Genomic DNA, 121,896 nt, shown 5'->3' with positions numbered 1-121,896 from the left:
GCTAGTTGACAGTAAGGAGCTGGGTTAAAGTTACTTGCACAGTGCGATGGGTCCGCTGCGGGTACCGACAGCAGAACGTAAACCCGCATTCAGGGCAGGCGCGGGGCTACCCAAACATGCAGAAAGAACATTCCTGCAGAATTCCTGAGACAGGCTTAGGCCACCGGCTCCCGGGGCACCGAGGGGCCGCTGCCCGCAGGTACCTGCCGAACTCGGGCAGGGGGGCTCCGTGTTCCCTCCGCACCGGCAGCGCCGCACCGGGCGAGGACTGCGGGCCGGACCGAGCCGGGTGCGGGCAGCGTGGGGCCGAGCGGGGCAGGCTCAGCGGGCGGGGAGAGCTGTTCACACGCCGGGAGGCTCCGCCGGCCGGGACGCGGCTCTCCGGGAGCCCATCCCGCCCCTCCCGCTCCGGGGCGACTCCCGAGGCCGCCGGGGAAGACGCTGCCGCGGGCGGGCGGTTCCCCCGAGGAGCCGCCGCTTCACCTGCGGCCGCCCCGTCCCTCCACCCCCGCCACCCCGCGCCGGGGCCGCCGAGCCCCAGCGAGCCGCCCGGGCACAGCGCGGCGGTGGGCGCGGCCTCCTCCTCCGCCGCCCGCCCCTTCCTCCCTCCCTCTCTCTTTCCTCCCGCCCGCCGCCGCTCCCGCACCCCCGGCCGCCGCCGCCGCTCCCGCGGCCCCGCCGGTGTCTCCGGCCGCCCCCGCCCGCCCGCTCTCGGTCTCCTCCTCCTCCTTTCCCCCCGCCCTTCCCGCGCGGTGGTTCGCTCCTCCCCGCCCCTTTCCCCCACCTCTCCCGTCCCCTCCCACCCCCGGCTCCCCGCGGTGGTCTGGCCCGGCCCGGCGGCGGAGGGAGCGGCGGAGCGGGCGGGCGGGCGGTGCTGCCGGGCGGGGGTCTCGCTCTCCGGGGGTCTCGCTCTGCGGGGACGCGGCGAGCGGCGGAGCGGGGCGGGGGAGGCAGCGCAGCAGGGAGCGAGGCAGCGGGAGCGGCTCCCCGACCGCGGGCAGCACCATGAGGTGAGCGGCCGGCTCCGGAGCGGGCGGCGGGCGCGGGGTGGGGGGCGATGCTCCGCGCCCCCCGGCTCGGACGGCGCACGGCCGGGAACGGGAACGGCAGTGGGAGCCGGGGGGATCGGCCGGCGGCGGGGGAGGGGGCCGGGCCGAGGGGAGCCCCGCGGTGGGGGAAGGGCCCATTGTTAGTGGCGGCGGGGGAAGGGCGGCCCGCCGTCCCCGTCCCCCCGCGGCGGCGGCGAAGTTGCGGTCGGGGGGCGGCGGCGGGGCCCGAGTCCGGGGCGGGGGGCGGCCCCGCTGCGGCGCCTCCCCCGGGCCGGGCACGGCGTGAGCCCCGGGCGCCCGGCTCCTTTCTTTCTCTGCCGGTGGTGATTTTTTTTTTTTTTTTCTCCCCCTTTCCCTCCGCCTTAGCCGGCGCGTGTTGCATTGCAGCAGCAGCTGGGCTTTTCCCTGGGTAATCAATAAAGAGGCGCCGGGGGGGAAGCGGGGAGGGGGGATCCCCCTCTCGGCAGCCGGGGAAGTGTCGCGTTTGGAGGTTCGGGATGTAAACACAGAGGTGGCCGCGGCTGGGGGCGGCAGGCAGGGAGGTGGGTGCCTGCCGCCTTCCCGCCGGGAACTCCCGCTCCCCGCCGGCTCATTCATTTGAAGGCGATTTTCTGCCTCCCCCCTTCCCCCCCGCCGTCCTCCCCCCAGCTCGCTTTTAGCGCCTGTTCTGTTTCCATAATCTCCTTTCTGGATTGGTGCAGGACCCGGTGAGAAATGCGGCTCGGTGGCCGAGCGAGCGCTGGTCCGGCTGCCCGGGGACGCCGTGCTCCCTGTAGGCCTGCCCCTCTCTCAGACAGCTGGGGAAACCAGTTACTCACGCCTTCCCCTTTTTTTTTTTTTTTTCCGCCTGGAAGTTATTGTCTGCCTTGCAGTTGGATATGAAGGTTCTTTGTCTTAAAGACACGACTGTAAGGTCCTTTGGAGTAGGGGTCCGGCGAGGTTTGCCGTGATCAAAGTCGGCGAATTCCTCTGCTGCGTAAAACTGACGAGCCATTAGAATTCCTTGTCAATTACGGGAAAATCCTAATAAAATTTTTTTGTGCTGTGAGGATTCCCTCTTTCAGTGCACCTTCAGTGGGAAGGGTAGCGTTGCAGCGGGAAGCATGGGAACAATCTCCCTGCTGTTTTGTTTAGAATTGTGTTCCTGTATTTCCCTCTAGTTTTCTTTGTTAACTGTAGGTATTTATGTCCCGCGTTATTTTAAGCTTTGTTTTGTCTTGTGATAATTTATTTTCAGTTATTCATGTTGCTCGTGTAGAAGTCAGATATCCTGCAAACGAAAAGTTACAGCTGGGAAAACCTACAAGTTTGTATCCAGATCCTTTAAGCAGAGGTGTTCTTTTTAATTACCTTGACAGCCTTCAGCACAGCGAATGCTGCTAATGGAGCAAGGCTTGGCACGAATACCTTGGGAAGCCCCATGGAAGTTTGGGTTTCGTGCTGGCAAAAGGTTCTTTAATTGTGAGGGTGATGCTGAGTGAAGAGAGCTAGAGCAGCAAGGCTGCTCACTGTTCACTGTGTAACTGTATGTGTGCTAGGACTTGTGCCAGCTTGGAGGGAGCACAAGTATTTCTCTCAACCAGCACAACAGGAAAGTGTCTAGGTTGAACCTACCCTTAGGTTGCTTATTTAGGTGTTTGAATAGCTGACTTGCAGCAGTGAGTAAATGTAGGTAAATGAATTCTATTGCTGGCCTTGGAGCTTTCTGCCCTGCCTGGAGAGCATCAGGCTGCTGAGGGGGAGATGCAGTTGTGATTTGGAGGGCTGCTCTGATGAGTGGTCGTGGGGTGTTTCAAAGGAAACTGACTTCCAGAACGCTTGGTTCCAGCCCTCTGGAAAAAAAGAAACAAGCTGTACCAATTAAACTTCACAGGCTAAAAAAATGATGTGGTTAAAGAAGTATTTTCTCTCTATAGAGGCACTATTAAACTCACTCAGTTTTGTTTAATTGGTCCGACTCCAGTACGATGGCAAGCTTTCACTGCTCTGCTCTCTCTTTGGGCTTGTTTAGACTATGGTTGATGGTATATTTCTGAAACATGTTTAAACAATATCTTCATGCTGTATATTGTTCAGGCAATGACTTTTAATGTGCATTTGCTGGTCAAGGCAAGGTCTGATGGGTGAGGAGTGACAGGGTAGATGGGGCAAGCAACCAGCATTTCATACACAGCTCCTGTGTTTGCAGATGCTGTTAAATCTTAGCAGTTCATACTAAAAATATACTTTTGGCACAATATTGGTGGCTTCGTGGAGTGAGTAAACTGCATTCTGTCACTGCTGTTGGGCAGGTAAGTGTGCAGTTGGTGCTCCAAAGAATCAAAAAAATGAATATATGAACTGGGGCAGGGTTGGGGAGGAAGCACCCTCACTTTCTCTCCTATGTGTTGGCTTTTCTTCAGCCATCATGAGCCTGAACTAATTCTGATGATTTTGTGTGAAGATCTTGTGTTTTGTCTGGATGTTTAGCTGGTCAGTTACCAAAGAGGAAACTGATTTTCCTTGTGTCAGATAATACTAAAGATCGTTGCGAAGAGCATCTTTGAATGTTCAGATAATCAGCAGTTCTGTAAGACACAAACACCGACGCTGCACAAGAATTAATTCTTGCAGAAGTCTGCTTTGTATTCAAATTGAAATGATATGCTATTTGAATAACATCTGCTAGGGGTTTTAGGTTGCAGAGAAACCCTGAATATTAAATATCCCAGTGAAATGCTCTAGCCTGAGTATGAAGTTACTTGGTTGAGGAGCCAGCTTGAATAGGGCTGTGTGTATCTGTGTCTCCTGCCCTAGGTAAACAGCTGATTCCCACGGACACCTGTTGCTCTCTTTGTGCTCTGCTTAGCTGACAGAAGTGCTGCCCCTAATCCACTTTCCTGAGAGCACTTATAATATAATAGGTATCCAGGAATGGGCATATTCAGTGGAGTTTCCATTCACCAGCTGGCTGGAAGGTGGTGGAGATGCAGGTAACAGCAGAGTTTGGTGCCCCTGTTCTAGTAAAAGCATGACTTCCCATCCTGTTTGTACAAGAAGAACGTGTGTGAACAGACTTTTATTGTAGCATATGTTGAAGTCTGTGTTACAGAAGCTGGTAAACACAACTCTGCTGCTAGAGCTGGGATTCTGCAGTGAAGGTTAACTGAATTACCTTCTTTTTTTATTTTTTTTTTTGCATATCAGGCTCATTTTGAGTGTTAACTCCAATAAAAATAAATGAGCTTTACAAGATACTGACTTTTTAAAAATCAAACTGTACAGCCTTCTCTTGGGATTACTACATCCATTTCTTTGTGTGGGAAAGAATTGTTTTTCATTAGTGTGCTGGTCAGAAAGCAGACTGCTTAGTCGGGTTTCATTACCCACATTCCCAAGAACTGGGAAAGAAACAGCATTTTTAAGAAATTTTAAATTTGAGTATTTCCAGAGCCCAGTATAATACTTCATGTTTATGATGGGCTACTATGCATGTCATATGTATGTGAATTTCATTCCATGTTTAGGTAGGGCAAACAGCTAAATCACTATAGATTTTGCCTTTTCTGAAAAGTCACGTTGTATTCTTGCTTGTGTTTTCAAGCTAAAAAGGTAGCTAAATTTGTGGTCTCTAAGCCACACTGAAATTTCCATTTACTTCCAATCAGCAGCTTTTCTGCTCAAATATATTGCTACAGAGTACACTTCATGTTATTATTTAAAACTCAGCATTTTTTTATGCCTGGGTTGGTAAGCCTTCATTGTATTTTAAGTGTTGTGTTAAGAAAACTAATCCCATACTCAGTGTTTACTGAGTGAAAGCCCACAGCACAAGTAACAAAACATGTACCTCCATTAGGGCTAGGAATGCTTGAAGGAACCCACACACATTTCCTGGGGTTTCCAGGAAAGTGGGTACACCAAGAGCATTATTAGAGACAATGGTACAGTTCAGTCTGCTGCAATAACTGCAGTTATTTAAGGTGGTGAAACAGCACAGCAGCAAGGCCATCAATTTGATGGTGGCATTAAGTTATTCTTGGATACGTAAGGTAAATCTTTGGAATTGTGCCTTTAGTTTTAATACTTGCCCGAATGGTGTATTTGAAATAGGAGGCTTAATTTAGTTGAGAAATATTTGACAAAATGTTGGAAGTGCAAGCAGGCAGTTAAATTAGACTGGATATGCATAACTGCAAGCAACACAGTTCCTAAAATTGCTTGTATCTCAAGAGAAAAATTGGTGGTGTGGGCAGGGTTTTTTTTTTTTTCAGGTGGATACAAAAATTCAGGTTACTTTCCGTGTTCTTAAGTATACTAACAGATGGACTGAGTCATCTGTCTGATAGAAGTGTGGTCTTTAGCTTGCACTTTATTTGTGACAGTTGCAAGTAATTTTTGGACAGGCTGTTTCTGCCCACCTGATATGGGATCTGACAGCTGTTTTGCCCCCAAGGCCTCTGGATAGTTTAGTGAATTATTTTGATAGTAAAAGCATAAATCTTTTAAAAATTTACCCTGTGAATGGAGAGTGCAGGAATGAGAATCCAATTTTTTTAGACAAAGCTATTTATGACCATCTTAGCAATTATGTTGTCAGCCTCTAAAAATTAGAAACAGTCTGGGAGTGTGTATAATTCAGGAATGCTCTCTGGAAGGGCATGTACAAGTTTTTTCTTGACTCTGGTTCAGGGTTTCATGTTTGCTGTTGGAGGTCAGAAAACAAGAGCGAGTTAGTTGGCATCCTGCTTCAGGCCACTCCAGCCTAAAAGCCTTTTTTCTCCACTTCCATAAAAAGCAGAAACATTTTTCTCCCAGCACCTGTTTCAGTGGATGCTTTGCCCTAAGTGACGTCTCTGGGCTCTGCCTCAGGCATGTGATTGGAAATACTTTGTAATGAGGGCTGCTCCTTGCCATGCCAGGGCAGCTCATGTGGAACTATTATAGAAGGAGGTTATTGAACCACTGGATAGAGTCATTTGCTCTCATTACTAGAGAGAGCAAATGTATTTTGTGAAACAGATATTATTCCTTTCTTTGCTTTGACCTTTCATCTAGAATTGCTTCTGACAGTTCATGCCTGCTTCCACTCAGCAGTGGAGAAATCCATGTGCCAGCTCTTTAAACATCCAGGCATGTTTAGGTTTTCAGAGTGCTGTAGTGGTGAGAGAGAGCAGAAGATGTGTGCTTTTTGTGTTCAATTAATAAAAAATTGATTTCTAGTCATAGCTCAAATTAAATGTAGCAGAGACTGAAGTCACATCAGCCTTGCTGAACTGTCAGCTGTGTTATTTGTTGTTGGTGCCTGCCTCTCTCTCCCACCCCACCTTGCCCTGCCAGTCCTTGGGAATTCAATACAGCTACTTTGTGTTCTTGGGCTGTTGGAATCTCCCTTGGGATTAATGTGGGAGTGAAGCTGCTTTTGTACCTGCCTGTATTTAAACCTGCAGGTGAGGAGCCACTGTTGTTTCCCTGCTGTGCCTCTCCTGCCCTACCTTCCCATGGCTTCCCACAAACCTGGAGAAGAACACAGTTTGTATGGAGCTTTTTTTTGGTTGAATAATATACAGAAACTTTTTCCCCTTTTAAAAATAGCTGCACCACCTTATTTTACCTTTCAAATTTTCTAACATGAGAAATAAAAACACGTGTCTAAGTAATTGAGTCTGATTTGAAAATGCTCCGTAGCAATACTGGTTACAGAGGAAAATGTTGAATTTTACTTCAAATACTCCTAATAAATTGTCCTTCTAATTGCCAAACCTTTTCCCTGCTATCATGTATTACAAGTCTCCTTCACTTGTAGCTGTTTCATGATAAGTGTTAGAAGACTTCAGAGGAGAATGGGGATGTTGTGCTTACCAGGCTGTGATGGTGTTATGTGTTGGTGTGTGCTGCTCCTGATGTTATGGCTCTGTATGGGAGCTCATGGAACTGCTGCTGGGGAGGTGATGTGACATCTCTCTGGGGCTCCTGCCCAAATGCTGGTGACAGCCTGGTGGAGAACAGGGGGCTGGCTGCTCAGTGGGATGTGAGATGATGTGTCAGTCCATTTTGGGTTAGTCTTTCCAGCTGAACTGCTTGTAACAAGCACATGTTTGTGGAATCAATGCACAAGTTAATGTGGGGAATTGAAGTACAGCTCTCTTGTCTCTGTGAGTAATCTTTAGGCAAGGCTCATTAAAAGAAAACACCGTCAATATTCAGGCAAAAGAAATAATCTGCTCTTAGTTTCACATATTGAAAATTCTCCAGGCAAAGCTGTTTTATGTAAAAGAAGAATAGTAAAAACAATTTCAGTTTAGTCCAAAACTAGTCTGCTTCTTTGCTAAGTGTGTGAGTTGGTGTTGTGTGTTTTTACTTTTTTTTTTATCATGGTAAAGAAAGGTGCTGACACCAGGTGAAGTATGGGAGAAAGAAGTGGAAACTGATTGCACTCCAGAGGGTGATACAAAAATGTTACTTTGCTGGTCTGGTGTGCTGCCAGAAATAACTCTAAACTTCTAGTGTGCAGCACAAATGCAATTGGAAGGGTTTTGTTTGAAATTGTTCTTCATTGTCTTTTCTTCACAAATTTGAAATTTCTGTTTCCTGAACTGGGTTACAAAATGATCTATGCTTACTGCAAATTCCATAGAGAAGGTAAGGCAAGGTTGTTGTTTGCTGAAGTATACTTGGTACCTAGTTCAGAACAGAACTTTTAAAACCTGGAATTCTGCAGAATGGTAAAAGAGCAAGAGTAATCATTGATACAGCTGAGGCCTATATTATGCATTAGTTGCAGTTTTATAGCAAGTAAAGAAAGATTTAAATTTTCTTTTTAGAGGAAATAAATCTCTATGTGTGTCCTTAAAGCAGTTTCCTTAAATGTAGTTTAACTGACTTCTGTCAGTTTATTGCTGGTCACCATACAGTGAAAGCAGCTTTTAAACTGAAATGCTTTGAAGGGCAGGTAGTTTAGGTAGAGTTTTACTGTGGTCCCATCTGGCTCCTGGTGAACACTTTTCTGTTTCAGTTGTGTAGACCAATATGTCTTTGTAAGTGGTCATGTCTGCTAGAACATTATATTTTGTGGAGATTTCCATTAAGTTGCATTTTTTTTTCCTGTCGTACGGACTGAAAATGGAAGTACTAAATGGAAAGATGATTTAAGACTCTGTTGTAGTTCATGTATTTCCAACAAAACTTTCAATACTGCTGCATTAGTGGTATTTTTACTGGCACTGGTGGAAAGAGGTGGTTGGTAGTTTTAGGTTCCTTTCAGCTTTCTGGTTGGCTTTGCAAATGTGACTTCAGCATATGCTCTGAGTAAATCTGGGCATAGAACCTGGCAGTATTGCTGCCTAAAATCATCACTAGTTCTTCCAATAACTTATGTTGAATATGTGGCTTTTTTCAGGCTCCAAGCTTCCAGCTCCAGATGAGCAAGAATTTTCCTTTTCTAGCTGCTGTATGTTTTTCATGTCAATAATGCATTACAATGAACACTATACACTGCTACTCATTTTGAAAACTTGTTTTCTCCCTGTATTTTCCTGTTCTATGGAAATCTCATTGCCCTTTGCTTTCTTTTAAAAGGTTCTATAAAAGAGTCTTCTATAAACAGTGCATAGTGATGTGTACACCTTTTATTATATCTCCTGTGTTGAACTCTTGTTGGTATTTGAGGAAAATGTATGATCCATTTGGCAAGCCTTAGTCCATTAAACAATGCTGGCTCTTCTTTGAGAGTACCCAGCCTAAGTTTAATAAAACTGATTTTATTTTTAAATCTTGTTGGATTTGTATTTAAAACTGTACACAGTGAAGCTTTCCTAGAAAACTTGTATTGTGTTCTTGAATGCATTTGCAAAGCCTGTTTTTAGAAATCTGCAATTGGCTACTGTGGATGATGGTAAATGAACTTCACAACTTCAGAATAAACATAGTTACCTATTGTCTGAAATAGATGGTGTGGCCAGACTGACCAAACAGTGAAAGCTGATCCAAATGAGCCTAATTTGGGCAGAGATAATGGATCAAAATAGTGAGTGACAGCACTAGCAAAATGAACAGTATTGAAATTTACCATTTGTATATGTAAGTTTAATCACTGAATGTGCTACTTAAGAGCAGGTATGGTTTGGTTTTTGATACGTACTACTCTAGCAGAAATACTGACTTATTTTTAAAAAAATATGTATAGAGGTACTTTTTTTCCTACTTGAGAATACTTCTGCTTTGATAGAAATCTCTGAATATGGTCAGAGATTATATTATCTTTCAATTTATTGTTATACACCGATCTACTTAGTAGAATCACATTAGTGTGAGTAGAACAGGAGGATGGTGCAGGAGGTGTCTGATGTATGTATATGAAATAAACGTGTTTGGAACACAGGGCTTCTTTCCCAGTCAGATATGACCAATCTGGTCTGGAGTCAGTAGTGTTTGGAGCACAGGGCTTCCTTCCCAGTCAGATGTGACCAGTCTGGTCTGGAGTCAGTAGTGTTTGGAGCACAGGACTTCTTTCCCAGTCAGATGTGACCGATCTGGTCTGGAGTCAGTAGTGTTTGGAGCACAGGACTTCTTTCCCAGTCAGATGTGACCAATCTGGTCTGGAGTCAGTAGTTCTGTCCCTAGTCTCTGGTACAGTCAGTGCTTTTCCCCCTTGGTTGGAGCCTGCTGTTCCAGGGCTCAGGGAAGACTGAACTTTCCAGCTCAGTGCTGTTCTCACCAAGGGAAGGCTGAGAAGAGAGGTCCATTTTGGAAAACTAGCAGGGAACCTGTGTCTAATCATGAGTAGGAGGATGAGGAGATGATGATGAGAGCACTTGAGTAGTAAGTGTTTGAACCTGAGCACAAGTTGTCCAGCGCCTTCGTCAGTGTGACGTGTTTTGGGGAGTAATTGGCAATGAGGTTTTGTGCCATTTCAATGGTTTCCTTGGGTTTTTAGCTACTGAGTGCAAATACAGTAGTGGCTTTTGGTTGAAAATGTTTACTTTGGGATTGAGGAAGGAGACTAAAGCAGTAAATGCATAAAAGAAGTCAGTCAAAAAGATTTTGCATCTTCAAGATCTCATGCTGCAATCTGAAGGATTGTGGTGGAGCCATTGTTCCAGTTTCACACTGTGGTGTCATGAGTCCAGTAGCCTTTGCTTTAGTGATCAGCTGTGTTAACTGCATCATGTATGAATTATCCTCAGAATGATTTCTGCTGCACTTAGCATCTGACCTTGCATCTAATTGTGAGATGAAGAAATCTGGACTGCTGCACTCAAGGATTTGATTTTGTATTCTGGCAGTATCTTTGAGTAGTCTGTTCATAAAGTTTGGAGGAATAGGGTGGCTTCAGGCTTTTTCTCTGGTGTCCTATCAAAGGTGACTTTGAAACCAAAGGGTATTCCTTTTATTTTGTGTACCTTTCTTAGTCACTGATAGAACAGGTCTGTGCTCCTGTAATTGTCACAGGAGCATAGCTTCCAACAATAGCTAAATCCACAAATGGATGGCATATGACAAACACAAAGGTTGCCTTGCAGGTTATGAATGCTGTTGCTGTAGCTGTGTTGCTCTAAATTTATGGACATGACAAAGGTTTTATAAGGAGAGGCAATATATTTTATTAGATCACCTGCTGCAGTGGTGGGGAGCAGGACACGGGCAATTTCACACACCCAAAGGCTGAGTTCCTCAGAAAGTTGCTCAATTATTTGGAGACATCATGTGGAGACTTTGTACTTTGTGGATTGTTGCAGATACAGGTAAATGCTACTGTGTGGTTTATTTTTTTATAGATAGCTCATAGTTTTGATGTCTGACCTCATAGCAATATTTGGTGTAATTCTTATTTCAGAGATTAAGGAATTGGGTGCTTGAAAGCAGGTTAGCAGCTGTAGGATCTATTTAAACTGCAATTTGTTTTTGTATTGCTCTACAAAGATGATGTCTGCATAAAGGAAGTGGAGATTGCATTGCAGAGAGCAATGTCAGAAAGTAAACCTGTGAAAATACTTTTCAAATGTCACTGTTTCCATGTAAAGCATCAAGATATATTTTCCTTTGAAGCATCTGACTACTGGAAACCATTGGGGGGAAAGGATGCTTGGAATGCCTTTTTTAAAGAGCACATGTCTGTTATTTTTGTGGAGACACAGTCTTGGTCACTGGTGTGACTTTTGTGTAGTAAATCTGTAGGATGCAGATAGAAGTGGATTGCATTGCATCTTTAGACATGACTAATGCTTAATAACACTTAATAGTAGGAATTTATTTTCCCTGTTGAAATCCCCAGTTACCACAGGATAGAGGAGTGTACTGTTAAGCCAATTCTGAGTACTCTGGATATCTTGCCTTGAATTTCCAGGCCTCATTTTCTTAGGGCAGATGGATGGAAATCAAGAGACCTCTCCTCTTGTAGTGCTCCCTGCCCCAAAAATAAAAAGAAAATCTTGATATGGAGACTGTTCATGTAACTGTGAGGAATGCTTGCAGCTTGGGTGATTTGTGTGTTACCAGTCTCAGCATTCCCCAGATTTTGAATCCATGTATTTGAAATCTCACATTTTTTCATCTTGAGTTGAACTAATCTCCTGGGCCTTGAGTGTGTCTGTGTTTGGGGTGGCTCTAGGGGCTCAACTCACCCCAAAGCCCAAACTTATCAGGCATTTTGGGTGTAACTCTCAGTGAGCTTAGCCTGGTCTTGTCTTGGAATGGGGAGGGTGTTTAAGAAAGAACTAGCAAAGAAACAAAAGCCTGAGAGAGTATTCTCTCCAATTTGCTGCTGCATATTTTTATATAATTTATGATGTATCAATGTATCAATTTCCCAACCTCTTGGGTGATTGTAATTTTCTTGTTCTTTTGGGAACATGGGGAAATCTTGTGCAATTCTTACTGTCTTACAAAAAACCTTCCCATGAAGAGGCACAGAGTTTAAGTGTGCATACATGGAAGGTAAATGCATTTTAACTTCAAAGTAGTTTGGGTAGGTGCTCATTTTTTATATTTTGTAAGACAAAACCAATCCCCCAAACAAAATAAAGCAAAACCATTTGGAAATAAAGCCATAGGCTTTTCTTTCAGAATTTGAGTGCTTTAATTTTTTTTACATAGCATGACAGAAATATTGTAAAATGACAAAAGCATTTCTTGCTTAAGAATGGAAGTTTTGTGCATCTAAGAACTTTTTATTGGTCATTATTAAAGAATTAAAATGTTGCTGGCCATATGCATTGCAGCAGGGAATTTTCTCTTGGCAGCACCCTTCCCTCCAGCCACTCAAATGCACAAAATCATTTCAATACAGAACAGAGTAAATGCTGGAGATGGCATCTTTGGTGGACTGGTGACAAAGGTAATGTTTATGCTGTGGATATTCTGTTTCTCAGGAAGACTGGGGTTAATTGTAGCTTGGCAAGTGGGGGGAAAATAAAAAAAAAAAGTTCCATATTGTTTTTCTGCAGTAGATTCCTGTTGCTATGCAACAAACAGAATGTCACTTAGTACAGGATATATTAAATTGGTATTCCCAGCACATATCTGTGCCCGTTCATTTTATACTTGAGCAGGAGGGGATGGTTCTGGTTTCCTGTAGCACTGGAGTATGAAATGTGTACTGGAGCTGCTATTCTGGGGCTGCAGTGACGTCAGTGCACTTGCAGAGCCTCTCTTTGTTTGCATGGATGGGACACCTGTGCAACACAATCAGCCTTCCAGGCACACAAAAAAGGGCTGCTGGTTATCTTCCCCGAGGTGGGATGGCATTGCCAAGCAACACGTTAGCACTTCAAAAGGGAGAAATTTGTTACACGGGAGAAAGATGATTGGGCTGTGAATTGTGAAGACCTTTATACGTGATGCAGATGGCATCATCTGAATCTTTAAACCAAAATATCTGGTTAATTTTTAATTATTAGATTTCATGTTAATATTTGAATATGTTCATACCTCCTCTGCCTACCTCCCCATTCCCTCCAGTGCTAAACCCAACCAGTCTCAGCATCTGAATTCTGCACATTTGCTTTCAATGGATTCTGGAATAAATGTTTAGAGCGTGTTTGGGAAAATTACCCTCTGTGGCTCTGGAAGCAGTAATTAAGTAATGGACAAATGACAACATCTGGTAAGGCATTATTTTATAATCTAGTTAGTCTTCTGTAGTGGAAAACAAGGCAAAAGTAATATTTGAAATCTAGGAGGATGATAATTTGATCTTTGCTTCAAAATCTGTCAAGCAGTATAGATGTCTGAAATAGAGAAACTGGGAAGCTGAGGATTTGTAATACTGTGGGTTTGTAACATATGCATTTTTGTGTCTCAGGCATGATGTTTATACTATGGAATCATCTTATTTTAGTCGGTTTTCTGAATTTTCCTGTGGGTTTTGAAGGACAATTCACAAAATCGAAGCTGAAATTAAGGTAGATATTTAAATTAGCAGGTCAAATACTGTCACTTTCTTGCTCTTAGAACTGTCTAACATCTCTTTAAATCTGAAGCAGATTGGAAAGTAGCTTTTCTTTAAAAAAAATACTATAGTAAATGTACTTATGTGTAGCTTCTTAATAAAGCAGAAACCAAAAGGAAGAGTTGAAGTAAAACTAGGAAAAGATTCAAAACACCTCTCAGTACTGTTCTCTTGCTTGTTTTGCCAAGGGGGTGTCTCTAATCTATAAAGCATCATTGAGCAAGCAGCCTTTAGTAGCACAAATGCCTTTCTGGTAGTCTGATGCTTAATTCAGACCTCAGTGCCAGGGAGTTGTGTGCCTGTTCTCAGGAAGGCCCAATAAAAAACATTGGTGTACACAAAGAGAACTTGATGCAACCTAAAAAAATTCTTGGGGCATTTGGTGAGATCAAACCTGAGCTCTGTCACAGAAATGATTTAAATACGTGGATGGGGATGCTTGGGGCCTTTTTGCTTTCTGTTTGGAAAGAGGGATCTCTGCTTCTGTTGCACAACTGTTTGGTGAGAATGAAAAAACTGCTTGTGACTTTCAGTGCTGTGATGGCTTGTTTTAGTTCTATCTTTTGGCACAGGAAACAGTAGGAATTTGTAAAAATGGAATATTAGGAATTTGTAAAAATGTCTCCACTTCTTGAGAAGGGAGGCAGAATGAAATTTAATTGTGAAAATAATATTTTAATTTGTAATTTTAATGAAATGAACTTATTTTAGTGTGTAGATGGAGAAGTTGTAGAATATACCCAGGAAGGTGAGAAATTTGAGCTGTGAGTTTTAAGTAGTGTGTTGGCAGGTAGCTTAGGTAAATCCTAAAGGAACTCAGAGTAGAAAGTGGATGTTCTGGAAACACTCTGATTATAGAGCAAAGAGCATTTAAAAGTTTAGGTTCAGGTGCTATGCTGCTATAATAGGGCTATGACAAAGCAGTCAGCTTTTCCTGTCCATCATCTTCCCCCCCAAACTGAAATTAAGCTGGGACAAATCTTGTAGGTTTGATACCAGTGGTCCAAAGTTCTGTTTGGCTGTTGAAAAGAAATCAATTCAATCTTTGTGTATATGTGAGCAGTGCCACTACCCTGCTAGTTCTTGGACATTGATTAATACCTGCATGCATACACCAGATGCAGAATTACCTCAGAAAGGATGTTGGAGCATGTGGATGATTTTATGCTATTTTTTCCTCCCCTACAATAGAGCCTGGATTCTGGTTTGCAGCTAGAAATAGATGGGGGTTTGAAGCCTGCTTTGTTTTGTTTGTTTGTTTTTTAGTCTGCCTTTCTCTGTTGCAGAGGTTGGAAAGTCTCTAATGAATGAGATAGGGAATTGCTTGAAGGTAAGATGATTTCATGGACTCAGTGTTTTCTGCAAGCACTGACTGCTTCTTATTTTTCAAAGAATTTCTGTCCTTTGGTGCTGCTTGAGAGTTGTCAGGGGTGTTCATTAGCTGTGTCCCAGCTTGTTTTCTTACTGACTAACTTAAGACTGTGGGCCTGATCTGTCAAAACATTAAATTATTCAGCATCTACCTTAGTCCTTCAAAGCAGAGAGAATCTTAGATGGCCACTGAAGACAAAGGCTCCTAGATCATCTTGGATTAAATGAGCAATATCAGGAGGCTGGGTGCACCAGCTGTTGTGGAGGAAACAACTTTTTGTCTATTTCTCTTTTACTTTCCAACTTTTGCTAATTTCTTAAAAAGAAGCTATGCTCAAGTTTGCAGCTCTCAAATGCTATATTTTATGACACTGTGCTTAAACTGTGAATAACTTCTGAATTTGGTATTCAGAACAAGTTTTGATTAATGTGCAAAAAACGTCACTACACATTGAATAATGAAGAAACCTACTAGCTGTTCGTTTACTCCTCAGTTCATCTATCCAAAGTCAGAGGCAGTCTGAGAAAAAAGGTAGGAGGGGTGAGAGGAGTAAGTATGTAACTAAGACTTTTTAATGGTTTTACAACTGCAAGTCACTCCTTCCTTCATATATAAGCAACCAGAACTTTGCAGTGCTCTTAACTCCTGTACTTTTTTTAAACTTTGGAGTTTATTTTTAAACCAGAATCCAGTGTAGTTTTTTATGTTCTTTAAAAATGGAAATAATAGGCCAAATATAATGTGCCATGATATTTGAAAGGCAGCTAGATTTGGAGCAGATTGTGTTGCCTAAAATCACTGTAACTCTTGGGAGTTCTTGTCCTGTCAGCAGAGCATGCCCATGAAGGAAACAAAGTGTGATCACAGCAAGGTGTCATTGCCAGGAACCCAAACTCCAGGGATCTGTGCTCTCCTCGTACTGAGCTTAATCAGAATTGCTAACTTCAGCCAATTAACATCCATCAATAGTTATCCATCAGCTTTTAAGACAGGACTGGAACATTTTGTTCACTGTCCAAGTGCTTTGTGTAGGTGAGACCTGGTGGCTTTGTCTGAAGGTGCTTTGGGTTGGATTAAATTGATCTCCCCTTTGCCATACAGATAAAAGATGGATGATGTTCACCTGACTGGGGCAGTCCACTTCAGTGACTCCTTTTAGATAACTGGAGTGCACCTACAGGAAATGATGAGATGGGTCACTGCTGTGAGTTTTGGCTACATGGCAGATATTGGCCTGGTTATTAAGGAAGGAGGTGTCGTGGTACCCTCTGAGCAGCAAGGGACAGCTTTTCAAAATATCTGTACACGTTCTCTGCCTAAATCTTTGGAGGCTGCAGAGAAAAATGATGCCAGAGACCATCCAGGCAGACAGATTTTTCCTGCAGGCTCTGGTCTGTAGGTTGCAGTTTGGGCACCTTATTTAAATATATCTTTAATCTAATATGGTATCACCTCTATTGTGAAACTTTTTCCCATTCTGAATTATGATTGTAGGTTTTGTCTCACTACATTTTTTAAATCTTCCTTCTGTGTATTAATGCTTCCATGCTCACTAGCCATGGATAGTACAGACCAGCTTATTCTCTCTGAAGCTACTCTAGTGTAGTATGGGAGGCTTTGTGTTTCTCCTGAGTCTTTTGAAGATTGAGCTCACCAATTTCATTAATTTCTCATTGTGGTCTGTTTTTAAGACCTCCTGCCAGTTGTTACTCTCCACTTGGTCCACCTCATTTGGAAGCTAAGGCTGATTGTTGTCCCCTCTGTCACATCCTGATTTGCATCTGTTCACTGGCATGTATCTAAACATAGACCTGAACTTGTTTTTTCTGTCACTCTTCCAGTGTGCCAATATTAGTCAGAATTCTTACCCTGCTTGCATCTTCTGGGCTCCTGTCCTCTCTGGTAGCAAGAATACTCTTCCATCTCTTCATGGTTCTGCTGCAGCACAGGCATTGCAAAGCTGCACTTGATATATTTCCTCTGAGTGGAGTATCTGATGTCTGAATAAGGTTTTCAGATCTCCTTTCTGCTCTCCTTACAGTAATTTTGTGGATACATCTCTTACAAAAATGCCCTGTGAATGCTGTCAAGAACAAAGTCATTTGACAGCATCTGCCCTCTGTGCTAATTCCTGTAGAACTCCAGAAGAAGTGGAGGAAATTCAACTTATTTGACATCATTAGTTCATAAGTGGCATTGGAGATGCAATTGTTACCTTTTAGCAGGTTTTTACTAATAGTTTGTGATTGAGGTTAAATATAGGCACTTTATGGACATGACAGCCTGCCTATTTCCCCATCCAAAACCTCACATCTGCTCTGGATGTAACACTGGGCCATGGGCTTCTGCAGACATGACTGACATCCCTCCATGGGCTGAGCTTCTGAGCACCAGCTGAAATGTAGTAGTTTCCTGGAAAATATTGCTGAATTTCACAGCTTGGAGCTGTATCTGTTCAGTGCAAGCCAAACAACTGCAGCCTCCTGAAAACTGAGGCTCGTAGCTGTGACATTCAGGTTTTTCTCATGGGGAGAAGGTACATAGTAAATGCAGACACAAAATATACAAAAAAAAAAAAAAAGTCATCAGTCATGGTTGTAGCTTGCAAATTTTTGCACATTTGAGAAGATGAGCTTTGTAGAAAGCAGTGTGGAGCAATCTGTTGCTGGTATCTCTGACAGTACTGCAGGGAAAAGACTGAAGCATGAAGAGTGAGAGTGGTGTGAGCTCCCCTGGTAATGCTCCTTTGTGAAGGATTACCTGCCTGGGATCCAAGCAGGGTGGAGCAGCTTTTGGGGTAAAATGTTGGGCTACAACCTGCTGCTGACAGGCTGAAAGAGTGGAGGAGGTTGGTTTTGCAGGAATAACCCTCTTTTTACCATAAACTCTTCTTGCTGTAGTTACACAACTGCACTGTGCTTCAGATTTCATTCCCTTACTGTGCTACCAGTGTGTTGCAGGCACCTGATTAAAATCCTTTCAGTCTGGCCCAGGCTGTTGTTTGCTGCAGTAGATTGTAGCAGAATCTTATATTTGCTCTCTACTGAATCTTAAATTTGCTCTGACTTTCAGCAGAAATTCCATGTCTTCATCAGAATGAGGGATATTGTCATAAAATGGATCTGCATAGTTTAGAAACCTTTAAGGAAGTCTAATGCATGAGAGGTGTTTTGTGATTTATAGTATGTTCTTCTACAGTATAACTTTTATAAGTATAATCATTTTTTAAAACAAAATGTTTTAATTGAAAATAAACCTGTGCTTGAAGAAGCTTTGTGCTATGAGGGGTAATTTTGCTGAGATGTAATTAGCAATGCTCCTGGCTTGTGCACCTAGCAAAAATACTAGTTGAAGAGGCAGGTGGTTTATCTCCTTTGTACACAGCTTATTTGTGTTTCAGAATTGTCTGGAAGTGTTGGAAATACTGCTAGACTGGGTTATCAAATACTCATTTTCTGTGTAGCTGCTTGGTACACTTAGGGGATAAGCTTTTAAACTGGTAATCATGGATTATTTACTTCTATTTGAAACGATTTGAATTTTTATTAAAAACAGTATCACCACTCGTGTCTGCAAAACAGCTTGAAAACATGAGAACCTTTGCATTTTACTTTCCTTTTGTGTTGCAACAAGCTGCTATTTGTAGTTATGGTCTTTCCATGGAATTCCTTTCATCTCCTGTACACTGCTGAGTATCTTCAGGCTGAAGTGAGTAACTTCAAGCTGCTTGTCTCCCTATTGGATGTTAGGCTTAAAAAGCTTCATAGAAAGTATGGGAAAAGAAATCAGAAGAGGAGTGGGAATGGGGAGAATGCCCATCCTTTTATCCAGCAAATTCCATGTACAGAGAGAACTTAACTGGTTTGTGGGGTTGGTTTTTTTTTTTTTGGTTTTGGGTGTTTGGGGTTTTTTTGTGTGTTTTTGGTTTTTTTTTTTTTTTTTAATTACTGTTTATTTAAAATTACTGTTCTAAGTAAAATCCAGAGGCTGAGGTAAGTGGCCATTTTTCCTATCAGGATTATCACATGCCTTCCAAAAACAAGCACTGCCTTTTGCTCCCCTCTTCACCACTGCGGCCAGCAAAGGCACAAGTGAAAACCTGAAATAGATGAAATAGATGCTTGCATTTTAAACCTCTCTCAGTGGTATTCTTAATGAAACAAATGTTCATTTGGCAGAGAGTGCCTTTCTGTCAGCTTTCTGCCAAGGATGCTTTCCAGGTGATTGCTGTAGGGTTGCAGGTACCTGTTGATGGGATGAGCAGCAGAGCATCCACATCTTTAGAGCCCAGCAGTTGTGGAGCTGCTACCAAAAAATGTAATAGGATGAAGAGGACTTGATTTGTAGTGGTGTTTTACAAGCTTGTGTAAGGCATTTAGCCATCCTCCTTGTTTTTCTGTGTTTTACCAATAACTTAGCTCAAGGTTTTGGAATTTAATTATGCTTGGTCAGAATAAATGTTGTTATGAAGGCTTACCTGATCACTGCTTTGTCTGAGCTTCACTAAGTGCTGATGAGTGATGCCTAGCACTTGCTAAAATTGTATTTCATTGCAAGCTTTGTAGAAATTAGAAGCAGAATTTTTGTCTGAAAAAACAGTTATCTGCTTTTGTGCCATTCTTTTCCTAAAAATTCTGAAGTTAATGGAACAATTTTTCTAATGTTAAATAAAATAATTCTTAAAACATTTTATTCCTCTAGAGATCTTTAGTGTTTTTTTTTCTGTGATTTTGACTAACTGGGCAAACTGCAACTGAAACATCAATATTAAATTTAGTTTGCATTTTAAAAGATCTTTTATATGCCTGGTTTGCAAAACAGGTCGTTGTCTAAAAATGAGAATTTTTGTTTCCTAGCTTTAGAATGTCTTGCTCTGTGGTTTAGGCAAGGCTTGGCCAGCTCAAACCACTTTAGAATCTATTTGCTCATCTTCAGAGATAATAGTATAAAAAGCCATTTTAAAATAAGTGGCCACAGAAGCCCCAAGACTTCCCCCAGTATTTCCCCACTTTGGGGAGAACTTCATTGACAGCCTGTGTTCTTTCTCCCTGTGACCATGCAAAAAATGCTGGGATTATTTGCAGCTCTATTTGATCTGTGGAATGCACTGCATCTATTGTTAGCTCTCCAGCTGAAGCAGGAGCTGGAGTTGTTTTTCTCTTTTGACACTGCAGCAGCTCTGGCCAGACACTGCTGCTGTATCAGTCTGGAGTAGTTAAAGGTGATAGGGTTGGCCAACTTCCCATCCTTTTAGTAGCTGAGATGTGGGAGATCATAACTTAGGTAGTTGGGATGGCTTTAAAATTCTTCAGAGGACTGCAGGCAGTGCCTCCCCCTGCAAGCCTGTGAAGTTCACTGTGTTCAGCTTTCCTGTTGGGTTTAGTGTCTCTTGGAAGTCTAAGCTCTTTTCCTGGATAATTCCTTACCACAGAGATTAAACACTGTGTGTGTGATAGTAATGAGGGCAACATTGGCACATCTTGCCTGTAAACACACCAGCCCCACTAGCACACAAACACGTGCTCCTTTGCTGCTGACATCATCTCTTTTTTTCTTTTATTTTCTCTTCAGCATAAAATTGGGGTGTTGAACTCCTCACAGTTTGTTCACAGAGCTCACAGATCTATTAGTTGTCTCAGATTCAGTCTTATTCTGCATTGTGCTTTCTGAATTCCTTCCATCTGACAGCCTGTTCTTAGAGGGGCAGTGCTTTTCTGGAGTTACCTGATAACCAGAGAACAGGGCTTGTAGGGACTGGATTTAGGTTGATTGGTTTGTTATGAGATAATAGATAAAAATTTATCAAAAGTAGTGTAGCAGTAGATTACTTATGAAATAATGCAAATAGGTTTGAAAGCTGTTACATCTAAAATTAATATCAGATTAAAAAAGAAAGCTTGTCAGCATTTCCCCAGTGGTGATCCCTTGGCAGAGTGGCTGTTTATTTAAACTGGGACTTCCTTCTGACTACTTAAAACAATAGCAAATGGCTTTTTATCTAAAAGACTTTGCTTCCTATCTTAGATTTAACTGCCTTGATAACAAGATGAAGAAAACAGGATGTGTAATTTAAACAAGACAGATACCAGCGTTCTGTGATCCCCTGCCTGTGGAGGGAGTTAGGCTTTGTGTGAACTCCAGAGATTTTAATATTAGAATAGCACATATTAGAATAGCATAATTTTAATATTAGAATTTTAATATTAGAAATGGGAGAGGTGCTGTGCTGGGGCAGAGCACTGCTCAGTGCAGTCCCAGGCACCATCCTGGAGAGCAGCAACAGGAGAAGCTGCTTGGCAGAAATCGCCAGCAGCCCCGTGGGGATCTCTTTTCCTCTCCCTCTGCCAGCACCCTAGAACCCATTGTCTGTTTGGAGGTGTTTTGGAACATGCCTATGGATTCCTTTTATTATTCTTTTTAAAGAACCTGTTACCCATGAATTCCTCTAAATTCCTTTGTAGCTTGCCGATCTTATCTCTCTCCATAACTTCCTGTAGCAACAAAGTCCAGAAATTCGCTATCTTTGTATGTAACTTTTTAACCTTTAGGGTGGTAGAGATTTATTTAGGTGAAGTCAAATCAGAAGTTCAGATTTGCAACTCCTTCCCTTTGCCCTGTCATTGTGAGTTCTGCTTCTTTTAAGCAGCCTGGTTTATGGTGTACAATACAGTGAATATATTTCTTTGCAAGTAAAATGAAAAGGAGGAGCAATCATGTTGCTCCTAAAACCAAAAGGGCATTGTTAATTTTCCTCACTGTGGATTAAGTGGATGTGCAGATGAAGGAGTTCAGAGTATCCAAACAGCACCTTCCAGTTTATTCCTTTTAGCAAATAAAGGTCTGCACTAGTAAGGGAAGATCTTTCTAAACATTTTGACAATTTTTTGACAGGTTCCTTTGGTGATTGCTCTAGCAGTCTGTAATATTTTTATGGCACAGTTTCTATAAAAGTGTTCTTTGTGTGTCTAGCACAGAGGCAGCGCACGTTGCGTAATTTTTATGGCTGGAGGGAAGAGCCTGAAACTTGCACAGCTCCTGTGTATGATTTGCACTGAGCAAGAACAGGGCTTTCCTGCAGCTATTCCTTGCACCAGGTCACTGTCCTGCTGCTGTACCTGGTTCATTATTCAGATTACAGGTCAGTTTTGCTTGTTTTTCTTTTTCCTCCCCCCCCTTTTTCTTTTTCTAGCTGTCCCTAGGTAGCTGTGTTTAGAGCAAAGCACAGAAAACTGAATAGAAATCCTGTGACACAGAGGAATGTTAAAATTTTAAGCTCAGAACCTGTAATGCAGGAATGTGAGTTTCAAGACCTTAAACTTTAAATTCACAGGACCATTGTTTGTCAGGAGAAAAGTCAGTAGATTTTTATGGTGTAGTAGTATTGGTTGGCTCTTTAACCTGCCTTCCCTTCATCTCCTTGACTTGAGAGTTGTAAAATGGAAGCATGGTGACCTCAGAAGATAGTTCTAGTGGCATCACTCTGTATACTGTGACTTTGATAGAAGCTTTTCAATGTAAGAGAAATACTGACTGGAAAAAAACCCCAGCATCTATGATATGGTTAAAGTCTGGTGAAATGCTTGAATTTACTCCTCTTTTAAGTTGTATGCTGGCCATTGCATTCATGCTGCTGATATGTGTGGATTGGCATGGTCTGTGTATTGTGAATGTTAGGGTTACTCCAGGAATTTTCTCACAGCATTTCTGGATGTTTTAAGTCTTAATCTGACACTAATGAAGGTTTTGAGCTTGATTTCTCTTATATCCTTGCTTGCAATAAACAGGAGTAGGAGTAATTTTTCAGTGATGGAAAGTGGAAATTTTGTAGGCTTTAGATATTGAAGAGGTTAACAATCTAGTGTTGAAGTACAGGCAAGAAACTGATGAGTTCCTGATTTGTTGTGGGGAATCTGAAATGCTGTTTAAAACCTTCACAGGTAGTGTGCACTCAGAAGGTGCAGGTAGCTACAGCAGAATTCTTATTTTTTTGTCTGTTAGATGCTGGCTGTAAAGGGAATGTAGCTGTGTATAAGAAAATGTGCTTGTGTTCTAGTTAATTCAAAATTCAATGATGTTTCCATGTCAGGACCAAAAGCTGTCTTTATTTACGGTTGTAAAGCTCCCATTGAAAGGAGTGGAGGTTATGTAATTTAAATTTAGGCCAAATTAGGTTCTTTTGGATTGTAAAATGGAACAGTGAATGATGCAGGAAAGGCCTTACTTGTCTCTTAGAATCACAGAGGGGTAACACCTAGTGAGGATATTTGCTGACCACAGTGAGTTGCCTTTACAAATAACTTACACTGAGCTCCCATTTTAAGGTGGATAACTCTTTTTGATACAGAAAACCTCTGCCTTGTGTTTCCTTTAAAAGCAGTTGTGAACTTAATTCATTGCCTCTCTGATCCAATTAAGAGACCCAACTTTGTGTTTAGCTGTTTTGTTTCTCTGCAGTATTGTTGCTGATGGCTAGCTGCAAAAATCAGAGTGTACTTAGGTGTTTTAAACATAGCTTTTTTTCACATGCCCTTTTTTTTGTCTTGGGAAATGGAACTCATGACTGAAAAGGTGTTCACTGTTTGTTTGGGGCCATTTAATAAATGAGTATTTTTTCTGCTAATTGCTTTCATCGGTGAATAATACTAGAACCTAGATTAAAATCCAAAAATACTGCAATAAACTTGGATTCCTACTCAAATTGCAGTGACAGCAAATTGATAATGAAATGTTGTCTAGAGGTACTTGCTATTATAACTGAATCACTTGGTTTAAGTTTTATCACTGGAGTACCCAGAACTGAATATTAATGAAGGTTAGACATGATTCTGGCTGTTGTTGCAGCATAAATTTTTGCAAAGAACAGCATTTTTGGCTGTTGGGTTCCTACACCGCGTGTACAGCAAAGGAACTGAACAAAAAGCGTTAAGCAGCAATAAAGATTTTTTTTTTCCAATGAAAATGATGGCATGGGATTGTTAGCTGAAGGTAAGCATAGAGATTTTAAGTGAGTTAAATCTAGGCTGCATCAAGTAAATTCAACTTAGAATCCAGCACTTAATACTAAAAGGATGTATTAATTCAATAATAATTCAATAATAATTCAATAATGCTGTGGCTTTCTCTGCAGAGGAAGGGCTGGTGTATTGCAGCTCTCCTTGGTGAGCATCCTGCAGGGTTGTTATCCACTGGAGAAGGATCTGGAGGGAGCTTTTTGTCCTGGCTGCTGTAACACCAAGTGCCACACCCTGGTGTTACCTGGCTGCCAGGAGGGGCCCTGCAGGCTCTGCAGCAAGCCACTGTTTCTGCAGGCACCACCTGAGATGTGGGACAGGGGGAGAAGTCTGTGCTTTGCCTTCTGGTCCTAAAGAACCTTCACAAACCAAGTGCAAGTCTCTTAAGGTGTAGGACTTGATGGAAAGCTCTTTTAAAAGGCCTTAGAATCAAGCATGTGAGGCTCTGTAGGTTGGTTTTTGTTTCCTCATCAAGTTGTATAGTTTTCAAGAGTGGAGGCTGCTTTAGAGTAATCAGTGATGTTATGATACCAAGAACTATTCAAAGCACTTGTAAAAGTTTGGGGAACGAGAACTTTATTTAAATTACACTATGGCTGTGGTCATGCAGGCTCAGACAATGAATTCACTGATTCAAGCCAACAATTGGTATGTGAAAAACAGAGACCTGTTGTCTTTGGGATTGCACTTTGAGTCAAATGGCACGCACAGAGCAGGAATTTGTGCAGTCATTCTGCAAACAGACCTTGTGTACCGTCTGACAGGTTTTTTTTTTAATGCAGTTTGTTAAAAATATAACCTCCATATATGCTGAAGTCAAGACTTTCAAAAATACAAATTTGCTGATATGTGCAAGTTTTAATTCTAAGTTTCCTTTAGCCAGTATTTCTAAAAATGCCACTTTGTATATGAAAGGGGAGCATGGATAGCACTGACCTGATTCTAACACAGAGAACATCCATGCAAACTTTCCTACACAATTTTCTTCTCTGGTTTTCTGCAGACAGATTCAGACCAATCTGTTACAAAAAAGAGGAGAGAAGGGTCAACATCTCCTCTTCACTCTTTATATGTATTTATGTGCCTGGCATGAAGGACCACTCCTAGGGGCTGGACCTTTAGAGAGCAAAATCTGCTTTCAGAACCAACACCAAATAGCACAAGCCCAGAATTCTCAAGCTCTCTTTTCAGGAAGAGTGTTTTAATAGTTATTCAGCCTTCAGTGGTCAGGTTGTTTGAATCTAATTATCAGAGTTGTCCCAAGGTGTTAGAATTTATCCAGACACTAGAATGACACAGGAGAGCTGATACCAAGTTTCTCAGGGACATTGGTGAGATGGACAGCTTGGCCATTTGTTGTCACTTAATGCTCTGGCAGAAGTAGTAGCAGCTGGAGGATAAACATCTGAAGTGGTTGATAATGGAAGTTAAATGAGGCTTAAATGTGGACTGCAGCATCTGAGAAGCTAATGCATGTCTGCAGGTGGTGAACAGCCACAAATTCACATAGTTGGAATTACCAGGCACTTGCAGGTGTTTGTGTCATCCTTGGGTTTCTAGAACAACCTCGATGCCACAGAATGTTTTCACAGCATGGCTCAGGTCGGAGGGAACCACACTGGGTCATCTGGTCCAAGCTCCCTGCTCAAGCTGGGTCAGCCCAGAGCACACATGATGGCACAGGATTGTGTCCACATGGCTCTTGTGTGTCCCCAGTGAAGGGGACACCTTCACAACCTCTCTGGACAGCCTGTTCCAGTGCTCAGGCACTGCAGGAGAAGTGAGACTGAAACACAGAAGTGTTTTCTCATATTCAGGTGAAACTTCTGTGCATGAGTTTCTGCCTCTTGTGCTGTTGCCTGGCATCACTGAGAAGAGCCTGGATCCTTCCTCCTGGCACCCTCCCTCCCTCAGATACTGAGACATTGATGACATTGACATCCCCTCTGTGTTGTCTCTTCTCAGGGCTGGACAGGTCCAGCTCCCTCTGCCTTTCCTCAGAAGGGAGATGCTCCAGACAGCAAAGCTACACAAAGTTCTTCATGTACAATACATGGAGAGAACTTAGGACTTTGTTAGAACCATCTGTGATCCAGAATTTTTAAAAGAAGCAGATAAAGATCCAGACTGTTTGACCAAAAAATTTGCATATTCTTATCAGCTGGAACAAATACCATTTGGGTAACCACAGTGGAATGAGTTTCACCAGGCACCTTAATAATTGAAACCACTGAAACTTAAACAGAATAATACTAAAACCAAAATTATTATTTTACTATATTAAAAAATGTTGGGAACTGTAACCAGGAGTCTGTTTCTAGACTGTTTAGGGATTAATTTGGTTTCATTTAGGGATTCATTAGTTTCATTTTGTTTCATCTTAAGGAATATTATTGCTAAAGGTTAATGGGTTCCAGAAATGATAAAAATAGATAACACTTGATGTTGATTATTCAGCCTTACTTTTCACAGTCCCTCATTGTTTATGAGGACCAAGTTTCTGGTTCTCAGAATAGTAAATGCCTCCTATGATGGTAAAGGAAGAACTCCTGTTTTGTTTCTTCCCCCCTACCCAAAAAATTATCTCTGCATGTGCTACCATGTGTAATATTTGAAACTTGGAATATTTGTCTCTTATATGGAGACAAATTTCCTATTTCATTTTTATAGAAAATATGAAATATTTCCTAAATATTTCATATTGTCTGAAATACTTAGGAAAAATAGTGCTTTTTGAGCTTGAAAACAGACCATTTAGTGTCTCTGCCAGTGGATGGGAAACACTGAGTTAGAATCATTATTATGCAAGCACTGCCCTCTTTTTTTTTTTGGTGGGGAGGGGTTGTTTGTTCCTTTGTCAGCAACCTGAAAGTCTCTGTGTGTTGTGAAGTCACACGTGTAAGGAGGCAGAACATTCTGCTCTAACCATGAAGAGTTTGTTCTGTAATCTGTTATCCTGGGACTCTGAATTAATCAGATGCCTGCTCATAATTTACCAGCATCATTTCTAGACAGTGCTGCATTTGAGGGACTGTTTATCCTGGGCAGATAAGTCAAAATAAAAAATCACTTGGAGAAGTGTGAGAAAAAACAGTAAGAACACTGCTGAGCTGCGTCTCACTTATGTTGATGAGACATTCTGAATTCAGGCAAGACTTCTCATTTCCTAAACTACGAGAAGTGAGTGTTTAGATCCTTGCTCAGTTGATTTCCTACATGTGGCTTTGTCTCTGGAATGTTAAAGGAAGTTGGGATGCTGTAAGCATCGGGGTTTTTTTTTACTGTCACAGACATTGAGAGGCTCAAATGACACAGCACGGTGCTTTGGGCCACCAGCTGGTGCCATAATTGCAAATTGAGCTGTAGCTTTGGATCCTAATGAAGTTATGCATGCTCCTTGGGTGTTTCTCAGACATGGGAGCAGAGCCATGGCCAGGGAGCACCTGAGCCAGATACATTTGGCTGATTGATTCTCCCTCTGTGCCTTCTGAGACAGCCTCCTGCTGCTCTGGGAGCCCTCAAACCAGCACCTGAGTGCTGCAATACATTTTGTAACTCTGCTGCTGGATCCTGACCTTGTTCTGCCACCGCTGGTCTCTCCTGTGCCAGGGCTCACCTGGGCTGGATCCCTGTGGAATTGCATCACTGCCTGGAGGGGTTCCTGTGATGGGCTCAGAAAGGGGGGCTGGCACCTTCTGCCTGCTGGCTCTGAGGTCAAGGGCTGCCTGTGCACAGGGATGCTCCAAAAATAGCACCTTGGAAAGAAAGAATCCAATACACCTATCCTGACATGTGTAACTTTCTTTCAGACTCTTCCATGAGATTTCACAATATTTCTTCATAGTCTGTTCTAGTATTTCACTGCTGTTACTGTTAGAGGAATTTTCCTGTTATTCTTGTTTATAGAGGATGTTATTAGTGCATCCTCAGGTTTTTTTCCCTCTGTGTGGAATGTTTTACTCTTTTATTTTGTAACCTTGCGACTCCCATGTCTTTTTTTGATGCACTTCTGCCTTGCCAAGTGTTTTCCCAGTTTTTGTGTCTGCTCTAGCCCAAAGTGTGCTGCTTTGTGCTCATGTTTGTAGAAAGCAAACTGAAGTTACTTCCTCTTTATGCTTTAGATTTTACATTATATGGATAGATGTCAATACCATACACTTAGCATGCAGTGCTTCCCCCCTGCCCTAAACAAGTTGGCTGATGATGGAAGGCAGTGCCTGTCACTTCTGTGTGATCTTTTGTCCTTGCAGGCAGGAAGGTGGTGGTACTTCCCCTGTAGTCTTGTTTGTGCCCACATTACCTGAACCAGATTGTTACAAATAGTTCCCAAATGACCACTAGGAGCTACAGCTTTTATTTTCCCCCTCCCATACACTATTTCATGACAACCTACTCATCAATGGATTTGTCACAGAAAAGGTTATAGTGTGGTAAATCTAACATTCACAGGTAACTGGGAATCTTAGTTTTTATGAGCATGTTTTTCATACTTGGAGGTGGATTTGCCTCTCAACAGGAAGCCTCTGCTCTTGGCATAATAATAGTATTTGGATTGTTTTGGCCAAGCCATTGTTAATATCACTAGATCTTGCAGTGTCAATGTTGGTTACTTAATGGAGGTGGAGAAATTGCTTGATACATCTGTACTTAGTACAATTATTTATCTTTAAAAAAAGTAGTATAAAAGTGTTCCCTATGGGCTTACACTGCACTATAAAAGGCATGCATGTTTTTTCATGAGGCTGTTCCATAAACTGAATGTCTTTATGTGATGCAACAGTATTTTTAGGTGTTTCAGGGTGCTGCTTTACCTCTTTGAAGGCTTTTTCTAATTGTTTCTTTAGCTGTTGAGGTGAAGGAAACACAGGTGCTCATGGTGGGTCCCACTGTATGCTGTGTTTTGTGAGCAATTGTGAGCAGCATTTGCTCTGTTCCCAGACTTTCCAATTTGCTTTGAATGCTCCCTTATATTGTGTTGGCTACTTTTCTGACCATTGTTAGGCAGGAAGAGGTAAGACTGCATGCTGCTGCTTGTTATTGTATTTTTCATTTGAATATTTCTTCAAAATGCCTGTGCTTTTGTGTTGGATTTGGGTTATTTTTTTGAGAAGTCTTGCTCCTGTGGACCTCTCTGTGTGTCCACCTAATTTAGCAGATATTAGCTGTTAAAAAACACTGCCTGATGCCCCAGCTGGTGGAGGGAGATGTGTTGCCATAGCTGGATTTAAATAACCTCTGTCCTGCTTTGAGTGCGGGTGCTGCTGTAGGTCTGACCCAGAACCATAAGGAAAACAGCTACTGACATCCAAACTACTGCTTCTGACAAGGCCTGGCTTTGATTAGGCTGCCTAGGTTGCTGGCAGCCTTAGGTGCCTGGAATAAAAGTTTCTGAACCAAACCAGAGCTTTGGCTAATTCAGAGCATTGTGCTGCTGGGGTGGCTAACCAGTTTGCTGGGGTTTCTTTTCTCCTTCAGACTGGAGCAGCCTTTCTGCAGCTTTCTGCTTTGTTCAGTCTGGCTGGTAATAGGAACCCCAAGTCCCCCCTGCTTGGTTTTGCTTCCTATTTTGTCTCAGGTTTGTGGAAAACATCACCTGGTTCCAACCCATGACACTTTCCACTGGAGCAGATTGCTCAGAGCCCCATCCAACCTGCCCTACGCTCATGTCAGTGCCAACCTGGTGTTCAAAAACAAGTGTTAAATTAACAAAAACCTGGTGTTCAAAAACAAGTGTTAAATTAACAAAAACCTGGTGTTTAAAAACAAGTGTTAAATTAACAAAAACCTGGTGTTCAAAAACAAGTGTTAAATTAACAAAATACACAGGTGGGTTGCTTTTCTTTCCAGGTGAAATTAAGTTTTAGGAAGAAATTCCTTCTGGTAATGAATCTTTCTTGTAATGAACCATGGAGTGCATATTCATGGGGCTACAGTGTGTCACTCAGAGGTTAGATTTTGCTTCTGAAGCAGCTTGCATGAGGATGCAGCAGCAGCAGAACTCTTCCATGGAGTAGCATGTGCTCCTAATAGCTCATGGTTACATTATTAGCCTGGGTGGCATGCTGCTGGATGGCTTCAGGAGCAGTCTGACAAAATGTGATTAGTCTGCACTTATTGGTACACGTAGTGTCTGGGAAACCCTGATGTAAGTCTTGAAAGGCTTTATCTCAACAGTCTTGCTTGATAGCCTTTGGGAGCTTTTTTCCAAAACAAATGACTCACAGCCCTTAGGTCCTTCATAGAGGCAGTGAATGCTGTTCTTTGTGCATGGGAGGAGGGAGAACAGGCAGTTTACCTTTTTGCTTTTAAAGATAAACTCTATAAACAAAACAACCCCACAAGTAATATGCTGATGTAGGGGAGGGAAAAGGTCACAGTGGAAAAAAAGTTGAAAGTGTGTAATTTTTTGCAGCCTATTTAAAGGTTGTTAGTGTTTTCTGGAACATTACCTGTTCATTTTATGCACAGAGATGTGTAAACTGAGTTCTGTTGACTTTGTGTCACATTGCATTAACCAAATTTTATCGTTACATTTCATCACCTGCTTTTTAAGAAATTAATTTGGACAATTGGATATGCAGAAATGGAAACTGAATTGGACTATGTCAGAGACCAGCTAATTGAATTGTGGTTTTAACATATAACCACATATGGCATAAAACTGGTAATAAAACTTCTCTTTTCCCTCTGTCTCCTTGCAAAATACCTATTTGGGGTTGGTAGTGCAGTCTGTTTGCTTACCTTAGCTTAGCAGCTGATCACATAATGTATTCTGGTGTATGAATGCAAAACTAGTCTGAAAATGCTGTTTGGTGTTAATCCCCTTGTCTTGGGTATCATTTCCCTAAAAAAAGGCTTTTGTGAGGCAGGTAACAACTGAAGAGAGCTAAATCTTGCTAAGTGTGTAGCTGGTGTTATCAAACTGATGTGTGTGCTACAGCATGGAGATATTCTTGAGTTAAAGAACAAACAACCGCCCATCAACACACCCGAAAAACCCAAAACAAATAAACAAAAAAACCCAGACAAACCCCACCCAAAGTGCCTCAAAAGTCCTTATTTGCAAGCAGACCTGAAGGCCCTGGTTGGAGAGCAGGATTCCCAGAGTTTCTATGGAGAGGGAAGGTGCAGAACACTCCCTGTGTGGTTTAAAGGTTAAACCTCTGAATGGAGCTGTTGAGTGTCGTGACACTGGAAAAACCCAGCCTAGGAGTAAGGGCTGCAAACAGCAGTCACATGTGCTCTGCCATAAATCTTAAGGTATCTTAGCACTGGAATGAGTTATGAGAGACAGCAACATCCTAAAATGCAGGTTCAAACGAGGCAGGGCTGCCTGGAAAAGGTGGTTTCCAAAAGCTGGAGAGGGAGGAGAATACAATGGTTGGAGCGTTGATCTGGAGCAGTGAAAGGCACTTTTTCCATTTGGAGCCTGGTCTTGTACAATGGGAGAGGCCCCTGGATGCCAGCTGGATTGTGCTGCCTTTATGTGTTAAAAAGAGCATTTTCTGATAATTACTGCTGGATTAGCTGAACCAGTGAAAATCCCTGCTCAGATAAAGCTTTCTGGCACTTGCAGCTAGCACAGCCCTAAACAATGGATATGCTGATAAGGAGTCTTGATTTTCTAGTGTGAGCAAAATTGTTCTTCAGCTCACCTTTGCGTTGTAGTTTCTCCTCTAAATTATTTATCATTGCAAATAATCAATGAATATATAAATTTGCTTTTAAGTACTCTTTTCCCAGTTGCAGTTTTGCAAGTCTTTTTTGTTTTTTTCATTTGGAATCTATAGTGGTTAGTACAGGACTCAACCTTTTTATTCCTCTGATGTATTTTTAACACTTAAAACCACAGAATAAAAGCCTTAACTGGCTAGAGCTGCTGTTCTGTTTGGGCTGTTTGTATTCCTACTTTCTAGATTGAATTTCTAATTTCAGTTTAATGAGAATTACTTCCTTGTATGTAATGATTCACTGAATAAACTTGGGTAAGAGGAGATAAGCAGTAAAATTAAGTACAAAGTAATAGTATTTTCAGTTTAAATACTGGGCTCTCAGGGTGAGATAAGGTGTAGTCAGTTATGCTCCTTGAAAAGGAAGAAATAGAATAACTGACATCCAATTCTAACTAATATTAGAAGAAAATGTCTAAACATATCTCCCAGTTTTGATAGTAATGTAATAAATGTACTCTTGCTAAATCAGGGGGTTTTTGGATCTAATTGCTATTTTGAAAACTTCATTTTCCTGTTTTTCTAGTAAAGGAAGTCAGTAACTACTTTTGTCCTTGCCCTAAAGAAAAAAAAAATAATTATCAGAACTTTAAGGGATTTCCTGACCTGGTAATACCATTGGGTACAAAGGACTTGCACAGTGGAATTTTTTGTAAAATCATGTATTATGTGTACAATGTAATGTATGACAACATAAAAATCTGTAGGCTTTTTTCTTCTGAGTGATGTTTTTAATCAAATTTTAGCTGTTCCGGAGTCAAGTCTTAATTGTCAAGACTCAGTTTCTATCTGTACCCAAGTACAGATAGAAATTCACATGCAGAAGTTTTGGATTTGTTGAATAATTATTTGTATTTGTTCATGCAGATATACTTGAAAGTGTGATTTGTCATGTCTGGGAAAGTTTAAAATGAAAGGGCTCTTGGGAAATACAATCTCCTTTTGCTATCACCAGTAGATGTGATGCAATTTGCTCTAAAACTTGGGGGTAGAGGTAGGTGGTATTTTAATGGAAGAGAACATGGATATGTAGATATGGATACTGTAGATCCTGCTGTTTAACAGATTAGCATATTGTCCTGTTTCCAGCTGGGACACACATTTAAGATTAAAGTAAATGTGAAAGAGAGTTGCCTTTCGAGTCTTAAAATTGAGGTTTTGTCTCTAAACATGAGCATTTGCAAAGCAAAGGGAACAACTGGAGAGACAGCTGAACTGCTGAGGAATTGGGAGCAGGAAAGCAAGGCAGACACAGTTTCTCACTGTTTAACTTGGGAACTGTTTTTCTGGTGTGAAGGCAGATCTCAGTGACAACATTTAAGCAGCTAACAAGCAAAGCATCCTAAAATGGGGGAAACAAAGTATTGCAGTCTGAAGCAATAATTACTTTGCCAAGAGGTTTGAAATGCTAGAAGAGCTGCTCTCTAGAAGAAAAACCTGTGTGTAACTCATGAGAAAGATGTTGATCAATATAGTAACTTTGATGACCTTGCATAGTGGTTTAGTAATTTTTTTCTATGTGGGTGTTGTCTGCTCTGGAGTGAGACTGCTCCTTCTTTTTTTTTTTTTTTTTTATTTTTACTGTGTAACCATTTTGCTAGAATTTTTGATACAGACCTATTTGAGAGAGGTGAGAAATGTTGAAAAATAGTTTTTGTTTTTACAATGGTGCAAATGTCCGTTTGTGCTGGCTGCTTTGTGTGGGTAAAACCCCTCCAACCAAGTGTTTGAAGCACACATCTGTGTTGATACACTTCTGTTCAAGGGCTGTGTGCTTACTGCCACCACGCTCTCTGCTTAATTTTTATTGCAAGAGATGCTTGAAATAGCTGACATTGTGGGAAAATCAAACAGCTTCTACTCAGTGTTTCATGGTGCATCTAGATCATCCAGTTTTCTAGGACAGAACGTTGGATGTATTGAATGCACAAATGTAAATGTTAATTATTAACTAGATTGAAATTAGTTACTGCAGTCGTCTGTTGGTGTTCAAAGTTAAAAGTGGGTCACTGAGTCTCAAAATACTTTTGCAATGAATTCTAACATTGATTTTCCTGTTTCTTCTTGTGCTGTTCTTTGCCTGCTAATCTGGAGAGGAAGAGTAGAGCACTTCAAGCCTATTGCTTGTGCAAGTAACAATTAGTGTACAAGTAACCTGTCCCTTCTGTTAGAATTACAGCAGCACATCCATGACAGGACAGATTCCTCTGAATCCTTCTGCCAGCTCCAGAAAAAGCATTTAATTTATAAATAAATGTATAAACACTGGTAGAATTTTTAGATCATATTACCTTTACCACCTTGTTGTTATCAAAGTCATTAACTGATGAAATCAAGATTCAGACTTTAGGGAGTGCAGAATTTTTTGCAGAATTTTTTTGGGATATGAAGGATATTCAGAGGAAAAAACTGATCGCAGTTTTGAATGGTTATAGGTTAATTTAAGCTGCATTTAATAAAAGAATCTATGCAATTGAGATTCTACCTAAGGGACTAGGTTTTAATGGCAAGCCTTAGTAGCTTGAGGGAAGTGTATTAGCAAGCCTTGCTGGAAGAAGGGAGGAAGTTGGGGGGTGGTGGATGAGTTGGAATCAGGAATTTCTTCAAGTTAAAATCTTGCCTGACTTGCAGTCAGACTTGGAAGAAGAGCTTCTGAAGTAGCTGTGTGAGCAGCCACTTCAGGAAGGATATTACTAATATGTAGGGTATAGGAGGAGTGAAAAAATAGTAGTTTAAAAAGTGATATTGAGAGATAAAATGATGTGGGAAACAAATCAGAGTTATTCAAATGAGACTGACTTAGCCTTGCCAAAAAGTAATTTGGATCAAAGAAGAGGAGAGTACAAGAAAAATGTGCTGTTCCATGAGTAAATGCAGTAGTTTGGCAGGAAAATTGAATTCATATTTCGATATAGGTGGTAACTTTGACTGCATTCAGTGGCAAATGTAAATAACCCATAATTGAAGTGAAAGCAGAATGCTTCCAGATTGTGTCAACTTGATGATGATAAGCCCTCCTTGATTTGTGAAATTTGTGTGTGGAAACCTGTGCTCCAAGAGGAGAGCAGACCTCTACTGTAGAGAGGCATTTAAGTGGAAATTGAGTATTCCTTTGTTTTACACGTTATCATAAACGTCTCTACTGAATGCACAACATAAGGATGCTCATTAGCTTTTCCTGTACAAGGAAGCTGCTGTAACTGGGGTAATTTTTACACATCAGTGTTTGCTTACTACACTGTGACAGGTCTTGGGTTGCTTAAGGATTCCTTTGTTTTGAGCTGCTTGAATAAGGCCCAGAACTTTGCCTTATCCTGGTGCCCTCAGAAATGAGGACAGGATTGTCAAGAGCTCTGTTTATAGTTGAAGTATTTTGTAGTACAGACTTGTTAAGAGATGTCAGAAATTCATGAATCGATCTTATGTGTTTTGTTGGGAGGAGAGTGTGAAAGAAATTATTGCTTATTATTAAATATTCTGACATTTATTTGGTAGTACACATCAGTGATATAAATACTATGTTGTTTATTTAAACCTCTTACTTCTAGGCTTTGAATATTAGAACCACCAGCAGTCTCTAAGATCTTCATTTAAAGGCTACAGAAGGAGAGGCTGCTTGAAACTTCAAGTGTGAAATGCATGTTGTTATTTTTGGGAAGAGCATTCCAATAAAATGAGGTGCTAAGGCAGAAATTGTCATAAATAAAGTACTTATATATCTGCAGTTCAGTGGGGTGTTCTCAAAGAATTTTATTTCTTCTTGAGCCACACACTGTCTTAGTCAAGGTGGGAGTTCTTGGGGCTCATCTGCTCCCATCGCCTTGGCTGGGATGAATTTTGAAGTCTCAAAGGGTGGAGATTCCACAGCTTCTCTGGGCAGCCTCTCCTGGTATTTCACTGATTTCTTGGTGCAGCTTCTCTGTGCCTGGCTAAAAGCTCCTTTTCTGCACTTTTTGATTATCTCCCACCTTTCTGTAGTGCACTTCTGAGAAGATTGTGACTCTTGTTCCCTGTAATTCCCTGTTGAGTAGTTGAGAGTGGCCATTATGTTCTGCCTTAGCTGGAGACTGAACAAACACAGCTGTGAAGCCACTCCCAGTGCATCTTTTCCTCTAGCCCCATTAATGGTTTTATCTTTGATTTGCTCCAATTTGTCCAAGTTGTTCCTTCCACTGGGGAGCCCAAAATTGGGCACAATGTGCCAGATGCAGTCTGAATAGAGGGGAACAATCACTTCTTACATCACTGAGGTTATTTTGTGCTGGGTGCAAGTTTTAAGCCCTTGCCTCCAGATTTCTTGAGGTTTCTGTCACCTGATTTCTGCAGCCTGTTGAGAAACCTCTGAACAGCAGCTCTGCTGTCCAGCATACCAGTCTATCCCAATTGACAGAAATGCATCCACAGACTGGCTGAAGTTTCATTACATCCCATTTTCCTGGTGATAAATGCATTAAACAGCATTGGGGTGGTATTGATCCCCCTGAGAAATGCTCTGGTGACACTTTAGCAGGGAGATGTCAAACTGCTCCCTGCAGCCCTCTGAGCCTCTGGCTCCCCAAGCCTTGGTTCTTGTTCTGCTGCAGGATGGTCATGACATTTGTCTTCTTCAGGCTGCCAGGAGCTTCTCTTGATTGCCCTGTAGGGCTGTTAGAGTGGCCTCATGGTGTCACCACAGGGCACCTTCAGGTTGTCACCACATGGCACCTTCACCTGTGTTGGGTGCATGCTGTTCACTGGATGGACTCTCTGTATCCAGTTTATCAAACTGGAGCTCCTGACTTTATTTCCCTCTAATGCAATACTCATGGAAACCTGGAAACTCTGGGACCAAACTTGGCTTTGAGACCAAGGCAATTTTATATATATATACACACAAGCCTTTTCTTGTACTTTGCTGCTCACCTGCTCACATTTTCATGATTAATCCATAAAACCATGGAAGGTTTGGGTTGGAAGGGACCTTAAAGATCCCCCATTTCCAACCCCTGTGCCATGGGCACAGACACTTCCCCCTAGACCCAGTCCAACCTGCCCTACACTCATGTCAGTGTCAACCTGGTGTTTAAAAACAAGTGTTAAATTAACAAAATAGACTGGTGGGTTGTTTTTCTTTCCAGGTGAAATTAAATTTTAGGAAGACAATTTCTTCTTGCAATGAATCTTTTTGTAATGAGCCATGAATTGCATATTCATATGTTAACACTGGGGCTAGAATGTGTCACTCAGAGATCAGCCACCTTCCCTTTACACAGCTCTCTACATCAGAGGCTGCCCTTATATATTAAATAGGTAATGTAAAAATGCTGCTCTCTTGCTGTTCAGGAGGAGCTGGGCATTGGTTATCTGAAAGTAAAATGAGTTACATGATCTGTGCTGCTGGTAATGTAATGATGGATTCTGTTGCAGCACCTTCAGGAACTGGGATTGCCTGGGGAATCTGGGCTCTGAAAGCTGTGATTTGTACCATGTGTCAAAAGCTTAGGAAATAACAGAAGAAGGTCACTTTTTTGTTAAAATATGTATAGAACATAGGAAATGTATGGATGTTAAGTGGTTTTTCACAGGAAGTCATCAGCTGTCAGTCTAGTTGTTGGAGATGTTGTTTTTCAATGCCTGCTTAAAAAGGCTTTCCCCACAGTATGTTGGGCTCAGATTCATGGAATTGCAGCAAAGAAGGCAACAAACCCTCAAAAAATAGGCTGTTTGTAGGGAAGAGCTAATATGTCTGGCTAGCTTTTGGTCCTGGCCTTTTAATGCCTTCAGGTTAAAAGCTTTGAACTTTTCAATCCATCATGATGGCTCCTATTCAGTAAAGATACTGATTTTTATGGTTGTTAGCTTTGTTCAATTACAGGGTACCCTGGTGCTTCATTCCCAGATTTTGCTCTAGAGGTTTTTTTCCATTAGCTTTGACAACAGAGACAAACCAAGAAATTGATTTTTGATAAAAATCTGTCTTGAGATAGGTGAAAGGTCATGGTAGGAATCTTCTGCTCCTGCTGTAGTGTTGAGTAAAATCACTCCCCAGACAGAATTAGCCTTTACTGTGGCAAAACCTTTGGCTTGTGATGCCACAGTATTGAATCTGCTTCAGTTCCTGCATGGATTCTGCACAGCCTTTTAGTGTAAGCAAAGTGGGAAATGCCCTGAAGAAATATGTTTGAAAAATCAGTGGAAAAATGGATTTGATTATAACAATGTAATATTTTCAGGAAAAGATCAGGATAAATTACCAAAAATGCCATGTCTAAGGGAACACCCCTGTGTAAGAGGATAAAAGAAAACAAGGATATGGATGAGTGCATGGAGCAAGCATAAACTGAATTATCTTATTTCATGGTTCTGTGGAGTCTAAATGCAGGACTTTATTTTACCAGTATAAAAATAATGGCTAGAAAGATTTCCCCTGTCAGTGTACATGTGCTATAATGAAATCCTTGGCCTCTGTATAGTCCTGATTTTTTTTTCAAAACATCTGTTGGAAATATTTATTGGAAAAAAATATCTTCATGATTCTCTGTGGGATGAAAAGATATGGAAAATAGTGGAAGAAAGTGGGAAAACGTTACTCTTGTCTCTTGCAGGTTGTTTCCTTGAAAATCTTACCTCCAAGCTAAAATAATGAAGGCTTCTAATAAAGTATTTCCATCAAGTTACCACTAAGTTTGCATACAAGGCAAAGACCAAATCTGTGTATAAAATTCTAGTATATATCGAATTCTAGCACATATTCTTCTCTGTCTCAAGCTTGGAATGATGGATGATCAAAGTTCACAATTCTGTACTTTTTAAAGGAAGAAGACAGCAAATGGTTATTCCTTCTGTCTGCTGAAGGAATTGTTTAAAAAACGCCCTTACCTTTGTGTATGAAAGGATTTTAGTGTCTGTTTCTCTTAAAAAACTGGTATCTGGTTTTGGGTAACTACACAGTCTGTTTAAATTGAGAGCTGAGAAGTGAAGTATCTTAATATCATCTTTGGTTGGACTTCAGAGAGTATTTTTGAATTTAAGGGTAGCTAAAATTAGTCACATATGTATATTTCATTAATCCTACACTACATTATTTTATATATAGCTAGCCATTGTTAATACAACTAGTTTCATGCTACTCAAAATCCATGTTTTTCAGTCTATTGTTCTTAATTCCTATTAATACTTCTGGGTTTTTTTAAGGTTTCTCTCTGTAGAGTCAGTGTTTATTGGTTTGACTTGTTGTGTTCTCTCCTAGATATTTCTGATTTCCTTTGAGGGAATAGGTGAATTTTTATGTGAAGCAGCATATGACAAACCTGGAGACAATATTGAATTGCCAACACAAAATTGCTTTGTCCATTGCATAAAAACATGAAATACATGAATATATGAAATGTTCGGGTAAAGAAAATTTCTTTGGGTTTTAATTTGGGAATTCTGTGTGAAAAGTGGGCTTTCACTTGACACCAACCTGCTGTTCTAAATAATATTTCTCTTTCTGCCTGAATGTCCTGCAATGATTTCTTTCAGCTGTTTGATATTCACCTGCTGCTGTGGAACAAGCTACAAATGCAGAATCATCAAGGAACAGATTTATAGCAACAAGAGAAATTTATGAGACTTTTCTGGCTCTGACAGCAGACTTCTCCTAAATTAATGTTAAATGCTTTTATGCACAAGATGAAAACCAATTTTCTTTCAGTGGAAGGTGCTCATTGAGCAAAGAAAGTTTGTCCTCGGCAAACCAGCTAAAACTCTGGAGTGTTACAGAACCCTGTGCCAAGAGCAAAGCACCTTTCCTTTGCCAGCTATTAATCCCAAAGATTCAGTTTCCCCTGCTTCTCAGCACTACTAGTGTTATTTCTAGTTGGGACTTTCCATGCAGGATTTTCTGCTGGTTTCTGCTGTTGCAGCTAATCTGTATTGTGAGTAATTCATGAGAAGAAAAAGTGGGAGAGATGAATGAATCTCTCGCTTATCAGAGACGGAAAAGTGGGAGAGATGAATGAATCTCTCAGTTATCAATCAAAAGTTTTCCAGGCACAGGCAAGTACAGGAGAGCTGCTAGTGAAGCAATCTGGGATTTTTCCCTCTGCATTCACCTCCTGTTCCAGCAGGCTCTCTTGTTTGAATTGGATCTGCTGGAGGGAATCAGCAAGGACTCTTGTGCTGCGGGGGGTTGTAGTGTCTGAAGAAGAATCTGCATGGAAGCAGGTCAGATGAATCAGCTGCTCCTAACTGAATCTTCCTTTAAAACCTAAATAGCAAGTAAATTCTGTCCTGGCTGAAGTGTTGGAGTGGGCAAGCTGCATCATTTGAAGCTGGGTACGAGTGCACAGCACAGCTCAGTTCCTGCTGCTGTACCAAGTATGTGATTTTCCCTTGCCAGCACCATGTTTAACTGGCTTTTAGTAATGCAGGGAAAGTTGAGATTCTTCTTTTCCAGCTGAGGATGAGTTAGAGAAACTTAACTTCTTGAACTGCTGTGTTCACCTCTGCAGAGCCCTGAGGGTTTATGTTTTTCCATGATGTCCTGTTGATGGTGTGGATGTCTTGTTGGCAGAAGGAGGAGAAGAATTTTTATACTCAGCCTCCTCTGAGATGTCCTTCTGGCTGAAGTGCTAAAATTCAAGAAATGAATACAATTAAAGCAGCTGATTATGAGTTAAAAACCTCAAGTAATCCAAAGTTCTTCCCCTCTCCTCACTCACACCATCCCCATCAGCAAAGCCAAGCCCTTTCCCCTACTCCCAAAAAATAAATATTAAGCTGTGTAATTGAGTTCAGTCTGGAGCACACTTGAGGGCATAGGAAATATTTCTGTGTTAACTTCAAGATGCTGAAAACCAGCCTAACTGTTAAGCCAGATGAGCAATTTAGCATACATGGCAACTTTGTCTAGAGTGTCTGCTTTAGTTAATAGAAAGTAGTGGTACGGTATATGTGGGATTTTATGTTTTGGGTTTTAACTTTTTAACAGCAAAACAGAGAACACACATTTTCACTGTGATGTACCAGTTGGGATTTAGGAACAAGCAGGAAAAATTACCTTGCAAAGCACCACCACTAAGATAGAGAACTTTATATCTCCACCAGCATTTAGCTGCTTTTCAAAAATGTGTATTTTTAAGATGTTAGAATTGGAAATGTTTAGAGTTTCTTTCTAGCTTTGTGCCACATGGTTTGAAAAATCCTAAACAGGCGTTTGATGAATCAGTGTCTCTTCCCATTCCTTCTGCCCTGCAAAGACTGCACATTTTAAGAACACGTTGTTATGTCTCTGTAAATTGAGAACATAGCAGGAAAAAAAAAACCAACCTGAATCACCAGAGGCAGTGGTAATGGGATATAATTTTTCAAAACCCTCATTGTTACATTACTGACAAAAATAGCAAAGGTTGAGCATCAGAGCTGTCACAGCTTTTATTGGTATAGTTAAATGACCTTTTCTGTGGCTGCAATTGTGCTGTGTTCCATATGAGTTTGATCCTTCAAGTATGTTTATCCTTTTTACTTCTTGAGGGAGGAAAACCAAGCATCCACTTCTTGTGGAGAGGAAAAAAAAAAAGAAAAAAAAAGGCTTAGGTCAGCAGACTGGATTGGTGTCACTGTGCATTGAGCTTAAGAACTTGGGATGTGAAAGAATGAACACATTCCATCTGGGCAAAAGAATGATGTCTGCTAGGGTTCAGTTTGCTATGGGTTTTGAGCTTTTTGTATGATCTCATCACTGGAGGAGGAAAGTATATTCTCCCATAAGAATAATCTTATGATTCATTACTACTGTGGTTTTTTGTGTGAGCCTTTTGAGTGCCAGACCTCCCCCCACTCTTCCACCCCAAATAAAAACCAGCCACCCTGTCGCTGGCTTTATATGGTACTGCTGTAGGTGGACTTACCCAGAATAATGGCTGGCTTTAACAATCAGAGCCTTGCATCTTTGTCTGGAGAATAGCTCCTCCTAACATAGATTTATCCAGCTATTTGTCAAGCTTTACATTTTGGGAAGAGAGCTTTGTACACTTTGTCTCCTAAGGTTTGGTAAGCACTTTTTTGCATGAATGTTCCCTCGTATGAATTTTCTGTTTTCTGCAAATAATTTCATATACCTAGTTTAGTAAATTTACTTGGGAATATACTGAATTCTCAGTTTTTCTTTGTTAGTATTTCACTGTAGCTCCCCAGCACACTGCCCTAATAATCCAGCAATCAGTTCTTGGAGCAGCTGTGCATTTTGGCAGTAGCCTGTGAAGCTGGAGATGCTCAATCTCCCACATCCCCTAATCAACTCACATATTGAAAAGGTGCAGGCTAATCCAAGTCTAATGGTTTCTGGAACCATTACACCCCACCAGGAAGAGGAAAATTTGTAGATAGGCAAGTAAACCCAGTAGGATGCTTTTGAAGGCCTAATGACATGGCATTTTTCTCTTGCAACATAACTGGAGACAATTTGTTTATTTGCCACCAGTGTAAGGTAATATGTAAAAAAAAATCTGCATTTGTGATCAGACCAAAGTGAATCTGGTGCAGTGAATGAAGGAAGCCATCCTAGCACAGGTCATGTAAGGGACACAGGTGTCACAGCAAAACCCTGGGGACTGTGAGGAGCTCATGTATAAATACTGAGTATTTATACATGAGTATTTACTCATGTATATATATATGAATATATATATATATATATATATACATGAGTAAATGCTATATATATAAATGATATATATATGTATATATGTATATGTATGTACATACTCATGTATAAATACTGAGTGAAGACCTGTTCCCTAATACAAGTACAGCAGGGAAGTGTCATAAGCATGAAAAGCAAGAAATACAATAAATGATACCATTCTTATTCACTTGGCTGTTGCTCTTTTGCACAGGAGTTCATATATATTTGTAGAATGTAAGAGACAGGTTCTAGTAACAGTGTGTATGTTAAAGTCAGAATTTTCCTAGAAAAAAGTGGATCTTCAGAAAAAACCCCTAAACTGTATTTTTCTTTAGACCTGTCAAAGACAGTCATGAGCTAACAGTGTGGATTTTTGATTTGGTGTAACCCTTTGAAGTTAATGGATTTCTAGCATGCTTTTCTTTTTGCATTTTTAAATATTTTATGGTGTCTAATTATAATGTACAATATACTATATTCAGATGCTAAACTCTCAAATTGCCATTGAAGAGCAGAACTAAAGATTCTTTTCACTAAAGCTCATGCCTCTGTGCTTTTCTTTTTTTCTTCATTTTAGAGAACTCATTACTAAGAGAGAGTAATTGAATAAATCAGCCTTTCACCTGATAATTATTGAACCCTGGAAATAGGCTAGCATCCTGTGATGGTTTAATTTCTTTCTGATAGGGATCTTTTCTTTCTTTCATTTTCCCATCTTACTCTTGCACTCTGATAAACAAAGTGCTGTGTGGTGGGAACTGTTGGCAGGAGGGGAGCGTGTCACCTTCAGATTGATACCTGGATATGAAAATTACACACTTGGAACACTGAAATTTTAGTTACAGCATTTGTATGAAGTGAAGGCAGAAGGTTTATTATGTAGTGATTGAAAAGGTCAGCTGGAAATGGTTTGTATTCGCCATTTTTTTAAAGTTTGGGAATCATCTCATGTGATTATATGAATAGGACTAATTCCCCTGTTATGAAAATTTTTGTTTTAAATGGAACACGAAGCAGTTGAGATCTAGACTTGGTTAATGCTTTCAGTTATAAGACATGGCCAGAGAAGTGGAACTAAAAATAGTTTAGCAGTTGTTAAAGAAAAGCTAGAAATTCAATTCAAGGTCATCTTATTTGCACTTGTGAAGAGTGCCACTTGAATACTGAATAGTTCTAAAATTAATAGGTTCTTCTTCTTTATTTCTAATTTTTTTTGGTATGTTAAATAAAATAATGTCAAAAGTTGTATAAACTTGGGCTGAATAAGAGCACCTGAAATTGGATGGTGTGTCCTGTTAAGTCTCCTGCTCACTGTACCATTACTCACTCACTCTCTGGTTCTACCTTTGTTGTAATTGGAACATATTAGCTTAGAATCACAGTCTCCATTTTTAATAGAATATTTTTCCTTTTTTTTTTTTTTTTTTTTTTTTTAATCTGTCTGGCACATGACAGAGTAGAAGTTACTTTTTGGCAAGAACTCTGCAAACTAAATCAGTATCTAGGCCTGTCACCTATGGTTTATTATGCCTGTGATTGATCCAAATTGAAATATAGCAAAAATTTATTATGGGATCAGAAGTTTTCCAAGTTTACTATCAGGCATTTTAGAAAAACCACTACTGTTTGTCATGTACTTTGTGAACAGTACAGAATGTTTCTAGGTTTGAACTTGGAGATGTGTGCCAAAAATATCTAAAAATAAAGAAATCCAGTAGGTTCTTGCACTGTCCTCTTCTCAAGTGAGTGAACTGTATTTCACTGTGGCATATATTTAATGAGAGTGCAAAATGCCTAAAAGCTGTACCAAAATTGATTTTCTTTGCATTTAGTCTTCCTGTTTTGAATGTGCTCCTTCCAGTCTAAGCTATAAACTATGCTTAGAAAAGAAGCACTTTAGTTATGTATATTATTACTTTATTATCCCTAAATTGAACTAGAAGAAGGGTGGTCTAATTAAAGGTTGTAATCCCATTCTGATCTAGTTGTTGGATAGGTGATGGGGTTAGAACACTTGCATTTTGAAAATGAAGAACCTATTTCCTCATTTGATCATGAATCTCCCACGTGCATGAGAGACTTGATCTCAGTATTCTCTCTTCTCCATGAGCCCTAAAGAGCATCCCAGTATTGAGCACTTTTGGAATTGTTAGAATGCCATGGAAAGTGTGATAGAAATTGATTCTGTTTTCTCAAAAATGTCGGGATTGAAAGTTAGCAAAACAGCTGGATGTACTTAGGAATTTTCTTGTTTCAAGAGATGTGAATAAGATACTGAAAAATCCAGCATGGTCTTTGGAAAAAACCCCAACAAACACACACACCCCTTCCCAAATCAACCAACCAATAATAATCACAAAAAACAAGATGGGTGGGGGAGGCATCCTTTCCTTCTTCCATGAAATATGAAGAAATAATCCTTTACTTTCCTATGTCTCCTCAGCCTTCTCAGTTTTCCAAATGTTAGGCCACATTCCTTACAAGCCAGACATCATGTGCTTTCTATAATGTTGGATGTGCTGGAGTGCTGTGTTCACAGAATCTGACTTACTGATAAGAAATCATTCCTTTCTATTTTGGTTTCCTGTCTGCATCTGGACATTACCCCCAAAGAGAACCTGCCATGGTATCACCCTTTCCTCTCCTAATGAATACTCTGTTTCTGCTATGGTCTGATTTCATGCGTTTCATAGAGGATGACATTCATGATATGCTCCTTTTTAACTTCAGGCTGTAGCTCAGCTTCCAGATGACTGGCACAATCAGGGTTAGCTACCAACAGCAATCTCCTGATGAATTTGCACTTTCTGGTGATCAGTAGAACCTTTTCTCAGGGAGCAAATGTTACATCTGGGTGTCAACTGTTGTAAAATATGTCAAAACCAAAACGTGTTTCTATTGTGAGCTGATGAAAATTTTGTGCTGGACTTTATTCCCTGTGTTTGTTTTCTTGTCTATATGTTAAAATGTGCAAGGGCCTTCCAATTCTCATTTCTTGTAGGAGTAATTTCCACTGGGAAGTGTAGATTGTATGAAGCTTGTGCAACTCCAGATTCTTTGCTCTTTGCAGAAAGCTTTGTACACGGTTGTGGCATTTAATGAAAATTCATGGCTGGTGGTGAGGAAAAGGAGGGGGAAAAAACTGTAAGGGGGGAAAAAGTGCAAAAAGAAGAAGTGAATACCTTCTTGATCTCTTTTATTAGTTGTCAGGCCTGTCTGTCTGGACCACAGCTTTTCAGAATGAACTCATATATGCAAAATCTCAAAGTCCCGGTGGTTTTGTGTTCAGAAAGGTGGAATTTCAGCAAGTTGCAAGGGCTATTGCTTTAACATTTTAAATTAAAACAACTTAACCAGAAAGATGATGCTTTGCCACAAGTAATTTCATTTTCTCCTCCACTTTGTATGTTAACAGTGAACAGAGTATCTGCCAAGCACGAGCTGCTGTCATGGTCTACGATGATGCCAACAAGAAATGGGTACCAGCTGGAGGATCAACTGGATTCAGCAGAGTTCACATCTATCATCACACAGGCAACAACACATTCAGAGTAGTGGGCAGGAAGATTCAGGATCATCAGGTGAGGAAAGCTCTGAAAATTTAGAATATTAAGTCTTCAGCAAAATTATGGGACCAATTTTAAAAAATCGTGGCTTTTTTAACTGAAGTAGCAGAACTTTTATTGCTTTTTCCCTGTGAACTAAGCACTTTGCATACCCCCAAGGCAATAGTCCTTTTGCCATTCCTTCCTACAGATATCTATTTATAAAGGCTAGTGGTGTACACAGAAGTCATCTGGTTCTTTTTAAGGCAAAGTGGCAACCTGGAAGCTTCTCTCCCCCACTCTGCACTGTGAGCTGCAGCCTGTGTAGACACCAGCAGTTCTTTCAGCTCTTCCTACCTCATGGAAACTTGCATGCATGATGTCTCATTTCCCCAGGTCATTTTGCTCAAAAAAACCTTCTGATGTTTAGTAATGCTGATCATCTACCACTTAAAGAGAGTGAGAAGGGAGTAACAGGGATTACATCTTTATTTCCTTGATGAAGTTACTGGATCATGATTAAATGGCAAATTAGCACTCTGTCTGTAAATGTGCTCTGCCATGGGATACTTGGGATGGGGTTAAAACCTAATCTTTTGTTTGAGAAAAGCTGCTAATATTTGTTTCCCTGCCTCCCTCCTAGCATTTAAAAGAATTCTTTTGGTCTGTTTTTGGTCATTTATTACACACCTGAAGCCTAAACTGGTAACCCCCTGTGTGATTGGTTACTAAATACTTACTCCAAGTAATAAATGGTCTCTGTGCATTCATCTGAGAGTGAATCTGGGTTTTTTTTTGTCCCATTATTCAGCAGAAAAAGGTGAGAGGATATAGTTATCCAAGTGCAATGGGATCCTCTTAGTGGATGGCTTGTAGTAAATGGTTGCCCTAATAGCTCAAATTTTCATCTTTTGTGTGAGCCACAACAATCTTGCAAAACGATACCCTGTGATCCATGGTACAAATCCAGCAAAGCTGTGCTAACCAAGGGGTGCAGCAGCCACAGGGAGAAGGTGATAACTTGGTTAAAGAAGAAACCCAACAAATACCCTGTGAAATTCATGGGAAAATGAGTTTCAGCATTTCAGATGTGTGTTCCAGTAATCTGCTGCTGATGTTACTGCATTTTGCTGTTAGGAAACATGGCTGCATCTTTTGAAGTGAGAACACTTTAACTACAAAAGTTGATACAAAATATCTCATTAGTCCCCTTGTGTATTCCCACCACTGATTACAGACAGTGCTGGAATCAAAATTGAAATGTTTTGTGCTTTCAGCCTTGTGTTTCACAGATTATGGCTCACGAATTAACCCGCGTGGTGGAGGAACAAAATCTACACAAAGCTGAAACTTCTGCTGGAACAGCAATTTGAAACATAAGTAAATTTATTTTTTTTTTTTTAATGATTACAGGTGGTAATAAATTGTGCCATTCCAAAAGGGCTGAAGTACAATCAGGCTACACAGACCTTCCACCAGTGGCGTGATGCTAGGCAAGTGTATGGTCTGAATTTTGGCAGCAAAGAAGATGCCAATGTCTTCGCAAGTGCCATGATGCATGCCTTAGAAGTATTAAATTCACAGGAAGCTGGTAAGAGGCTCTTCACTTATTTTCTTCCCCTAAGATTGCTCCAATACAGCAAAATTCAAATGTTTATGTGTAAAAGTCTGTAAGTCTTGTTTTTAATCATAAATAAGCCTCTAGGTGTTTGAATTATTTGGATGTTTTGTCTGCCTAATTACTGCTTCTTAACAGTGCTTCTCAACTGAACTGGCATCTCTGTAATTGCACTTCCTAGCAAGTAAATCAATTTACATATTTCTATATTAGATACAGAAACTGCTGGCTTTGCCTTTTTTTTTTTTTTTTTTAAGGAAGCAAAACAAAAAGACCTGCCCAAGAAGCATAAGGAAGATACTTTTCAGGATTTCTAGACACATCCAGGTTCCTATTGTGTGTTGGTATTTTTGCTTCTCACTGGTTACTGGTTTATTATAAAATTGTGAAGGTGTTTTTCCTCCAAACTTTGCAATTCTCTGGCACTTTTTACCATGCAGAGTCTTGAATCCAGGGTTAACATTCAGATGAGCACATACAATTTAGACACCAGGTCTATAATTTCATTTGTTTGAAGTTCAGGGTGACATAGGCTTTAAAACAGTGGTGGAAAAATCCCTGCCTGTCAGTATTCTGCTGATATCTGTAACATATTCTGGGTAGGCTCTACAGCAAATTGATCAGTATAACACTGTGACACACACAGAGGGAGTTTCTTTTAAAAGACTGAGAGTCTTTTGTGTTCTTGTAACCAAATAGAATTCTTTTGTCCTCATTAAAGTTTCAAGATTGCCTGTGTAACAAGAGATAGTACTTGTGTGCCAGTTTCCTTTCTCTGGTGTAGAAGAGAGGCTGTAGATAACTATACCAGGGCTGTCTCAGCTACAGCAAAAAAGGTGGTTTTATCAAGTTGGTGTTTTTTCTGGTAGTTCTTTCAAGACTTACCTTTTGAAACTAATCTGTCTAGGCTGTGGATGATAAATTCTGCAGTGCTTACATTGTTACACAACACAGGAGGCCAAAACAGAAATGGTAGCTGGAGTTAGGAGGTTTCTTTTTGCCTGCTAAAATAACCCAGTTGTGATTCCCAGTCTCCCACCTCTCAGCTGGGTCTTTTCTCTTCTACATCCCTCAGTTCTGCTTTCCCTAAGGGTTACTCAGCTGTAAACTTTTCATGCATTCTGACTGTTCATCACCTGTCTCCCAGCCAGTATTTGGGAACATATGAAGTGTTGGTTTGTACTCTTTTGATGAAAAGGCCTGATTGATGGTAATAACCACAGATTTGAGGGGTTCAAGTTCTTTCCCATTACCTGTACTTGAAGAATTTGTGTTTCAGTGTGTATATATGCAAATGCACATCTTTGTAGTTCAGTTTAACTCCTTATAACACTGAACCCGAGCTGCTTGAGAGGCTGAAATGACATAGGCAGGCATGGCATTGCTCATTTCTTAGTTAGTGTGTCCATTTTAAATTTTGTGGCTTGTAATTTGTCTAATGACTTGTTCTCTTCCTACTTTATGCAAGGTATTTGTGGGCTGCTGCATTTTTATATTGCTCAGCAGTAGAAATTTTATTATAAACAGAGATGCTAGTTCACTTTGTAAAGACTTGGATAAAACTAAAATTTTATGACTGTAAAATTTCATAACTGTGTATGACTTATCACAGCCTGGTTGCTGACTACAGTGCTGTTGTCCTCTGGTTTGTTCTCAACAATTCTCAGATTGACAGGAATTAAGCTTTGTAACTATGTTTGAAAGTGACTGGGTTAACCTTTAAATATTTCTGAATTACAGCATTGTCACTTTGTTTCTCCTTGTTGTGAGTTTAATTCGGTGGTAGCAGCAGGCACAAGTCAAAATGCATTAATTAGCTGCATCACAAGCTAATGGTGAGCAAAGGAGATAATTGTTCTTCCCTGGCTGCTGTCAGCCAAGGGCTGTGCTGGTTTAAGAGGAGCTGTCACCTGTGCCACAGACACAGAGGTGCTCTAGCTTCCATCCAGCTGACATAAAACCAAACCTTCACATTATCAGCATTGTTTCAACAGATGAGCAGTTTTGCACTGCTGCTTCTAAAAAAAAATTCCTAATAAGGCACAGGGAATTGCTCTCTCAGCCTCATCTCACTCCCAGACAATGTTTAAAGATAAATGCTCATAATGTTTCTGTGTTAGACTACTGTCAACAAGTTTTATCAGCTGGGAAGTTTGTCACTGTCTGATGTAGATATTACTTAATTTTTCTGACCTGTGTCAGTGGAAGAAGTATCTTTCTGAACATGCTGCTTCAATAATGGAGATAGGTTGCTAAGTGGCTTGCAGTTCAGAAACTCATTAATTGTGCTCCTTGCTCAAAGCTCAGTGAATTTTGTTTCTCTGTAGCTGGTATAATTTCCTAAAAGTGCAGCTAGAAATGAATCCTTGGTGTTAGGTTCCCTGCCCCAGCATCTCTGAAATAGATGAATATTTACTTAGACAGGTCACTGGCTCTGAGGCTCTAATATTAGCTCTTCATTTTAGGAAATGGATTGCAGCTGCCTCTCTTTTATAAACAAATTACTCTTTCTGAAAAGGTGTTGAGAGGGTATGTGTCATAAAATAAACTTACACTGACATATGATGATCAATACATTATATATGATTAGTTTTGTTTCTTTCAATGTATCTGCTTGGCTTTTAAAAATTCCTAACCCATGCTGTCCTTGTTGGTGTTTGGATGACACTGCTTCAAAAATCTGTACTTGAAGATGACAACTTGTCTCTGTTAGTTTAAATAAATTGCTGTGTTTCCTAGTGTATCCAAAATGGCATATAGAACCTCCAACTGAAATAAAAAGAAAGAGATCCTACATAGATAGCTTCCCTTTTATTATAGAATTGCATCCAGTTAAAGTTAGATTCTTGCAGTATCCTTATTTTCTGCTGTGCTTTCTCATTTTGGCAATTTCTTTTATTAGCTCCCTTATTTTATGTTGTATTTTATTCATAAAAGGAAAGCAGTTTTAATGTTAGCTGAGCATACTATTCAGAAATTCATAAAGCTGCAGATGAGTTTTAAATTTTATGCAAGGGTTCACAGAAATCTAAATGACTTCTGAGGGATATTAAAGATTAAGTTGTGTACATCCTTTTGGTTTGCAAGTCAGCTGTTGGGTATGGCTCTCTCTTTTTAAAATAAAATTAAATCATGGTCTCCTTCTCTTGCATATATTTGAAAAATGCCATTGATCTTTTAGTTGGCATCCTCAGCTGTTCTGCTGCCTGCTGGCAAAATTGGAGCTTGTTTAATTTAGGATCTCCCTCTAGTGGATGTGCTGGAGTCGAGGCACTGCTGAGCTCTCAGGGACAGGTTTTTGTCCTTCTGCTGAGTTCAGAGTGAGAATCTCTGAAGTTAAGAGCAAAGGTTTTACTGCAAGTGGCAGCTTTCTGCTAAGAAACCAGTGCAGGTTTGTCTCAGAGGGCTGGGAAGCAATGGCTGCCTTCTCAGTGAAACTGCTGCAGATGCTCTGCTGATGTAGGATTTTATCCTCTCCCTGTGTTACAGGTCTGATAAATGAACGTGCTAACTTCTCAAGTGGTTGAACTCTGCTTATTTAAATGCATTTATTTTATTTTAGCTCTGTTCTGGTTCAAATGACTGCATTAGCAAACCCTATTTTCCTGCAGGCTAGTTGGGCAGATTGTAGGCAACCAGCAAATCCAGAAGAGTAGGACAACACAGGACTGCATTTTGTCCTGGAATTTTAAAGAGAATTAAATAAAAATAATTAATTAAATAAAATTGAATATTGCAGGTTCCTGCCCCACACTGTTTCAGAAATACATTAAAAGTGAACCAAGGTTTTATTTCCTGCCCTCATTTTGGGAAAATTTGGAAAGACTTACTACTCATTACATTAAATAACTGTTTGACATGGTCAAAAGTGACACCTTCATCAAATGCCAAGTGCATGTCATCAAGTTTAAGAGGTCAAATGGAGAGGATTTCTGGCTCTTAGGCTGTGTGCAGTGTGTTCAGATATTCAGTAATTGTCTTGTCTGGAGATGACAGCTTGCTGCAAAGGTTTTGCATTGCATTACAAAGGAAATTTTCATATCTGCATTAAGTAGGGCTCATTGTTGCAATCAAAGTGGCTCTGGAATGAGAGAAAAGCTTCAATGAAGGGAAATCAGACAGCTGAGAATTCTCTGATGTGTGAGACAATGGATTATTTCTTTGAAGGAATAAGGCCACGGAAGGGAAGCTTGTGTTGGGAGGAACAAAGGAGCATCATACTCAGCACTGCTGCACAAAACACCTCCTAGTTCAGCTGGAATCAGTGTGGCTTTGTGTGGCATCTGTCTTCAACCTCAGGAAAGCCTTGCTAAGAGAATAGGAAACCAACTGTGGGCTTTCTAGATGTGTGATTTGCACCTGGGCAGGTCCTGGGAGTTGTTTGTTGCAGAAGATGAAAGCAGCAGAAGAACTGAAGCAAGGATGTGACAACAGTAAATCAATCTATTTTCATTCTTTCTCATAGAATTCCATAGATGTAAGATTTGTGATGCTTTTTGTGCTAATCTGTAGCAGTTATATATATATATATTGGTTCTTGAAAAGATTGTGGAATGTTCTGGATATAAAGGCAAGGTCATGAAGGGCTTCAGTGCATCTGTTCCAGTGTTGCCTTAGATCACAGTGTAATTCATAGGAAAATGGGGAGGAAGAAAAAGAACCAGAGGGGGTTTTTTGTTTCCAAGGTCTCATTATTTTATCCTTCTGACTTTTGAGGGGAAAAAGCCCCTGTGGTTCAAGTTTTTTGAGTTTCTCTTGAATGAGTAAATTTAGAAGTTAGTTTGTCCAGTTATTAAATAAACAAATCTTTATTCACAGCTGTACATTAATGTGCAGTCCCTTCTCTTCCAGCAGAGATAGGTAATTAAATCCTTGCTGATAGAGGAATGCACTCAAATAATGGATTGAATAATTTAATATCTTTGGGAAATGCAAACTGAAACAAAAATTGGGGTTGCCTAATTGGAATATATAGAGAGACTGCAGAAGACTGAAATGAGAAAAGTGGAGCTTGGGGGGTGCTTTTCTTTGTACTGCTTTGGTTCATGTCATGCTAAAACTTGTTTTGGGAGAATAAAAATTCTACAGCAGTGAAGTAATGATGCTGTACCTGTACTCTTAGGAAGCCTCTGGAACAGGCTGTCAGCACTCCCTGTCAGAACAGGAGTAACATGATGGTATTTTTATTACCTGTGTTGTCAAATGTTGGATAATATCTCTGGTCTTGCTAACAAGATTTTTCCCTTCCTTTTAAATGTGGGATTGATTAAATAATTTTTTTTAGGTCGTTTCTAGGTGTTTATAATAGCTGATACTGATTAGGTAATCCTGATTTATGTGCCAAAATGGTGATCCTGCAGGAAGTTCTACCTGTTTATTAGGCAGAGTATTTCCTCTGCATTGTAATTGCAGATAAGATTAGTGAAAGCATCATCAGTGTTGGCTGTGCTGTTTGGAAGTGAAGGGAGGGTTGCTAAGTTTTCAGAGTTATACAAACTTTTAAGAGTTGCCTGTATGGTGTTGCTGATTTTTTTCTTTTGGTTCTTCAGAATTAGTGGTGTATCATGTGAAAGCATGAAATTTTAGGTGAACAATCTGAAGGATTTAATTAAAATCTGGTAGCTGGTCTAAACTGCATGGCAAATATTAATAGAAGCACATTAATTTCTGGATAAAGTTTTGTTTCATAAACATGGATGAATGTCAGCATATTTTACAGGTGGGGGTTTATAGTGTTGTCTTTAAAAATATTATCAGTAGAAGTTGTAGATAGATTTAATCTGCTTTTGGGAGCAGGGTGTTTTCATGAAAGCCATGAAGATAGCTGTGAAATACACCTTGGGTAGGCTCATTTCTGTAGTGTTATATGCCCCAGTAATGACAGCCATCACCTATAACATTGCTATTTAATCAAATTTTGGCACAGCTGAGGGTGGAGGGGGAGCTCTAAATATCCCACAGTGGATGCTATTGATAGATTTAACTTCAATATTTGCTCCTTTATGTTTGTGCTATTGTAGTTTGATCCAGCAGCTGCAGTTCCTGCTGGTGAAGCTGTGGCCCTGGGCATGGGAGGGTGGCAGAGGGACACTGGGAGCTGCTGATGTCCCCCAGGAAATTGGGTTTGAGCCAAGCCTGGCTCCCAGGTTATCAGAGCTTGGTTTCCAAGGCACTGCTGGCCCTGATAGGGGCTTCTGCTGGCACTGATAGGAGGCTTAGCTCTACTTAAATTCATGTGTGCTTTAATGAATAGTTTTGTTGTTCTTGTTGCCTTTTATTGCCTTGATCAAGTTAAAAGAGCTTGTGGATTGACGTGGAAAGTGTTCAGCTTGAAATTTGGAGTGATGAGTGAATTAACTCAGCTGAAGGGAGCTGTGAGTGAAGCAGGGGCTTGAAGGGAGGGGCAGCCTTGGCTGGGAGATGATTCCCCCTAACAGAAGTACTAGAGAAGATTTTGTCACTAGCTAATGCCCTAGTTTTTGGCCATCATGGTCCTGCATATAAACCCATAACACCAGTTGGGAGGCTATGTGTCATAAAATAAACTTTTACACTGATATGATGATCAGTACATTATATATGGTTAGTTTTGTTTTGTTTCTTTCAGTGTATCTGCTTGGGTTTTAAAAATTTCTAACCCATGCTGTCCTCATTGGTGTTTTGATGATACTGCATCAAAAATCTGTACTGGAAGATGACAACCTGTGTCTGTTATTTTAATAAATTCCTGTGGCTTGAGCAGTGACTTGGTTTTGGTTCTGCTCAAGGCTGGTTAGAAAATCAGCCCAGCCTTTGTTCTGGCATGGCCTGGAGCAGGACAGGCTCTGAATGGAGCTGGAGGCACATCAAAGAGGGATACCACAGTTGTTGTTCTTACTGCTTCCTGCACAGATCTCTGAAAAGCCTGCTTTCCATTCATTCAGAAAACCTTTAACCATTTAAATACACTTTTTTTTTTTTGGTAAGTTCTTATATACCCTAACAAAAATAAATCTTTTTGGCTGTGGCTTTGAACTCTTGCCTGTGGTATGGGCTTTGTTTAGTAGGAGTATTCAAACTGTCCTTAAAGAAAATATTTTCTAAAGATTATAATTAGCCAGGTCACTTATGTTTATATCATATAAATGTATAAATAAATTTGCTGTCCACTTTCAGTCTTGGAAAAGACTTCTAAAAGACAAGTCACACTTTGATTTGGATATCAGACTGTATAATTGGAACACTGCTTAGTTTTGGCACTGACATACTGAGAAGTGAAGGAGTGGGATTTCTTAGTTACTGAGTTGTTTATATAAACTTTTCCTCTGGGGAGGAAATGGAGATCTTTACCTCAAACTAAAATTCTTATGTGTGATAGTTGACCAGCCTTAACAGATTTATTCAAAAATTAGGGTGAGAATAAGCTGTACTCTGAAGCACAGTAATTGCAGGTGGGAGGTTTTCTTTGTGCTTTTGCCTTCTTGATTTAGGGCATGTGAGGTTCTGAGGAAGATTTCACATGATCTGACTGCCCCTTTTCATCCATCCTTGCGTTACCAGCTCCCAAGTGAGCCTGTCCAGCCAAAGGAAAACACCCACTGCAGCTCAGTGTATAATTTGCAGGACATGTGTTGTGCCAATCTTGAGCAGCTGATGCTTGGGGGGATTTTTAGGGCTCCAGGAATGTGATATTTTCAATATCAGTCAGTGTCAACACTGATAACATACAATACAGCTGGCAGGAAAAGAAGTGGGGTAGGGTGTGGTGTGACACTCCAGAAGAGAGGAGGTAACTGAGAGAGTGTCACAGACATCTTTTATGGAAAATCCTTTCCTCCTGAGAAGCTGAGAGGCCTCAGGAACAAAATGTAAACAATGGTTATCTGCTGCTGTGGAGTGGAACAGGTGATTGGTCTCATGTGGTTGTTTCTAATTAATGGCCAATCACAGCCCAGCTGGCTCAGACAGAGAGCTGAGCCACAAACCTTTGGTATCATTCTTTCCTATTCTATTCCTTGCTAGCCTTCTGATGAAATCCTTTCTTCTATTCTTTTAGTATAGTTTTAATGTAACATATATCATAAAATAAATAAATCAGCCTTCTGAAACATGGAGTCAGATCCTCATCTCTTCCCTCAACCTGAGACTCCTGTGAACCACGGTCACAAAAGAGGAACAAAATAGAGGAACAAAAGGCATTGAGGGAGGACAAACCCTGTGTTTCCTTCCTATGCTTTCATAGGGTTCTGCAACTGAAATGGTTTGGCTTTTGAACAGAGATACAAAGTAACCAGTCAGTTAGGGCTAAAATTTAAGGAGTTTGATAAACTCCAACTCTGGTATGTTTTAAAAGAGTGATGCTGGGGATGCTTGGTTTGGTTCAGGCAGTGCCCAGCAGTCTGATGTTGGTGTTCTGATGTTGATGCCACTATGATTGTCATTGTTACTGCATGAAGCACCAGGTCTGGCTGTCATCTAGCTGGTGGAAATGCTTCATGCAGGGCTTTTTTCCCCCCTGAGATTTTTAATGTGGTAGATTGCCAGTCCATCTCTCACCACACACTTGCCTGAACTGTCATAGAGGAAGGGTGATGCAAAGGTGAAAGAAAATAAGCTGAAAAACCAGAAAGCACTGAAACTGGAATGGCTGCTGAACAAATTAGTATAAAATTATATCCTCTGTCTGTCAGAATGTGCTGCAGAGTGCACCATCTGTGCCTTTTTAGAAAAAGAGAGATGTTAGGTTTTCTTTAAAACTCAGAATGAATAGACCATTCAGCCTCATCTCTCACTTGGCTTGTATTGGCTTCTGAAGATAAAGTGATCCTGTAAAAGGATCAGAGTTCTTTTCCAGGCAGTATCTGAATATTTCTCATGGGGGTTTGTGTTTCTGAGGTATCTTAAAGTGTTCAGAAGCCTCTGAGAGAGGTTTTCACTACCTAGTTCCTGTTTATTTAATATACCACCTGTCATGCTACCCAGGCAGTTGTATTTTAGCAGTAAAGTGGTAGTCTTGGCTTGCTGTAATAAACATTCTAGGATAAAACATGCTTTTCCACCTGGCATGTACCTTTAATTTTATAATGTTCATTAGCAGGGTGGCTGCAGAGGGAAATTTCATGAGAAAACAGGACAAATGACTTGGGAGCTGAACTTCCCTTTTCTTGAAAGCCTTTGGTATACTCAGATTGCATTTCCTTAAGGCAGAAATGTGTAAGAAGTAGTGGAACCAGCAGGTTAATTGCCAGCAGGGGATTTTTTTTCCTTTTCTGTGTGCATAGCTGTGAAAGAAGCCCATCCCTGGAGTAGGCTGGCCAAGCCAAAGCTGCCTGGGCTTGCTCGTGTTTGCCATGTGCAGAATTGGTGGATAAGATGGTTTTCTGAAGGACCCTGCTCTGGAACAAAGTTTGAGGCTATAGCAACAGGTTTTTCTCACAACTAGGTGTGTTGGAATAGCCAGTGCAGATGAAGGTTGGTGTTTGCTTTCTGCAGATGTTGGCTAAAGAATGATTTAAAAGGTTGGAGAGTGGTGGTCTGCACCCAGCTACTGCAGCATGATAATACCTTCTTCAAAAAAAACCTTTTAAAGATTAAATTGGCTGAAGTTTGAACTTTTCATTTCTACTGCTTTTTCAGCACAAAATAGTTCTGGTTCTAGTTCTGTTTCTACAATATGGACACATTGTGACCATTTCTTTTCATTTTCCTTTTTCATTATTAATTTTCAGGTCAGCGTGTTCCATTCTGAGGAATGAGCCAGGAATTTCATCCTATATCTGATACTCAAAAGTGCTGCTTGCAGTTTGCAGCTCAAGCTGTGAGCCTTGACTTACCCCAGGTGTTGTGCTGGGCATGGCAAGCAGCAGAGCTGGTGTTTCCAGTGCTGCTGGGTTGTGTCTGCTTGTGAAAGGCCACCAGAGGCTGCAGGCAGCAAATAGCCCAGCTGCCTGGGAGCTGCTGGCATGGGCAGTAAAGCTTTCCACCTGTCTCACAGGGCAGAGGAGAGGAGCATGTGTGTCCTACAGAAGTTTTCAAGCAGAAAAGTTTTCCAGATGAGCCGTGTGGCAGATGTTTCTGTTGAATGGTCATTTAACTGCAATGATGAATTAATAATTAAAATTTTTTTGCATTTAAAATACAGGTTAAAAATATATAGTTTTTTAATATTGCACTATAAATATATAGGTTTTTTAATATTGCATTAAAATATAGGTTTTATACTTGGGGGTGTCTCTTGGAGATACTTCAAGCAGCATCAAGGCATTAGGTACAAGGGCCTAATGCTTGCTGAAAGAATAACTGAGGAAGACACCACATCTGGAGTACACTGCCTGCTTTCATCCTCCACAATTAAATCCCATTACTTTTTGTAATTGTAGGGTACATAGATGGTGTACACTTTTATAATTTTCATGATTAAAGATCACAGTGGACACAAAACTGTGGCATTCTGAGGAAATTAACCTTTTTGTAGGGCTTTCAGACAAGGCACTTGTTGGCTGTGTCTCAAGCAAGTTGCCTGTCCTTGATGTGTCAGTGTATCACATGTGGTCTTTTTATCAGTCTTTTTGGGTGACTTTCACAAATTCAGATAGGAAAAAATTTTGTATTTTGATATTTGAGATGGGGAAGATCTCATTACAGCTCCATAACTCTAACTAGTTTGGTGGAATATCAGTGGGAAATCACTGCTTTGCTCTTGGACATTTTCAAAACTCGATGTTTTAATTGATTTTAATTCTTTTTTCTTATAAATCCCATAATCTTGAGCATAGCTGTAGTCTAAATAATTTCCTGGATTACCACCTGACAGCAGCAATGCATCCATGGTCTCCTATATTTCATTCCACACTCTGTTGTTCTTCACTTCTTTTTACACAGTTTTGTGCTGTAAATACATCTGTGATTAAAATGGTAAAGCTTTTTTTGTTTCTAGAATACAGATCTCACATAGACAATTACTTGAAAGCTGTATGGTTCAGAATTTCCCATCAGTAGAGGCTGAAGATGATTTTGCATGACCACCTTCCCTTTTGCATCTCTTGTGCTTAGCAGAATTCACAGTTTGCACATTTGTTATATGCCCCCATCCCTTTGGACACAATACTTGTCAGTGTAAAAAAGGTCTTTGATCCAAGTTGATGACCTGAAATCTGAGTAAATTTTGGTGTGACCTGTAGAAACATGCTTTATCTTCCTTCTCTCAGTGTGGTGGTATGGTTCTGATGGTTTTTCTCCTGTTCTTTTGTTTTTGGTTTTTTTTTTTTCTTTTCTTTTTCTGTTTTCTCCCCCCTTTCCAGTGTTCTATTTAGGTGAGTGGTTTAATTTTTTGAGCCTTTTCTGCTCCTCCAGGAGTATTTGTTCATTGTTTTAAGAAAAACAATCAGCCTCGGAGTGCTTTTCAAAGCTTTTGTCAAATTCCATCATGCAAAGAGTTTTTTTTGCATTTTTGTGAGACCTTTCCATCCATGTGAAATAAATTCATTCTGCAGATGTGTGAGGTAACGTTGTACATGTGTGAGGTTGCAGTTTTTATTTGCTGCATTATGCTCTTGAGCTTGTTTGGCTTAAAAATCAAAAGTGAGCAGTTCTTAAAATGTTGTGTGATGGCTGGCTTTTTTCTTTGATTTTGTGCCTTTTTTTTTTTTTTTGCATGGTAAAAATTCAAACCATTAATTTATGATCTGTTTTTGCTCTTAGGTCCTACATTGCCTCGACAGAATTCACAGCTTCCCTCTCAAGTACAAAATGGTCCATCACAAGAAGAAATGGAAATCCAGAGAAGGTATGGTATTAAAAGTGAACAGCTTGTTCAGTTCAAGGAAGTGAGAACTCTTAATGAGGAGAAAATAAATGTCAAGGACTTAGAATTGCTCTCCTGCACGAGGGCAGCATGTGTGTGTGCAGTTCTCAGTGCCACTGTAAAAACTTTCTTGCTGGATCCCTTGTTCCTGCTCTCCACCCATTCAAACAATGCAGTTGGAATTGGCATGCCAGGAAAGAGTTGAAGATCAGAGGGGAAGCCTTGGGAGATTTCACTGTTGTCATTTTCAACCAGGCTAATTCATTTCCCAGTGACTGTTGTGTGCTCAGTTTTTGACACTGAAAAAAGCAGCAAGTGAGGAAGGAAGCTTTGGAAGCAGAGAACTGAGTCATCATGAATGACAGGGCTTTTGTCCTGAGTGTGGATGCGCTAGATCAGAACATTCTATTGGAAATCTTGTTTGCCTTTACACTGTATTCTTTAGCAAAACCCCTTCATTTTCTGCTTTTAGTGTATAAATTGATGGAGCCTTTAGCAGTTTAATTTTCAACTGAAGCATTGCTGGTTATATCTGTGCTGCCCTCAGTGACTGGTCTGTGTTCCCCTGGCCAATTGGGGCTTCCTCCAAGTTTAGCTGTTCCATTCCATTTCTATTGATTAGAAATTGAATATTTTTTCACACCTGTAGCATTTTAATCATACAGAGTCTTTTCACATTCCTTTTAATAATCATTATGTATTGATGAAGTGCCCATTTTCTACAAACTCTGTGGTTGCCCTATTCCCAGTTTTGCTTTGAGGCAGTGTGGGGGTTGTGGGTGTCTGACATGGCAGAGGCTTGTAGGACAGTGCTGTCACACTGGGCTAAGGGAGAACAGCAAGACCTTGGGCTGTCCCAAGCACACTGCCTGTGCTGCAATCCTGGATTATTTTACCATCAAAGCACTCCCAGGAGATTAGCTGTTCCCTTCCTGAAGGGATGCTGGGAATGATTCAGGTCACATGCAGGACAGATCCAGGGAACAGGAGCCTTGGATAAATGGGAGGTGGTCCAGGCTGATGGTGTAAATGCACCTAACAGCTTTTTGTGCTGACTGGGAGAATGCTTCAACATGTTGGGTCTAATTAGCACTGAAGCTTTCTCTATTTTGCTATTCAGCATTTAGAGGTGAGCAGAACCGAATTGCCAATTTAGGAATAATTCATTTGATAAAGAAGCTATATATGTTGAACAAAGGGTTGCCATCAAAATTGGCATCATACTTGTCTGTCTCTTTTCTTCTGTGTCTTCTTAAATCTGAGCAGGAATCACTTTATCTGAAAGTTGCCTTGTTTAAGAACAAATAGCAAGAACCTCATTACAAATCTGTCTGTTTGATGTGTTTATGTGCAAGTTTGCTGTCATGATAAAAGTCTTTTATGTCACTTCTTTTGACAGACTTTTAAAAAGCCTTTTTTCTTTCGATTTTTTTTCTGTCCTACATTAGTGGTTTTTAGTATTTTTATTTGCTGTCTGTTCCTTTAGAAAGCTGCATTATCTGAAATGTATAATGCTGAAATACTTTTGAGAGAAGCATTGTAGAGTGGCATCTCCTCAGAAAAAGTGCTGCCCTATATTAAGAGCTCTGAAAGTCTCTTGAAACTTTTGGTATGTGAAGGACATCCTATCAGATGGCATTCTTATGGCTTGGCTTTTTTGATCAGTGTGCTCAACTTGTTTCCACTTAATGCAATGTCCTCTTTGAAGTCTGCTTCTGGGTTTGTTTTGTTTTTCCCTGAAACAAGGATGGAGCACTGGAATGAGTGTTTTACTCGTGCTGCTAGACAGATTGCCCGTGGAAGGACTATTGCTGCTGTGTCATTAAGCTTAAGAAGAACATGTAATTTTGTTAAAACATTTCACAAATGCTTCTTCAGTCTCATTACTCCTGTAACTACATGGTAATAACAAAGTTCAATTAACTCTAAGCTAGAACTTCTCTTCTGTAGTAACTGTCTTGCAGCTTTCAGACTCTAAGAGCAAGAGTTACTACCATCATGTAGAGAGTAGTAAATAGTTGGGAAGAAAAGGTTTAAGTATGTATTACTTTGAACATATCTCCAAGTGACATTTCCAATCTCACTAAAGGGTAAAAGCAGTGTGGGCAGGCTTGAATCCTGTGGGGAGCAGTAAGACTACAGGGAATGCAAGAAATGGGAATAAATGTTACTGCGTGGGCAGGAACATGGGGTTTGTGATGGAGCAGGAGAAAGGCTGTGCCAAGTCTGTGCCTTGTGGAATGTGTGTCTGTTGGGTGGGGGTTTTCTTGAAAGTGTGGCTTGGTAATAGTTGTCTTTGAATTCTGCTCTCCCATCCCTCCTCTTAGGTGTGCCTGGATTTAGCAGTGTGTAACTGACTCCTGTGTTAACTGCAGGAAAATGTTTTTTTAAATTATTCTAAGCTGGAGAAAAATATCTGCTTGTGTGAAAATTAAAGGGACCCTGTGGAGGTCTAGTCTAAGCCTCTGCTCAGAGAAGGACTAATTTCAAAGTTAAATTATGTGGCTTGGAGCTTCAGGGTTTTCTTAGGCAGAAATAGAAACATTTCTTCAGAAGTATTTTGCCAAAGGACTGACCAGTGAAGAGTGGCATAATAAAGAGAGCTCTTCAGCCAGCAGGGTCTGATGTTTTCCTTTGCTTTCATAACCAGTGTTCAGGAATCTTGGGAAAATTGGGAATTGAAGAGTGAAATTAGTTCATTGCCAGCAGAAGTACATTATTTTGGTTCAGAGATTTTTCTCTGTTTTTAGAAAGGATTTAGATGCCCTTACATTTTGGGTAAAACTGCTTTGTTTATTTTGCTGCAGAGCTTCCTACTTGAATATTTGTATTGCTTACTGGGCAGTGATACAGTTCCTAAGGCTGCTAGGACCAGATGTGCCATCTGAAACACTGAGGTTTTTATAAGGCCAAGATTACACATAAGGTATAATGAACTAATTTTTTCTGGTGAATTGATAACTTTGTTACTGTCTTTTAAGAAACATTAACACATGGTGGATGCTTTCCCTCTCAGGGAGTACTTGATGCTAGCTGTAATTTTCCTTAATTTGCACTCACTTCAGTACAGTAATAGCAGGCTTTAAAACACTCCAGCTTCCATTTTGATCCTCAAAACTGAAGGGATATTTTGTTCTGTGGGTTGTTTTTAATTTTGTCAGAGTGGTGGCCAGGCAGTGTTTATAAATTCCACTGATTGATAATGAGCCAGCTTCAGTTGACATAGATATTTGTTAATAACTGCAGAGTTACCTAATGCCAAAGACCATTTTAAAATACAAGATTAGTTCATGGCATGCCTGTGTGTGCTACTGGTGCATGTAAATTTACCTTCTCTCCCAGCCGTGGTAAATACATTGTCAGGAATATGAGTCACTGAGTTGGTATCTAATATGACACTTGGGAATTTAATGAGTTAATGTTTATAAATAACTTCAAAATGGTCACTGCTTCATAAATAAAGAGCTCCAGGAACAGAGGAACTGTACAGATAGTAAGGAATGATGAGGGTGTACAAGCCCCCCACTGCCCTTCAGGGGCGTCATGGACCAAAACTCGACCGAATTCTTTCGTAAGTACTCAAAAACATTACAAGTTTGGAAAATGCAACAGCAGAATATTAGGAGGGATTGTACTTATTAAATACTTTTTTTGCTTTGGTTTAGTTTAGTTTGTGGTGATACTGTTAAAGAAAACACAGGTATGCCTGTGCTAGAATTTAGTATTAATATGGTGTGGGTTTCGTAACATCCTGTGGAAGGATTCTTAGTTTTAGTACAAGTTCAGAGGCTGTTAAATGTAGCAGTTTCTTAGTAAATAAGAGACTTGAAGGCAATATTTTTATTTTACAGATTAAATTTTTTCTGAATTTTGCTAATCTTATTCTTCAACTATAGTAAAATGTTTTCCCCCTTGTAACTTAGTAATTATTACATACTCCTGAGCTGTTTTGAAAACATATGTAGAAATGCTAAGAAAAAAAAAAAATCCTGCAATTCAGTGTCAATGTAGCTATTGTAGTTTAAGGGAATCAAAGTTTGCCCATGGCTGTGTGTCCCTGGTAGCCTTGTTTGTAGTGATTTCCCACAGCCTGTAACTTTTCCCTAGTTAGTGGCCAGATGTACAGCTTCCAGCTTCCCTTTGCTTCTGAAATGGTGCCATTTATCCAACAGCTTCTTTCAAGGAAATAGGGTTTCTTTAAAAGGCAAATGGATTGATTAGATTATAACTGAGCACACAGCTCTAAGCTGAGATACACATGAATATGATGGAGTTGTTGGCTTTTTGGTTTAGGGTTTGAGAGGGCAGTAAAATCCACTCATATGATTGTATTGTTTGCATAGCTGTGGTTTACATGGAATCAAAAGGGGCTTTACCCCCCTTTTTTTTTTTTAGAATTTTTTTTTTTTTTTTTTTTTTTTTTGGCCTGTCTCATTTTCTTTCCATTTGTAGTAAAGTTTTCAGAGACTTACCTGGCTTTATGGGTAGGTGTAATGGGTGTTGTGTGGTTACAGCATAATTGTACATGCTGGTAACACTGATCTATTGAGAAGACCACTCTTCCATTAAGCAGTATTCTGATGACATTGATAGAATTGCTTTCAAATCTTTCAGTTCTGTGAGCTTTTTTCTGTTTAATGCAGAACATGAAATTGGAGTTGAAAGTTGCTCTACATTTTTCCAGATTTTTTGTTATTGTGGTTCCCTTTTAAGAAATTGTGTTCCAGTTGTACTCACTGGAATTCACTACTGAGAGGGAGTTGCCAATGAAAGTAGGCTTTTCTTCTGCTGGGATTCTTCTTTTTTCTAAAATTCTGTGAGTACAGGTGTCTTTCTGTGATCTAGCATCTGCCAGGAAAGCTCATGTTCTCTTAGTTTGAGATAATATATTGAAAAGATGTAGATGAGGAGAATTAGGTTTAATGAGGTGTGATCCAAGAGCATTAATAGATCCCTTAGTCTGTTAGAATTCCTCTATCTAATCCATTTCAAGTTTCTACTTGTCTCTTCATGTCTTTATCATAGTGACTGGCTACTAATTTTTGCTTGACTGATAAAACCTAGTTCTTGCTACTTGCAGCTAATGCATTTTTAGCTTATAACATAAAAGCTTCTTCTTAAACCTTAAATCCCTTTTGATCAAGGAGATGAAAGCCTGTTAATTTGACTTTGGTAACAGATAAAACATTGGACAGTAAACTGGACCCAGACAGTATTTTCTTCACAAAAACAGAAAGGCTGTTCCTGGGCTTTGGTAAGGCATTTGACAGATACCAAGAGGGAATTTTCAGGTCATGTGGAAGAGAGGAGGATTGCTGTAGAAGTGTGAGGAGCACAAGAACAGGCATCAGTGCACCAATGGGACCTGTAGCAATCAAATTTCTTTTGGTGTTTTGCTGAACAAAGCAAGTCCTTGTTGCTGATGTGAGTTGAGTTACGTGAGAATGAAGGAGAACAAGAGGGGTTGGATGATATTGCAGATTTTGATGATCAGAACAGAATGAGAGTTCATAGTAGGTGTCCTGTTTTTAGAGGGGAATACCACTAACCTGTAGACCACATTAATGTACAGGGAAAAATCAAATGGACATTGGAATTGTTATAGTCAATGGTGTCTGATCAAGAGAAAGCTGCCTGAACTTTAGAAATAGCTGTAAGGACCTGGATTTGTGCAGTGATTCAAAATCATGATAAATGCAGTTAATTACATCATCATTTCACCCTGTGTCAAGTGTTTGATACAAACCATAATTTGAACCAGTCTCACCTCTTGGTGCTGCTGAAAGAACCAAAGGTGCAGAGCACAATTCAGAGTGGCAGAAATTGTCAGTTCCAGAGCATATACATCAACTCATTTCACAAACCTCTGGCCTTTAACAGTCAGGCTTGGCAGATCTTCTGAGTGCCTGTGTCCTGCTCATTGGACCAAGCTGACCAAGTCTGGTCTGGGCTTCTCTGACACCATGTGGATTATGCTCAGGTAGAAACTGTCCTGAGTGTCAAGCACTTGACAGAAAATAAAGCTGACTTGGTGAGAGTTTTAGAGCAGGAGTTTAGTTTAGATAATGCAAAGTGAAGTTTATGCAGCTGAGATTGCTTAGGAAGATGCAAAGAGGTTAAATATTGATCACTTCTGCTGAGCTTCTGTTATTGGTGAATCCTGTACTTCTTATTTATGAAGATTCTCAGTCTCTGTGGAGGCTGCCTGTGTTTGATGTCAATACAGCTTGCAAATTTCCAAGATGTGGATGTATTTTCTCTTTGTACATGAATTATGAAATTTGGGGGGTGGTGTGTGTTCATTCCATGGTACATAATGTGTAGGCACTGAGATATTGTAAATATTCAGTAGGTTTGCGTGACCATACAGGAGAGTGAGCTCTGTGGCAAATGCTGAATTTTGGAGTGGTGAATAAATATTTAATATTAAAGATGGAAGAGCAAGTTTAATGCTGGTACTCAATTTTGATTACTCAGATAAATTCCTGCAAATTTGAAGAGCCATAAGAGGACACACTTTCCTGAACTGGTACAGAAGATGATCAGAGGATTAAACTATTAAAAAATCAAGCTCGGAGCTAAGTTCAAAATAACATGTCAAAGCACTTTTTTCCCCCCTGTAATAGTTTCAGCAAGGCTAAAGTAAGTTGGCTGTGTCTGTGTCTGGACTTCTGTGGATTCCTGATGATCACAAGGTAGAGGACAGCATGCTTCAGATGGAGCTGAGGTCAGCCTGCTGCTGGTGCCTGTGCCTAGGAGCTAAGTTCAAAATAACATGTGGAAGCATTTTTTTCCCCCCTGTAATAGTTTCAACAAGGCTAAAGTAGGTTGGCTGTATCTGTATCTACTTCTGTGGATGTCCAGATGTTCCTGGTGACCACAAGGTAGAGGACAAGGTGCTTCAGATGGAGCTGAGGTCAGCCTGCATCTGGCGCTAGTGCCTGTGACTAGGAGCTAAGTTCAAAATAACATGTCAAAGCACTTTTTTCCCCCCTGTAATAGTTTCAACAAGGCTAAAGTAGGTTATCTGTATCTACTTCTGTGGATGTCCAGAGAGTGTTCCTGGTGACCACAAGATAGAGGACAAGGTGCTTCAGATGGAGCTGAGGTCAGCCTGCCTCTGCTGCTGGTGCCTGTGACTAGGGGAGCTAAGTTCAAAATAACATGTCAAAGCACTTTTTTTTTCCCCTGTAATAGTTTCAACAAGGCTAAAGTAAGTTGGCTGTGTCTGTATCTGGACTTCTGTGGATGTCCAGATGTTCCTGGTGATCACAAGGTAGAGGACAGCATGCTTCAGATGGAGCTGAGTCAGCCTGCATCTGGTGCTGGTGCCTGTGCCTAGGATCTAAGTTCAAAATAACATGTCAAAGCATTTTTTTTTCCCTGTAATAGTTTCAACAGGGCTAAAGTAGCTTGGCTGTGTCTGTATCCACTTCATCTACTTCTGTGGATGTCCAGAGAAGAGTTCCTGGTGACCACAAGGTAGAGGACAGCGTGCTTCAGATGGAGCTGAGGTCAGCCTGCTGCTGGTGCCTGTGGCTCAGGCAGACACTGTGTAGCCTGTGTGCAGCCAGCTGCTGTGTTTGCTGCAGTGACTCAGTGCTGGGAGGAGGAGAACCATCATGTGAGATGTATTCTAGTGAGTAGTGACTGTTGGATTAGATAATGCTATCTGTGCCCACATGCTGGGGCTAACAGCATTTGAGAATCAAACTCCAAACATTGCTGGCTTGGTTGTTGCTCTGCAGTTGGAGGCAGGGTTAGAGGAGCTCAGGGCAGCCCCAAAAGTTTGGGTACACTGAAGCTTCAGGTTGAGCAGCTCAGTTGGTTTGGATTGATGAGCCCGGCTTTAATCATAGCTGATGTGATACATTTACTTCTCCAATTTAGCATAGTAGTTATTCCTAGATTTCTTGCCTTTAAAACTTAAAAAAAACCTAGTGAAACACAGAAAGAAAGATGTATAAGCTGTTGAGTACTTTCTTAGAACCACATTTGGTTTCTTCTACTGAATGCCTGAATGGTAACTTTTAGAACAATAAGTGCAGAATATTACTGCAATGGTTACAACCAGCGATAGTCTGGCAACCTTCATGCTGCCTTCTTAGTGTCATCCTTATGTCTCTCTTCTGACACACTTTGTCATTTTAGAAAAAGTAACAGCACAAGCAAGAAACTGTTTTTCAAAAAAAGCAAAAAACCCACCGTGAGTGACACAGAAAATCTCCCCTCAATTGTATGTTTTTAAGTCCATGTTGTTTTTTAATAACTCAAGTGATGGTTTTTGGTGTCTTCTTTCAATACACATATTGAATTTTTTCCCCCCCTCATTTGCCTTGTTTTTGTATCTTTAAGCAGACAAAACAGGGATAGTGTTCATATTGATCTTTGAGTGATTTGATGCCCTGCTTTGACACAGTTTTTCCGCCAAGAAAGAATGAAATGTGAAATTGGTGTGTTCATAAATGACAACTAACAGCTGTCAAATACTATGAATTATCTGCCTGCAGCTGACCTCTTCATTCAATGCATCAATTGCTTCAGTCAGGTCTGTTCCTCAAGATATTTTGTTTTTCTGCAGGCTTTGTCTTGGATCTTTGTTTTCTACAGTGAGTTTTAAAATTAAATACTTCAAACAAGTTTCTGTTCATCTTGAAATGTCTGTCAGCTCAGTGCCTCCTGAATTTGGATGTGATACAAAGATGCCTTTGTACTGTTCATGGAAATACCTCTGTTTTTAATGTATCTGGCTTTGTGACAAGAGGCCTTCCAGGTTCGTGGCTGAACTCTGTTATTCAGGTTGATATATGGGCTCCTCAGTGCAGTTTCCTATCATCTTTTTAGGAAAAAATGTAATGTCTTGATCTCACAGCCAAGAGCAAAGCAAGCTAGTGTTAGATTCCTGAAGATTTATGTGAATGTACAGCACAACTTCCACTTGAGGAGGCAAGGTGACCTGCCAGAGCAGGCAGCTCTTTGCTTTTGCAAACTATTTCACTTCTGGATTTGTTACTCATAGTTTTTTTTCTTTTTCCCTCTTGGTGCCCTTGTGACAGAAGCTCTGGGTTTTGACACAGCTGGAGTTTCTTCATGTTTCAAGGCATCCTTGCTCTGGTGGAAGGAGTCTTTGCACAAATCCAGTAACTCTGCTGCAGGTGACAAAGATATGGAGGCTTAGATGTGGAAAGTGTCCCAGGAAAGGACAGTTTCCCTCTGGCTGTTAACTCTGCTCTGAACCAGAGTATTGTTTTACCAGTAAACACTGAAGTTTCTTAATCTAGTTGAGATCTGTGTCTTCTCTTCAGCCTGTGTGGTAATGGCCATATTTTAAGACAATTAACTGAGGGCTCCATTCTTTTGATTGACTATGTTGAGGTCTCCAGCAGAAGGCCCAGAGGATCTCACAGTCATTCACCTTCAGGAGCAGAAGTTAAAAAAACCCATCTGTTCCCTTCCCCTTCCCCAATACAGATCAAAAATAATAAATAGTATTCATTTGAGACAGCTTCCTAGTCACCCATCACACACACTGGGCTTTGAATGTAGTGGTGCTACTTGCTAAATGGAAAGTGATCTCAGTGTGCATGTGGTGCTGGCTCATTTCATAGAATAACAGGAGCTGAGACAGCAGGGCTGCTGAATTGTTATTCCTTTTTATGATCAAGAGCAAGGCAGGAAGGCTGTGTGTGTACCTGAGTAAGTAAATTAACTGCAATTGTGTTTTACAGTTGTCATGTAGAAGAAATTCTAAACATTGTCACCATCTCAGAATGTGGGGGGATTTTTTCCAGCAGGGATGCAACAGTGTGTGCTTAATTCTGCTCATTGCATCTTTTTTTTTTTTCCCCATGTGTTATTTCAAGAATGTAGTCATGCTCCTGCTGCTTGGCTGCCCAAAGAACTGCAGGATTAATGCTCATATTAAGTCACAAGTTAATACTGTAAATATGATTCTTTCTTTATCCTCAGCCAGTATCTCCTTAACTGGACAAAAGTATAAGGGCAAGAGGGGAAATAATTTTAAAAGGTGGTGCAATATTAAAGTAAGCTAATTTAAAAACAGCACCACCAAAAAAAATAACTGAGAGCCTCTCCCAAAACACCCCAAAGTGAAGCTTCCCAAAATGCTTTTGGCATGAAGCTCATGAAAATCCACAAAGAAAGTGTCATGAACAGTCACTGAGATAAAGGTCCCAGCTATTCTGAGATTCTGAAGTTGACTCTGAATCTAAACATGAGTAACAGCACCTTGTGTGTGACTGACATGTGCACTTCTACAGCAGGCTCAGCTATTTCATGGAAATTACCTCTTCCATTTAATAAGTCACACTTCTAAAATAGTTGGAATAATCACATTGTCTTTGCATAACAAGCATTTCACTACAAGACAGCTCTCTGGGGCATTTTGAGTGTCTCTTTAGCTTTTTCAAAAGTTGTCCTGGTGGCCAGATGTGCTTTCTAAGACTGAAGGGTTTGCAGGTATTGCTTTCACAGGGCTCTTGAACTGCCAGTCTTGACATTCAGATGTACTTTAATTGCTGTGTGATGACTCTCCTTAATCTGCTAATGCTTTTGTCTAATATAATTTTGATCTCTGACAAAATTCAAAAATAAAATTATACTATCTAATGCTGACTAAACAAAGCCAGAGGGATTTAATGCCTTTTTTTTTTGGAATAATCAAATGTGGTTTTAATCATTTTAGCTACAACTGTAGCACTTGCTAAGATCTAGTGTAGTGTGTAGCTTATGAAATTCTTCCTTGCTTATTAAGTTGTGTTAAAGCAACTTGATTGCATTACTGGCATCTGACCTGTGCACCTTCTGGTTTGTTACTCAAAAGATTTATTAAAATTGTTGAAATGACAGCAGAAGTGTAGTGAGTTATGAGGTGTGGGTTTTTTGGTTGGGGTTTTTTTTGTTTGTTTGCTTGTTGTTTTGGCTTCTTTTTTTTTTCTTTGTTGACAAAGGGATGCTTCAGTGACATATAATGAGAAATTATTCTCAACAATGGTGTATTTAATCTCATATGCATAAGATACGCTTGCAAGGTATTTTGCTGCCCTCTCTTGGTAGAGCTTTTGTATCGTAAGCAAAGTGCTTAACTTTGTTCCTGGCAAAAAATTCTGGGTTTATTCCTTTTATTTTCTGAAGAAATGGGAAATGGCGATTCTTTTACCAAAAAAAAGAAAGAAAGAAAGAAATGTTAAATATGGCCTTACTCAATATTTACTAAATAATGAGTACTTTGTTATTCAAGTCCTGTGTGGATAAAAGTGGTTATTTCACTGTCTTTCATCTTAATTTTATTTAGTCAATATAATTTGATAGCGTTCATTGCCAGTTGAAATAATTTTTGCTTCAGACTTTTATTAATTTAAACACTTGGATGCATTTTGTTATGACACAAACCCTTCTGGGCCAGGCCAAACACCTGGAATGCTTCCCTCTGCTGCTCCTTCATCCTCTGGGCATCCCTTGCTTCAACAGCTTCTGCATGATGGAGTTTCTGTTTTCTAAATTATTTCCCATGGTTCTTGGGGGGTTTTTCCCCCCTGTGGGCTTTTTCCTGCTTTTCCTTTGAATCACTCTGGCAAGGAGTTCCACAGCTCATCTGCCTGATGGGCAGGGCTGCTCTTTTCTTCTGAGCTTTGCTCTCAGTATTTGCATTGACTCTTTCCTCCCAGCTGTTGTGAAGGAGTGTCCCCATCACTCAGAGCTCCAGTTGTCTTTCCCAGAATGCAGAATTACAGCTTTATAAATCATTTTTAGATGGAAGGTGCTGGGTGCATTTGATAACAGTTTTCTACTGCTCTTAAAATCTTTTCAGTTCTGATTTTCTTCCTGTTTTGAGGTGGGAGCAGGGATGCAGGGATTGGGAGGCAGGGTGGTGCTATTTCTGTACTGTCCATAATCCTTTCTTCATGAATAGCATTTGGTTGGGTTTCTTGAACAGGACACATCAATGAATTGTTGTAATCCTAATACCTCACTCCTGGGTCCACAGGCAACCCAAAGTCCAGCACTTTGTAAATTCATTCAGCAGATACTTCTCTCTCTCTGTCCTGCTTCACTTCAGTTGAGGTTTATTTGCCAATTTTATTGCCAGGTTAGTTGGAATTAGAAGATCAGTAATTCTTTATAATCAGCCATCAGCCTTGCTGTCCTAAATAACTAAATATTATTAAGGAGCTTTATGACAAGCACCTCACTGTTCCTTTTCCTGGTTGCTTATGGAAATACAAAATTATGGCAGAGCCCTTGGTATGGTATGGTTATTCCAAAACAGCCTTGGCAATGCTGCCCTTGTGTGAGGAGTGACCTATATTGAGCTTCTATTTATGTAAAGAAATTAAGAACTTAAGCAAAAGAAATTTTCTGGCAGTTGCTTGATGTGTTGTTGTTAAACCCAGGGAATTGATACCTTCCAGTATTATAAACTAAATATAACGTGAAATGTTCATGATCTCAAATGTCATGTCTACATTTTAGGTTTAGGATGAACAGAGTGTACATTTCTAGGTGGAATATGCTCATTTCTGGCAAATGGCTGCAAAAGAATGACGAAAATAAACAAAGCTGTTTTGGAATCTGTCAGTGTTGTCTTCTGCTCTGAACAGTCTTTTAGGTACAAACATGTGCATCCACCTCTCCTTTATGGGGAAAAAAAAAAAAGAATTTCAACGTGACCAAGCTGAAGTTAGCCTTGATGAAAATCCTGTTTTCATCTAATAATAGGTTTTATCTGAGGGGAAAAAAGAGCACATAGTCAAGTTAGTTTTGTACAGAACAAGCAAAAGTGTAACATCAAAAATATTTTTAATACCTCTTGGAGGTATTAAATTAATATTTCTGTGGTTTGTGTTATATTCATTATATTATATTGTATTATATTAACATTTCTAGAACTCCTCTGCTGGCTCCAAATCTGTATGGGTCAATCACCAGACTTTTTAGTGGACTTCAGATGCTAAAAATCAGTCATTTAACAAAAGCTGGGCTGCAGCTCTGGTTTCATAGTGACTGTTCTTACAGCTTTGATCTATGGCTGAGGGAGGAAATGGTCAAGGAACAGAACTGGTTTTTTGCTTCTGATGGGTAATGAGTTAAGTAGTGAAAAAAGTCCTTTTCTTGTGCACAACAGGAACTTACTTGGTTATAGAAATAATAAAATTTCAAAATTTGTAATTTTTTTTCTTTGTAAAGGAAAACCAATGGTCTGAAAATTGAATGGATTTCAATAACAGAGGTTCATGGGCTGGAGTTTGCAGTTATGCTGGTATTGTCTGGGCATGAAAAGGAGTGAAACAGCTGAAGTTCCCTTCCTTTTCAGAATTCTGTCCTTATGACTCTACATATACAGCATAGTATTGCCAATGACTGTCCAAATTAAATTGCCCAGTGGCATAGTATAGAAAACACACATCTGTTAACTTGAGGTGTCAAAATTCAGATCTCCTCTCTGCTTTATAATTAAGAGCTGGATGTGCTTTTTGTTTGTTGAGAAGCTGTCATCAGTTTGCTTCTGAAACATGGCAGAAAAAATGGCTCTGTGCTTTGTAGGCCAGATTTTCTTTCTAGCTGTTATGATTTTGATTTTTATTTTTGGAAACAAGAATTAAATAGAGAACAACAACTAGCAGCATTTTCCAGTGTTATGTACTGACAGGAACATACTGGCCACAGCTGGGAGGAGGATCAGCCTAATTTTGTTTCATCACTGAGTTATCCCCAAGAGATGAAAAAGCCTTGAAAATCAAGAAGCTGTATTTTAACCCAACTAGGAAGATATATCTTTTAAAAAGCCCTAAAAAACCCTAAAGAAAATACAGAACAAGTTGAGGAGAAAGGATCAGACAGGTGGTATATAGCTTTTCTCACTGCATTTTTTTTTTCCGGGAAAGTCCTTTCAGCCAACCCAGTGGCTTTGGCAGAGAATTTTGCAAGGTTTCTTCTTACCCTTAGGGTATTTCCACTGCCTGGCTTTTACTTGTTTTCTTCCTCTTCACATCTTCCCCCTCTCTGCTTTGCTTTGCAAAGCCTCCCATGAGCTGGAAGCCCTGCCAGCTCCCTGCAGTGTTTCCTTGGCTGCTGCACCCTGGGTTTTCTTTGACCATGTCCATTTTTTCTGTGCCTTCAGGGTGTTCTCATGTTGTTGCCAGTCCAGCTGTGTGTTATGTCTGTTAAGATGCAAGTGGGGATGGACATGTGTGCATTTTGATGGATATGGAGTAAAATAAAATAAAATATGGATAAATTCTATCTGACTAGTTAAACCAAAAACCATAATTTATTTGAGGTGTTTCTTTTTTTTAATGAGTATTTGTGTTACTGCTATTTCACTGCACTTCTGTTCACTGCTGTGAGTATAAAATACCGTGCAGAGAACAAATGTAACTCCATATCCCAAACTGGGAAGATTGTATCAGTTAGTAAATTAGCAGTAAATTACCTCTTGAAGTCTGTCTCTCAGAATGTTCAGTTAGTGAAGAGGAAATCAGATATGTGATTCTTTTTACTGTAAATATAATAAAACTATTATCCAGCTCAGAAAAGCGGCGTGCAAGGATTAAGGCTTCCAGGTAGGTACAAATGCTGTGCTTTTGTTCTGGCTGCTCCCAGGATTGTCAATGGGTTTATATCTCCTTGTCCTTTGAAGAGCTGCCTGATGTTTTAGGTTTCCACTTTGCAGCTTAGCCTCTTTCCTTTTCTCACCACTGCAGACAATTACAAGAGCAGCAGAGGCAGAAGGAGCTGGAACGGGAGAGGCTGGATCGCGAACGGATGGAACGGGAGAGGCTGGAGAGAGAGAGGCTGGAAAGGGAAAGGCTGGAAAGAGAGCGCCTGGAGCAGGAGCAGCTGGAGAGGGAACGGCAGGAGAGGGAACGGCAGGAGCGCCTGGAGAGGGAGAGACAGGAGAAGGAGAGGCAGGACCGCGAGAGACTGGAACGGCTCGAACGGGAGAGGCAAGAGAGAGAACGGCAAGAACAGTTGGAAAGGGAACAGTTGGAATGGGAAAGAGAGAGAAGAATTTCAAATGCTGGTAAGAATTTCGAAATCCGAGCGTGTTCTACCACCAGACCGCTCTTGATGTGTTTGGGTGATGGAGTGGGAGAGAACCAACGAATGGCAAGGGTGTACAGCTGTTAGCAACAGTCAGTATTTCAGGCTTCATTTTGCTGGAATTCCTTCCCTTTTTTTTATGGCAAGAAGTCGAAGATATTTGACTTTCCTGTCATAATTTTCCATTAATTCTGAAATAAATTTTTTTGCATTCTTTGCTCACTCTGTTGCCACACTCTCTGATTGCATGGAAGAGCTTGGATCATTTTGGGCACCTCCAACATTGGTTGAAGTGTGATGAGTTAAACTTTCTAAATACCTTATCATTGTTTGCTCTATTCAACAAATGTATTGCTATTACATAAGCTGGGAAAAAACCCCTAAAATGTATCAGGTTGAGTGTGTTAACATAGAAGGTATGTTGCTATATAAGGCAAAGTAATAGTGTGAGAAATGCTTTTCAGTCTGAAGCCTTGCTTAATCTATCATTGTAGTAACATTTCAGTGAAATGTGTTGTATTTGTAGATAAGATAATGCACTGCCTGTGGAAATGTATCCAGTGATAACTGAAAGCTTTCTCATTTTGGTAATACAATGGAACATTAGTCAAGTGCTTGGTTGTTCTTCAGTCTCAAACTCAATTTACATAAGTCAGCTCATGGTGAAAGTCAAGGAATACTAAGTAAGTCATTTTAGAGCGGAGGATTTTATTGGTAGTTTTATTCCCAGTACTTTTAATATTTGCTATGCAGCTTTCTCTGGGGAATAGGGAGATGTCACTTGCTGCCTATGGAAAGAGTTTTATTAGTGGAGTTGAAACAAATGTTAAGATCACTCCATTTGCTTGCAGTTTGCAACCAAACAAGAAGATAAAAGCTGGTAAAAGACTGATTGCTCAACCCTATATCTAACCCATCTCACAGATGGGATTTGATAAAACTTTCTCTAGAACGTACCCGTAAATTCAAATGTTGGCACAAAAAGAGTTGGTAAAATTTAAGAGCAGCTGTTGATAATATGTAAAACTTTCCTAACAGTATTTTCACTTGTGCCTAATCCTCTGGTACTAACTGTAGTCTACATTTTTACATTTTGTTCGAATGCTGGTTTTGTTGCTTCATTAGCTCCCTTTTTCTCTTTCTCCTTTTTTTATCCTGCCTTTGCTGCTGCTTTCCATCTTCTGTCCAGCTCCATCTTTCGACAACTCCCCGTATAGCACTCCACTTCCTGAATACTCCAGTTGCCAGCCTCCTTCAGCACCTCCTCCATCATATGCAAAAGCAGTCTCAGCGCCAATGGCCGAGGCCACACCGGAGTACGCTGTAGTGACTTCTGCACCACCGACCTCCACTCCCCCTACACCGCCTCTAAGGCACTCTGCATCGCGTTTTGCTACATCCCTAGGCTCGGCTTTCCACCCCGTTCTCCCCCATTACGCCACGGTTCCTCGGCCCGTGAACAAAAGCTCCCGGCCCCCTTCTCCCGTGGGCGCCGCGGCCACGTTGCCGCCCAGCAGCAGGCCCGCGGCCTGGGCCGCGCCCAGCTTCGCGCCCCTGCCCCCGTCTCCTCCGGTCATGATCAGCAGCCCGCCGGGCAAAGCCGCCGGCCCCAGACCCGTCCTGCCCGTGGCGGCCTCCAACACGGCGGCCCAAGCGTCCACGTCTTCTCCCACGGCTCCCAACGGGCTTCCCGAAAACCTGGCTTATCCGGTTCCTTCACCTTCTACCTCAGGTCCAACGCCGCCTCCGCCACCTCCTCCCCCCCCGCTGCCTTCCTTTCCGCCTCTGTCACTCTCTGGGCCTCAAGCTTCTCCTTCTCCCAACTCCCCGAATGCCTCGACTCCCTCATCCAAGCCTAGTGTTCTCCCTTCTCCCTCTGCAGCTACCCCTGCCTCTGTTGAGAACTCTCTAAACTCTGTGCTGGGAGACTCCTCTGCTTCTGAGCCAGTCTTGCAGGCAGCCTCTCAGCCGGTTGAAGCTCCGAGCCAGCAGGGTAAGGCTTTCTGTTATTGCTACTAATGCGCTAAGGGGCAGAGCCCTGACTGCCCCCAGGCATGAGCACGGTGCTTCCCAAGCTGCACTGATCCCAATGCCAAACACTGCTGGGGTAAGGGAAATGGAAGAGCTCTGGGCTTAGGAGCCACTGTTCTGTGGCCCGTTGGGAGTAAAGTCCGAATTTCTTAAGAACTCGTCTTTCGAGAACAGAGTTGGTCACATTCTTGCTTGGTAAACCCTGCACTGTTGGTTTATTTGGGAAGTGGTGTTACCACTTCATAGTTCATAGATCATTAGCTTCCTAATGGCAGCCAACATAGAGGAGCACATGTGTGGCTTTGGACATGTAAATGACTTCAGTGAGGTCATGGTTTATTTGGGAAGTGGTGTTACCACTTCATAGTTCATAGATCATCCATTTCCTAATGGCAGCCCACATACAGGAGCACATGTGTGGCTTTGGACATGTAAGTGGCCTTCAGTGAGGAACAATTCATATTTAGAAAGTAACGTGTGACACCTACAGCATTTCTTTCTGGGCAGTGGTTGTATTTTGTTCCATTGCTGTGTGCACATACATATGTACATGTGTATTTAGATACAGAGAGAGAGACAGGTCTTTCTGCAGTATTTTACCAGTGTAGCTAAGAAGACTTTGGACAAAAAGTTTGATTAAGAAGGTGACAGCCTTAATAAGCACTCCACCAATATGATAGAAATGCATTTTACATGATAATACATGTTTTTGTTAGCCTGCTTGTGTACTGATTTAACAGATTTAGGTGGATTTAGTAGATGTAGGTCTTTGTACAGAACTCTGCAGTAGCTCCAAAGGTGTGGGCAGAAGGGCTCCTGGGGGATAAGCAGCTTGATACAAGCCCTGCAGAATGGACCCTGTTTATATCCTCCTGTCTGAAATGAAGGTCTGAACTGCTTTGGGATGGAGTGGAAATAGAATAAATGGCCTCACTTCTACTATGGAATAAAAGTGTGCACTTGGACAGTGAGTGATGCCAAGAGGGTTTAAAAGGCTTTTAAATTTCTGCAGTGGGTAGCAGAGTAGGTAACCAGGAAGACTCATATGTGAAATTCCTGCCTTTAGAGATTAAGGTAGTTGTGCAGTATTTTTCCTGCCTTTTGGTGGTTTTGGTGAGACAGAGGTAGGATCTGTGGAGGTGTGGAGCTGTTGTCTACGTCAAGATTTCTTAAACTCTTCCAATAATAATAATAGTAAAGTGATCATCAGAATATTCTTTTTTCAAAGTACACTTTGTATTTGGATAACAATGTGAATTTAAATTAAGTAGAAGAATGATAGATAAAAAATAGAAGGGCTTCTTCCCATTAGCTTGAAATATGTCGGTCTTCTAACTCACTAATTACTGTTTGTATTAAATTGTAAAAGTTGATTGCTGGAATTATTTTAAAGGAAAGATTTACATACAGCTTAGAAATTAGCATTGGCACTGGAACAGTCCAGGGGCTCAGATGTTTGGGTGATGTGTCAGTGCTTGTTAATGCAGTGAGGGACTGTTCAGCACCATGTGAGCACACCCTGTTGTTCTCCTGCTACGATGCTCATGCCTGACTTTACTCTCTGCCTGTTCCCTGGTGTAAAGCTGCTCTTGGTTGCAGCACAGAACCTGACTGGAGGGGTTTCATGTAAATGTCTCTGGAACTGTCTGATCTCTCACAGGATACTGTGTAATTTTTTTAGCTCATTATTTAAGAATGCTTCTCTCCTGCTGAAATTCAGTGTTTCCTTGCCCATTATCTTACCAGTTTTAATGTCTTGTACACTGAGCAAAAGAGCCACCATTTCAATGGGAGCGAGACCTTTGTTTTCTAAATCCTTAATGTCTTCTGTTTGTTTTCTCTCTGACACTAGGTGTTGTCCAAGGACCACCTGCACCTCCTCCTCCACCTCCCCTGCCCCCTGGCCCAGCTCAGTCTTCAGTAGCAGCCCCAGCTCCTCCTGGCCCTCCACCACCTCCTCCCCTGCCACCTTCGGGGCCGCCCCCGCCGCCGCCGCCGCCTCCTCCGCTGCCCAGCCAAGCCCCTCCCGTTCCCCTGCCCCCTCCGGCTCCCCCCCTGCCAGCCTCGGGCTTTTCAGCAGGATTCGTCGCCGAGGATAATCGCCCTCTAACTGGACTAGCAGCTGCACTCGCTGGAGCCAAACTTAGGAAAGTCTCAAGGGTAAATAGAACTCTGGTTTCTTTTTCACCTTCCTGTCCCCCCGCTTCTAAGCTTTGGTCGAGGTCAGCAGCGGGATCAAGGCATTTGGGGTAGGCTTGGTTCATGAAGGAAAAAGCATTACAGGATGTGCTCCCAGCCCATACCATCCTTTATGCACTTGTGCCTGTAGCATTCATGTTCTCTGAAAAATCCCTTCACCCAGGATTTCTCTCCTGGGAAGCTGAGAAGCCTCAGAGGAATGGATAAGAATGGATAAGAATGCTTCTCTCCTGCTGAAATTCAGTATTTTCTTGCCCAGTATCTTACCAGTTTTAATGTCTCATACCCTGAGCAAAAGAGCCACCATTTCAATGGAAGTAAGACCTTTGTTTCATTCACATTCTCTGAAAAAATCCCTTCACCCAGGATTTTTCTCCTGGGAAGCTGAGGAGCCTCAGAGAAAAGGAAAACAATTCTTATCTCATTTGCTTCTCCTGCGTTGTGCTCACATGTGGAATGTGTTTGGAGTCATTGGATTCTGGTGTGAGTTGTTTTGACTCTGGCCAATTGTGGCCAAGCTGTGTCGAGACTCTAGAAAGAGTCATGAGTTTTCATTACCATCTTTTTAGCATTGAGTAAGTATCCTCTCTGTATTCTTTAGTATAGTATAGTATTCTTTATTATAATATAATATTATAAAGTAATAAATTAGCCTTCTGAGAACATGGAGTCAGATTCATCATTCCTGCCTTTGTCGGGACATTCCCAGCAAATACAATATGTGCCTTTCTTGCACGTGAACTTTGCTGGTTCCATGAAGTCAGCTCTCATTCTGTTGGCACAACTGCTGTCTTTTTGTGTGCTCTGAAGGGTGAAGACTCCTCCAGTTCGAGTGGAGGAGGAGGAGGAGGCTCTGCTTCATCCAAAACAGACGGTGGCCGTGGAAATGGACCCCTTCCCTTGGGAGGCAGTGGGTTGATGGAAGAAATGAGTGCCCTGCTGGCCAGGAGGTGAGGAGCTGTTCCTGCTCTGCTTCAGCTGCTTAGTCATCACACAGGTGGGATTTGGGCTTGCAGCTGGCTGAGGATCAGATGGAGAGCAGCTCGGGGTTGCTTTGGGAAGCTGATCATGTTTCATGAATAGCCATTTTTATTTGAGTGTAATCCAGTACTTCTGTGTAAGCCTTTGTGCAGCAGTTAGGGAGTGCATGCAGACTTCAAATTGCACAGTTGCTTTGGCAGGAGGGCTTTGCCTTTGAAGGTGTTTTGAAAGTACTTCTTAAAACACTATTTTTCATGAGGCTGTGTAAGTCTTTAATTGCAGTAAACAACATTCTTCCATCTTAAAGCCATGATGAGCTTGGTAACTTTTGTCTCTGCTTACAGGAGAAGAATTGCTGAAAAGGGATCAACAGAACCAGAGCAGAAAGAAGATAAAGCTGTGAGTTGAGAAATTTTATCTGATTCACATTACTCAATACAAGGATTAGCAGAGAGATTCCAGTGGTGTACAAGGGATTATTTATACTTTACTGTATAAAATATACATATAACCACTCCTCTGTGAAGTGCTTGCTCATTTTCTGTATACAGTTGTACAGAGCCATTTTAAATATATGTATATAAAAACTGAAATATTTAAACAGTTGAGATTGGTTCTTGTGAATCTAACAGATTATAAAGATTATTTTTCTCCTTCCCTCCTCTCTCCCTCTTCCCTCTCTTCTCCATTTTAATCAGGAAGAATCAGAGTCTTCATCTTCTAAGGTTTCTTCAACAAGCACACCTGGTAAGTAGCTCAGGTTTGTGAACTCTGGGTCTTTGTAATGCTAAAATCTAGTGACAAATTTCAGTCACCTCTGCTGAATTTTGGAGCATGCCTCTTCCCCCATGATTACAGCCTGGGGTTTTACTGTAGAATGGGCCCTGGTTCAGAAGATGATGGATAAAAAGACCATAAGTGAATAAAGAATATAAATGCAGAGTGCTGAAATTCTTAGCCCATGATCCCTCTGCTGAAGGGGCAGTGTTTGGAGCTGTGTAGCCAACACAGTCAGTAAGGAAAACTTACACATTCTGCAGTTATTGTCAGCATGCAGATGCAAAATATTGTAAATTATTGTCTCTCAAGAGACACTCAGGACTTTGTTTTCCTGTCCTTTAGTAGTCCCTTGTTGTACCCCCAGTTTCCCTGAGCACCTCTCAGTACAGACCTGCAAAAGGGGGGGCTGTGCCATTTAACCCTGCAGTCTGTCACCCCAAAAGGCAGTGGAAGCAGAAAGGAAATAACTGGAGAATGAATACACCAACTTTCAGCCTGTCCAGCTCCCTCTGCTGATTGCTTGCCCATGTGTGCACTTCTCCTCCAGATGATTCAACCACTAGATGATGTGCAGGCCTTTAATATTGAAAACCACTGCTGTAGTGTGAACAAAACCTGGCTGGGGAATAAAAAGGAGTGCTAGGAGTTGTGTGTCCAGATGGAAATAACTGGCAAATTTAGTCCTGAGATACAGGCACTCATCTAGAGGAGTCAGACTGCAAGGAAATAAATGACATCACACAAATCAAGGTTTTCACACACACCCCCCCTTTAATTTTCTCTTCTTTTACAAGAGTCTGCTTCATTTTGTTAAATGCATTCTGTTAAACAGAAAGGACATTAGCCTTGGGAAAATGACTGCTTTTGGAACACTTCTGATAATATAGGCCCAAAAAGATGGAAAATAAAACCTCTGGAACTGGTTTCTTTAATTGGTGATGATAAGAAGCCTCACCAAACCTGTTCAAAATGTCAAATGCATTCAGAATTTGACCATTCCCTTCCAGTTGAGAAAGTTTTCTTTGTTTCTTGCTGTGAGATGCTCTGGTAATGCTGAGCCTCATTGCTGGAACAGGTCTTTAAAGTGTTTTAAGAGGAATGCTTGGCATCCTTGAGCAAACTGCATAGCAGAAGTTTCCCAGTTTCACAGATATAGCTAAAATCCTACTAAAATAACTCCTGTGGCAGGACAAGTCCTGAAAACTGGTGTATAAAATTAAGTTTAAGGCTTATTATTAGCATAAGTAGCCTGCACTTGGCTGGGTTACAGACTGTGCTGGCAGACTGTTGCAATTTAGATATTCTCAGTATCCAGCTGCATCCCAGGGAATTTTCTGATCAGTAAGAGACTCTGAAAGGGCCTTTCTGCCTCTCTGCTTGCCCAGCTTAGCAGAGCTAAGCAATATGAAAGAAAGGGAGCACACCAAACAAACTCCAAATCTGAAGTGAAGACTGATAAGATCACTGGCACAACTGAAGTCCTGAGTAAGTAATGATGGCAATTAGTAACAATCCACACTACAGAAAGGCTGTTTGACCTTGTGCAGGTTGTAAGGAATGAACCTCCTTCTTTCTTGTTGCTGAAGGGATACTCTGGTTGTGTCAGGTTGTATCTGCTGGCACTTCACTGAAACTGGCACTGAATTAATTTTCTATCATGAAGAGTTTAAGAAAACTCCTTTTAGAATAGAATAGAATAGAAATAGAATAGAAACCTATTCCTCAAGTGTTTGCAGCTGACTGGTTACACAGTTCCATGGTTCACATCTGAAGCCATCCAGTACCTATAAATACCTAGAAATAAATCCAATGCCTATAAAGTACAGGCAGACCTTCTCCCAGCTAGATTAAGAATCAAATGGCATTTACAGGGTCTGGGAGACCAGTGACACTTCAAGATGCTCTCATTTGATGCATTCACAGATGAGTACAAGGGGAAGCTGAATGTAATAAAAAGAGCAAAACACCAAGCAGCTGACTTGAGTTGCCAGATGCTTGAAGTTTCCTCACATAAATTACACAGTGGATAGAAAAAACCAGTTTTTCATCTCCTCACTCTGTTTTCCAGAACTAACAAGAAAGCCTTGGGAAAGGACAAATACAGTGAATGGAAGCAAGTCACCTGTTATTTCCAGGTACTCCCCTTTTGTACCAGCTGCTTTTCCTTACATTTGTTATTGTTGCACATGCTGCTAAAGATACTGGACTAGAATAGTAAAGATCATCTTCATGAGTTTAAAATTGCTGCTGTGAAACTGCTTTTAGTAGTTTTAAGTAGGAATGAAGAGTTACTTTTGGAGAATGCTAATAAGGGAAATTTTTGACAGTAAAATCAAAAGTTTTACCCAAAAAAGTTTCTTTTAACAATTTTTGGTGTATAACCTGAATTAATAAGGTCTATATTTGCCTACAGCAATGTTTAATTTTTTATTTGAAGTCTGAAATTTCCAGCAAGGTGAAACCAAATGCAGTGCTGCAGTTCACATGTTCAGTAGTAAATCTAGAGAATAGATGTTCTTTCTATTTCTCTGCCACTCACAGAGTGCCTTTGTGGATATTTCAGTTATCTTGGTAAGATTTGATTCTGTGACAATTTTCAGTAGCTCTCACACCAGTCTAAGAAAGTCCATCCTAAAGAAGTATAGAAATGTTTTACATCCTTCAGTGCATCTACCAGTCTTTGATAACTTGTCAGCTGGAACTCTGGTAGGCAGGCAGTGTTTTGAAAGGCATTTTCAGCAAGTGAAATGGCTACTTTAGCAAGTTTTTGGATATATATTTGATTGTAATTTACTTTAGGCAGAAGGCTTGTTCATTTAGAATTCCTGTGTATTGTACACAGAGGTTCAAGTGTTCTGACCCCTGATATATTCTGAGGAAGTTCCTTGAATTTCTTGAGAGAAAGCAAGAGAAACATGAGAGAAAGCAAGAGGAACATGTTCAACTTGGGAATGCTGTGTTTGAAATTACTTGAATTCTCATGAAAATCTGGCTGTTGGATGCAGCTAGAAAAGATTTGGTGATCAGATTATTAAAAAAGAGTTGTTCTGTGAGTGGCCTCACTTGCATTTCAGATTGCCCTTGGGGTCTTCAGTTCTAAAATGCAGCACTAAACACTCTCTTGTGAAGGAAGTATCTCTTATTTTAGAATAAATCCAGGAGTTTGAGGTGTGTGCAGCCTTGGTTCTGGTTGCTTGCTGTGTTTTTTGTCAAGCAGCAGGTGCCATTGGTGGTGATGTTCCCTCTGCCCCCCTGTCAGTGGAACAAAATCCTGCATCACCTTTGGCCTTGGCTTTCCCTGCCCTCTCCACCTTCTCCCCAGTAGCTCTGACCTGCTTTGACCAAGGTCCCTTGTGCTGATATTTTCATCTGCTTCAAAAGGTGGCATTGAGGGGGAGCTTGTCACAGAAATAATTGGTGTAAGGAGTCCTAAAGAGCATTTTAGAGTTCATATTGTGTGAGACAGGTGCTGACCTGGCCCTTTGGCTCTAGATACTTTGCTCAAATTGCTTATCCATAGGGTAAAGGGATTAATAAGTAGGGCAACTCTCAATATCTGACTCTTTTGGGGAGTCTGGGATGTTCTGAAGTCTGGATTCTGCAGTAGGTTTTTGTAAACTGTTTCATGCTTCCAGTTTCTCTGATCTTTTTCCAGCTGATGAAATTCAGAGGTTGCTGAGGTCTGTTTAAAAATGTTTTCTGACCTAGAGGAGTACAGAGGATTTTTAAGATCTCTCTTAGATTTATTGGGGCACTCTCTCCATCAAGCTTTTGTCTTCATTCATCCAGTGGATAATGCAGATAGAATTTAACTTGATATGAGCTTCCCTGGCTGTATACTCTAATCCAAAATAGCAATTCTGTGTTTATTTAATGTCAATTTTCTCTCCCAGTGCTGTCATAACCTGTTGGAAGGTGCCATAGCCCATACTTCAGGCCTGCTGATACAATTTTCTAGTCAGTGTTGATGGCTTTCTCTGCCAGGATGAGGAACATTTCATCCAAGGAGAAGCTGTTAGAAGAAGTCTCTCTTGACTACCCTTGTATTTCTCTTAGCTCTCTCCATTTGCCAAGTCTCTCTCAGCAAGCAGCTTGTTCAGCTAGCCTTGTTTAGTCAAGGGGAGCTGCAGTTTGAGACACTGTGTCAGCCAGGAGGGGATTTGTTCTCACCTGGTAGGATGTGAGGATTGCTTTCACCTGACCTCTGCAGGGAGAGCATGTGAGTCACACACAGGGATTACACACTTAAGAAACTGCCAAGTCAGCAAAATTTTCTCTCCAGAGCTTCCCCAGAGGTACAGGATGAAGCTGTTGTTATCCAGAGAGAATGTTATAAGTATTTTAAAACAAGTTAGTGTCCTGTCTAAAATCAGGCCTCTGCTTTTTGGAGCAAACAGAAAAGGCTGAAGCTGTGGGTTTTTAATATTTCCTGAAACATGGCAAGTAGAACTCTTGAATCTACTGAAACCCCGTGGTGTTTAAGGTGCTAAAAGTGAACAAAATGAAGAACCTATAATAGCTTTTAAAGGTAGTGTTTCTCCCCCTAATAGACGGGAATCTCCATGGAAAAATCTGCTTGCTTCTGAAAACAGGTTCTATGATTCATTAAACAGGTATCATCCTGTTGGGATTTGAGACTTCCTAACAACCCCTTTGACCAGTTCAGGGTTGGACTTTTTCTACATGGGTTGGTAATCACCACATGCACCAGCAGGTTCCTCCCCCACATTTTGTTTGTCCAGTTGAGCCCATTTTTTGACTGGTTAAAAGCAGATGGTGTCAAAGGCAAATTGAGGTGGCTTAAGAACCAGGTATGAATTCATAGAAAATACTGGTTTGCTGGCAGTCTCCACCTGCAAAGGTACAAATTCCTGTTGAATATGCCAGGATTTAGTGGACCATTTGCAGTGTTTTAAGAAGCAGGTTTTCAAAACTGTAAGTTTAGATACAGAGGAACAGGTGTGTTTTTACACCTGCTTTTTCATTAAAGACTTTTAAAACATAAATTAATATTTCTACTTGAAACATATTCACAAGTTGGTTAAGATCATGTGTATTTTTTGCTGGAGATGTTAAGTTTCACTCTCTAGTGGTCATAAAGTGCTGACATTGAAACCCTTCAGGCTTTGAGAGCTTTCCAGAGGTAAATGTTGTTCCAGAGCCTCTCAGAATTACTGAGTCAAATTCCAGCTTTGTTCCTCATGAAGGCACTCGTTGTGGTGATTACTTAATCTTTTTGTATGAAAAGTTCCCCTTTTAGCTACTTATCTTGGGTGCTGTATTCTGCATGTTGGCATGGGTAAGATCTTTCCTTTGCATGCTTGGTTGAAGGTGTGTTAGGGACTGTCAGGCAATGCTATGAAAAACCACACGGGAGAGCTCTTCAGCCACGTTGGGATGTTTGCATTCACTCAATTTCAATAGTTAATGTTTGCCTAAATGATAGCTGCATTCAAGCTGAAAAAGGGAAAAAAACCCATTAGCATCACTTGGGGAGGATTTTTTTGGGAGCTAGATTTTCCTGAGATTAGAAATGATCTGTTTTGCTAATTATGGTATTTCAGTGTTTGAATTAAGAATGTCTTGCATTTTGGAAAGCAAAAAGTGAGCACATTGTCAAGATTGAGGGGCAGTGTTCATAAAGAAGCTTTCCTGTGGAGGTTTTTAACAGATAGAAGCAGTAGATAATATAGTTATGGTGGGTAAAATAGTTATGGTGGGTAAAACTGACCTTCTGTTCCAAAGATATGAAGAAAAGGAAGCAGTCAGTTTGTGTAGAGCTTCTTTTTGAAGTCATCTTATTAGTACATTGAACTCATAAGTAATTGAAAAAAATACTAAAGCATGCTATTGATTGGGTTTTTCCATTAAGGCAGGTACTGGGTGACTGTTACCAATTGCCAGGAGCTGCATTTAAGAGGATTTTTTTCAGTCATGTTGGATAAATGCTGTCATGCCACAGTGTATGGGAACAGAACTACAGTCAATGGAAATTATCAGAAACTATCTATGAACTACCTGAAAAAATCAGTGTTCTGCCTGGAGTAGGTCAGGGCTCACAATTTCAGGTGTAAACTGCAAGTAACTCCTTAAATACCAGGTACCTGATGAACCAGCAGTGGCCAAAGATCTCAGCTGATGAGTGTTTTTGAGCAAGGAATTCTTCCCTAGTGAACTGAGCACTGTAACATGTAAACAGTTCTGTAAAAGATCCTAAACTGTGGTTTGCCTTCATAGCATCAGTGCACACTGTAGGTTCTCTGGTGGTTGCAAGGTGAATTCTATTTTCCAGCTGCTTTCACTATCAAGTTACTCAATATTTCATCTTCTGTCTTACTCAGTGGATTGTGTGTTTAATTTTGGTGTGTTTCAAGAACAGTAATTAGCAATTTCTCTCTGGGAACTTACATTTAAGCTGTGTGGACTTAATTCTTTACAGCTGGGACAGCTGAGGTCTGTGATCCTCAGGGAAGAACAAGTATCAAACCAACATTTTGATGTGGGCACCCTTTTCTGTGGGAATCACACTTGGAGTGTTCTTCTCCAGTTAGCAAGTCAGAACACAGTCCTGTCAGGTTGTAAAAGCCAACAGGACAGCCTAGTGTGAGGTTCATTCAGCTCTTACTGAACAAAACCAGCAGAATAAGATAATTTCCTTATGGATAAACTCCTGTCTTGTAAGGGAAGGTGCATGAAAGCTCCAGGCAGTGATTTTGTAAAACAAACGAAGAAGTAAAGTCTTTTTTCATTTTTATCCACCTTTGTGGCAGTAAATCTGTCTGCACCCTCATGTAACAAATGCAGAAAAATGCAGTGCTGAATGAATTTCTCCTATGTAGGAATTTTGAAGGGACACACTGAGTGTAGGCCAGGCTATTTTGTTCAGAGATGCCACATACAAGGGCAATGAAATAGGACCCAGCTTAGTCTCCTTTATTCTCTGCCCTTCCTTAAAATTAGCATACTGTGATAATTCTAAGCATCAGGGAAACCCCTTGAGATGAATTGTCAGGAATTTTATCCACAGCTTCTTTTTGGCTTGAAGTTTTATAGGTGAAGGAGGGAGAATGTTAGCCAAGGTGTAAAATGTATTTAAGAACAGCAGAACATTCCTCCCTCTTGGGAGAACTCCTTAGTACTCCTGCTGTGAACATCCAGGCTCTGTCTCTGCTCACAGCTCTGGAAGTCCATGAGTCTGAATTACCCCTTAAATTAAAGAGGGGATCAGGAAAGAGAAGTGGAAAGGCAGGAAAAACCCCTTCTCTTGGAATCTGTGTTTAAAATGCAAGGTGATCTGGGTAAGCAAGTTTTTGATGTCTAAAAGAGAGTATTTCATAAGCAAACATGAAATATGACATAATCCAAAACATTAGAACTTCCTCTCAGTTATCATAAATAAAGATAAATCTTGCTGCTGTTACAGTATTTGCTTTCAGTAGCTTTAGAAAGCAACTGATGGACTAATTGAGGTTGCAGAGGAGTTGGATAACATTGCTTGGGTCTGTCAAGTGTTGAAAATGCCCCAGGGTGATTGCTCATCACAGTCAGCATCAGCATGCAGTCATTAGTTAGTGGGAGTGCTTCCTTGGGAGACAGACCCTCTTCTGAATGAGCAGGCAGTTACAAAAGGAAAGAGCTTGACATTGGAAGGCATTCAGCTTTTCATGCCCATTATGAAGAAATCAGAAACCACTGACAGTGAAATCTGTCTGCTGCTTTGAAAGTTCTTGTTTTGAACTAATAACTCTTACGGTAATTAATATTTCCAGTGCGTGGAAAACATTCTTGGGTGTTGCTTTCTATTCTGTGTGGTATTTTGGGTCTGCTTGATTTTTCCCACCCTCCCACTCCCAACAGTTTTTGTTTTCCATTCTGATTTTTTTTACTATGTTTTTGTTAGACAAATGTCAGCAATCTTGATGGGGGAATCTCTTATGTATCCTGTAATAATGAGCAACCAGTAACTCCTGGATGTGTTTTTGTGCTGCAGACCAAAATCTACACCAACGGGACAGCCCAGTGCCAACGGAGTACAGTCAGAAGGTCTAGATTATGACAGATTGAAGCAGGTATGTGGATAATGCTTTAAAAAAGGTTGCTGTGGAAGTTGGATATAAGAACTTGCAGCTGTCCAATACTGAATTTTAAACTGTTTTGTTAGTTGCAAAGTTTTAATGATTTAGTAATTACTAGTCTTTATTTTTGCCCAGGCATGTGTCAGTGTTCTTAGGAGCTGGAGCTGTAGGATGGAGGCTTAGACAGCCCTGTTAGTTTCTCACAAAGTTGCTGCTTTTGCATGAGGCAGCACTCACAGGATGGTGTTAACATTATAAATGGAACTGGGAAATCAGTTTGCCTGGAAAACCTTTCCTTCTCTTCTCTGTTTCCAAGCAAACACCAAGCTCTTGGGGCAGCTCTAGCAGTACCACCATGTTTTAATGTCAGATGTCAGCACCTGTGGTCACAAGTTTGGTGGTGGAAGAGCACCCAGGGATGCTGCATTTTGTGCAGCTCTCCAGTTGAAGAGCAGAGGAATCCTGTGGGAGATGTGGAGTTGGAAGTGAAGCATCTCCAGGTGGTGGTTGGATCAATCATCCCCAAGTGGGGAGAGAGATTCTGGTGCAGGCTGCAGCTCAGTGGGTAATTCTAGAGCTACTTCTACTTTGGTAGCAACTTTTAGTTGCTTCTAGACCATATCCCCACACCGTGGTAGTTGGCTTCAGGTTGGTTTATGGATCAGTTTTGGTTGGTTCTGGATTGGGTCCTGGTTCAACAGTTCTGGAGTGGCTTCTGGCCTGGGGAGTGGTTCTGGAGGAGCTTGGAGAAAAGGGTGGAAAAAACAGCAAGCAGGGACAGCACTTGACTCTGTTCTCTTCATTCCATCGCTTTCCACTGGGATTGGGACCTTGATACCTTGATTACATTTTTTTTTTTGTTCCCTTGAAATATTTCCTTGGCTTGTGGTGTTTAGTGAGCTCCTTTCTTTGCATTCCACATCACATTTCACCTGTAGCAAAGCTTTCTCATTCTTATCCCTTCTCCTCTCATAAATTCTACAGGAATCAATTTGTGGCACTTCTAGGGTCTGTTTTTTCTGTATTGTAACTGCACTAATAATGTTCTAGGGATGCCTCAGGTTTTGAGGATTAACTTGGAAGCTGAGGAGTGGGTTATGCTTCTCAGAAGGGTTAAGGATTAATGGGAAGAATTGTCGTGGGATAATTCTGGATTTCTCTCCACAGAAATTTACAGTTTGCTAAAACTAATCTGTTATTTCTGCTCTGACACATTTTAGGATATTTTAGATGAAATGAGGAAGGAGTTAACGAAATTAAAGGAAGAACTCATTGATGGTAAGTATTGCTCTGTTCACTGATGCTGCTCAGTTTTAGAGTAGCTGCAGGTGCTTTAAAATGTAAATGCAATGTATTGGTAGCCTGAGAGTGATTTATTGGTAAAAGTAGCTTTGTTCTTTGTCTGGTGGCAAAGCACTGGTGCCAGACCTGTTCCAGTTGATGTGCTTCAGGGATTTCCCTCCTGGGGGTTTTGTTTTAGTAGAATGTTGACACCAATGTGTCTTTTAAGAGTGGTTGAAGTGATGCTGTATTTGAGTGATTTGAAGTTATCCTTAATATCATGTGGTGGCAGGTGGGTTATTTTTAAATAATCCAGAGCTGCTGAGGTATGTATTTCAAAACTAGAAATATTTAGAAGAGAATTTGAAAGCATTTTAATGAAAGCTTCTAGCTTTCAGTTACCTCTTTGGTCTGTAACGTATGATTCAAAGAAAAGAAGTCTCACAGTTTTTATTTTTATTTTAACAGAAGCTATTTTCCTATGTAGTCTTCTGTACTTAAGGGAAATCATTGAGAAAACATAATCCTAAAGGTTCACCTGTCAGGAATTAGGCAAAACTCTGTGTATCATTTACTACCTTGGTGGGCCTTTTGTTCTTTCTGGCTTTGTGGAATGTACCCAAACAAAGTGTGGGGAGGAAAAAAAGTCATATTAATCTAATAGCACTGCTGATAAAATATTGAATGTCATCAACTGATGTAGAAAGAACTGGCTGGTTTGGGACAAAGGAGCATGTAGTGCTTTTCCCCTTATTTTGTTTGTGCTGTGTTGTACCACGGCCTTTTAGACCAATAGAGTGTAAACAGGCCCCTGGGGCTGCTCTTAAATAAATAAAATAAATGAGTCCCTACTTACACTCATTGAAAACCCCAATGGTAGTGTTTCCCACAGGCCTGCTGGAGGTGGGAACTAAAAATTGAGATTTCAACATAAATTTTACAGGAATAAAAAAGGCAGTGCCTGGTTGATAATGCCACTTGCCTGAAGCCACATGGGGCTGCCTTAGGTGCTGGTTCTTCACGTTGTGAGAGCAGGGTGAGCCTGCTTTGAGGGATCACTCGTGTGTTCCAGCTTGCTGTCCTAAAGTAAAGAATCCTTTCTTTGATCTGCTAACCCTGTCTCTGTCTCTCTGCAGCTATCAGGCAGGAACTCAGCAAGTCCAATACTGCATAGAAAGACTCGTACTAAGCCGATGTGACTCTTTAACTTGATATAAAACTGACTACGTTTTGTGAGCTGGTAGAAGAAAACGGAGACAGACAGACAGACACTTGGAAGGAGGGAGAAACAACCTATTCTGAAAAGCTTCAGACACATCACTCTGGTGATAATGCTATTCCCCTCCTAGTTTGCAGCTTTTTTCTGACCTTTACAGCAGGGTGGAAAAGACTCTTAAAGTTACTGTAATGATTATGCAGAAATTCCTACATCTATCAGACAAGATCACAGTGCTTTGAAGTCTACTCATGTCAAGATAAAATTGCACACGTTTCAGAATTTGTTGTTGAGACAAAAAAAAAAAACAAACAACAACAGGGAAAAGCTTGGGAAGGCTTTTCAGAGAGGTTTTCTTTATTAATGAAGGAGTTAGCAAGTTATACTGTTGTACTTCAAATGTATCTCAGGTTTGTCTTCCTATCATATCTGATATTTCCATGAGTAATTTAAAAGATCAGATGTGTAGAAGTTCGGTTCACGAGACAAGGAGCAATTGGAGACACGTGCTTTGAAAGGGCAATATTTGTAAGTGAGGGTGACCTAGACGGTGATGACATATCAAGATTTTGGAATTTTATGATAGGAAGCCTCTCTAGTTAGCCTTCATGCAATTTTCTAGGAAAATTTAAAAAAAGAAAAAAAGCAAATACAGTCCAGAGTTTAAAGATGTAGATGCCTTCCTACATTGTTACGATGCTTTACCAAATCTAAGACTTCGACATAAAGCGAATCAGCAGTCAAATGTAAATCATTAGTATGTTGTAGATTTACAGTAGATTTTGGGGCTTTTTTTAGATTTATGCATGTGGACATTTTGTAATGTAACACAACACAGCCAGCTTTTTAATTAAAAGAAAAATTGCATGTCACAGAGTAGCCTTTTCATTTGTAAGGCTTAATTTATGCCCAGGAAGATGTGGGAAGAGGGAGGGGGAAGGTGACACATTTTTATTACTTTCTACACTTTTTCTTCATCTTACATGCATGTGTAATAATGAGGAAAACATGACTTTTATCAGTAACCATGTTAATGGAACCAGGTACTTGATCCTTTTGTATCTTTTTTCAGTTTTCTATTTGAAATTCAGTAATAACTTCCAGTAATGGTTCTGAAACTCCCAGGTGAACCAAACTCGTTTCTCGGTGAGAGAAAAAACGTTGTAGGCATCTGACTTGCTGAGGATGCCCCTGTGTAAGTGCATTGTCCTTCACCTTTTCACCATGACCCTCTGCTTCACTCTTTTCTGAGACTCCATTTGTTTTGGTTGTTTAATGAAACAGAAGAGCAGGAGTTACCTGAGAACCAGCAGGTCACAGTAAATGGCCCCTTCTCCTCCTAATTTATCTGCCACCCTCCTTTCCAAAAAAACTCAAAGCCAACAAAAACCCCCCACAGCTCCACACGAGACAAACCGTGAAAAATAGCAGTGAGATGCTATTGGTTTTGCTCAACAATTTGAGAGTCATTTTTAGGGGAGGTGAGGTGATACCTCTCTCTTTCCCAGGGTTTTCAATCTTATGAGTGTAAATTTTATTTTTTTAATTTTGTTTTTTAATGTGGTAAAGTTCAGTGGAATAGCAATTCTGCAAATTGGCTTTGTAGTGCTTTGAACAAAAAATATGGATCAAAATCTTCCCTTTTTCCTTGCACTATCCACTTTTCCAAGCCCTGTTTGCTTTGGAATCTGTGCTGATCCAGAAGAAAAGTTTACTTACAACTTGTGGAGAGATTTGCTTACGAGTACAGGCAGCTCCATTCGTGGCACAGATGCTTTCAATAACAGACTGTCCAGAGTGCTGAACACCAAAGCAAAACAGCACTCAACAGCTTCAGAAAGGCTTCACTAGGAAATCTTTTTCCCATTCAAACATTGCCTGATCCTTTTTAGGTTCAGATTCTAAGGGAAGATGACAGTGGAAATATTGCCTAAGTCCATTTATTAATTTTTTTTATTATTTTTTTTAATAAAGAGGAGAAACAACATCACTTTTCTGCATGCATTTATTGAAGGCATTAAAAAGAAAAAATCCATAGTAAGCTTGTCAAGTACTGTTTTTCTCAAAACAAGAGGAGGCATTTTCATCTTTGTTGATGTAGCTTTTTGTTTTACACAGACTTTTGGAGCAGTAAGGATGTTTACCCTTGTCAGAAATCACGTTTGATTCGTTTCTAGGAGGGTTCAGGAGTTACACAGTGGAATAGCATGGATGGCTATAAGTGGTCCAAAATTAAAGGCTGAACTTCTAGATTGTGCAAGGAACTGGCTTATGCACTAAACGTTTTGTGCCTTGGTCTACAATTAACATGATTTCTGTTTAAAAGAAAAAGGAACAGATGTTGTCTTTTTGTGCTGCTTCTACATACATACTTTCTGTAATCCCAACCTGCAGAACTGGTTCTTTCCAGGAAATTGGATTGAATTAAAGATTACTGTAGACATTTCCTGACCTACTGACAGTCGCACCGTTTCCAGAGATTTCAGTATTGAAAATGAACTGCAGAAGCTTCGATTACTTTGCTTTCCGGTGACTAAGTCCTTTAAAAACCATATTGTGGTGGTTCTGTGCTTTTGTACAATGGATGTCTTAAGCTGAGGGCAGTTTAAGGGATCCTTCCTAATGCCAGGAGGGCGTTGCTTTCCTCAACACTGTGATCTGACCTGTGATAAACCTGCACTAGAGACGAGTGGCTCCCGAGTCAACCGCAAACCAACTGAATGTAAAACCCTTAGTGCTGGTGCTGAAATCTCTTCAGACAGTCACAATGATTTCCAGTTCCTTGTTTTAAAGTTACCAAGTGTCAATCAAAGACTGAAGCTGTTCACTAATGAATGTTGACTTTTCATGCATTTAGGTTTACCTTCTTTTTAGTTTCTCAGTTCATTCTCTGCTATTTTTATCATATTGTGTCATTTTAAATTTCTTACATGCTAACGTTTTGTTTGAGCGAATGAAATAAAATTGCAATATATACACGTTGCCACCATTTATTTCTGGAACCTCATAGAAGACTCTCTGAGATTTACTGCTCAAAGTCCCCAGATTTTTAATGACTGTGATCATTCCTTACTCCTTGATTCCACCTCTCCTTTCTGTTTCTCCATCAGAAGATCCAGTAGAGAACAGTGAAGACTTTAACCTTATAAAGAATGTAACTGCAGGGACTGTGTACATCCATGAACAGTGACTGCTGTACATAAATTAAAATTAATTTCAAATGTATGATGTGATTTACATTCTCACATGCCATATACACACTTTGGCCTCTGTATCTGTGGAGAACATGGAGGGAGAAGGAAAGACTGGGAGGGAAATAATTGCAGCCAGTCTGACTTTTTCTCTCGCTGCTTTTATGTTCATGAGTTATTTTCAGTACTGGTAATAAAGCAATGATCTACCATGGCAGATCATTAGAGGTTTCTGTGCACTAAGGACAGTTTCCTCAATTTATCTTACAGCAGAATCCTGAGCAGAGCTGCTCAAATGTCCTTAACTTGACATCCTGAGGCTGTACTTCACTGCTGCTGTTGTTTGGCAAACCTTGGTCCCAGTGCCAAGTTTGGCACCAAACTCAGTGAGTTATAAAGGTTTGGGGTTTTTAAAATAAAATTATCACTAGATTCTGAAATGGTCTGCTGTTCCTGGGGCAGTGTTTAGGCACCAGGTGTAAACATTTCTGATTTAAATGTCCTAACAGTGTTACCAACTCAGTCCATTGGTGTCAAGAGATGGATGGTAGCTGCTTTTTAAAGTTGTTTATTAAAAGGTAGGGAGATGTCACTGGTTGATCAAAGTGGGGATTGCCATGGGCTCTTCTCAAAATGTTCAGTTTGGCTCAGTTCCAGTGCTGAATATTACTTGCCAATGTCTTTTACATCTAGTCATACAAAGAAAATGCAAAATCAAGAAGATTCCCTTGGTTTTCAGTAGGTGACCAAGATGGGAAGCAAGAAAAATTTTCCCCAAACTGTTTTTTTACCAAAGACTTAACAATTCCTTTTGAAGCTGTAAAATTTTCTTGGTTCTGTAGGCTGTTGCTGGGCAGGAGGTGATGGAGAGAAGGTACAAAGGGAAAAGGTGGTGATTTTGGGGGAACTGGGGCCACTTCAAAGTTCTTGAAGAATAGGCTAAAGATCACTTAAGTTGTCTAAAGGGATGATTTTGGGAAATGAGGTTTCTTTTGCATGCTATCTGTGAGCCTTAAGGGAGAGAGAAGTTGTGTGGGCAGTCAGTGCTGTCACAACATGCATTGGCACACTCAGAAGAGCATGTTTTGAAGTCAGCCTCTTGGAGGGCCTACCAGGAGTTAATATTTATTCAAACACAGTGGAAATGGTGACCTGAGACTGTTGAATATGTCAGGAGATATATTCAAATCAGCCTAGGTTTATAGTCTTCATTAAAACTGTGTACAATAGAAATGGATGTGATTTTCCGAGTTATGGCAGCGGAGGGGTGGTTCTGGATGTTGGAAAAGCTCAGGCAAACCCAGCAATGTGCAGGATACCTGGTGCTCAGCATCTTCGTTGCACAGGGCCTTCCTTGGGTGGTTGGTTGTCACAGTGATGCTCAAAGTCAAGCAGCTTTGGAAATTGCCTCCCTTCTGTGACTGGGTCCCAGCTGAACGCTGTCATTATGTAACTGTGTTTTCTAACATTTACATTGTAGAACTCGCTGTCCAGGATCTCAGGGAGTGTTGCTCTCATGTCCTGCTGATAAATGCTCAGTGGAGGAGATGAGGAGCAGCTGCTGCAGCTGGGCTCTGCTGCTGCTCTGGCTGTGGCAGCTGCAAGCTCACATCTTCTCTGAGATGCTTCCTTTTGCCATCATTGTTACTCAGGGGTGGGCACCACCTTCTCCTCCCTTCTCAGCCTGTTTTAGAGCTGTCACCTGTGTGACAATTTCACCTCTCTTTGTGACTGCAGGTCTCTCTCTCTGCCTCAGCTGCTCAGGCACAGCAGAGTTGGAAGGGATCTCCCATCATCATCTGATGTTTGCCACCTTTAATGTAACTTTTTATCAGCAAGTCCCCAGCTATTCCCTGAACAACATCAGCTCAGCAATAAAGCTGTCTGTGCTAATGTGCTGGGAGTGTGCTGAACTGCTTTTCCTTGCAGAGTCTCTGGGAATTGTGCTGCTGACACAGGCAGAGGGGAAAAAAAATAGAGGTGAGGAAGTGGGTACAGGAGGAGAAAGTGGTGTAGGGGAGTCTGGAAGTGTTCAGGCTGTCTGCAGGGAAGGGTGCTGCTGGAATGAATGGGGCTGGAAAACACAAACAGCTTGTAAACCTGCTCTGGATGCTGATGGAATCCATAAATTGAGATAGTCAGGCTTTCTGAGCAGTCTGAAGGCTGCTTGTCCATCACTCTAGGGCTAGGAAGTAAAAGAAAAAAAAATAAATCTCTGTGTTAAATGTAAATTTTCTGCTACTTGGCATTTTTTTCCCCATTCCTGTTCTTGTGAAACCCCTTAGACCCCACATAGCTCAGTGAGCCCTGTGATGCTGCAGAACCAGCCCCAAAGCCCTCCTGAGGAAAAGGGGGGTGCACACACACTCCTAACTCCCTCCCTCCTGGATCCAGGGGTGTCTGTCACTGCCAGGAAGCCTTGTGGCTGCAGAGGTTGAGAAACACAATTTCCCATGGCTTTTAGGCTGAAATCTTTCTTTCTGCCCATGCTCAAAGGTGAGCATCAGACACGAGCTCAGTGATCTTTGCTGCAGTGATGAGAAAAGCTCTGCCTGGCTCTCAGTCACATGGGGGATTCTGCACTGCTGGAGGCTGAGAGGGGGCCCAGGAGTCCAGTGCTGATGGAGCTGGTTCACCAAGGAGTTTGTGGGGTAAGTGAAAAATCCTTGTGTTCAGAGTGAAGGGAGACACAAGTGCAGCCAGGGCTTGGGTTCTCTGAGGTGAGAACCTTTTTATTGCCTACTCTTACCTTCCTTCTTCTGGGAGTGAATGTCTCGGTCACAGAGCCAGTTCATGTGTTCCACCTGCCCAGAGTGACTTGAAGCAGGAGTTGGGCACTCAGAAAACTGAGATTTTGGCTGTTCTGTGCCTACAGGAAGGGAGGAGGAGGTGCCCACCACGCCCAGGAGCAGTGAGGAGTTCGCTCCTGTTGGGCACTGGAAGTTCAGGGACATGGGAGGGGCAGTGCCTGATGAATTCTGTGTCCCCAGAGGGAGAGGAGTGCAGTCAGCCATGGATGCAGCTTCAGGCTTTGCCTGATGGCCCAGCAGAGAAAGGAAATCCACTGCTTGTCACCTTTTTTTCTTTTGTTCTCACCTTGAAGAGATGTGTCAGTGGTACCAGCAAAGCTGGAGACTGGGGGATCTCCCTAACCTGGCAGCTCAGGGCATGCACGAGACATTTCTGGAGGCAGCAATGCTGAGTGAGGCCTTCAAACTTGCTTTGCTTGTTCTGTTCCATGAGGGGAAACAAAATCCTTCAGATTTAAAAGATTTAAACACTCTTCTGAGGTACTCTGGAGTCAGGAGAGCTTTTGTGGAGCTATGGTGGCAAATTAACCCCAAATCTTCACAAGGCCACATACACAGATCTGAGAGTGCAAGGAAGGGGAACACACTGCATACCAGTGACAGCTTTCAAATACTCTTTAAATTCATTTATTTTTTAAAAGACAAATAAAAGCATTCTTTGAGGGCTTTTACAAAATCATCTGCAAGCTGAAAACGTGGCAGTTGTGCAATTTATTGGTTGGCTTAGGGATAGAATTGGGGTACTGCAGCCTCAGGGAAAATAGGTGGAGAAGTCCCAAGTCCTCAGCAGTGGTGGGCAATGAGAGGGCTCCACAAGAGAGGGGTTTTGGCAGCCAAAAATGCAAATTCCTTCCTTGAAAATGAAGGAGTAGAGTTGCAAAGGGCTTCAAAGATGGTGGCAGACTTAGCGTGGTCAAAACAATTAATGTTGGTTGGAGGATCTGGGTTTTGTGTGTGAGGAAAGCCAGAGGAGAAGAAGAGAAGTGGAATGAGCACTTTAAAATTCCTGCAATTCCTTGCTGAGTTTTTTTTTCACTTTTATGCCTTTATTTGTTCATTAGAGGTGAGCTACATAACCAAAATCATGCCTTTCACTTATGTGGTTAGCACGAAGGGAGATGAGTTCAGGAGTGGGGGCAGAGCCTGGCTGGGGCAGAGCTTGGGCTGAGCCCTGCAGGCTCCAGCACAGCCTGGCCCTGAATCCCTGAGCACCACCAGGAAATCTTTGGCATTGTGCAATAATTGCATTTTCTGTATCTGCTGAAGGACAGCTTCATGGCCATGAAGTCATTGCTCCTCCTCACTGTCAGCCTGCAACCTTTAGAGCAAATAGGTCAATGAAAAGACCAAATTTACCTTCCATGTCACTCTAAAGGCAAAAGGGTTTGTGATTTGTTTACTGGACCCAAATCATGGAGGTTTCCCTGAATAACTCTCACCTATCAGGATGAAAAACATTGCCCATGTTCAAGGCCTGAGTATTCTCAGCTTCTCTGAAGTCAATACTAGTTTGGGGTTTTTTTAGTCTGAAATGTTCCCAGCCATCAGATGTAATTGTCTTGTAGTTACTACAATCTAGTAATTATAGCAAATTTAGTAATTGCCCAGCATTTTTTATGCATCTATGAAAAATATTTTAAGCAATAAAGTATAATGTGAATTGCAGGAAATGGCACCTTTTTTTTTGTTTTTTCCTGCTGAATAGCTGGAATAGCTGAGGTAGAGATACTGGATAAATAAACAGCAATTACTGACAAGTCAGGGCTCCTTTTTGAGCCCTTTCCAAAGAAAATCCATCCATCTACTTTGTGTTTTTGCATGGATTTTCTCTGGAAAAATGTAACAAAATTGTGGCTATGGATGGGTCATGCAGGGAAACTGCACTCATTTCCACTATTTCCCATGAAAAGCACACCATCAAAGTAGAATGTGGCAATAGAGATATTTTGATTAGAGGATCTGATTCTTTTGGTCTCATTCAAAACTAAAGCTTTGCTTGTGTGAGGACTACAATTTAAGAGGAATTTTCCATACTCAGGCTAAATATTCCTAGCAAACTACATAGGGGATATCACAAGAAACTGTTATTTTCTTAGTCTAGAAAAGCAATTTAATTCTTGATAGACTTTTCATCCATAAATCTGAACTCCTGCTTAAGCCCATGATCAACAATTTCCACATTTTTCAAGTGCAAAAAAAGTTGCAGATGAGAGAACTCTGTCTGTGGACAGCCAGATGGACTCTGGGTGTTTAGTCTGTTTTGCCTGTGGACCAAAATTGATATTGAGCCTGCACAGATCCTGTGTCATGTTCCAAAAGGTCTGTTAAAACAAAAAGTGGAGATGGTAGGGCACCACTGAACAGCAATAGTTGCTGGGGGAAAAAGAAAAATCTGCATCTGCTGCTTCAGTTCTGCCAAATATGCAGTTGGTGCACGTTAGTGATGGTTTTGCTCAAGTGCATTCATTCTTCTAAGGGATTTTATTAAATTATTCCTCTGTTTCTTTTGTTTTTCTCCAGTGACTGAGTGGCCCTCGAACTCAGCTGTTGATGTTACATTCAGGTAGAATTTTCTGAAGGGCAAAAATAAAAATCTTTCAAATAATCACCCAGTAAAAAAATTATATGCATTTTACCTTCTAGCACAAACCTGAGTGACATTTCTACATTTCTGAGGGGCTGACCCCAAAACATGCTGCTAAAATTTCAAGAGAAAAAGCAAGGAAAGGAAACTCTGTGGTTTGAGTTATTTCCTGCCATGAGGCAACATCTTTGTGTGCCACAAACACACAGTTCACCAAAGTTAGCAGAAAACTGTCTCGTGAGCTCCTGACCCTGCCCATGTTTCCAGACTAGAGATGTACAGGTGGTACCATCCCATGGCCAGTGGGGTTGGGGGCTGGAAGGGCAAAAAGGCTCTGGGGAGTTGGTAAAGTGAGAAATCTTATTTGTTAGGTGAACGTTGGTGCTGCTGCCCCGTGGGGTGTGCTGGGGGGTCACACCCTGCTGCAGGACAGATGCCACCCTCATCTGCCTCACAGTCTGCTCTGACCATGGAGAGATGGAGCAGTGACCAGGAGAGGGGCTGAGGGAGAGGGGACAATCCTCTGTTCCTGTGGCTGGGTGAAAGCATCTTGGGAACAGGAACAAGTCCTGAGCTATGGATGCCAAGGGTCATCATTCTGGGAGCCCCAAAGGAAACCTACAGCTCCAGGAGGGACTGGTACCACCTCAGCTTCCCCATCTTGCTTAGGTCTCCAGCTCCAAACTGCCCAGCCTAGACAAAGCTCTGGAGAGAACCAGCATCTCCAGAGGATGGAGGCTTCATCCATCCCTCTCACACTGTGCCTTGACAAGAGGGGCCCTTATTTGCTCAAGAAGAGCCTTTGGGCTCTTCATGCCATGGGATTTGTTCCAGTTCCCTGACTGCTGTGCTGCTGGTGGGCAGTTTTAATCATTTAACTTGAGATCAGGGAGATTAGGAAGGAAAAGAGGCTCATTGCACAAGGAATGGACTCCTGTGGATGCACCTGCAAAGAAATTCCCTTCTGAAAAATGCAGGAGCCTGGGGTAGAATCTTCTGCTGGGAGGTGAGTGTATCTCTCCTATGTCTCTCTCCACCTCCTGCAGAAACTGGTAGGATCCCTCAGTCCAGAGGATGTCCAGGAACTACGTGGACACCTTGTTGTTTAAGGATCCATCTTGCTCCTTTCTAAGTTTTTCTCTAAGTGGGTTTTCTAAGTTTTTCTCTAAGTGGGTTTTCGAAGTTCTTTTCTAAGTGGGTTTTCTCACCTTCCTGTTCTCACCACCACTCTCCTCAGAAGCAATGGCCCCTTAATTATTGCTCTGCAATTTGCAGGTCCACCTCCACATCACCCAGCCTTTATCAGAGCACAGGACCCACCACAGCTGATCTCCCACCACAGCCTCTGCACCCAGAGTTTCATTTAAGAGCAAAGCCAAGGAGCAGGGGGAGGCTGGGGCGTGGTGACTCCTGCCTGGCTGCTGCAGTGCTGCTGCCTGGATAAGTCACAGGCCACCACTGCCAAGCCCCACACAGCATTTTGAGCCTTATCAAGGCTCCTCAGGCTGCTGAGCTGGGAGCAGGCAGGAGTGCTCCAGCAGCTGGGCTGCTCCTGTCAGTGTCTGTCTCCAGAGAATGTAGGCCAAGAAAAGCAGATGGGCTCTCCCACAACCTCTTCAGGGACAGGCATGCATTGTCTGGACAGTTCACTGGCAACAGTGCTGCTCTTCCCTGCTCTGAGCAGTGTCAGGATGTGCAGGGACTGAGAGCCTCAGCAGGAAAATGCTCCAGCAGAGGTGGAGCCTGATCTTGCCCAGAGGTGGCTGCTGGTGCCTGATGATTGCTGAATTTCCATGTGTGTGCCCAGCCAGGTTTCTTGTATCAAGAACCAACAGCTCACAGTGAAACTTCAGAAAAGAAGCTAACAAAACCCCAAACCCCTTCCTAGCCCCTTCCTTATGGAAGGAGCTGAGAGACAGGGTAGGATTATTGGGATGTCCTGTGCAGGACCAGGAGCTGGACTCAGTGATCCTGATGGATCCCTTCCAACTCACCTTCTTCCATGGTTCTGTGACACTTCAGGCTGCTGAGCAGCAGCAGGTCTCTGAGGATTTGGGCAGCACAAACTGTAGGCAGTGTGGCTGCTCCTTGAGGTTTCTGTTGGCTGCTCCTTGAGGTTTCTGTTGTGTCCCTCATTGTCCATCTGGCATCTGCCAGAGGGGGTTAAAGGCAGTGAGCAGCATCTGCCCTGTCCAGCCTCTCTCTGCCATTTCTGCACCAACCCCAAGAGAACTCAGCCCCTTGAGAGGGGGGGCAGTGATGCAGGACTTAGGAGTTTTTTCCCAATCATCATCTTTTGATCTAAGCAATTCTGGAAAGCTGCTGGGCAGGCACCATGACATACCAAGTAACAAAAAGTCCTAATCTTGACTGGTTTATGTATTTTATGCCAAATTTCCTGCAGTGGCATCTGCTGGCAAGGTTAGCAGCTGCAGAGTTTGCAGTGATGTGATGCAGGGTGGGACTGCTGGGTGTTGGTACAGGCTCTAGGGAATGTTCTGCTGACCTATTTAAAATGCCTTATCAGGGACAGTGAAAGCTCTGAGTGAGCAGGCCTGGCCTCACAGCTGACCTTGTTTTGAGATGAAGGTTAGATGAGGCCTGGCTCTGTTCCAGCTGGAATTTCCCTGCAATCCACTTTATGAGTTTGATTCTTTGCTTTAAATATCACGGAACAAAACTGATTCTTATTTACTTTAAGATTTTATTTACTTTATTTATTTACTTTAAGAATTTGCTTTCCTTGAATGAATGTCAGTCCTAGAACATCTCAGGCCAGCTGAAGTCACTTTTCTCTGATGTCTGTCACAAATGAAAAATGGCAGATGTGTTTCCCTAGCCAGGCTGGGTAATTTCAATGCTCTTCACTGGGATACTGTCCAAGGAAGGAATATGTCCCAGGACAGGAGCAATGCAAGGAGGAGGAGGAGGGACTGAAGGGTCCTGAGCCTGTCTCCAGCTGTGTGAGAGTTTCCCTGGCACTCATCCAGATGTGTGCAGCCCCTCTGAGGTCACCCTGAGTTGCTGATGTGTGGAAGAGAGAACAGACGTCATGCAAAAAGAATTAAGATTGCTGTGGAAACCCATCAAACACCGTGCAAGCTTAGGGAATTGTCCTTCACCACCAGGGACAGACCTTGTTTCAAGTGCTGCAAGAAGTCACTTTGGAGACAGATATTCAGTGATTTGAACTAAACAGGAAAAACTCTGCTTTACTCACCCCCAAGGCTCCCCAGCAGAAAAGACATGGAGTCGACTGAATCTCACACAATCTCACACATCATGTGAATGAACACAAAGTCTGCTTTCAGAGCAGAAGGGACTCACTGTTCTCCAGGTGATGTAAAAAGATGCACTCAGTTCAGTTAACACACCTCTTCATATGTAAAATCACTGGTAAATGAGAAACAATTGTAATAGAAGCTTTAAATTCTTGTAGCTCATTTCATTGTATAATTCATAGCAGCAGTCTGGTACGGTTGTCTTTGAAGATCCAAATTACATGTTTGGTTTCAAGCTGCATATTTTATCTAAAATGGCATTAAATGTATTTTAAACAACAAGTAATTATTATAGTAGTAAATACATAATTACAAAAAAAGGAGGGGGAAAGCAATCATCTGAAATACATGTTTTTCCCCTGGGAAAATTTTAACTTGGCATAGTAGACCTGCACAGATGCTCTTTGGGTTTGGTGTTTCAGATCTCTGTAGAAGAGATCTACCTATGATTTATAATTATACAGTGAAACACAAAATTAGTGTGAAAAAATGCCAATCACTTGTTTTTAAAATTTTAAAAGTTTAATAGTAATAAAATGGCTATAAAAATAGTAATATAATTAGAGTGATAATAATTTGGACAATTTTAGATTAGGACAATATGAGACAATAAAAACAAAGAGTTAGGGACAGTCTGGGTACCTCTTTCTGGGCAAAATCAGCCCGAAAAAGGACCCACGTTAACAGAGGATTAACCCTTAAAAGCAACAGCCTGTTGCATATTCATACACCTCATACAGGATTCATAAATTCCATTCAAACACAGGATTCTGTCTGGTCAGTGTCAGCTTCTTCCTCTGAATCCTAACGGTGTCATCCTGCCCAAGTGAGGTGGGAAGAAGTTGATTTCTCCTGATAATGGGGCAATAAATTCTTTTTCTCTGAAAGATTTAGGTGTCCTGTGGCTGCTATCTCAATGTGAGTCCTTTCTTTAGAAAAAAGTATCTTACATAGCATAGTTTCTATTTTAACATTTTGTTATAACCCAAAACTATATTTAACACACTACTTAAGAGAATTAATAGAAACAGCATAACTTTCTAACACAACACATATAATATTCATTTTAATATTTGCGAAAAGCCAATCATAAAATACACATTTTTCACACTTAGCTAGATGGGCCTACTGCTGTACTGCATAACAATACCATTTACCTTTTTCCTGCAGAGTTTCAAGAGCCATTTCTATGTGTAACTTATCCTCTACAGCAGGAAATGAGAAATGACACAGCAAAGCACTGCTGGACCTTTGTGAAGCCTAATGTGCTCTGAAAAAAAGAAAAAAAAAAAGGTTTTCATGTCGTGGTGTTGTTTCAGAGCTGCAACAGCACAAACCCAGCACAACTCAGATTATTTTCATAGGGAGCAATTTTTGTCTGAGCCGTGTCAGAGGTTTTCACCGAGACAACTCAACAGGACCGATGCTCCGATACAGCATGCCACACTTTGGGAACACTACCACGGGATCTGTGCGGGAACAGAAGAACAAAAGGCATAAAGCAGCTTAGCGCTGACCTAAATAGCCCAATATATTCCTTTCTAAAAACCCTTGCCCTGCCATCTGGGGGGCGAATCCCGGCAGATTACAGAAACGCGCTGTCCTTGGGAAAGCCGCAGGGCGAGCAGCGGAGCCACAGCAGCGCACGGGAAACCATCGGGGGCGCGGGGACCGGCGCTGCCATCGGCCACAGCGCCAAAAAGCTCCGATAAAAACCCCAGCAGCACCGCTGGCCGCTTGCCCCGCACCTGCCAGGTGCCCCCAGCTTGTCCTGGGGGCCAGGAAATGCCGAGTGGAGCTGGAAGCTTGGCCGGGCGCTCGGCGCGGCAGCCCCGGCGAGCTCCAGGATTCATTTCCTGGCCAGCGCTCCGTGCCCGGCCCCGGCTGCAAAGCCAGCCCTGAACTCCCTCTGAACCTCCGCCGCGGTTTCCGCACTCTTTGGGCTTGGCAGCAGCAAGGGCTTCTCGCTAATCCGAGAGCTGGCTGTGGAAAATGCGTGTTTTATGATTGGCTTTTGGCAAATATTGAAATGAATATTGTATGTGTTGTGTTAGAAAGTTATGCTGTGTTTATTTTATAAGTAGTGTGTTAAATATAGTTTTGGGTCATAACGTAATGTTAAAATAGAAACTATGCTATGTAAGATACTTTTTTCTAAAGAAAGGACTGGCACCGAGATAGCAGCCACAGGATACCAAAATCTTTCTGAGAAAGAGAATTTATTGCTCCATTATCAGGAGAAATGAACTTCTTCCCACCTTGCTCAGCCCTGAGGATGCAGTCAGGATTCAGAGGAAGAAGTTGACACTGACCAGACAGAATCCTGTGTTTGAATGGAATTTATACATCATGTTTGAGGTGTATGAATATGCAACAGGCTGCTGCTTTTAAGGGTTAATCCTCTGTTAACGTGGGTCCTTTTTCGGGCTTATTTTGCCCAGAAAGAGGTACCCAGACTGTCCATAACTCTTTGTTTTTATTGTCTCGTATTGTCCTAATCCAAATTGTCCAAATTTTTATCACTCTAATTATATTACTATTTTTAAAGCCATTTTATTACTACTAAACTTTTAAAATTTTAAAAACAAGTGATTGACATTTTTCACATTGGGGAAGAGGCTCTGAATTCCCACAGCCCAGGGGGGAAATGGATGGGGAGTCCTGGAGGTACAGTGGTGTCAGCACCTCGGCTTAGCTGTGCTTTGGGTCCTGTTTCTGGGAAGGCCCTGCCCTGGTTATTTGAATTCTAGGAATTTAAATACATGACATTGAAGTGTGTGCTGTTTATTTTGGGGAAGGGGAGGAAAGCAAGCACTAAATTACCATACTGGAGGTGTATCTGCACCCAGGATATTCCAGGAACTAGCCTCTGTTCCTTTTTCCTAAGGCAGGTTCTTCTAGAACTGATGCTGCTCTGCTGCATGCTTGTCTAGAAGTATCCCACTGTAAATGGGGTACAATAAAACCTGGCAGGCTCTGGGGCTTGGCATAAAATGCTGTATCTCACCCCAAAATCAAAACATGCACAAGTTGCTACCAAGTGCAGCTGATCAGGCCACAGGTGTAAGGGATGCTGCTGTTTTTTCATGTGCAGCTTCCCATATGTTAAAACTTCAGATTTTCTGAACATTGTCAACTCTTGAAAAATCTCTCACAAAATATGTATTTCAATAATCAAAATTTAAATCATCATTCTGTCCCCTAAGGTTTAATCAGAATGATTCCTGCATTTTTGCCTAGCAACACAAGCACCTTCTAGAGAAAAATTTACTCCTGAATATTTTCAGAACTTTATATAAATCCACATTTAAAAATATTTACAGTGCAGCTGAGTGTGACAGTGTTCACAGGGGTCCAAGGATGAGGGAAGAGACGAGGATCTGACTCCATGTTTCAGAAGGCTGATTTATTATTTTATGTTATATATTATATTAAAACTATACTAAAAGAATAGAAGAAAGGATTTCATCAGAAGGCTAGCAAGGAATAGAAAAGCAAGAATGATAACAAAAGCTTCTGTCTCGGACAGAGAATCTGAGCCAGCTGGGCTGTGATTGGCCATTAATTAGAAACAACCACATGAGACCAATCACAGATCCACCTGTTGCATTCCACAGCAGCAGATAACCATTGGTTACATTTTGTTCCTGAGGCCTCTCAGCTTCTCAGGAGGAAAAATCCTAAGGAAAGGATTTTTCATAAAATGTGTCTGTGACAGCTGAGCTCTGAAGTGATCTAGCTCGATCCCATACGTGAAGCACTGGGGTGTGCATGTGTTTGTTGGTAGTCTGAGTTGGAGCTAGCCCTGAATGTACAGATTACAGCTGAGATCAAACTTGAATTCAAAGAAACGCCAGTTAGATTCCCTCCTATCTGAGTTGATCTTCCTCCTCCTCGAAGCACGTTTCAATAACCCTCTTGTTTTCTCCCTCCGAGTTCCCGGACGCTATTATTGTTCTTATCTATACGTTCCCTCGATGATGGCCCTGCCCTCTGAGGCTGTCACGGCTGTGGCTGCCTCATAATGCCTGCAATTATTGCTCCGTGGGCTGCCAGGGCCGCTAATGATGCTGCGGGTGCTGCGGGAGGCGAGGGCAGCGTGCCCGCCCTGCAGAACGCGCTGTAGGGAACAGCAATGTAGGTCACAGCGGGGCCGGGATCCCCCTCTGGGGGCAGCGGTGGGGCCAGGGGGGGTTTGCATCGGCTTCACAACCACTGATTCCCTTGGAGTCTCCTGGGCTTTCAAGAGGAGCAGGTTCTTGTGTGTTTATGCTCCTTTTGATGTGTGCGGCACCCGCAGCTTCCACGGAGATCTGCTCCCTCCGGGTCCTCAAGGTTTGGTGCTTTCATGCACTCTCTGCAGATAAAAATTCATCTGCTTGTTCAAAGCATGCTGTTCTGAGCTGGATGCTGTTTCCTGATCTGTAGCCCCGCTTCCCAAGAATATTTCTGGGTTTTGCATTCTGTGAACCTCAGAGAAAGAAAACACAACTCTTATCATTTGCTGTGCCCGTGTTTGTGCAAAAGGAGAACGCAGTATGGAGATTGTTTACCCACAGTGATGGTGTTTTGTTTCCTTGGCCTGTCAGGGCCAGGAGTGTGTGTGTGTCAGGACTGTTGGGTGACAGCCACAAGATTCTGTGCAGTGTGAGCAGGGTTGAGTGCTTGGCAGGTTCAGTTTTAGATGTATAGAATAATATGGTATAAGAATTAATTGGCCTTCTGATATCCATGGAGTCAGATGCATCATTCTCTCCCCTCATCGGGGCCATCACAGCATTGCAATACTGATCAAAGAGTGTGCCCAACAAATTCCTCCAATTTGGCAGCCAAAGCAGCCTTCCCTGTTTTCTGCACTGTGTGGAAGCTGAGGGTGGATCCAGGCAGCACAAGACCAATCCTTTCTGTGCTGCTCAGCATCCTCACGTGTGCATTAGCCTAAGTGCAAACTGTGAACCTCACAATGCTGAAATCCCAGCTAAAAACTGGTACCTTTTATCACCACAGATTGAAATTACTCTTGTAAAGTGGTAGAGAAAGATTCCTGCATTTTGGGTCATTAAAACTACGTTTCAGAAGTACAATATGGTAAATAACACACCAGTAATAACTGGATATTTACTATACCAGTATAATAAAGTACCAGTAAGTATAGTGTGGTATAATACTATACCAGTGTAGTATAGGATAATGCTGGTATAGTAAATAACACAGCAGTGCTGTGGCACAGCAAATGCAGGCTTTGCTCTTGGAGGCCTCTAAGCAGCATCAAATACAGGTGGGGAAGGAACAGACCATGGAAGAAGCATCAGGGCAAGAATTTATACTGTAAGTTGTTTCCCGCAAACATGGGTGGGAAGGGAGAAGGAGCACGGATGAGAAGTGTCTCAACCTTGGTTGTTTTTTTTGCACAGCCTGTTAAAGACCAACACCTCATAAATCAGACTTGGCTTTACTTGGCTAAGCGGGGCATAAGCCCAAGAACAACATCTAAAGCAGGGCAGGACGAGGTCACAGCTGTGTGCTGGGGAAGGCAGCACAAACCCTGGCTCCCAAACCCACCACACAGGCACACATCCTCCCACAGGCTCCCAAACCCACCACACAGACACACATCCTCCCACAGGCTCCTGGCTCTGGAATCGAGCCCAGGGGTGTATCCTGGACCACTGCAGGGAGGGTACCCCAGGCCATGCCTTGGTGGCAGCCAAGGTCAAACAGCCTTGCAAGGAAGTGCTGCCATTCTCAGCAGTGCCCTCGATGATCTGCTAGTGACTGAGGAGAACAGAGGAAAATGAAGAAACTCAAGCCTTTTGTCCAGTTCTACCTCTGCAAAGCAGTGACTTCCACTGAAAATAGGAAAAAAGTTGAATTCTGTGAGCTACCTTGCATCTAGCAAGTACTTTCTCCCTTTCCCAGGAGAAGGCAGGGCTGGAGCCTTGCAGCAGTTTTCCTCACAGATAATTAGCAGGGTGATTGCGATGTGTTTAACACACACCTAGCGTGAGAGGTCACAGCAGGCACTGATTGCTTGGCTTTCCCCTGCTCTAATTGCAGTCTGTCAAGCCAGAAACCACATGTTCATGGTTCGTGCTCCAACGTGCAAGGCAGGGTCTGGTGAATGGTCTCTGGTGCTCTGAGAGTGTTATCCTCTCTGGTTTCGTGTGTGAGGTTGCTGTGGACGTGGGCTTTGCTGAGAGAAGTGTAATTTACTTGGAGCTCTCTGAGCACCGTGTGATCCTCCATCAGAAAGAGCTGCTGATGATGCAAACCCTGCCCACAGCCCTGGTCTTTATAGGCTGGCACACACCTGTGAGCTGCTGATTCAGATGGATTTTTAATGAGGGGAGTACATCCAAGAATGAAGGGAACTCACTTGTACAGCCTTGGCCGACCTGCTGCTTCATGAGATCTGCAGGCTGTTGCAGAGTGTTGGTGCTGGACACAAAAGCACTCGGAGAATATCTCTGATCCCCAGGTGGCATTTCAAAAGAGGCCATTTTAGTACTGAGAGGTATCCTTCAGTTAATAATACATTAATAGCACCAGCACAGGGCAGTATTTCTCAGCTCATACCAGTGCTGTATTGTCAGCTTGTTAGATGTACACGACCAATAAATCCCATTTTTCAGGTAGAACGTGGAAAAATAGGTTTGCCTCTGCCTCAAGTTGCACTTGAGGTGGCTTGCAGATAGCTTCCTCAAAGAAGAGATAAAAGAAGTACATCTATTGAGAGGGCACTAGGTGCAGGTTCAGAAATCACGGCACGAAGTCACCCAATTCTGGTTCTGCAGTCACTGAATTTTGTGGTTTTATCCAGTGATAAATATCCCCTGCAAGCTTTAGTAATGAAATCCCTTAGAAGGGAGAGCTGCAACAGCCACCGAAGCTGTTACAGATGGAATTTGCTGCTACAATTTCAATAGATAAAATGTAGAGGAAACTTTGTTTCCTGCAAAAAAAAAAAAAAAAATTATCAAGCTAGTGAAACAAAGTTGTTGGTTTTTTTTTTTTTTTTTTAGGTCTCAACAGTTCCTGGGGTTGTCCAGATATCAGGACAATGATGTAAGAGTTGCTCTTCTTTCTTCTGTCTCTGTGAAAGCGTTTCCAAGGGGCCTCAGAAAGCACAGGAGAGGAAGAGCTGGCTGTGGCAGCAGGACAATGGATCCTCCCCCAAACCCAGTGAGTGCCAGCTCAGATCCAAAAACCCTGCAACAACCTGGTCCTGCAGCTGAGAGGTGAGACTTTGAATGAAGGGGAGGGAAGAAACCAGGAGAGTTGTGTGTGCCTTTCCCTTCCATGCTGTGAGCATTGTGTGGGCTGCTCATCCCCAAAACAAGCAGCAGTGGAAATAGGTATTCCAAAGGACTGTGGAATTACAGTAATGCCAGTGAGACATGGGATAGCCCACAGCCTCCATGTCCTGCTGCATAAGGATAATGCTCCCATGTTTCCTACCAGCATAGTTCTCCAGCTTTCACCTGTTTAGGTGGAGGTCTTATTCTCATTACCAAAATCAGATTCTTCCTAATTGATCTGTGTATTTGTTCATTTTACCCCTGCTATTTTAAAATTATTTTGTTCTGTATACCAGAGAGCAAATACAGCCCAGATTAGACTGCGTAGACTAGACTGCAAGGGTACCAAAGCTAGGAATAAAGCAGCTGGGTTTTGTGCAAAAGAGGACAAATTCATTATAGAGTTTCTCCTCTCTGCCTTGTCCAATTTTCCCCCCATCTCTATGGTCCTGCAGGAAGCCACCCCCTAAGACCACAAGGTGAAACCCAGAGGCAGCTCATCATGATCTTGGTGTCTGTGGTTTCTTTGATAACGTCTCTCAAAGCTATTTCTACTGAGATGTGACAGCCTGCATTAAAAAAAAAAAAAAAATTAAAAAAAGATCTCCAATTTGTGGGAATGGTCCCAAATCTAAGCCCCTCAATGCCTCAGGTTGGAAACTGCCCTGTATGGTTTTGGTGTCACTGCAGTAAAGCTGCTCTGGGAAGGGCACAGAGCTGCTTCTTCCCTCCCTGTGGCCCTGCTGTGCCATGCAGCCCAGAACTCACACCCTGAGCATGAAATTTAGGGTGCAGGAATGGCTGAGGGTTTGTTTTGCTCCTCACATGAAGTTATACCTATCCAGAGCACAACATCAAAGCTCAGCTCTGCTCCTGTGCCACCAGCGTAGATGTTCAGCAAGTTTGGCTGCTTTGTAAAGGGATAATGAGAGGTGGGAAGAAACATGCAAACAAGTAATGAAAGAAACCAAACAGATTAAAATCAGAAGCTTGAAGTGCTTTTTTCTTTTTTTCTTTCTTTCTCTTTTCTCACTTTTTTCTTTCTTTTTTTCTTTCTCATTTTTTTACTTTCTTTTTTTTTACCCCCTTTCTTTTTCGTGTTTTGTTTCACACTTGCGCTGTGCCGTGCTCTCAAACGGGGTCATTTGCAGGAGCTTAGGAGAAATTGCTGTGACAGGCAGCATGGCTCAAGACTGTATCTTGGAATTGCCCTCCCTGGAGCAGCTGCTCAGGATGCCAGGGATACAATACTTTTCCTGTCTGAGAAACAAAACAATAAGGCTCAAACACATGGCTTCTGGAAACACAGGCAAACTTCTTACACATTGAATGTGCTGAAACTATAAACTAGATGTTAAGAGGGCTGAGCAGATTTCAAGCAGAAAGTACTTTCAGGAATTTCAGAGAAGGCTCATAGCTGTCTTTACTATATTTTATATTATAAAACTTAAGAAGCGTTATATTATAAGTTTTATATTATAATAAGTTTTATATTATAAAACTTAAGAAGTGTTTATATTGCACACACACACAAGCACATATATATGTATATATATATATATAAAACACATGGGGGTTTTATATTATAAATCATGTCATCCTGCATAACTGTATAGTAATGAATTCTATAGCAGTAATATATTGTGGGTTATTTGCAATATATAGCCTATATAATGAGATAAATTAGCAGTTACAGATTTCTTATGTATTTATAGGCAGTTTCTTGCATGTTTATAAGCCTATAAGCTCTGATTTGTTTTAACTGTTGAGTTATAGAGAACTTCTCTCCAGTGTATGACTCCATTCCTCCCGTGCCCCTTGGGAGCCGTGACACTTTGTTTGCCTGCACATGAAAAGCTATGGCAGAGCCATAACAGCTCTACCATGCCAGTAAAAATAAGCCAGAAGAAAGAGAATGAGTAGGAATAAGCCACTAAAGACTAGCAGGGCTCTCATTTTGCAAAGGGAAGTCAGTGGAAATCTTTGGTGCTGACTTATGGACACCTGGGGAGCATGAAGCAAAGCAGAAACTGGGCTCCCTTTGGTCTTAAAAGTGATGATTTGAAGTCCTTATCCCCACCCCTGCAAGGAAAGGAAAGTTTAGACTAGTGCAATTAACGACCAAAGCTACTGAATACATACAAAGGGGCCAAACAAGTAGTATTTCACATTTTTTTTTCAGTTTTCTGAGAGGCTGTATACAGTAACCAGATATAGACTGTGGTGTGGAAAGGGATTTGATGCTTTGAAAAGAGGAAATTCCCCTCTCCCAGCGAAGGAAACGTGCTGTGCCTCAGAAGGCTCGATGAGCATTTGGCTGCTGTGAGCAGGAAGAGAAAAGCATTTCATTTTGAACTTGAAAGCAAAACTGGCTTTCAAGTGAACAGCAGAGCAGCAGTGTCACTGGCAAAGTCTGCAGTTTGGGTGAGCTGCACAGTTCCTTCACTGAAATGTCAATATGTAGGCAAGAAAAGATATACAGAAAGGCCTCTCCCTGAGGTTTTCCTTTGAAGGAATGGGAGAAGCCTCCCCAGATTTTGTGCATTTATGAAATTGACCTTTTTGAAGTGAGAGCTGCAGGAGAAAGGGGGAGCTGCGAGATGCTGGATCAGTAGCTGTCTACAAATTGGCTTTAGTGGTCTGAAGATTATAGTGTTTCTGAAAAACATATTTTCAAGCCAAGTGATGCTGATTTATGCACAGAACTGCCCCCCCCCCCCAAAAAAAAAAAAACCAAAACCAAAAAACCCTCTCCTTCAAAGTCAAAAATGCTGTAAAACCCCAGCTTTGAAGCAAAGCTTCGGTGTTGATCTCCTGATTTCTGTTTAGCCTTGCCTGCTGCAGCCTGCAGAAGCAGCCCTGGCTTTTTTTGGCCCTCAGGAGCTGCTCTGTAATTCTGCCTGGATTGTGTCTTTTTCTCCCTCCATCAGATGAAAGCTCAAAGCAGTGCTGAAGTGGCAGGGGAAGATGGGGCGGCTGCAGCGCCTCTGCAGAGCCTGAACTCAGGCAGTCCAGGAAGTGGCTTTGCAGCCACCACAGCTTCACCCAAGGCTGGTGCAATGGTTGTAACTGGAGGAAACGTGCTCTGAGAAATGTCATTATATATAGCAGAGAGGAAGGGAACAGAGAAGTAACCAAGCTTTTCAATTGCAGGCTGGTTTTCAGCCCTGCTTGCCCAATCCCTTTGCACCACGAGGCCCTCCTGCCTCCACCAGGGCTGTGTGATGCAAGGAACACCAGAGCTTTACAGCAATAACCTCTGAGCCACACCACAGTGGGATTTTCTTCATGAAACAAGAGAGGAAAAGGATAAATAACTCCAGTGCAGCACCATGTTATGCACAGTTAAGATCCACGGGGGTTCCAGCAGGTGGACTTGGGCACCACCTGTTGTGGCAGGAGGGATCCATCCACACCAGGTCAGCCAGAGCCGTTTTGAAGGGAAAAACACAATTTAAAAGTGAAGGGAGTGAGTCACGTTGCCTGCTGGCATAAATGCAAAGTACTTAGGAGAAGCAGGAAGTGTCTTTGTTTTTGTGCAGGGGAGTGTGCTCAGGGGAGGTTATCACTGAGGTACATTTCTGGCTAGCAAAATAAGGGCTTGCTCCAGCAGCATCACCATCCTACCTGGCAAGGGGAAACACTTTCATGCAGTTCAGGATCAGGTACCCAAGATTTTGCTTTTTGTTTTTAACACTGTATTTAACAACACTGAATCTTAAACCAGCATCCTGCCACTTACTTACTGCTCATGAAAATGCCAGATGTGGTGTGTGCACAGCAGTCTCATTTTGGACTCAAAAAACCTCATCAAAGCTCTCTGGGACTGGTGGTCTGGTCAGCTCTGCACAGGTTGGGAAAAATATCCTGTGAGCCATCTGAATTGCCCTACTGGGACTCTCAGCCAGTGTAATGATGTCTGCAGCACAGCCAGCTTTCTTGGAGAACAAAGTGCAGTTTCCTTTTGTGTGCTGAACAAACAAACATTGTGTGGGAATTGGTCCTAACAGAAATCTTTTTTTTTTTTTAATATCCAAGTAACTTTTTTTTTTTTCCAGAATGATCCTTGGGAATGCCTGTGACTGGTTTGTGAAACTCAAAACCTACAGAGGTATCCATGGTGGGAACAGACAACTATTGCAATAACATCAGGGATGGTTCTGCAGTTGAAATTAAGCATAGGAATGTCTGAAAACTGGCAGTGTGCCTAGTACCAGAATTCATTATGAATTCTGTGTTTAGTATAGTTTAGGTAAGGAATCATCCCAACTCTCCTTTCTCCTTTAATTAAATGAGAGGTTTGCCATTAGGCTCTGCTTGCTGTAACTCATGTTTTGGGCTGAGCTTGTCCTGCCTGGTAAATGGAGAGAAACAAGGGAGAGAGAAAAAAAGAAGACTCTGAAGTATCAATCTTTGCTCCTTATCTGTCTCCAGGTGCTGGCTCATGGGAAGTTTTCACACTGACAGTGTCTTTCAGTGTCTTTCAAATAAACAGTTCTGATCCAGCTGTTGGATGCTCAGTGCTTCACCAAGAATCTGGACACAGATTTGTCATTGTGCATTTTTGTCATAAATGGTCCACATATAAAGCTATGGCCAGAGCAAACAGACTGTAAAATGTAGGGAAGGAAGGTAAGAGAGATGTGTGGAGATAAGGGAGGTGTAGGCTTGTACATGCAAATCCTGCCCTGAAGCATCTTGATTAATTTACTGAAATTGCTTCTAACAGAACTAAATCCATGTGAACATTTTTTGAAACAAGGATTTTAAATGTTAAACAATGAACAAGGATCACACATATATTGAAGCCCTTCTCTAACACTTCTTACTAATACTTCTGGAAATGCTGAACTTGATGCATGTATACTAGTTTGGTTTTCAGAAATCTCTTCTAAAAAGTAAACACCACATCTGAATCAGTTTAAACCCTGCATTTTCATAAACCACAGTAGATACATTAATAAGATATATAAGACACATATATGAATATATATCTTAACATGTTATTAGAAATATAGATGTTTAAGTTCCAAGAGTTAATTAATATTTAAATTACTGTGCTTTAAAAAATTATAAACAGGACTAGTTGAGCAGGTTTAATCAGAGAAGAAGTAAATTTTATTGAGAGTAGATATGCAGTGATACCAGCTTCTAAAGCCAAAATATGCGAGCTCATCTTTTGCTAGATGCATCGAACTGATTACTTCATTTATCACTTCTGGTTTAGGCCTGCATGTTTGGAGTAATTAGATTTGGAGTAATTAGATTATTTTTTTTCTAGAATAAGATGAGAGGTGGGAGGATAGCAGCAGCACCAAATACAAGAGACAGAATATGAATGCCATGTTAAATAAAATCATATATTTGGTGTCTGTACCCTGGTAAGAATTATCATCTATTCCACATATCCCAGTGCTATAAATATTTGTTAAAAATGTGTCCAAATTTACCCTAGTCATTTTCCTTAAATATTCCCCCATAGTGCAGTGAATTTTGAACACAGTTTAGAAAACTGGAGGTGGCTGCAACACTGTGCCTCGATGCAGGGCCTCGTTTGCCACTGGCCCAGTCAGCAGCCTCTGATCCCTGCTGATCCCTGCCTGGCTGTGTCCCATGGATGCTCCAATGCCTGCTCACTCTGGACCAGCAGCCTCTTCAGCCTGTTTTACAAATAAATAAAATTTGAAATGTTAGTTTTTGTCTTACTGCAGGGAGTTGTGTACAGTGCCAGCCATGGGCATAAAAATCATGTGCTGGTTGCAAAAATAAGGCTGGAAAGTGAATGTTGTTTTCATTCTTTATCTATATACATAAATATTTATGTCTATTATATGCACATACACATGTACATGTGTACTTGTTTGTGCTGACACTTCAAAGCCTTTGGGCTCTCTCTGTTTTGCATTTGCCACGTGTTTCATTTGTTTCTTTTTCCTCAGGTACCAGATTGCCTTCATGTTTAGGGATGGAACACTGTTAATGTGCCAGAAGTGGGGATTGAGGCTTCTCCCTTCATGCAGGGCAGGTTGTCACACAGGAACCAGGAAAAGGTAGGTTCTGTCCCTCCCTTCCTGTGGAGATCCCTGCAGAAGTCACTCAGCTCTGTAACCTCTTTCTGAAGAATAAAACACAGGTTTAAAAGCCAGGAGACTTCTGGGACACTGCTTGTGAGTCAGGAGTACCCAGGGGACGAGCGTGGCTTTTCTTTTTATTCAGAAAAAGCCATTTAAACGTTGACATTTTCTCTCTTTCTCTAGAACGAAAGCCACTTTCTGTTTAAGCATTTACAACCCTTTCAAGGACATAACTTTGCTACATAGAAATGGGTCTGGATTACCAATGCTTGGAAATCCTGTAGTCTGTGTTTTCCATAACCCTTCAGAAACTCGACTGTCCCCAGGGCTTTCTGCTGGAGTAATTGAACAGCCATGCTGCAGAAATGGCAAGGTGAGCAGCCCAGCAGAAGATACAGCAGCCAAACCTTTTATCTCAAGAGCCATTTCTTGGTGAAGTGCATCAACTTCCCTCAGTTAATAATGAGTCTTATTTATAAATTCACATACAATACAGAAAGGAAATTTGTTGCACTGTTGTGGAGATCAAAGTTTCAATGTGCTTTTTTGGTCTCCTTCTCCTGTTTAGAGAACTGGAGGCAGTTTGCATGTGTCTGTGTCCTTCTTCTTATTGCTGAGCCCAGCATGGTTGATAGCCTTGAGTATTTTTTTAAAGCTGTTTCCAAAGATAAACATTTTGCAAAACTTCCCAGAATGCAAGTGTTCAACCTAATTTGCCCAGAGCAGCAGTGTTTGTTAGCAGGCTGCTCCTTTATAGGCAGGCTGAAATTCCAATCTCTACATCATAAATGAATATACAATGAGAAACTTTTTCCATGGTCAAGGGTGGAATCCCTGCCTTATTGAGGTCTGTGCAAACAAAACCTTTATTGATTTAGTTAGGTAACATTCAGAGGTTAATCCCAAATCTCCTGCTCCTTCAATAAGAAGCATTCAACCACTGAAAAAAACTAGGAAGCAAATTATATATAATAATGGAAATCCCCAAAATGCCTGAGCACACTCAAACACCTTTAAGAAGCAGATCATCAGCTTTTCAATGTTTGAGAAGCAGAGAGGAGATGGCTTTTGTCCACATGCAGAATTCAGCCTGCTTTTCCTTCCAGCAGTTTTGTGATGTGACACAGTGCATGTGTTCCTCATCAGCAGCTTGGCTGTGGCAGGTGAGTGCTTGGCTTCATGTCAGGAGCACAGCTGCCAGCCAAGAATTTTCCTCCAAAAAGTAGATACATTTTCAACAGACAGGCTGGGATGCTTTGATCCAATATGACAGAAGGAAAAAGAGAAAGCATAAATACATATAAATATTTATAGATGTACACACATTTTTATATATGTACACATAGAATGTACACACACACATATATATATAAAAATATATATGAATACATGGGTTGTTTAACAGACTATAAAACCCACCACACTACTGAGTCTTATGGGTGTTTTCTTAGCAAAGGCCTAATCAGGAGAGGAAACAGAAGCTTATTACCCCACCCATCCCAGCAGCCTCTGGCATTTATCAGAATGTTTCTCAACCTTCTTGTGTTGGCAGCTTTGGGTTTTTGCAACTTTTTTGAGTTATGGGTGATTATGGTGGTGGCTGGGGTGGTGGCTGGACTAAGGGACATTGAAGATCTCTTCCAACCTTGATGATTCTGGGATTCTCATTAAAATGGAATTATTTTCTTAGTTTTATAGTGTGGGATTGGGATGCTTTATTAGATCTTGGCAAATTTCAGACCTAACTTGCAGCAGATCGTTTTGGTGGTGGTGATGCTGATTGGATTTCACATTTGTCCCGTTCTATTGTTGTCCCATAAATATTTCTGAACTAATCTCTCAAATGTATCTCAATTATCACTGGCAGAATTGAAATAAACAGTTCTTAGTGGCCCAAGAGCTTTCTAATCCAAGCTGAGTAAACAATCCCAAACCCAAACCATTTCTCTGAAGGCAAGTTTATTTTCTAAACAAGATTTCAACTGAAACCCTTCATTATTTAAACATATTAATTGTAGGCCTCTGCTGCCAACAAAACTAAGCAGGCCCATTCCAAGCAATACCTGCTGTAATTTAGACTGAACTGCTGAAAACAGTTCTTAACAGTACAGTTGTAAACTTTGCAATAGTAAGCAAAGCAGAAATCTTAGCTGGAACCAAAATATTCATTATCTGAAGCCAGAAATCAAGCTTCATTTGCACTCTTTTGTGTAGTAAATTATCAAATGTCTCTCAGATAGAGCTGATTGCCTTAACACAATTAATAACCAAATTTATTCTGTCTGCATTTATTAAAATCTATGCTTACATGTGGCTCTGGTTTGACTGAGTAACTTTTAACCTTCTTTAGACATCTTTTACTGTATCATGTAGTGAAAAATACAATGAATCCTTGACAAATTAAACTGGGCCTCTGTGGTACAAAAATAGGGGACATACAAATGCAATTTAAAAAGAATTGCTTGTGAAAATTAAAAATTCAAGGATAAGATAAGCAGAATAAATAATAAAATATATCCATTTTTTTTATAATTCACTCAAGATGTTCCCTTTCCTGCAATCACTTAGAAGAAACAAGCTTGCCATACTCTTAATTCAAAAATTGTAGCTAGAAACTTAAACCCCAATAGAAATAAACAAACAAACCAACCAACCAGCAACAGCAAAAACAACCCCCCAAATACAACAATAATGTCTCAGACAAGTTAAGCTCATGACTACCATGGGGCCTGTTAATGTCAGTTCATTTTGGCTGTGGTTTTTTGGTCTGGTGTTTTTTTTCATTTTTTATTTTATGATGTTGCTGTTGTTTCAGGGTTCTTTTTTATCTGAGATTTTTGCTGTGTCTGCACAGCACTGGCAGTTTTTGTACGGGACAATGGTGGTCTTGTCTTTAGGGAATTTCCCTTCATTTGGGAAGCTTTATTAGCACAGAGCATCACTTGTTAGCCAAATTTAGAAAATTTGGGAGGTCCATAAAAATTGTGCGGACACAAACACTCTGTGTTTCACACTTAACACTTCTTAACACCACTTTAAACATCTCAACACTGGAAACAACTCATTTGAACGCTGAACCTCAATGTTAAGGACGATTTGTTAACTTTTTCATAACACATTTTGTTTCTGCCTGCTCAAGTATTGCTTAGACTTCCTGATTTCAAAATCTGGCCAGGAACTCAAATAACCTTTCTGGAAAAGTTGCCCCAAAAGCACAGGGGTAACCACACTGCATAGTGCTGTCTTTTACTGCACTTTTATTACTGTATTTTTACCACATTTTGGCTTTGTCGAGTGCTTGAGGTGCAGGGCTGGAGGGAGCACAGCCTGTTGTTCTGTCAGTGCAGGCGCACTTGTCATCTCACGGCTTCAAAAGCCTCCTCTGCTTTTATTTTTGTTTTTCTTTTAGAGAGAAACGGGTGTTTCAGTGCGTTTTCACCGCATTTTTACCACATTTTGGCTTTCTTTAGTGCTAGAGGGAGCACAGCCTGTTGTTCGGTCAGTGTAGCAGCACTCGCTGCCTCGCCACCTCCGCTTTTAAGCCCTTTCTAATTTTTCTTTTTGAGCGAGAAGGGACGTTGTGTCCTGCATTTTTACCACATTTTGTCATTGTTGAGTGCTGGGGGTGCAGGGCTGGCAGGAACAGAGGCTGTTGTTCGGACAGTGTAGGAGTACTCGCGGCGGCGGAGGCGGCGAGACCGCGAGTGCTCCGTAAACAAAACCCTCCGTTTTGTTTACCCGGGCGGCGGGGCCTGGGTGGCGCAGGCGGTCTGAGCCTGCCCCCCATCGCCACGACAGCGACCTTTCCGCCCCGTTCTCCCTCCCCTCCCGCCATCACCCCCCGTGAGGGGCGGCGGTGAGGGGGGGCCGAGCGCGCCCCTTCCCCCCCCCGCTCCGTCCCCTCACGCCGGGGCGGGGCCGTGCGCGCGCCGCGGGGCGGGGAGGGCGGACCGCGCCATCGCCGGCGCAGCCAATGGCGCGCAGCCACCCCGCGATTCAAACGGCGCGTCCCGGCCAATGGGCGCGCTTGGCGGGGCGGGCGAGGGGGCGGGGCCGTGCGCGCGGCCGTAACCGTCGCTCGGCGGGGCGGTTGTTCCCCTCAGCGGAGAGCGGCGCGCGCTCGGGCCCCGCTCCCGCCGCTCCGCGGAACCACCTCCGGCCCGGCCCGGCGCGGGCGGGCTCCAGGTAACGGGAACGGCGGCGCGGGCGGGCCCGGATACCCCCACCTCCCACCCCCTCCCCTCCCCCGCAGCTTTTCCTTGGCGGCTTTCCCGGCGGGAAGCGCTCCGGCCGATTGCCTCGGGCCTCGCTCCCGGCGGGCGGGCGGGCGGCGCCTCCCCTCGCTTGGAGCACCGGAGGTGGCGGGGCTGAGCGGCCCCGCTTTGTTCGGCTCCGCCGCGCCGGGCTCCGAGCGGGAGTAGGCCGCCGAGGGGCGGTGCGGCCCGGCCCCTCCCTTCCCCCGCGGCGGAGGCCCCGCGCCAGGCCCGGGCCGCGGGCGGGGCGGGGCTGAGGGGCCGGGCCTCGGCCGGCACGTGGGGCCCTTCCTGTCAACAGCGGCCGCCGCTCTCGGGCCCGCCCTGCCGCGCTCCGGGCCCTGCCGCGCTCCGGGCCCTGCCGCGTCCCCTCCGCTAGCGGCGTTTCCGGTAGAAAGGCTCTTTGCAGGGAAGATCCGCGGTTCCCGGCCCCGGGGTTGATGGGTTGTTGGTTTTGCCTCGAGGCGTACTGGTGCTTGTTCTTAGCGGTGAAGTTAAGTTGGTTTGGACAGGAGTAGGTGCCTCCACTGTTCTGGATGTGGAGAGAATAGTGGTGTTGCTGGAAAGGTCCTGCACAGCTCTCTGTGGTGAATTCAGTATAACTTTCCATGTGTTGTTAGCCTTGACTGTCAGCTTTTTCTGTATTTTCCTGCATTTCTTCTTGCATTCAGCTGGCTCCCTCCTCTGACATCCAGAACGTTACCTAAGAGTGGTGAAATGTCAGAATTAGCTAATGCAATCATTGAATGTGTGTGAACTTTTTTCTCCCAAGAGGGAAAACTTGTTTATTTATTATTAAAACTGTGTGCCCAACTTCTGCTGATGGGGGTGTGATCTCCCTGTGGCTACAAGGTAACAGTCATCACTTTCTCCACACTGAAATATCTTCCCACATCTCTAGTGAGAGAGTCATGAAGAAGACCAGAAATGCATGCATGGGGCAATAATGTTTCTCAGCCAAGTTTCTTTTTAATTATTTCATTCTTGTTTGAGTCAGCAGAAACTTTTGTTCTTTACCCACTTTCAAGCTCCAGGGAGATTTGCATTAATTGGCTTGGCTTGGTATAGGATACAAAGTCCTTTTGAGCCTTTCTCTTAGAATCTAGATTCCTAAGAGAAAGTTGTAATGGTTGAGAAAATACAAATTTCATCTCCTGAGTCAGTGGCTAAACTTGCAGTCAGGTGTGTGTACAGTTCAGGATTCATTGTATGAGATTATTTTCTTTGGATTTATGTTTTAAAGCCCTGGGAATTCAAAAGTTTGTGCAGAGCTGCTGGGAATATTAGGCTGATGCCAGCTGATACCATGAAAATCATCAGGGGTGTGTAGAGCTTGAAAGAGCAGTACATTAAAAATGTAATCTCTAAACCCATTTTTTTTTTTGGAAAGACTTCCTGTCTTTTCTCTTCTGGATGCCAGTAATTGTGTGTGTTCATCTGAGCAGATGAAGGCTGCCTTTAAAAGGTGCAGCTTTTTGAAGTGGGATGTAAGGAATGAGGAAGAGGGTAAGAAGTTACATTTACTTATTTTAATGTTTAGTGTTTGAGCTTATTATTAAGCTGTAATATTTAAGGCAAAAAAAATGAAAAATACATA

At 41.5% G+C, this 121,896-nt stretch overlaps 2 protein-coding genes across 8 annotated transcripts in view; both read left to right on the top strand.

Moving 5' to 3' along the window:
- The first annotated feature begins 620 nt into the window (after window positions 1-620).
- Window positions 621-93,786, top strand: ENAH (ENAH actin regulator). 7 transcript variants are annotated; one of them, XM_077176123.1, is made up of 15 exons: window positions 621-1,010; window positions 45,653-45,818; window positions 47,196-47,373; window positions 58,680-58,691; window positions 59,080-59,164; window positions 73,906-74,225; window positions 76,128-76,238; window positions 78,129-78,436; window positions 79,286-79,425; window positions 79,801-79,855; window positions 80,155-80,203; window positions 82,305-82,371; window positions 88,227-88,305; window positions 89,532-89,589; window positions 90,729-93,786. In XM_077176123.1, exons 1-15 carry the CDS (start codon window positions 1,006-1,008, stop codon window positions 90,764-90,766), a joined length of 1,671 nt encoding a protein of 556 aa, XP_077032238.1. In that variant the 5' UTR covers window positions 621-1,005; the 3' UTR covers window positions 90,767-93,786. The 7 variants fall into 7 exon arrangements, with proteins under 7 accessions (XP_077032238.1, XP_077032236.1, XP_054485868.1 ...); XM_077176121.1 differs by having other exon boundaries at window positions 75,435-76,238; XM_077176122.1 differs by lacking the exon at window positions 621-1,010 and adding an exon at window positions 12,991-13,131 and having other exon boundaries at window positions 75,435-76,238.
- A 26,311-nt stretch (window positions 93,787-120,097) lies between these two features.
- Window positions 120,098-121,896, top strand: part of LBR (lamin B receptor) — an 18,690-nt gene continuing 16,891 nt past the window's right edge. Inside the window, exon 1 of the mRNA XM_054628759.2 lies at window positions 120,098-120,231. The gene's annotated coding sequence lies outside the window, so the exon portion shown is untranslated. The remainder of the gene's footprint in view (window positions 120,232-121,896) is intronic.

This window comes from Agelaius phoeniceus, chromosome 3 (genome assembly GCF_051311805.1).
Source record: "Agelaius phoeniceus isolate bAgePho1 chromosome 3, bAgePho1.hap1, whole genome shotgun sequence".
Classification (NCBI taxonomy): Eukaryota; Metazoa; Chordata; class Aves; order Passeriformes; family Icteridae; genus Agelaius; species Agelaius phoeniceus.
This window is presented reverse-complemented; position numbering and strand designations above follow the sequence as displayed.

Bases quoted from the DNA above. Each gene is read 5' to 3' on its own strand.
- ENAH (XM_077176121.1), top strand. The intron at 45,819-47,195 runs GTGAGGAAAGCT...TAATGATTACAG, and splicing joins GGAAGATTCAGGATCATCAG to GTGGTAATAAATTGTGCCAT. The intron at 89,590-90,728 runs GTAAGTATTGCT...GTCTCTCTGCAG, and splicing joins AAAGGAAGAACTCATTGATG to CTATCAGGCAGGAACTCAGC.